The sequence below is a fragment of the Centropristis striata genome, chromosome 11 (genome assembly GCF_030273125.1).
Source record: "Centropristis striata isolate RG_2023a ecotype Rhode Island chromosome 11, C.striata_1.0, whole genome shotgun sequence".
Lineage (NCBI taxonomy): Eukaryota > Metazoa > Chordata > Actinopteri > Perciformes > Serranidae > Centropristis > Centropristis striata.
The window spans coordinates 33,045,953-33,190,131 of NC_081527.1; the positions used below are offsets into that span (position 1 = coordinate 33,045,953).

Genomic DNA, 144,179 nt, shown 5'->3' on the forward strand with positions numbered 1-144,179 from the left:
AATGTCTAACAGCAGCAGCAGTGCTCTGAATGAGCTGAAGTTGTCTGACAGCTTTTTTAGGACCCTTGAGAAAAGACCATCACAATAACCCAACCTGCTGAACATGAATCCTCTAGCTCTTTGTATTTTTTTTAAGATGAAAGTACGCAGACTTTGTTTTTCACTTGATGCGGCTGTCGGAAAGTAATAAGATATAGATTTTCAGGGATAAGAACGACAAGAGGTATTTGCTCCTTTTCAAACCATTTTATTTGTCAAAGGAAAAAAATTGACTGAGCAAATTTCGTTCTTCTAAAAAGAAGCTGAATTCACACGAGTCGGAAGGAGTCATCGGGTTTAAGTGCCTTTCACAAAGACACTCCAGCGCATAGTAATTTTAAAAGGTGTTGCACATGTCTTCGGTGCAGCAGTTAATATCGATGTAGGCGTTCATCTTCAGATTTTCACAGTCTGTCAGAGCCATGCATTTCTGGTACTGACCATCTAAGAAAGTAAAATAGAAAGTATAGGTTATTATAGAGACTTGCCTTTATTGTGTGTATTTGACATGCAGCTGACTTTGTTTAATAGCCTCAAGGGGTCCTAAGCAATTATAATTTTAAAATATACATCAATTAGTCACATCAACACTGAGGCCCATAGCCGCCTTATTTTGGTACACATTTCTTTTACCTTGACAACAATTTATCGAACCACTGAGAGGTAAAAAAAAACAAAAAAAACTGAGAGGTAAAAAAAGTTATTGGGATCCATTTTCAATTTGTTTTCTTGGTGAACAGTTTGGCAGGAAAGCCTTTCTGAGTTCTTCAATTTTTTCTCCTTTGTTGCTGTAATACTCGTTTTGACAAAGCGTGCTACCATTAAACATAAGGTACATTTTGTATTGTATCGTTGGCACGTTATGTAACATTATTGTTACACCTTTTTTAACGTTTGTAGCCAAAAGAAAGACGTGATAGTAATATTACATAACTTGCCATCACACCATATGAGCCTTGTCTCTAGAGTGCATGCAGAAATTAAAACCTGAAGAAAAACATTCATGTTTTTAGTTCCATTTAGAAAATGGAGTTGTGGTGCACGGTAGCCCCTTGTGGCCGAAGTGAGTACTGCAACAACAAAGACTTCTCAGGGCTTCCGTAGGTTTATGTACTGAGTTCTTGCATTTGTTATTGATAGAACATTTTCAGTATCTTGAGAAACTCACATGGAGTTCTGAGGAACTTGGCCGCAGCGCAGGCGTCCTTCCCTGGTTTACAGGTCTCCACGCTGAGCTCACAGGCTCCTCCGGCCTGCCTGGAGACACACCGGTGGCAATCCAGGGCTTCACCTGAACACAACAAACAGCAATATTTCAGTCATTGTTTTTCTTTTACGTGGCCTGATTAAATTTGATTAAATTCTGGAATTTATCCTGGAATGATAACACAAAGGATGATTATAAAAAATATATAAATATATAAATATATATATTATATGTATATTTGTATATATATATATATATATATATATATATATATATATATACATGCAAAAATAAATAAATGAATAAGTATTCAAAAATAAAAAACAAATGACTAGAAAAGTTTAAAAAATAGAGGAATTTATTAAATTAAATGATAAACAAATAAATTTAAATTTAAACAAAACTGGCCATTAATGTAATTTTTTCAAGTAAATGATGCATTTATTTTTATTGTTATTATTTGTTAATTTAATGGCAAATTAATTTATTAACAAGTCATTTTTCTTTTATTTTCTGTTATGACAGCTTTTATTCTCCATAGAGACTGTGCTCTGACAGATAGGTTAATAACTTGCATGTCTTGGATATTTCTAAATCTGTTGTCAGTCTGAGTGTCTGACAGGTCAGTGAGTTTGTGTTCCTGTAAAGTGAAGACAAAAAAGGAATGCAGACGTCTCCGTTGCACAGCAGCAGAGGTTGTGTTTACTCAGTGGAGAATCAGTGACAGACTCACCAGCTGTAAACAGCAGCACGACGGCTAAAGCAAAGACCAACAACTTCATCGTTCTGTTCAGTTCTGCAGCCTGTGAGAGAGAGAGCACAGATTTGATTCACACTCGCAGTACTGCACGTCTTGTTGAACAGTGTTTTACCATGAGAATTTACTCTGAAGTCTTTTCTTAAAGGTGATTGTCTCACAGTTTTTAGGAACGGATTTGAAATGTATAGTTAAATGGCAAAAATTCTAAGCAAAAACACATGCATGCACCGTGAAATTTAATAGAAAATATGTAGATTAAAAAAATCAAGCTACTATTGATTTTATCTCAATTATTAAACATGTTTAAATAATTATTAGATACCTCAAACTGGTATTGTTTCCTGTGTACATACCTTGCTGATTCGTCTGTCTCGGGTTCTGCCAATGACTGAGATGTATTCATCCACATCCCCTCTTTTTATACCCGTTCATACTTTGTCCCGTCATGGTAACGTCCAATTAAGTGATGTATCTCTGTTAAGTCTATATACTTAGCACCTAGCTCACCCTGGGAACACTGTGTTCAAAGGTTATAGTTTCCCAATGCTCAGATTCCTGCATTATGCAAGAGCGAGAGCTGCCCACCCTTTGTCCACTACTGTCTATAATTGATGAAGGTTTTGCAAATATTAACGTATGCATTTGTCACAGATAAAGATTTACATTAGCTGGATGTAAGACATAAGGATATTAGTGAAAGGCACAGTATGTTTGCTTTAGGTGGATAATGTCTGACCTATATGAGCTGTAATACCTTCAGCTCGGTGTTCTGTCATTAACCTTGGCTCCAGACTTGTGAATTGACTTTATACAAAGAACTGACTTGAACTTCATATAAATCTAATGAAAGAGGATGAAAGACTGGCACTCTCATCAGCTGCAATACACTTTAAAGTAAATGCCTTTACAGAGATGCTGCACAGATAGAACAAAGAACTTACTTTCAATAAATTTGACTCAAGTCCCATTCAGAGTACATATAGAAAATGTCTCTATCAACACTTTTTATTTGGTGTAATCTTGCCAACAGTTAAAAAGAACTGTGTGAATGGCAGTTCTTGTTGAACATTCAAGTGCAATAAATCATTGCATATTGTGTGTTTTATCTCCACTGTAAATGGAGGAGGAGAAGGGGATGAAGTCACAGAGTACACTAAAACAGGTTTTGTATCCTGCTCCACCTGCCTAACCTTAAAACCTGCATGGTGGTCTTTGATGTTGCAACTGCAAGAACTTCTCACGAGTCAATGTCTAAGTAGATCCAGGAACTAGAAGCGAGAGTGAACCGAAATCTGCTTTTGATCAGGAAATCTGCTCACTGTGCCAACCTCCATATAAACTCTATCTGTAACTGTATCTGTATCAGTTCAAACAAGAAAAGCATCCGTCTCTGTGTCTGTGTTCAGGTCACCTCATATCAGGCAAATGTTTCATTTCTAACAAAATATTTATTGGCAATGCAACTGACATGCCTTCAAAGCATCAAATTGGTGATATTGGCATATAAGTTATTATTAAATCCTCCACATACTGTACCTTTTACATTCTCTCTCTGTCTTTATTATTTTACAAACTGTCAGAGGGAACTGTCAGGGAAAAAGTTTTATAAATTTAAAGAGTTTGTCTTACACAATTAATTTAAGACCATTGTTTTCTTCAATATCTTGTTCATTTTAATGCCTGGTACAACTAAAGGTACATTTGTTTGTGCAAATATGATCAGAACAACAAAAATAGCTTATAAGAGTTTAATTTAAGAGCTAATATCTAGACATTTTCCATGGTTTTCTTGATAATAACCAAAATCATTATCAAGAAAACTATGGAAAATTAAAGTCCAAACAAATGTACCTTTACTTGTACAGGGCATTAAATGAACAAGAAATTAAATTGAAGAAAACAAGGGTGGTCTAATATTTTTTTTTCATGACTGTATATTGGTCAGTTCAAAGTTTTTTTTAATGAACACATAGGCTACAAATGAATACTACAAGTTCATTTTGATATATGTGTAGGTTATGGGGGTCTGAAAAATACAAATACAGCTGCCACATCAGGCTTTTGTCTCTACTCCCACACATAACAAGTCCTCCTCCTCCTCCTCCATGCAGCAGTTTCGATCCACCACAGCCTGGCAGGTCCCACGGGCGGGTCAAAAAGTGTCAAAGCAGCACTCCCAGCAGGCCTACCTTATTATTACCTTACAGAAACATTGTATACAATAGTCCACCTTCTTTCTTCCGCCCTGTCACTCACAAACACACAGGTGCGACTCTGTGGGGGCGACTATAGAATGACTACAATCACAATCACGTTTCAAACAGAATGAGCATTTTTAACCTGTGGCTATCAATATGAAGCTGTTGCTGACAGTTTTGGGTGGAATAAATATCTGTTTCCATCCTGTTATCTGTGCTTTCCCAAATCTGGATCCAGATATATCCGGATCAGACTGGAAGATTGGGAACACATTATTGTTTCTACATTTTCCCAGTTACCCGCCCAACTTGTTTGCACTGGGTCATACATGTGCGTTCACCTCTGCTTAAACTTTTCTCCTCTGTTTGTTTTCCCACCTTGCCTCTCATTGCCTGGACACCACCCAAATATTATTCTGCAACCCAGACTTGGCTAGCCCAAACCATCCCAACCTTCCCAAAGCCCAATCATAGCAAAATCTCTCTCACCCTTTTGTTTCGCACCCCCAGAGCCAAACTCCACTATCAGCACTGGCACATGTAAGGGAAACTGTCCATGTGGCAAAATGTCTAAACCCCCCATTGTTGTGCTTTTGTTACCTCTGCCTCGCGATACCAGCGCGCTCGCTGTCAGCCATATATATCAGGGCGTCCAAATTTTTCCACTCTTAGACTGTGTGACTAGTTCCGAACAGCTAAAATGTCTCAGTACTCAGGAAAGGTGAGTACCACGACAAAGTGTGCATCACAAACAAATGTCAATCACAAAGGCAAATACAAAGTATCTGTGAGGTGAGAAAGATTTGAACTTTTTACTCTTGTGGCAAAAAAAACAGATCGTGTTCTTTGAGGGAAAATGCTTCACTGGTAGGAAGCTGGAGATCTGCAGCGACTGCGACAACTTCCAGGACCGCGGCTTCATGAACAGGGTCAACTCTGTCCGTGTGGAGAGCGGGGCCTTCGTCTGCTTTGACCACCCAGACTTCAAGGGCCAACAGTACATTCTGGAGCACGGAGAGTACCCCGAATTCCAGCGCTGGAATGCCCATAACGATCACATGGGCTCCTGCAGGCCAATCAGGATGGTAGGAGTGTGTGTGTGAGAGAGGGGAGAGACCCCTGGGACGGACAAATATTTGGTTGTTAAAAAAAAAAAAAGAACAGCCTGGCAGACTGGCATATGTGTGGCCTCATTTGCGCACATGTGTTTTTCAGCTCAACCAAAGTCAGAATTTATAACTTGAGTGTATAATGAAGCAGGAATTAGTCTGTCAGCATGTACATTAATGCAATCAGCTGAAAGGAAATCATAAATTAAGTGCACTTGAGACACACTGTAGATGTACTCTACAGCACATATTGTCCTCTGTGAACATTTAACCTTTAGAATTCTATAGGTAGAAGTGTTTGTACATGCAATACAGTACCTGTCACATAAAGGAGGAGGCCTTGTTCCTTCACTGTGAGTTGAATGACTCAGCGAGAGTGCATGTCATTATCCTCCCCAGCATGGAGAGCACTACAGGATGGAGCTGTTCGAGGGAGACAACTTTTCAGGACAGTGTGTGGAGCTGTGTGACGACTGTCCGTTCCTGCAGGCACGAGGCCTGACAAAGAGCTGCGTCAACTCCACCAAGGTTTATGGAGATGGAGCGTATGTATCAGTGCAGCACGGCCATTAGTTCAATTTAACCTGCTTCGCCCGAAAAATAATATTTTTTTATTTATAACTTTAGATCTGACTTGACAAAATTGATGCAACTCGACTTGGACTTTAACACCAATGACTCGTTACCTGACTTGGACTTGAGCCTTTTAACCTAAAAAAAAATATTTGATACCTTACCCAAAGCCCACAGATTAAAAGTATTTTTTTTTAAAGTGTGCCAAGAATTAATGAATTTCAAAATTCTGAAGAGAACAAAAATAACTGGTTCCATGTTGTTGGAAAAGGGGCACCTGCAACTTTCATAGGAATGAACTGAGCCCCGACACTGTATTCTGTAATCCAGAAATGCTGACCAATCAGAGCAGGCTGGGCTTAAAGAGACAAGCACTAAAACTGACTGTTTCAGAAGAGGGGGACACTGGTCAATTCAAACAGACAGTAAAAGATTTTTTTTTTTTTTTAACATTAAAGCATTTAGACATGTCCCCAAAATACTATGAACCTGAAAATAAGCACAACATGTCCCCTTTTAACCATTACAAGTCAAAAAGAACACTGTCAGACATATATTTAACTTTACCGTCTATACTCTGACTTATAATGCATACATTTATGCATGCAAGACTTATAATTATAAATTTTTTGTTTTTACCATACAATTATTTTAACGTTATTTTTTATATTTTCCAGCTGGGTGCTGTATGAGGAGCCCAACTACCGTGGCCGCATGTACATTGTGGAGAGAGGAAACTACTGCACCCACATGGAGTGGCAGGCCGAGAACCCCAACATCCAGTCTGTCCGCAGGGTGGCAAACTACTTCTGAAACCATCTCCCCCGGTCACAGGCAATGCCACTGCGGGGATGAGATCATCCATTGAGGAAAAAAAACACACCACACTGTCGAGTAATCACACCCTGACCCTGTGGGGCTGTAAAATAATAAAAGATGAAGAAAATGTTTGACATTGCTTGTTGTTTTATTTTTGTACTGTATTATTCAACGGAAATAAAGTAGTGATCCTACAATATCTCCAATCTTATTTCCATTTTTTTCTCTTTTCATGCTCACTCAGTGTGAAACTCTTAACTTAACCACTGCATTTCAGCGTAGAAATTGCTGCAGGCTATGATTCAGGTAATTGCTCCATCTTACGTGCCATAACAAACCTTTTCCTCATACTAATGGGCCCATTACCAAGTTACATGAGACACTCTGGAAAGCACTGAATACAGATTAACAGATAGGAAGACTGGTGTTGTATATGTTCAGGATGGAAATAAAACTGTTAAAACTAATAAAAACCAGACAAATGCTTGAATTAAAACTAAAAAACACACAAGAAAGCAGCCACCCAGCCTTTTTTAACAAATTCACTCTCTCACGAGTGAATATTTGGCACTCTGCAGTAAACAATAGAAACTACGTGTCCGCCCTGCATATACAGTGTATAAATCAGGAGTGAAAGAGAGATATTGCACAGGTTGAAGCAGAATCTGCACCTGCCCTGGGGAGCTCTGCTACCACCTAGTGTCATTTATCTATTTTACTGTGAAGTCGTGACGCTCACCTCGGGGTTTTCAAAGCAATCACAATGGGGACTTTTCAACAGCACTGACACAAACACATGAAAAATATCGAAATCATTACAGATTCTTCTTCGAGTGAAAAAGAAGAGCAAAGAACAGAAACACTCATTCTGAATAATTCATTAATCAATGTCGTCCACTCAGAGTTTATCCACCTGAATTCAGTTCGTCCAACAAGCTTTTACACAGTGTTTCATCATATAGAGTTGCACAATACAGACAAGCATTATCTACTTGCTTCTCATTGCTAACATGGATAAGATGAGCAATAGATTTACAATTTTGTAACTTTTAAGGCGTGTATATGTTTTACTCTAGTAGCCACGTGGACAGAGCTCAAAGGGGAGAAACAGGGGAAGACAAACAGCAAAGGCCCCAGGGCCGGACTACATAGTGATACACACTTTTCCCATGAGCCACTGGGATGTCCCCTAAATTTATGTATCTCAAAATGAATTTCATATCCTGTGATTTATGCGCACCTGAGGGCAATAAAAGTGAAGATGTTGTAATTAAAAATGGATGATTTAATATTCCATCGCTTTGAGCTAACCAAATCTAACCGACATCATGACAAAAACAGAGTTCTGACTCTTCAAATGTTCAAAAGTTATTTTTTCTAGTAAAGTCAAAAAAGGTTAACAACCATCCTTTTGCATTAAGAGCAATTTGATGAAGAATCCAAATTAAATGCTCAGATGTTCTCTGTCAAATCAGACATGTCAATGCATTAAATACTCAATATATGTATGTATATTTTGACCAATGCTTGATATCAATATTGCAGCGATGTAAGCATGTACTTTTGGTGCTTTCACAAAGTATTTACACAATGAGATTTTTGGTAAAAAATCATCAGTAATATCATGTGAATATAATGACTTTAATAGAACAGAACAGTCTTGTAAGTTTGGAAAATTACATCACTTTACTTTAAAACAGCCTTTAAAACCAGCGAAAGGAAACACGATATTACCATATCCAAAATCTAGGTTTCTTTCACAATACTGATACCACCATATCTTTAGTCTGGATATATTGTATCATATTATTCACAAAAATATGTATTAATGAATAATATAATGCAGTATAAGTAGTGTCAGGCTCCATCAGTTGTGTTTAACAGCCTTTTCCAGCATTATTAGCTCATAGTTTTATGTTTTTTATGCACCACTGCATCATTTCCTCCCATGCTCTCATTCTGTTACTGGTGTCACGCTGTGGCTGTGGCCTGCTGGACCTTTAACGAGCACCCATGTGCTTTCTCTTCCAACTGTCATGACAACAGAACACCTATCTTTACAAGGTTTCCCTCATGGCCTCGATCGAGTTACAGGGTCAATATAGGATGGCCTAATGAGGAAATGCTTTGTCTTGAGTTACACTCAGCGGCACTAGTTTAAGGGCGATTACCTATGGCTAACCCTATTCCTGGGCCATTTGCTGCATGAATTGTCTGGGTGTCACTAACATGTCATTAGTCTGGATGTCAAAGACAAGCAAGGGGGGGAAACTGTGGGCAAGGCTTAATGGCATTTTAACAATGTCATTGCTGATTTGGAGGATGGAGGATTTGTTATTTTAGACTATAGGGCATATCTCAATAATGGTATATATTTCAATATATAGCATATTTTCTGGTAATTCAGTAAATAGATCGTGTAAACCACATGGTAAAAGGGAAAATATTTCTGTATACTCCTGTGTGAATTCAATATTTGACAAATAAAAAGTACTGAGTATTTCTCATTCACTTAAGAGCTTCAGTGCATAAATAATCACAGTTTGAAGTAAAAGAGAGAAAAAAACAAGAAATAATTCCCACTCTACGCTGTTTACATGCATTCACACAAACACAGAGTAATCAGATTGAGAGGATAGTTTAATTCAGCTACACTACGCTGTATTCCCATAAGCAGAATTGGTGGGTGTAGACATACAGGAGTTGAATAATAAAGCTGAATGAATGAATAAAGAAGAAAACCCTGCACACTGCTGTTAGAATACAATATAACTCAAAATGTATTTAAATCGACATTTAGGTTCCAAGTGGACATTTTCATATTATTCTCCACCATTTCCTGCAGAGAGAACCCTGTCCTGAACTGTATGTATGTACTGTTGTATTCTGGGTAATGGAGTTTAAATTACCTAGTGACTGGAAGGTTGACAGTTTGTTGATGGGGTTGAACTGAATGTGAAGTATGATGGCAAAACAAAACCACAATCTTAAAATGATATTTCACATCTAACATTTTTTTGAGAAATTTAAGTTAACATCTGCTTGTTATTATTAATTTAGACAACATGATTGTGTCTCAATATATGATTTCTAGACAATACGATTCACTTGAAGGATGATGAATTGTAGTATCACCCAGCTCTGTTTTATGTTAATAAAATAAATGAATGGTATATGTGAAATAACGCCATGGTAAAGCCTTATTTGTATAGTTATGTGTGAATTAAATACGTGACAAATGAAAAGTACTGACTATTTTCTCATGTAATTAGGAACTTTAGTGAAAAATGAACAGTTTCATGTAAAATTAAAGAGAGTATTACTATATGTCAGATTTTTTAAGAAATTAAATTAGTTTGTGGTTGGTATCAGTTTATTGTGTTTCATGAAATGTCATTAAATGAATCCATCATACCATGATTTAATTGAAAACTTATAAATTATCATATTCAATTATCACCCAGCCATGTTTTACATGAAGTATTTAAGAATAAGGTGTAAATGAATGTTATACAAAGCAAACTGTGCCATCATATTTTCTTATTATATACATTTATTTCATTTAATTATTAAGCCTTGTTGTTGCTCTAATGGAGGAAGGTGTTACTTCTTAAGTGGGGTCGATTACAAAATAGAAACAATTATTCAGAGGAAAATAACTTCAACATCAACCTTTACGGGGGAAATATTTTTTAAACTGATTGTCTGTTGGCCTGGAGACTTGGTGTGTTGGCCGGCTTACCTTCCTCACTAAACCCATTTTTTTTCCTTGTTTTTTTATGCCATACCACAGATTATTTAGCAACCATCAATGTAAATACTATTAAAAAAACACCACGTTTGGAAATTAGGGAACATGATAGTCACACACTTCCTGTTTTTGGGGATAATAATTTTAGGAACAAAAAATGCTTAGCGATTCATTATGAGCCATGGTTTGGCTCTATTTTGGTTTTGCTGTGTGAGATATATTTTATATTTAACTCTGTCTGGCGGTGAAATGAGTAATTGGAACGAATACATTTAAATAGCATTTATTGTATCCTGTTACTCCAAATTAGGTCAGCTATTTTTAGCACTGCTACTTATGCATAAAAGATCATTCAGATAGAAAAATCCTGCGAATTATCATACTATTTGTGAGATATTTATCACATTGACAAGGGGTGGAAATCAAATATACTATAGGCTATTATGTAAATATTGCACGAGCTTATACATTTTTATGTGTTGAATCAATATGTACTGGCTTACTGTGTTATTATATTCTAAATAAAATTAAAATAGAGACTATGTAGTGTGGGATTTCCTTTAACATTTAATATAATGCAGCAAATTATTTCGATAACATGCTTTTTTTAAAGGAAGCACTACCCCCTACGTGCACGTGCCAGTCAAATCATAACCCATTACCTGCATTTTTAATTAAAACCCGAGGCAAAATAACAATAATAAGAACCGAAACTATAAAATACCAACTCTGACCACAGAAAGTGCAAGTGTAATATCAGCTGGAGTCGGGACAAATAGCAACGTGGAAACCTCACATATTTCACCAGCGCGTCACATTTCCCATATGCTTTCTTTTTAGTGATAAAAAATGTGATAATTCTCGCTACCAGGCTGAAATAAAGTCATTTCAGGCGTGTATCTACGGTGTCGTGTTAAGGTCACACGCTGGCTGCCTGAATTCCCCTCTTTGTGTTTACACATCCGGGTTTCCCTGTTTGCAGCCCATTCCCCATTTAGAAGCCATTTTGGACACAGATCAGTAACATGCATGTAAACCCCGACCGACCTCCCGATGCAGCGGTGCTACTATTCAACTGAATAACCTCAAAAAGAGCACCGGGCTTTCGTCTCGGATGGTTTATCGGCTTCCTATTCGGTTTTTGGATCCACTTCCGACGCGAAATGCTGCACCTATTAACGGACTAACAGTCTGACAGTCAGTTAATCGCTCCTATCTTTTTTCCCCCCTTGCAACATTGTTGCAGCGTCGCGGCTATTGACACGCGTTGTGGTGGTGGTTAAGGCTGCTGGAGGGACCGGAGGCCTGTGGTCGTTTTGATCCTGGACTGATGTTTTGGACAACCTAAGAGTTTTAATGTTCGCGACGGAAAGCGGGGAAAATCTCTGTCCTGTATTTAAAACGGAACATGTCTTTTTCATGGCTGACTTGTTCACTTCTTCTGGGAACTTTATGCGCAGGTAAGCTGCTTTTTTTTGTCGAATTTGCAACAGTTTTTTTTCCTCCTTGCGAGTCCGTGGCAGATACATTTTGTGTGTTTGAAATTTCGACCCGCGAGCGAGTTTACGCTGTTTTAAACTTTGTTGGCAGTGGATACTATCGGTCAGCTGTGGGGGATTTTATTCTCATACCCATAATCGCCTTTTCTCTTGTTGCCTACAACACACATCTATTTCACACGTTGGAATTATTTCAGGAAAATGCTGCGACTTTTTTAATTAAATAATAACACTTATTATAGTGTTTTTATGTTGGGAATTTCCCCAAAATATACATCCAAATTTAAAACTGTTGCTCGCCTTTCTTACCAGTGGCAGGAATAGAAGGCAGCAGCTGCATCAACATCCTGAAACCTTATAGGCTACATCTCAGGACTGCACTCTTGTTTGTGGTTACAGCCCCGAACAAGAGTGCTTTGAAAACACACACACTTTCTCAGAAAAGGATTTTCGTAAATCAATGCGATTTGATGAGACAGCAGCTGTTGTCTGAAGTCAGGTCTTTTTTACCCCTGAATTGAGGTTACTGTTACACATCCTGGGACTTCACTGCTACCACGTGAAATTGAGCATAAGGGCTTGTTTTTCTTTTGTTTGGCGTTTGCAACTCACATGGGAGGTTTTATTGTGTGTCCTCGAACATGTTTACCTTTGTCCCCCTTATCTAGATCTTCCCTATAGTTGTTTTGGAAACAATAGCACCCACTTTGCTCTGCTCGTCACTTTTTTTTCCACGACCTGTAATAAAATTTTTATTGAGGCACAGCTGTCTCATGTGTGCCAAATAGCGCTGTAGCTAATGCCTTTATGGTTTATAGATTAGGGCTCGGAGTGTGTATATAGTAAGCTGCTTCTCCAGAATTCATGTTGTTGTGGTGTAAGCCTCAGTAAGTGACAGAGGGAGGGGGGTTGGGGAATGATCTTGTAGTAAAAGTCCTCTTGGATCATGTGACCACAGATATCAGAAATGCCATCTCGGCTCAATGAAGCATTGAGCATCACTGCTATGTGTGTGTGAGTGTGTGTGTTTGTCTTTACTACCTTCCTTCCATCCCTAATAATAAGCATGATGTTTGGTCATTGCATGCATCCCTATAATGAAATCCATTGTATGCTGCTGGACATCTAAATGCATGTAAGTGGATGTGTGTGTGTGTGTGTGTGTGTGTGTGTAATGGGTTGGTGGGGGTAACACTGGGGGATGGGCAGCCTCCTATAGGCAGGGATTTAAAGAGACATGCACTATTTTTTCTGTGAACAAAGATTAGGCATGAATGTCCGAGCGACATTGTGAATAACATGCCTTATCTGCTTCACTATTCGTCAAAAAAACACGCCTCACATGTGTCGCCCCACGTTGTCCAACATAAAATCCACAAAGAAGGACAAAAAACCTTTTCAGTTAGGGGGATTGTGTAACATTAGGTTAGGAGACTGACAGCTATTGTTACATTTCGGCTTGGTTAGGGGGAACTATTTCCTGCTAAATGACAGTAAAAACCCTTAAAGAAGAAGGTGTTATCTGCCTTCCCAGATGTGTCACACTCCGGCAGGATACAAGAGTCCTTATCTGAAGAAGTGGCGTGCCGGTGTGTGGTGTGTTTCTATATCACAGTAGGGCATACCATTGTTTTTCTATAGCTAATTAAATTCTGTCATTTCCCTCCTTTTTACTCTCTGAAAAGATCTTTTAGTGAATGGGATTATGCTGAACTACTATTCAGCAACAATTTCGTAGCCCAGAGGAACTCCCTTTTTACTACAGAGAGCTCCCAAACTTGGCCGTGTGCCAGAGTGATGATAGAGGCTCTGCTCAGAGATGTTTCTTCGTGGCATCGAGCGAGTCCTGCGCCATATGTCTGCGCTTCCTTCCGCTGTTGAGTTTCAATTCATTACGATGTGAGCTGACTGAGGCCTTCTGTCCATCTCAGGGTACAGTCTGGGCGAAGCAGAGACCCGGGAGTGTGTGTACTACAATGATAACTGGCGTACGGAGCGGACCAACCAGAGCGGCTTCGAGCGCTGCGAGGGGGAGAAGGACAAGCGACTGCACTGTTATGCCTCCTGGCTCAACTCCTCAGGGACCATCAAGCTGGTGAAGAAAGGATGCTGGCTGGACGACTTCAACTGCTATGACAGGTCGGGTCACTGAGCGAGGCCATCGCCACCGTGCATCTACATTCATATTTTAGGTGTCTGGCTGGTGCCCAGAGAGACTGGCAGAGAGTTCAACACAAATATCTGCATCAGAAACCACACACAGTTCAGAACATTCTAGATTTCTCTGACCTGGGGCATATCCAGCCACAGCAGTTAATCGCCCCATGCTAAAAGAATTGCAAACATTTAGTGATCCTTGCCTCTCAAATGAAAGGATAAGCTGTTAAAATGTCTGTTTTTGGCCTTACTTGTGGACAAAACAAGCAGTTTAAAGGTACAGTTCACCCCCAAATCTAAAATACACATTTTACCTCTTACCTGCAGAGCTAATACACAATCTACATTGTTCTAGTGTGAGTGGCATAGTGTCTAAGATATTGGCCATCAAGATTTCTGCCTTCTCTCGTATCTAATAGAACTGTATGGCAACATTGTGTTATATGTAAGTGCCAAAAAGAAACTTAACAGCAGTGTCTCTTTTCAGAAATCATGACCTGGTTACTGACCTTGTCTTGAGCAGTTTCATGCAGGAACTATACTATAAAGTAGGGCCCCGGCAATATGGGATTTTTGAGATTTCTATACTGATTCTAGAGGGTAAGAATGTACAGACTGCAGACATGGCAGCCCACACAGATAACATTTTTTATGCTTGAATAAAAAATAGAGCTTTTCTGTGTGGATTGTGCACCCATTCTGCACCGTGACATTGCAAAGGTAGTCAGAAAGATGCTTTCATACACAGATAACTTATTAAAATAACTTCCTTATTTTACATTATTATGCTTTCTGCATATAGTGTTTTACATTCTCATTATTAGCCTGTTCACTTTTGCTTTTCAGCCATCTGTTTCATTGATAGATGAAAGAACATTTTATTTGTTCAGTGCTCTGCCGGACAAAGTACATAAAGAGGACACTATTTCTAAACCAACCTAAGATTAGATTTCTGCATTATTTGGTCTGTAAAAATGTTTTCATATTGGTGCATATCAGACAACATATAGAGATACAGATAGATCTGGATATATCTTTGTTAGGTCAATATCATTATCATGATACAACTATATTGGTCATGATCTACTAGAAATAAAATAGTCTCTACATGAAACTGCTCACAACAAGGTATGTGGATTATGTTGAACAACCAGGTAATGATTTCAGTAAGGGCCATCGTTGTTGAGTTTTTCAGATGTATTTTTTTTTAGTTTTGAGCACTACAAATCCAAGTGAGACCTAGTTCAATTACATTCAAAATAAGGCAGACATCTCTACGGTCAATGTCTCCAACAATCAGCACCTCGCACCAAAACAATGTAAACTGATAAATACCACTGCAGGTGAGAGAAAGAAAATGTGTTTTATTGATTTGAGGGTGAACTGTCCCTTTAATGATGACATCTCATGCTTTGGGAACAATTTGAAGTGCATTTTTCTATTTTAACTGACATTTTACAGAGTTAATGATGGCTCAACAGATTTATGAGAATGGGAAATCATCATTCGGGGCCCTAAAAGATCCAAACTTGACATAAATGTCGAAATGCAGGACTAAGTGGCCCATTTGCATCTTGATTTTATTTACTTATTAGCATTGCTTTATCACCAATATAAATCTCAGCACACATTAGATACACTTAGCTGCCAGTTCTTTATACAGATAGGTGTTTCTGTTCTTTTCAACAATAAACAACAGACACATCTGTCAGTCAATTCAAATCAAAAGCATTGCAAACTACAGCCACTAAACTGAACTATGAGATGCATAAACACGCCTAAAACAGTTTTAAACAAAACATGAACATTATGACCCTCATGAAGGTAGATTTATCAGACTGCATTATTACTTTAGCTTTAGGTAGCTGACTATAAATCTCTGCACATATTTACAAAAGTTGGCAACCAAACACCTCTAAACACCTCTATGGATAGACGCACATCACTGCACATGAAGGTTATATTAGGATAGTATAGAGCTGGAATTGATTTAATTATCAATTTATTTGAATTATTAATGAATCTGTCCGTTTTCTCAATTAATTGTCATCTATAAAATGTCAGAAATTTGTAAAAAAAAAAAAAAAATGTCCATTTCAATTTCCCAGAGCCCAAAAATAATATTCCAATAGCTTTTCTTTTCTTCTAACCAACAGTCCAACCTCCACAGAAATTCAATTTGTTATGTATATGCTAGGGAAAAGCAGAAGATGTTTGACACATTAAAGAAGCTGATATTGGCAAATAAAATTCTGGAAAATGCCTAATTAAAAAAATATGGTTAGGAATATGCTTAAATTTGAATGTACTTTCATTAAAAAAAGCTTAACTTCTAACTTTAATTCGATTGACACAACCTAGCATTAACCAAAAACCTTTAATATTTCAAATGAAACACTCCATTGTCATATATGTTTATCTCCTGTTGTATGTAATATGAACAGTAATGATAATATACATTAATTGCTGTGGGTATAAAGCTATTCTATAAACAATTACATTCATAGTAATTTAGATTATGATGATTATTATTATTATGATTAAGGCTCTGAGAATCTAGAAGTTTTTACTTGAGGTACCTTAAATGTGCTTGAATGTTACTCTTAAAAACCTGTACAGACCCTGTATATAAAACCAGAAGTAAACTAGGAGGCACATAGCCTACTGCACCCACACACACAAGTATTTATACACACACAGAACACACAGCTCAGCATATCGAATGTAAAATATTAAGTGTATTTCACGATACAAATTGTAAGGCCAGCCAAACAGGTCGAGGTAGACTGAAGTGATATGAAAATTAAATTCCCAATCTTGATATAGAACCAGACTCTATTAGATGGAGGAAGTGATTTCCACAAGTAGGAATTAATGTTCGGCAAATGCTCCGGTCTGCAACCAGCAGAGCTCACATTCATTCTTTCTGGGAGTAACCTGATAGTCTGCATCTGCATCGATGGTGCAGAGTACAGCTCAGTGTCCACAGCCCGATGACGGCAGATAGATATGGTGGCAACGGGCCACTCAGGATTTTGTAAGTCAGGAGGAGAATTTTAAACTAGCTTTATCAGCAGCCAATGCAGAGCTGTGCGGCACGATCAAACTTTTTACTCTTTAATATTCAAGCCGCAGCATTGGGAACATGCTGGAGACCTCTGGTGGCTCATGAAGGCAAGCTGGAGAAAACAGAACTATAATAATCTGCCCCAGATGACACATCCCAGTGTGTGTGTTTAAAGAATTAATTAACCATTAGCAGCCAATAAAAAAGGGTCTATGGGTTTATTTCTGATTATTAAAGGTTGGTTTTAAGATTAACCTGCAGTTTTTTGAGAAAATATACTATTATGAGTGATAGTGGCATATTAATGTTGATGTGCATGGACTACATTACACCAAGAGCACATATTTACATAACACTCACACTCACAGTTCACAAAAGTGCCAAAGCATGACTTCTTCATCACATCCAGACGTAAAAACAAAGCACCATGGAGCCCTACTGTAAATTTACCTCTAAAGTTCTGGCTGTAAACTCCATGAGGCCAGTTTCAGTTTGATGATGATATACCAAGTAAAACTGGAGACAAGCTCAAATATATTTTGTATAAAAATACAGGACTTGATGTAAGCCTCTTATGTTATATTTGCAACCTTTTTTCACATTTGCAACATTTAAAATTCTTCATTGAGCATGATAGTGTTTTGGAAGTTTAAAAAAATGATTCAAGATCACATTTATGTTTGTTTTTCTTTGTTTCTTTTTGGTTCAAAATGTTGATCCAGTAAGTCGAGATGAAATAATTATTATCACATAGGTGAGGTTGTGCGGAAAAAAATATACCAACATGACATTTAAACATTTTTTATAGTGGTGTATACAGGAAGGATGAAAAGGATTAAGAAATGGACAAAATAGCCCAAGACTCCATAGAGTTAACTTAACTTTGCTGGAATGTGATGGGTAGAAATTGTAGGTTTAACCACATTTTTTTTTTTGAAAGTTTCAAAGGAAAGGGCTTCAGGCTTCAGTAAATAAATATGAAGGGAATATAGTGAGACCAGAAAAAGTTTCATTCTGATGATCAGTTTGGAGATAATATTATTCACAGTCAGTACAGCACAGAACCACACATATATACACATAACAACATTGAATATAGACCTATATTGGCCTATCATAGGCATACGGCATCTGTGTATGTGCTGTTACAAAAACCTTTTACACAATATATGATGCAGAAAATGTTGCTTGGTGTGATGTAGAAATGGTGCTAGCTATTCCTTTTTTTAAATCGTCAGCAATTGACTGAAATGGAACAGTAACGATGTTAATTTAGCCCTTTGTTTTTATTCCTATTCATTCTTTATTTTCCCAGTTATCATTTATAGAATTTGGCTGACAGTGAAATACACTGTTTTTCACATTTGATGTGACGATAAAGGCTTTGAGAGTCTGTCAATTTTTGGTTTAGGTACCTTGGACGTGTTTGAAATGTGTTATTAAGCTGTACAAACCCGGTGTTATGATAGTGGCATGATAATGTTGATCAGCACAAACTGCATTAAGCCAAAAGCATATTTCCAAAAGCTTTGCTGGAATGTGATGTGCACAAATGATGGGTTTAGACACAGGTACAATTTTGTTGACAGTTTCAGGGGAAATAGATTTGGCCTGAAAGACTGTTGGCTGTAATTATAACCATAAAGGTATAATTCTGATCAGCTCTATCTAAATAAAGAGAGTGGTGGGCAGGTGTGTGAGCAAGGTGAGAGGCAATGTTACAAAGATTAATTATATAATTTGAGAGCAGTTATGCAGTCTTGAAATTGAACATTTTTCTAAGTGCTAATACATGTTACTAACCACATGATATACATATTGAACTGTTTACATTTTTACAACCTCTCCTGTGCAAACAGCTTGCAGTTCAGTCCAAGTTTCGCTGTTTTTTCGTCACGTGACTGTTGGTCTCGGATGAATCATTCATGTTTTCTCAGTTGTGCTGAGGAGTGCAGAATTTTATATTTTGAACAGGATCTGGTTAGAGCAAAATGTTTATTTTTGGCTTGTGAGACCTGTAGAATAAAGTGATTCACAGAAAATGTCACTATTTTAAGCTTAGATTTGGTTATTTTTATTGGCTGAAGTGTTGGCTGTCTGAGATTTAAAAATCTAATGGTAACTTCTGTCTTCACAGTTTCTGGCTGCTATAAATAGTTTAATTTTGATTAAGTTTGATGTTTTTGATTGTTTTTAGTTTAAATTAACGAAATGAGCTGTATAGTATAGTCTAAATCCCAAAGGCTACACTAGTTTTACTATCATGATGTTTTGACCGTATTGTTTTTTTATTAAAACTGTTTGTTTCAACATTTGGTTATCGTAGCAATAACGTAGGTGTGACCTCTACTTTTTTTTTAGGCAAGAGTGTGTCTCCATGGAGGAAAACCCTCAGGTCTTCTTCTGCTGCTGTGAGGGCAACTACTGCAATGAACGATTCACCCACCTTCCTGACATGATTGGCAGTGGCAACCGAGGTGAGCAGCAAATACATCCCACATATAGCACAAGCAAAAAATAGGTCTTTGCTTTTCCCCTCCGATTAGTGGGTGTGAAGCTAAGCCTTGCATCCAGTAGTGGAAAACGTCATGTATATCACACACTGGTGCATGTTACAGACTTTTTTTTGACAGATTTTTTTTCCTTTTTAAATGTTGCTAAATAATTCCTTATAAGGTGGATGAGAGCAACTGTATTTTCCTTTCAAATGCCATATCAACATATGACACTCAAAACTATAATAACCTTTTATTTGCAATGTCATATACAGATTTTCAGCTGACGATAAAGACACCAACACAAGCCCCATTGTTGCATTTCTACAGTCACTGTGTCGTGACTCAGTCTGTGATGATCAAGGCTGGGCAATCTAGATAAAATGTTACCTGTCTCTTTTGAAATCAGCACTCGCGGAGTGCGAGGGACGCTCGTGATGTTGCTTTTATAACCTAAGTGTCATAAAGCTGACATGCTGTAATTATTCCGTATCTCCTTGACAGTGAAAATCCGGCCTCCGCCACGAGTGCCGTCTCTGCTCAACGTGCTGGTGTACTCCCTGCTGCCTCTCTGTGTGCTGTCCTTGGGCCTCGTTCTGGCCTTGTGGATGTACCGCCACCGCAAACCCCCCTACGGACATGTGGACCTGAGCGAGGTGAGAGAGGCCGTACCCCGGTCTGACGCTGCGGTGGTAATCTGTGACATCTGCTGTGTCAGGAGATCAGTCTTTACTTGCATGTTTGTTTTTGTACTGCTCATGGTTGCTGCCGCCGCTGATCTTAATGATGCCATTCTTCAGTTATATCAGGGTTCCCACATGTTGTGGAAAACGGATGACACATTTTCCAGTCATGGAAAACTTAGGAATAGAAGAGGAAAAGTCAAATGTCACTGAAAAGAATTCATAGATAAGTTATACCATAGACTGCATATCTCTTAACCCATTGAGGCCTAAAACGCCTGTAAAACGATTTTAAAATAAGCCCCTAAAACCTGAAGTTTTCCTGGAAATTCAACAGAAGTGTCAACGCTTCTACTAAATAATAGATTTTTCAGCCTCTGTAGCAGATAGAAATGAAATTCAACAAGTATATGAGAGCTTATACAAATACTACAAAACGACGTATCCGCTTTCCAGGCTTCAATGGGTTAAATCAGACAACAGAGAGGGACATATTTGTGTATGACATGATCCCTGTCTGTCTTACCAGCGAGGTCATCACTGAAACTGTCCTGGAATATTATCTCTAGAAAGTCAAATAAAACTTTATTATACCCAAGGGGGCAATTTGTTTTGCAGCCAGCAGTACACAAATCACAAACAAGACTAATAAAAACAATAACTAAAAACGTAAAATTCAACATCTACCAGTCTTTTTGTGCATTATTAAGAAGGTAAATGGCGGCCGGAATAAAAGGGTTCCTACGCCCGTTTGTCCTTGCCAACATGTTTATGTTCGATCTGGTAGAAAAACAAGACTGGTTTAACTGGTTTGCCTTTTCAGGATCCTGGACCAGCTCCTCCATCGCCCTTGGTGGGTCTGAAACCACTGCAGCTGCTGGAAATCAAAGCTAGGGGGCGCTTCGGTTGTGTTTGGAAGGCCCAGTTAATGAGCGAATATGTTGCTGTCAAGGTCTTCCCTGTTCAGGTACGTCAACCATCTCAATTTATTCAGGCATTTTTGTAAGTGTTTATCTTTTTTAGAGCTGCATTGTAGTGATTTTTGAGTCACAGACAAGCTTTAGACATTTTTAAAAATATGTGTGTGTTGATCTTTAAAGTCCTCAAAGACTCCCCACCACCTGGATAAATAAATATATTATCTGTTGCAAAATATATGCGATTTCTTTTAAACCTGTGAATGGAGTGCCCATGTTGGAATTGTACTGGCTTATCCACTTAACCACAAATGCAAAATATTTTGTATGAATGTTTTTCCAGTCAAAGAGATTATTTTTCTGTGTAGTTTGTCTCTGATTTTCATTAAACTTGGTGGAAGGGTGGAGCATGAGTCAAGGAAGAACCCATTCAATTTTTGTAGCGGATCTGAACCACAGGGCAGATACACAAATTAATTTTCTTTTTTGTTAACATTGCTGAGAAAGTGCATTTGTGCTGCATTCATGTTAAATGACTTTTGATCATATTTCATGGCTCAACTGGTCTGTTGCTTTGCTCTTTGTTGTCTTGCAAATACTGGAAAAAGGCTATCGACATGTTGTCTAAATGTGATAGGGAATATGTGTTGACTTCATGTGGTGTCAGAATAACCAGAAACATGGTTTCTGATCTTATTTCATGGCTCACCTGATCCTTTCCCTTTGATCTTTGTTGTCATGCAAGCACTGGTAATAGCCGTCAACATGTTGTTTGAACACTCTGAGTACGGAAATACAAATACGACACTAGAAAAATAAAAATATGTCTTCCAAACTGGGGAAATGGGAGCACATGAATGCACGTCGGGCTTGGCAGAGGTCTGCACTCTCAAAGTGCTATTCTAAACAAATTGAGAATAATGTATGTAATTTCTGGCTACAGGTTAAAAAAAAACTTTTTTTCTCATGCAGTGAATAGTTTTTTAAAACAATTCAGATGGTTAAAAGAGTATTTAAGGGTGCTTGAATTGCCCTCATAAAACCAGTTCAGTATCAATAAATTAACTCATGGGGTTTTAAAGATTATTGAGCATATAGTTCTTGGAAAATTGCATGCTTAGTGCTGTGACTTAAACGTTCTGCCAATACACGAGAGGCACAAACTGAGGCTTTGTAACGTATAAAGAGACCACATTATTTGCAAAATTGTGCATATAAATCATAAAGATCTAAACACTTTCTGCCCTGTGTTTATGTTCCTACAGGACAAGCAGTCATGGCAAAACGAGCGGGACATATTCGTGACTCCTGGGATGCGACATGAAAACCTCTTGCGTTACATCGCTGCAGAGAAGCACGGCAGCAACCTGGAGACGGAGCTGTGGCTTATCACAGAGTTTCATGAGAGGGTGAGTCTTCCCATATATACCCACATATAGCACATTCTTGGACAGGTATAGGGCTTCTGTGTTTACTAGAGCTGCTGGACTTTTTCCAATATTGGCAGAGGCTTTTTTTTATTATTATTTACCTCAACCAAAGAGCATCACAGCTTTTTATTAAAGTGGATTTTATTACTTATGGCAGCTCTGCAGTATACCTTAAAGTGAAGCTACTTGGATTTATAGAGGATAGTTCTTAAAGCATGTAGTGTAAAAATAATACAGGCAATTAGGTGGAATAATACTTGTATCTAAAATGACAGTAATAACGTGTGTGTGTCTGAAATAATACCGTATGATTATACACCTCGAGGCTGCCAGGATATCCTGTTCATTGGTCCTCACAACAAAGGTATTAATACATCAAAAGAGGATTAAACAGTAATTACCATACCCACAAATGTAGCATTACATTTGTGTAATGACTTTCAAGGCTTGTCCTCGCAGCACCTTCTATCCATGGCAGTGGCACAAGCATATTTAGTTCCAGTAATTGTCTCCGTGCCATCTGTGTGTGTGTCATCTGTTCGGTTTAATGTTTCCATTTTTGTCAGTATTTTTAATGATATTTTAAGCTATATTGTGTAAATTGGGACGCCTCTGGTAATTCTTCCAGACTACACTATTCGACTGGCAAATGAAGTGAAACACAGGAGCAAAAACAATCTATTCCAGGTTTACGGTCGGCTAACTCAAACAGAATCAGTAGATTTTCTGAGAGGTTGATTAAAATGAGATTCTTGTGCTGTTATTAGTGCTTGTTCCTGAGTCTTGTGTGTGTGTGTGTTTGTGTGCAGGGCTCATTGACAGACCACCTGAAGGGCAACACTGTGACCTGGAGTGACCTGTGTCACATAGCAGAGACCATGTCCCGCGGCTTGGCTTACCTCCATGAGGACATTCCCAGCTACAAGGGAGAGGGGCCCAAACCCACCATTGCACACAGGTAGAGAAAACACAAACCGTTCTCGGCATTCCTGGTCCACATAACCCTGAAAAACTGACTGCAGTTAATTTTAGATGAAACCTTTTAATTGGTGCTGCCCTCTTCTGGTTGTGCTCGATTCAGTCATTTTGCCTTGGAAGCCCATGAATTAATGTGTGTGACTAAATATCTCTATAATTACAGCATTATAATGAGTTTCTCCTGAAATTAATTTCCCAGGGACTTCAAGAGCAAGAATGTGATGCTGCGAGATGATCTGACTGCAGTTATTGGAGACTTTGGTCTCGCTGTACGATTTGAACCAGGAAAACCTCCAGGAGACACTCACGGCCAGGTATGAAATAACTTCACTGCTGGTTTTTATTTCCACATAGGCACATGATTTCTCAGAAATGTTTGTACACAGGGTTTATACAAAGTTGAAGTTAAGCTTAAATGTTTTCAAGGTTGGGAATATGCTTCAATTCGAATGTATTCCTTGAAAAATGCTTTATTTTCAACATGATACAACACTCATGATACAACACTAATTCCAAAAAATCTGGGATTACGTCTAAAATGTTTATTTAAAAAAAAAAAAGCGTAACTTTGTTTCATATTCACACTTAATTGCACTGGTATGTTAGTTATTTATTAATTTGTTTTTCATTTTGACATGAAATAATGTTGAGTGTCAAAAGTTGACAAATTCCAGGGTTCCTATAGGTGCTGGAAATCTTTGAAAAGACTTGAATTTGAATGTGCTGCTTGAAAAGTGCTTGTATTTCAAATTAAGTGCTTTAAATTGCTTTAAATTCAGGTTATATATGATGCCAGGGCTGCCTACAAAGAAACTTTGTTGTGTTGTTCTTTAGTTTAATTAGATCGTGGTAATGCTTCATCATGAAAATAATTCAGAAGTGTTGAATGACTTGATAAGTTTGTAGATTGCATCTTTTAGTGGAGCCACTTCACCCTGCAGCGAGCAGGATGTTGCTTGATACTTCAGTGTTGTTTTGCATTGCTTTAACTGGCTCAATGTTGAGTGCATAACGTGTCCTTGTGGCCAGTGAAAAGAATGTTTAAAAAAAAAAAAAAAAAAAAAAAATGTTAACAGCCAGCATGACGTTGTTCCTGCGCTTACTCATATCTAGTTGAATCCATTGTCCTTCCAGGTGGGTACGAGGCGTTACATGGCTCCAGAGGTGCTGGAGGGAGCCATCAACTTCCAGCGAGACTCCTTCCTGAGGATAGACATGTATGCTATGGGCTTGGTGCTGTGGGAGCTGGTGTCCCGCTGCACAGAGACAGACGGTGAGTCAAACAGTGCAGGAATGCTGCTTCGTCCACAGGTGAAAGGTCATTGTGCTTCAGGCTGACCTAATAAACAAAGGATTAGTTTTTGCTTTGCTTGGGAAAGCTATCTGATTTAGGTGGAAGGTAAATAGAAGAATTCAAATAGAGGGCAAAATCCAAATGCAGCACTTTTGACTTGACTTGATCTCTTTAGTAATGCTTTCCGTCCTGTGCCCTTGCTGCCCCTCTTCAGGTACAGTTGGCGAGTACATGCTGCCGTTTGAGGACGAAATAGGCCAGCATCCCACCCTGGAGGATCTGCAGGATGTGGTCGTGCACAAGAAGATGCGTCCAGTCATCAAGGACTGCTGGCTCAAACATCCTGTGAGTAACTGTGGAAGAATTACTCTCGTAGTTTCAACAGCAATACCAGGATGTCATTCATCCTCTTTTCCAGTAAATACAGCTTGACCATCTGAGGCTATAGTTCAGCTTTGGTGGTATCTATTTTTCAATACTGTCATGTCTTCCTTACTTTTCACCTGTTGTATGATTGTATTTGTGTGCATCAGCGCTGTAGCACCTATTTTGCTTTTTAAACAGAAAATATCAACCGTACACCTTCTGAAGACTAGCTTAATTGTGTAGTTAACTCATTAAAATAAACTAAATCTAAGAAAATATGAAATAAAACTCAACAAACCCCTCTTGGTAAGTCTGTCCCACTGTTCTTACAACAGTCAACTCTGGTTTAGTTTCAAATTAACCCTTAATGTTGCCTCTAAACACAGTGTTTTTTCCCTGCTTTCTCTCTGCTGTACTTTGTCCATGTTCATCGACTCCTCTTTATCATCAGGACTAAACCAAAAATACTGCCAAACAGGGAAAGCTGCATTTTAGTTTCTTTATAGTCCTGTAAGTCTCTGCTCCACCATTAGACTGACCTCTGGTGGCTGATGCTGTGCACTACACCAATAAATACAGTAACTCTGTACCAGATAAATACTTAGAAAGAAAGAGCAGCAACTGGGGCCCAAATATAGTTTATCTGAATCAGTTTTTTTTTGTGTCTGAACTTTGTCAGTTGTATCTACCTGTAGGGTAAAGATGAAGTGGGAGATTTCTCTCCTAAGAAATGTATTACTGGGTTCAAAAACATATGCGCAAAAGCTAGTGGCTTTTTGATAAAGTAAGAAAATACAACTGCAGGCTTGCTCTCCTATAACTTTTGTTTTGTGGCTACAGGGTCTGAGCCAGATGTCCGAGACCATCGAAGAATGCTGGGACCACGACGCAGAGGCGCGATTGTCCGCCGGCTGCGTCGAGGAACGCATCGGCCAGATCGCCAGAACGATCAGCAGCACTACCTCAGACAGCCCCGTCTGCATTGTGACGTCTCTCACCAACGAGGACCTACCTCCCAAAGAGTCCAGCACCTGAACGGGTGACACCATCCTTCACCTGAGCTCCTGACTTTTTATTTCTCAAATCCAAACTCAGCGGATCTCCGTGAATATTTAAAAACATAAGAAACAACTAGCAACTTGAATGCAGCTGCTATTTTATCCCAATACTGGTATTATTTTTGTTTTTTGTTTTTAATGTTTTTGGTGTTTAAAGTCAGATTTTACTAACACATCCATCTGCTGTAGTTTTGAAGTAGTAATAAGTTATGCGATGGGCACATCTGATAACACCCATGTGTCAAATCTTAAATGTCATCATTACCTCATGTATTTCTTTTGTGTTAGTGAATTTTTATTACCTCATAAGTTGTTATCTTTGTTGATTTTTTCCTGTCTTGGTCATGATCGTCTGCGGCCAAATGATACGAACTTTTGCTCCAAACCTCGGACGCCGTGCTGCACACCTCGGAGGAACCGTTTTGAGACTGTTAGACAAAATATATTCATCTTCCTCAGGGGTCGAAGCTTCTCGATTTTTTTTAAACTCGAGTGTGCTCCCTTATTTTAAACCTGTGAATGCCTCAGAATGAAAGAAAAAGATCAACAACAAAAAAATTGGAGCACAGCTGTTTTATCGCAAGGAAGGAGCTGAAACGGGAGCTGAGCAGTTGTATTGGACATTTTGGACTATTTGAAGATTCGGGACAAGCGTCTTGTCCCCGGGGAACTACCTCTCAGGTATCCAGTAGGCTTCTTTGGAACATTTTCTCTAAGTTGAGAGCCAAGCTATCCAGCTAGCTATCATGGACATATTCCTGGATTTTATTTTGTTTTTTAATTGTAGAAATTCAGAGTTACTCCTTTGCCAGTGCCAGGGGCATTGACGGATGCTGTCTGGAGTTGCAATGTTACACATTCTTGATTTTAACTGTCTGTGTGAGCGTGAGTGTGCGTGTGATTGTGTGAGAATTTGAAGACTAAATGATGTGAAATGAATAGAGCGTGTTTTTAAAGTAAGAACCATGGACAGATAGGTGGGGTTTATCCTTGCGAGGGCCATACTTGAGTAAGCAACATGTCTGTTTTTTTTAATTTTCATGGGTGTTTGTTCAATAGACTCAGTCGGACACCAGTCCCCAGATACCTCAGTCACTGTACATCATGCAAGGAGAGCTCAAATGGTTGCCTTTGTCTCAAATGCAATGCCATAGTTGTACCATACCATGAATACCATACATTGAATGTCCGTTATGCTGCTGTGACTATTCCAGGATACTCAAGGATTTGTAGATGTACATGTATTCTTTGTTAATATAACGCTAATGATATTATGTGAGGCTAATATTCTGTTTTTGTGTTGTTTTTTTTGACTGGGTAAGCCTTCAGCTGCTTACTCCTCCAGACTGACCTCAGATATTCTGACAAGTACCTCAGGCTTTTTCTACATGTATATCAAGTTGTGTTTATGTATTTTATTGTGTTTTAGTAGTTGAGATATTTTATTGCCGGTTTGGCCTCTTTGTCTGTGGAGATTTTTTTTAAAATAGAGCCTGACGAGTTGTCACGGTGTTAATGCTGTACAAACCTAAAAAGAAGAGAGGCAGATGCTTGTAAATAGACCTGTACACACAGTTGCCGAACACTGATCTGTTTTTAAAAAAAAATACAAAATCAGGGCATTATTGTTCTCATTTCACAGAAACTGAAAGGGATATCTCAGTTCCACCTCTACATATTTAAAAGTCATTTTGACAACTAGCCCTGTGATTTAATTTTATATATACATATATATATACAGTATATATATAATTTTCTTCAAGAATGGTGGTTGTTTTACTGATTTCTATGAATAATGGTATCAGTTCCTCTGAATCAGAAGCTGTGTAGGTAGCACTTACATTAGAAAGCTTAGTGTGTATATCATCAAAAACCAGACAAAAAAAATCAACAAAAAAAAATCCCTTATAGTTTGGTGCTGGCGGCTTCTGTGATTGGCCACTTGCTGGAAATGCCAGTTTGAACAGTATTACCTCAATATTAACCCGCTGATGTGATGTTCAGACCTGTTCTGTGATCGTTTAACCACGTTGGACAACACACAGGCTCATCTGTTGTGCTTTGATTAGTGATGTGGAAAGATGGTGATTTTAACAGTGGTCTGTGATGCTTGCTCCTGTGCAGTTTTGGTAAAGAACGTGTGGGGAGAAAAAAAAAAACATCAATCCATACAGAATAATGGTTGTTAGTGTTTGGAAATCATCAATGTGTCTGTAACTACATGATTGATTGATAATGCAGCCCCATTGCGATTCATGTGAACAGTGGCATGTGCGTGGTCCAAGAGTCCAGCAATATTTATTATACAGCAATAGTCACTTGAGTATCATAGTTTTAAGTAGTTCAACTCAGCTGTGACTTAGCAGTTTTCTTCTGCGGATCAATAGAGTACATCTCATCACACCTGGATCATGTTCTGATAAAGACAAAAACCTGATAGAAGAAGAAAAAAAAGCTGTTGGTTGAATTTTTATGTGCGAGCTGAACGTGACCCAGGTGCTTTCACGTATTGTGCCAGAAAAACAACGATCACGAAGGAAAACAAAAAAAAAATCTGCCGTGATCGCTTGTTACCTCCCAAATGCTGTCTTACACCCAGCTCTTCTGAACAGAAAACCACTTACCTCATGCAGTACCTCGTTAGTAACACTAACATTGAGTCAGTCTCATCTTCAAAAAAAAAAAAAAAAAAATCAAGTATTGTGTATATATTTACTTGACAAATGTAAAGGGTTTCTTCCTTTTCATGTGTGAATCCTGTGAAAGCAAAATCCTTTTTTTGATTTACAGTCGACATATTGTTCATTTCTCATTGTGTGAATGGATGTTTGACTGAACTGTGTGACCTTCCCTGTTTATGTGAACTGTGTGTGTGTGTGTGTGTGTGTGTGTGTGTGAGCGTGTGGTGTATGTTGGTTGGTTTCACTCAAACAGTATGAATGGTAACTTTATCTGTGAGTTGAAATGCTTAGAAATATAAACTAGATGAGAATACATCCATCTTTTTGTATATTGAAATAAAGACAAACACTGATTAACCATGTATATGGCTTCTTGCTTTTTTTTCACAGTTCACTGTTTCCATGTTCACTTTCATGAAGCTCAACATACTATAAATTATAATATAAATATCAGAATAATGTAATTTTTGTTCCAGATATATACCCAACATCCCCAAACAATGCTTTGTCAGGGTGATACATGTGTACACTAGATGGCAGCAGTGGTGCCATTGCTTTGGTTTAGTTTATTATTTTATTAGCCTGGAACAATACCCATTGACCACTGTAAATTAACCAAATGAGTCTATAATTATTAATTTTCCTGCATGGACATAAAAAAGACCCTAACATATATCCTTCTTGGTGGAAAAGGCATCTAGGGCTCTATTTAAAAAGTGTGTTTGATGCAAATTATGCCACATAAAATGTTCAATTATTAATTTAATCATATTCACCTTTCATGGTGATCTGATCTATTCTCATTCCCATAAGGGATATTATTTTCTCAGTAATGAGTGTGATATAGGGTCTAGAATCGACTTACGCCTGTCATCCCCAAAACATGATAAGTTATTTATTTACATATTGAAGAACAGTAACAGAACAAGTGTAGCTCATAAATACATGGTGTGTCCAGTTAAAATATACAGAAATCCTATGATTAATGAGTCAAATGTGATAAAGTATGTGTATTAAAGTTTAATAAAGCAATGAAATTGACGATTGACTAAATTCCAGCATTGGAGGCTTGTTTTTAACCAATCTAACAAAGATAAGAAAGGGTCTATTTAAGTTAAGAAATAGGGATTCCTTATCATATCTCATTTTATTCAGCCATTGAAACAAAAAATAATCCAAGTGGAAAAAAACATCATGATTTAGCAAATTGGGCAACACTGTATTACAACACAAACATAAGGTGTGGCACATTTTCACACAAATGGTACAAATGTGACGTGCTGATTCATTTACCTGTAAGACGATACTATTTTGCAAATATAATGTTAATGCAAAACAGGATTTTTACAGGAGTCTACTGTTTTTTAAGCTTATTCAAGGGTAATCGAACAATCCAACTTCAGTTAACATGGCATTCGATAACAGGTCTCCTAAATGTAACGTGTTTTACGGCGAGGCAGTAAGTTACAATAACAAACCTGTTTTATTTGAAGTGTTATCTGAAATGTAACTTATATTTTTTCGAATGCACTGCACCATCTCGGCAAGTTAATGTAAAACTAATCGAGTTCAATTAGTTACCCAAACGTCTGCCCGCATTTGAAGGCATCGCCGTTCCATTCCGTTGAGAGGATCTGGCCAATCAATATGCGTCTTTCCTATCACGTGATGAACCGACTAGTAAATTACGATTGACTTGAGAGTTGCTGATTGTAGGCGACTTTTCCGATGTACAGTGACTCAAAGCGGACAAGTTTCTGCCGATGTAGGAGTTTGTTTTCTTCTAACGGAAACGCTTTGGGGTTTTCACAGGCACCATTAAGTAAAGTTTTGTCTGGATATCGTGGCCATAATGTCAGTAAACTGCAGAGCAGGTGAGTTTTAAGCAGCGTTTCTTTGGCTTGTGCCAGCAAAGCACTTTATGATCCCGGTCGACAGCATCACTTTTTCATTGTAAACTGTCCGGAAAGAGATGTTGAGGTTGTTTTCGATGTTGCGAGAGTTTTGTTATTAATTCCCGATATGTTACTTCGTTTTGTTCTTTTAAATGTGCTTATTTTCATTAGTATTGTCTATTTATTACATGCTATCGTGTTGCTTTTCTGTACTGACAGATAACGTTATTTTTAAAACAAGCTAACGTTAGCTTAAAGGTTCCTAACATCACAAATCTGACACAAAATGAAACATTTAAAGACATTGAATGACAAAATAACCATAAAATACTGTATTCTATGTCTGCTGTAAACTTTAAACTTAATGTAACATATATATATAAAGTTAGTTCTTATTTTTTAGTCATTATCTAACGTTTCAGGGCAAATGCAGGTGCTGTTTATTTTATTTTTAAAGTGTATATTTTGAATCCTCTTATTTTATGTGATTACTATACATGTGTAACAGGACTTTAACAATTGGTTGTTACAGTAGAAAGGTAAAAAACAAACAAACAGCACTTAACCAAGTCAGTTACACACTAGATTAATAAGTTTGGAGAGGAGACCTCCCTTCAATTAAAGGCATCATCTTCATCCATCATTCTCTGTCTCAGCCATCCAGGGACCAGGGCAGCGTGTTAAATTCAGGGGCTAGCTGGCCTGCTGTACCCCCTGTAAAGGGTGGCAGCTGGAGTGGCTGCTGGGATGCTACGGAAGAGCAGCAGCAGTTCTGGTGGTGGTGGGACTAAAAAGCATACCCAGGGTTTGCCACGACATCTCTCCAAGCCCCACACAGGATCTCTGTCAGCTGGATCCACCAAGACCTGGGATATGGGCCGTAGTTCCAAGAACCCCAATCCTCTGAGCAGCATGTGGCTGACGTCTAACCTGGTGGGGGCACCGGGAGTGGATCCGGACTATGTAATGCATCTGGTGAATGATGTGCGCGGGTTCGCTGATGTTTTGCTCAACCTCAAGGAGGCTTTCCAGTGTAAAGGTGAGTTTAAGGGGGGGCTGGAATGCATAGGTGTTTTTTTTCCCAGGAGCTGAGGAGGTCAGGGAAGCGGAAGGCCATAAAATGACATAGCTGAAGAAAGAAAATCCCCTTTCGGTTACTTGTTCCTCATATGAAACCTCAATGAATGTTGCACGTACAGAATGATATGAGATACAGTATAAGTACATTTTGTGTGCTTCACTCTCCACTCTCTCTGCTTTCTTTTTGTTAAATTGAGATTTCATGTCTTGGATAGACTTTCAACAAACTCCAGATAGTGTGGGGAATGTGTTGATTCAGGTGATGGTTGAGAGAGAGAGAGCAATATCCATAGCATGATAAGAGCAAGAAAGCTGGTCTTTTTCCACTTGAGTAAGGCCTTTATTCAGAGAGGCTTCTGTCTGTGGAGAACATATCTGTGTCTACAAAGGTGCCAATGATGCTATAGATAGCTAAAATTCTCTGCCAGCAAATTCCATAGAAGATATACTGGGAATGTATTGACAAGATATCATGTTGTCTTTGTTTGCTAGTTGTCCACACTAAACACAGCAACAGCTTTTGAAACAGTGTAACAGCAAAACATTTTCTTTGACTCATTGGTAGTATATCACACCAACGCTGTCCCTGTTCAGCTTTGATGTCTTCTGTGCTAACACCCACAAAATAATGTTGCACTCATGGCGCTGTGAAGGATTAAATGTCCATGATGGCACTGTGAGCTTTTGTGATGTTTCAGATGGATAACTTAAGGCCACAGTTTGCCACCATGACCGACAATCAGAACCACAGGTGTGTCAATTTATAGTGTGATCGTATGAACAGCCTCACCACTAATATGCTAGTGTGCTTGCAGTGTTGTTAGCGTCTTAACAACCGCACAGACCCACACACTGCTACACACACATACAAGCACAATAGACACCAAAGCGGACACGGGCTTATTACTTTCTCCCTTGTTTTTCTCACTTGGTTTTGATGTCTTCGCTCTTGTTTGCAGACACACACAAACACTACACCCACACACATGCTCGCATAGTATTTAGTACCTTAGCACTTTTAGTAACCAATTGTAGAAAATAAATTACTTTTCATTATCAGTTCAAGGCTTTGTTGATTATTTACTCTATTAATTGTCAAATAAAAAATGTAAATGGAAAGCAAAGTGACAATTAACTTACTTGATTTCTCTAGTTGAAACCCAAAGTATTCATTCAAAGTATCATTTTCAGCATTAATCTTAAAGGTTTATTTATTATATGATCCTACAATGCCATTGTGAGTGGACCTTTGATTTACCTTTTTGGTTTCTTTATACTTCTAGTTGTTTCATTGACAGATGGATTTCCTCCCGTGTAATCATTAATGTGGGACTTCCACTGTTAAAACTACTGCTACTCCTGCTGTTCTGCTGAAAGACACATACCCTCACACACACATTCACACATTAATATATGCTGGCGTCCAGCTGCAGGTCTGCTCGTGGGAGTGAGTTGTTTAGCCATTCCTCTGGCTGGGGGAGTGAGGCCTCCTTGAGTAAGCCTTGGCTTGCGTCGTGCTGAGTGTTGCTCTGAGCCATCTTAAAAACATTTGGGATATTTGCCTGAATTGCCTCCCCGTTAACAGCAGCTCTTATTGGGCAGATGGGTATGAAATCATACCGTATGACCCTATAATGTCATTCAACTATAAGTCACTTGAATTAGTGGTTTATTTTTGTTGTTCTTCTCTCTGACAAAATGACACGAGTGGTTTGTTGGAACAGCTCACCCAAGATGCTGCTACTATAATGTGGTTTACAGTCACATGCAAACATTGAGTCATTTTTATTATTAATTGATAACAAAGAGTGGTTTAAATCAAAACCAAGTCAACAATCCTCCAAGCTTTGAATATACACTGTGAACTGAGATTGCTACTAACCGTACACTGAAAATCATCTGATTTACTTTAAAGCTAGAAAGCAGAGAATCAAGACATAGCAGTGTGATTTAGAGACTGACAGTTTTGAGATTTTGAGCATATGTTCCAGCAGCCCCATATGCTGTACATCCTGAGCATTGTTTGTGATCAGTCTGGCTCCTGTTTGCTGGCACTGGAGCCATCCTGGCAGTTGTCTCTTCAAGACAAACACTGATTATCAATGTCCAATGTTTTCTTTCTTTAGCAGGGAGGTTTTTTTTTACGCCACGTTCACATCATACACGTCTTTAAAGCCTTATTTAAAATCTGCCAATAACGCAAATATTTCCTGTCATGTAAAGTCCCTCATGGCATTCTATGGTGATATGATCACATCTTGCCCAATTTGTTTACATCCATAACTCAATTGGTTAAGTGATTTTCTGTTTTTGTCTCAGTGATCAAGGATTTTACAGTCTGGGAAAAAGCAACAGTCAATTGTTTGTTTTCTATTGATTCAAAACTTGTCCTATATTAAAAAAAACATCCATAACAGTCTTAATGCATGCTTCCATATTTCTAACTTTAAAGGCATTTCTTTTGTGTAGATTAATAATTCAAAATGATTCAACCCAAACTGAACACATATGAAACATGCTTCTTCTTCCTTGAATTAAACCTGACTAGAAACATTACATAGCATTTATAAAAGAGATGTGAATTGTCTTTAAAATTATAGACAGCGTTGCTATATCTCTGCCCATGGCGTTATTGTGGTGTGACTAGCAGTATGTGTTTGCTTTCTGTTTGAAAAGATAAACAGCATGACGGCAAAAGGTCTCCATGTGCTGGGGGAAAGCTGCAGGAACAAGCTGGTGAGGGAAGTGGGGAAGAGGTTAGCGAGGCACATGCCAGCTCTCATGTTATTCTTTTCATATTTGGAAAGGCCTGTCACTGGAGTACTGTGTGAAACTGACACAATGCTTTTTTTTTTTGCTGAAAGGCGTGTGCCTGTTGGGATCTTGTCTCCTCAGTGTGCATCTCATAGCTCCTCACACAGAGAAAACAGAGGAAGAGTTTAGCTTGGAAGATGCTTATTTTTCCTCTCAGAACACCCGCCAGTTTTTAGCTGGAGGCACATGTTTGGTTGACGGAGACCCACAGGGGAACTCCATCAGTGGCAATAAGCTCGAGTTAACTAGACCCACCACGTTCACACCCACGACTTCACACTTGAAGATTCCCCAGGGTCAGATTGTGGTGTAGATTTACACGTTTGCTCATAACTGGGCCCTCAGTCACAGTGCTTGCAAGAATTGTTGCCCAACAATAGTCAAGCTGTCAAAGAATGTAACCCAAGAAAAGAATGCAAGGCCGTATGAGTTTTGACTGAGTAGGTGACCCCTGTCCCATTCCCCATGCTGTCCCAAGATGATCTTTGTCCACTTGCACGTTCCAGTGAACACCGTTAGTCAGTCAAGATTTAATTTGATTGTTTAACCATAACATTTAATTGACATCAAAGGGTGAATAACATGTTAACATGTAATTTTGTAAGCAGATTGTCTCACATAAATCATCGTTATTGTCTTAAAAGCAAGGGGGAGACAGTAAAACAGCTACAAGTTCAGAGCTTGTAGTAACAAAATGGTCCTTTAACATTTTCCAGTCTCCTCAAATGTCTACTTTCAAAAAATAAAATAAAAAACAACCTGGTGTATCAGACCACTCAGTAAATTCCCGTGGTATCAGTATGCAACCGTGTTAACCGTGAAGTCAAACATTCTTATGTTGAAATAACTCAAGCTCACAAAATGCGGCTTAAATTCCCCTGATGTCAACATTACAAGCATTTTGTAGTAATAGTGGAACACTTGTACTTCTACAGCATTTTAGGGTAAATATAATAAAAGCGGCATGCACTAAATATTTCAGAATATCTTCTTCATTCTGAAATTTTTCATTTGAGTCTGTATGACTTTGCAGAAGACTGCTTGGTTAATGGTTTTAATCAGGATGAAAAAGGAGTCCTCTACACAGAGCCGAGCTGCCGTCCCCCTCCCATCCCCCCACTCTCCTGCATACTCTGCATTCCTTTAGAACAAATGTTCACTTGTAGCTATAGTGCCTTCAATAGACTAATGGTAGGTGTGAGGCAGATTGACTATGAAAACTCTCCTAAAAATAATTCAGCCTAGATTTGTGGTAATAAATATAACTCACCAGAGGCCACACAGTCAAGGTAGTCTGTCATTTAAAATTTGAATGTTGGGTATAAGAGGAAATTTGATAGGTATTTTTATGGAATCCATGGGAAATATCTCAAGGGAGCTACTGCAGTCCTTGAAACAGATTAAACCTGTCAGTATAATACTATGAGTATATCCATTTACTGAAGGGTCAATGGGGCAGAGCTGCAATTAATGATTACTTTCATTCATTGTTTGGTCTTTTAAAAAGTTAGAAAATAGTGAAAAAAATCCATCTCAGTTTGAGCAATTCCAATGTGATGTCTTCAAATATTTTGTTTTGTCAAAAGCAGAACATTTCCACATGTAAGAGGCTGAAAAAAGCATTTTCTTCCAATTTTGAATGGAAAAAATCAGATTAATCAATTATCAAAAGAGTTGGCTTTATTTTTCTGCCAATCAACTAACTGTGGAAGCTCTACCCTGGGGGAATCATCACGTGTGAGACAAATCATCTGAACTATGCAGGATAAAACTGTTTGATCTTTCAGTTTTGTCAATCTTGAAGGGTAGTTTAGCCAAATGCTGCAGTTGTTGTGCAAGCTTGTGTGCTAACAAGCCCTGTTTCCTCATCATTTTACATCCTTGTTTTGCTTTTAATTATGTGACCACACAGGAACAGCACAAGTGTACATTTCACTCAGAAATGTCTCCTATTTTACGAATGTGCTGAAACAAAACAAAATGTGGTTCGTCCTCATTATCAAGCCAAAAAAGTTAAGGAATGTGTTGAGAAATGTGTGGTGGAAGTTATGGATAGTGTACAGGCCAAAAGGGCTGAACAGTATGAGGTTTTAACTTTTAAAAGCTTTTGTTACAACAACAGATAGCCATCAGGACACTGTCTGAAATCCTATTTCCTTGAATGTTTCTTTGCTCAAGAGAGTTTGGGTTACTTATTTTAGCCGCTCAGCCTCAGGTGGAAAAGAAAAACAAAAGTGTTTCACACTAGTTCCTTTACAGTTCCACTTCAGGGTAGAGCAAACAATTCACAGCATAGTTGCAGACCATGAGGTTGAAAGCGTATTTACCCGAGATAAACAGAAAATGTTCTGCATACAGTGTATTGCTATGTAAGAAGAAGTATTAAATGTCTTAAAATAAGGAGAAACATGTCTAGCTGACGCTATGAAAACATTGGCTTTTTTCAGCTGTTGGTGTCATCATGACACTGATAAGATCTGGTTGTTCTCCAGTTAAACTGCATTGTTCTGTGTTTCTCAGTGCCAGTCTGTATCTGTGTTGTTGTCTGAAGGGCAGCCTATTTCCTTTAGAGCAGAATATGTGTTCGGTTGTTTACCCAGCTACTGAAAGTCGTCTATTCATGTTCTTGTTTTTCTTTCTTCTCAAAGAATATGATAGATAGAAATGTTTCGTTTTGTGGGGTAAATTGTAACTGATAAAACCTGTGTCCTTTTAGGCTTATTAGATTAAATGTTGGCATTATATTCCTTCTATTCTGTTTTGAACAATAAGGCCAATTTTCAAAATTAAACCAATCTAAAATCATATTTACTGGCCATAAAACCACCACCACTCTCTAAAAAAACATAGAAATAGCTACCACAAATATCTCCCCTTCTCGCACAAGTGCCCCTGTGCCAACTGAAGTGGGCTCTTGCGGGTGGTGCCTTCAATTGAGAGAAAAGCCAAATTCGGGCACATAATAGTTTAATGGCCTGCTGCTCTTAGGAGAAAGAAAGGAGAGATTTGTTGGGCAGTAACTTTCCCCTGTGATGCTGAAGGATGTTTTTGTGCAAGCTTGTGGTTGGGGTGTGTTTCCTGGGGTGGGATTTATGGTTATGGGCTCTGGATGTTTGTGTAGGAGATTGGTTCATGGCGAGGGGTGGACTGGCCAGTGGAGCTCCTGCTAGCAGGGGGACGCCACAGCCGGCAGTTGGGCCGACCCGCTGAAATATCCAGCTGTGGATCACCCCCGAGCAGAGAGGGAGGGGGGGTAGGCTTTTGCTCCTGTTTTTTGAGTCAGACTGTTGTTTTTTTGTAGAATACCAAAAACAGTTAATGTCATGTTTGCTCAGCTTCAAATTGACAGACACAACAAAAACACAATTATGCGTGTCCCAACAAATTCTTACATCGTCACACGTCTGTTCTGTGAGAATGAGTCATTTCTGTTGCCCAACACAGTTGTCTACAGCACACATTCCCAAAATGTAGTAAGTGACATCATTCCTCCAGGAAGGTGGAGATTTCACTTGCAAAATCTTGTACTAACAACTTTGAGGTGAAGTCCTCCCTAGATGCATATAGGACATATGGGAATAAAACTGGCAGTACAGTACAGCTTTTCTTTGGTCCCGGTAGCATTACAACATTACAGTTAGAACTAAATCAATAAGTTGATCAATCACTTTTTTAGGCAAAAATGCCACACACTGTTTGTTTCCTGTTTCTCAAATGTGAAGAGTTGTTGCTTTTCTTCATGTTATATGATTTAATATTTTTGGATTACTTAAAGGTCGGACAAAACAAGCAACTTGAATATCACAATGGGATTTTATTGACAAATTAATTAATAGTGCAAATAATTAAGAAGTTAATTATAATGAAAGTAATAATTAGTTGCAGTGATATTAAACTAATTGGAGTTATCAAATTTTATAAAAGTAAAGCAAGACTTAGATTAGAAGATTAGTTACTTTCTTAACGGTCTAATGCCTTGTTTTGGTACGGCTCTGCTGAACTTGACTCCCTCTTTTCTTCATGATTAAAAGTTGTTAATAATAACTCATTGTAGGTCCCATTTTAAATATCAAGGCCACTGTCAATGGCGACTACATTTTTAATAACAATTGATGACGTGCACAAATTGTTGCTGATGAGACGATCCAGCAAGTCTCACTTTGAAGATAATGTCATGTTAGTTTCACACAGTATGGTGACGATGGCAATCAGCAGAGAATCCCGCCTACGCCAAGGTAGTACTGTCCACAGTAAAAACAAAAAGGGAAAAGTACTGGTACAAGAAAAGTGAGTCAAGTCAACCAGAGCTGTACTATGCAGCGGAAACACAACATAAGACTGGAATCTTTAAGCAGTGGTTAATATGTACAAGCCTTTTATTTCCTGTTCTCCTTTTCTGCTTTGTCTCACCTCCCCATGTATCTGATACACTGTGATAGACTGTGTGTTGGTTCAAGAATGCGGTCTTGTCGTGCACCTGCTCTATAGTCCCCCAAACATGTAATGAAGTGTCAAAGAATTAGCCTGGCTGTGAAGCCCAGACCTCACAAAGTGTAGTTCACTAATAGGCTGAGAGGTTGCTGTTTATGGAGTGCCTGCTGTTTACTGTCTGTGTGATGTCTGGGGCCCACTTTGTCTCCAAACAAGGCATGGGAAAGACAGAGAGGCACCCAGCAATGCTGCGTTTGTTTGGACAGGGGGGGAAATTAGCGTTTGGAGATGGTTTCCTGACCAAACAATTCCACCTGTCGCAGATCAGGTTGCAGGCAGCTCAGCAATGCAAGCAGAGACTGTTACAGTGAGTATTCAATGTTTTCTGGCCTTGTGGTTTGTGATTGAAAAGATTTGTGGATAACCAGAGTTTGTTTAGTCCAGGTGTCTCTGTGGGATGGACAAAAAGTGGCCGTTTTGTAGGGGAGCATTGGGGGTGATGACTGAGTCACCACAGAGAACAGTGCGTCACCATGCTGGTATGAGAGGGGGATACACATCTGAGAAAAAACCTGAAAATCATCTGCTGCTGGTGTAAATCCCTCACCAGAGAAGAGGAGGCGGAGGGATGCTGATAGAGAAACGTGGCCTTCCTGGCCTTTCAGTAAAGCCCTGCGGCTGTTTTCCCAAGTAGGACTGTGTCACCAGAGCTGCCGAGGCTTGTTTCATGTCGAGCAGATCGCGTGTCCAGACAGGCCAGTTGATTGCCTGTTGTTATCAGTGGGGGGAGTAAAGGCTGTAACCTCTGTCAGGCCACCTGAAGATTTGGATTAGATTGGTCATTCTCTGCACCAGACACACAATGAGCTTTGTTAGACACAATGGGACCCCCACACACAGCAATATAAAGGGAGACAATAATTTAAAGGGCAAATGTTTGAGCTACTGTATTGTGCTTAAATTGCATCACCACTTAAACCTACTTAAAATTGGCACTCCAAACACAATGTATGCTATGAATATTTAGCAATATTTTGGTAAAATATAGATTGACTACAGAGAAGTGGATTATTCTGGATGAGTTGTTTGAAGAGTTTCTGTTGGCACTTAAATCCCTTCTTTTTCTATGAAAACTGGTCACTAGTGGAGTTTAAATGGACATTATTTGAAGATTCTACGTTTACAAAGGCTATATATTGATAGATTTTGGGTGATGTGGTAACCTTGGGCAAAACCATTGGGAATATTTAGCATAGAACATAAATGACACATATTCATTTCATGGTTTTCTTTTGGAGATATGCTTGACAAATTGAGCATGTAAATGATTTTATGATGAAGCAAAGCATGATATTATAAAGCAAAGCAACCCTGAAGCAGAAATGTTTCAATGTTTTGGTCGTATTATGCATGTTGCATTGCAAACAAGAAGGTAAATGATGAATATTAGAGATCAAGTAAGGCCAGGGTAATGCGTCTAGTGGCATGGTCTGGAACACTGATTAAAACCTTTACTGAAAGAAAGTAAATATAGAAACCTTTGAACTGCCAGATGGCATTTCTTTAATCGAAATTGAATTTACAAAGTGTTCTGTACAGTTAAGAGTTAGATCTACTTACCATAATTGTATTTTCAACACTCAACTGTCAGGAGTTGTGTATCAAAAGAGGGACTAGAAGCACGAGAAGTATGATTCTCAGGTGCATTTAATTGATATCCTGCAACATCCCTGGTTAAATATAGAAAATCCGTCAATCAACTACTTTGATGATTTTTCATCATTTAAAAAGTTCACACACTGGACTCTTCCACTGTCTTAAATGTGAACATTTGCCACTTTTCAGCAGTTTTTTGTTCTTTTTTTCATATTATTACATATGTAGAGGCAGCAGCCTCAAGTTTTTATTATACTATAACTATTTTACATTGTGACTTTATTTTCCTTAAAGGCAGGGAGGTCTTGATCTTGCAGAGAATAAATGAAGCAGACCGAGCGTGAAGCGTGGCTGGGACACCAGCTCATCCCACCACTGTAAAGAAAGACAAGGCAGCCTTGAGCTGCGTTGGTGTTGGCAGGGGGTCCTCCTTTAAACAATATGGCCCAGCTCTATGCCTCAGTGCTGTTATCTCTACCAAAACAATGGCATGGCCCCCACAATTGGCTGCAAATTTCGAGTGCGCTTTTTGATGCCATTGTTGTGACAAAACCACTCACCACTGATTTCTACCAGCTTTCCCTCAGCTGTCTCATGCTGCAGTGAGCACAGATCCTCTCACACTATTCAAAGGGCAACAATGGTGGTGATCAGTATGAGCTGTCACACAAAATTTGACCTTGTTTTGATAACTTTATTCCCATTTCTGATTGTTAAATTTAATTCTTTTGTTTGATTTTTTTAATCTGGGTTTTTTAGGGTGAAGAATTAACAATGATCTAAGTAGCATAATTGCACACAGACTGTGCTGATTTACAAATGCACAATGTGGAGGTCAAATAATGAGCATGAAATCTTTTTGGTACCTTGGAAAAAAAATAAATCTGAATCCTTGATTCAAATTCAGATCTGCCGATTGTGGTCATGGTCCATTAATATTTCCCTTTTGTGGATGGTATGTATTGTGTTATTTTCCCCAAAGTGTATGGTAAGCCCGAGTAGGGCTGTGTTAGAAGTAGAACTGGTAAAGCATTTTCAATATGTGGACAGCTCTTTATAAAAGACACGGTCTTCCAGCAGGAAATGTAGGGTTTGGACAGCCTCTCTTCCACAGTCCTTCTTAGGTGTTGTTCAAAATGTCTCTAGAGTCAATGCATGATAGATAATGTTTTTTAACTCCCTAAATAGCTCTGCTTTCATTACTGTGTGGACCTGGTCTTTGTTTGATGAAGCGTGCTGTCTGTGTGTATATCATTAATTGAAATAGCTGGCTGCTATTTGTTTGTTTGTGCCACTCGATTACAGTGTTTTAACTCTGCACAGTGGAGCATTTTTGACAGCTGGCAGTGGGTGACAGTAAACAAAGGACACAGCCAATACCAATCCATGAAAAAAATGCTCTGATTGGCTTCGGTTCCAATCCAGCAGATTGGCTCAGGACATCCCTCTATCTTTGTTGCCACAACACCATAGCTATTGTTATTTCCTCACAATTTGTATCCTCTTCGCTTCTCTGAAGAACAGATTAGTCTAATTAAATCCTTCTCTTCTCAAAGGAAAGGGAAATGGGTGATCCCAAACAACGTTACTGCTGTTGTCCCGTAGTCATGCTCCACTCCTGTCATGTTAAGTGCAAATTCTCAGGTGTGGACCTGGCTGCCTCTCATATGCTAATGGTCAAACCACACATTTCTTTGATAAGAAAATCTTCAAACACCACTAAGCTAACCAAAATACCCTGATGACCACAACTAAGAAGGAAGGTTAAAAGGAAGGAGAGGGTGTTTAATGATGGCCCATTGTCGGTAGGGAGGGGTACCTCAAAGTGTGTGTTGCAGGGTCAGGGACCTCTCGCCCTGGGGCAGGAGAGCAGGTGAGTCCCCTCTGCTCTTCAGGACACATTCTCTCTAATCCTGGGGGGTGGGGGCAAGGCACAAGGATTGGTTTGCTTCTAATCAGCAAGATGGACCCTGATGTTGCTCTTCTGTCCTTTCATTTTAATCTTTTGTTCTTTAATTTTGTGTATATTTGAGAGTATAAGTGTGATTTGTGTTGTGTTCCCCAGTGATTCATTGTTAAAATCTTTTCTAGCCAAGTGTCTATATGAATGCCTGTCTCTGCTGTCTTTCTTGTGAAATAGTCACAGATGGCCAGGGCTTATGTCTCAGTTGTGGATTATGTCTCTTCTACCATGTTTTACACCAGCCAACTGAATTAGTGTGTGAGTGTGTTTTTGAATTAGAGACGAGTCGAATGGGTAACGCATACAAACAGGCTCTCATTTTCACGCCCTCTGTAATTCCTTTTAATGTTCCAATAAATTCACTCTCTCATCTCATGCTACTGCCTGGTGGGGTCGCCTTGATGAAAAACAGATGACTTTTCTGTTTCCAGACGGTGTCCCTGCCACTTCCAAAACAGCGAGTTAGACATGAACTCACCTATTATCTAGTGCCAACTTGCAGAGCCTTTCCTGATTAGTCTGTATCAGGGCAGGAGACGGACTATCTTCCTCTCCTGTTTGGACAAGATTATTGTGTGTCAAGTTTTCCTTTTTTTGGCTTTTATTTTGCCCAAAGACTTCAATTGTCTGTAAAAACACACTGTAACATGATATGTAAAGTGCTGTAGAGATGTTGTTGAAAAATCAGTTCAGAGGACTTAAGTCGGGGACGGGCAACAGGAGGCCCGGGGGCCGCATAGGGCCCGCTCCCTCACTTGAAGTGGCCCTCAGTACAACTACATGCATTTGAGCATGAAATCTTAAAAGTGCAGTGTAAAAATGCGCAAAATTACTTCTTGCAATTAATGTTGGTCTGCTGTATTTGCACTGAAAAGAAAAGAAATCACAGTAAGTGTTTTTTTTATTTGCTTAAAATCTTTTGTATTCCTATTTATACTGTTATACATGCATTTGAGCATGAAATATGTTTAGTTACTGCACTGTTAACATATTTAAAATTGCAGTTTCATCATATCTGGTTAAGTGCACGGTCCTATATGTGGCCCTGTGGTAGTGTCCATGAAAAATTGTGGCCCCCTCCAGCATTTAAGTTGCCCATCCCTGACCTAAGTAGTTGTGAAGGAAGAGCATTCATTCAAATACATAACTACAGATAAATGGTGTACTTCTCCTCACTTTTTTTGCGTGGTTCTACAGGAACGGCATGCCTTTCATAGCAGAAAGACTAATAGAATGTGATACGGTTGGCGAAATTAAGTGATGGATGTAATCTAAAACCATTTTGTACATTCTGTTCCTCCTCAAGTGTCATCCTCTAAAACCTCTCTGGTAATGGAGAAAAATGCAAGAACCATCTCAATTTTTTTTTGCTGTTCACACTGTCTGGGGAAGAAGTATGCTTGCATAATAGTTACCATGTGTACCACTTCAGTCAACTCTTAAATTAAATTTCTTCGTCCTTATTTAGTGTGAGTGCACTTTTATTGGATTTTACAAATTGTGTCATGCATAAACTCAGTCTCTGCACCACACAGTTGCATCTATTCAGTGCGCAAGCAGTAAAAAGTCTAATAAAGATGACATGTCTTTTAACTCTACCAGGGCTTAAAGATGTTAAAAGCCACAGTAGCTGTTGCACAGATCAAATCTGTGGCTTTTAAGTTAACCGGGATGTTTCTCTCAAGTACAAGTTTGACTCTGCCTCACTTATGACCACAAAAGCACAAAAAGCACGTTGTCATTTCTGTATTCATCAACTGCACCTTTGTGAGAATGTTACAATCATGACTGATGCAGTGTGGCCTGTTTACATAGACACAAGCCTTTTCCGTTGTAGATGGTGTCACTGTCTGCTTGGCGGAAACAGAAAAGAAGTTTCATCACAGTAGTTTTATGCTGCAACAGATGAGTTAGTCACTTTACTTCTGAAGACAAAACCATGCACACAGATATGTAATAACATAACGTACTGTATCACTTGCCCTGAGGGAAATTGTTGGGATGAGACAAAAGATGACACACATGTACTTTGTAAATAAATACTGTGTCATTTCGAAACTTTGCTAAGACAAAAAGAATGACAACAATTAATTTGACCTGTAACTCAAAATGCAGTGCCATGGTGGTGATTTTGACTAATAGATGAAAATGTGTGATTGGAAATGGTGCATGGTAGCTGGCTTTCAGATTTAATTAAGCTTTTGTTAGACCTGTCAAGGTCTTGGTAGTTGCATGACTTAACCTGGCTGACTCATTTATGCGTTCCTTCCTTCTTCCAGAGAATCTGGAAGGTCTTCAGCAGGTGGTGCAGGAACGTTTGGCAGAGTTACTCCGCGTCCTCAAAGCTGTCATCAGCAAACACCAGACCCTGAACTCAGCGGACATCCTGGGAGCGGCTGGCACGGTCATTGCCAAGGTCAAAGGTCAGTAATTACTCACTATCGTGCATGGACGCACACAGACATAACAGGTGAAAACACAGGCGCCCAGATGATGCTCAAATATCTTGGCATAAAATCTTATTGTTGCATTACTGGTTCAGGCTAAGGGTCTACGTCAGTCTTCCAGACTAGTGTGGGAAATGCCCTGCAGTAATATTTTATTGCTCTGTTCATGGTTAGGGTTGGCTAGGAGATTTGTTTCTAAAAGGTCACAGTATGAGAAGTTATTACTCCTTCAGCAACAGATCTTTTTCCCGTCTCCTGAATGAATACAAACAAAAGGAATCTCAACTCACGAGTTCAGTCTGCTAGAAATGTGATCCACTGTAAGGATATTTCTTCACTCGACTTGCACACAAGAATCTGGCTGTAATTTGCATTCCATATTGTAGCCACTGCAGAGGCCCCTTGGCAGGCTGCTTGTCGGTCAAGCACATCCACGTGTCTTCATTCTTTTCCCCTGTTCGGTTGTCTGACAGCTCACCTGCCTTATCTCAATATCTAAGTTGTGACCTACTCCTTAAGAATGCTAAAGAATGTGTTTGCATCTGTAGTCCATTGAGTAGTGTTTTTACAATGTTTAGAATGCAAAAAGGAAACAAAAGAGGTGAGTGTTATATCACCCAAAGCCATTTTTGGCATTGTTGAGACTTACTTTGGGACAGACACTGACGGGATGGAAAATGACACCATGGCACCAAGAATATTCTTTCTAATAACTTATGATTTCTAACTATTACTAGAGTGACAGTACTACTACTTTATTCTTCAGATATAATTTCCTTATATGAATTATACATCATATACATTTGGTGACAGACCACCATTTCCCTTCAAACCAGCATAAATTCTTGTAGGCATTTTTTCCACACCTGCCGTAGACTTTTGCATAGTACTACCAAATGTATATGATGTATTATTCATATAAGGAAATTATATCTGAAGAATAAAGTAGATAATAATAAGTAAATTGCCTTTCAATGAATTGACAAGCATAGCGTCTCCACCCTCCCATACAGTGGTTGCTGATATGAACTGTCAAAGTTAGTTTTAAATCTGAAAATAAACAAAGAGGAAAAAAGAAGAGGTTGTTGCCAGTGTGGACATTTTTCACTGTTTCAGAGGAAGACAACATAATGCGAAATTTCAAAAACCTAAAAAAAATTGTAATTGCACAAAGATTTATTGTATGTATTGTATTATACAAAGCAGAAACAGTTGTGGTGCTGCCAAATTTAACAGGTATTTAAAAACTGCAGGGAGTTTACTAGAGACCGCCCAAAGGCAAAAAGCATTAAAATCATGGAATCATGGCCAATCTTTTTTTGTGTTAGCTTAAAATACAACAATGACTGGTTCCATTCATTAAGTTATTGTCGCCATATCCATAAGGTCCACAAAATGTGTTGGTATTGTCACTTTATACAAAAATCACTTTTAGGAGACGGTATTAACAAGTTCTAATATTGCATGCTAGAACTGTACAATGGTATGGATTAACACACTCACACTGATGGAATGGTCTTACTGTACAAAAAGCCCTGTCATTTAGTCTTGCAGTAAATACAGCAATTGTATATCTAGTGAACAAGTTGAAGCTTTGAAGTTTGCCTGTCCACAAGGGGGTGCCTTACATCAACACACACCCTGGCTGGACTGTCCCTAATGACCAGTAGGTAACACAATATTGACACAGTCAGCGAGCTAGAGGAGGGCTGAAAAGGAGAGGCTGACAGAGGAATGAATCAGTGAGACATCAGAGATGAGGACTCAAAGGTTTGGATGATAACAGGCCTTGTGCGTCTCAGTGTCTTCAGAGTGTGTCGTCTCCTCACTCATGTTCCTCTTTGATGCTCCTGACACCTGGGGCACTTGGACAGCTGCCAGAATTTACTGGAAAGAAATCCTCCTCCCTCCCTCTCCAAACACATTGTTGTCCAACCAGTTTCAAATGCCATTTACATGTAGATGTCATCCACACAAACTATTCGCCTGCTATTGTTTTTCTGTCATCTGACAGTCTTTGTTAATTAACACGAATATGTAAGGAACGTGTTCAGCTCCACTTAGCTGTATGATGCAGTGGGTTCACGCACATACTTGTTCTCTGTTTGTGTGTCATCAAAGATATGATCTGCTCACAGACTGTCTTCAAACCAGACCCAGACAAGGTTTCTTTTCCTGGTCACATTTAGAGAGATTGTTCATTGTCCCCTCCTCCTGCTGAAAAAATGCAGGGCACTGCAATAAAAGTGTCAACTTCCTCAACTTATTGAAATTCTTTCCCTGCTCTCGGTCCCCCTTTGTCTGGGGAAGATGCATGAAGCTGACAGAGAGTAGTTGTTTACCGCAATCAATCTTGTATGTCAAGGACCCTACGCAGATAAACCTTTTGCAGATTGATTTAATTAATCTTAAGAAAAGCATGTTGTTCAAAGTGACACTCTTTTCTACTTTTAAATATTTTTTATTAGTTTGCTGTACTAAAAAATATATTTAAGTCAGTTTTTTTGAATGGCCTTTCACACTCGAGAAATCAAGTTATGTCAAGCCAGAATTATCAGAAAATGATCAGACATGCTATTAACTCACCAAAGACATTTTTCTAATTGTCCCAGTTATGGCTCAACCGTGAGAAAACAATATCCCCTGTACTTGAATGATGCAGTTTCCATATTTCGATCGTGACAAAGGGGGCAGAGCTCTGGAATCATTGTTATGAGACCCACAGGATGTCCTGAGGAAGAAGTCAGCGCAGAGTTGTACGCTAGCATTCAGGGCCAGAGAGGTGCACGACAGGGAGGCTCGCACCTCGGTGTCAGCTCTCCCTCAGTTCCTCAAAAGTCTCCCTGGATCGTGGGGGTTGCCTCCCCATCCCAGGATGCCATGACCCTTCTATGCTTCATCGTCGGTTGGAAATTTACAATTACCCAACCACCACTGGCATGGATCGAATTTGCTTTAATGAAGAGAAAATGGAAGCACAAAAACTAGAAAGCAGACTTGAAACTGGAGCTGCTTAGAGCTTCTTTTTTTTTTTTTTAATTGTGGTTCCAGTTACTCGTCAACAAAAAGGTGAGCGTTGTCAAAGTTATGTTTAGTGTTACATGTCACAGAACTCAAGCTGTGTGAGTGTTTCCTGTTGCAGGCAGACAGGAAGTACTCAGCTTAGTCGGATTTCACTGTGTCTTTGGTTCCTCTGATTGCTCTCTGCAAATGTCTTCTTGCTGAGTAAACTGTTCTCTTACCAGGAAATCTCTTGCCACAAAATTTTGTCAACCTCCGACGGCCCTACGGTTCTGAAATAGGTGGACAGTTTGCTGCTAATAAATCTAAAAGTAAAAAATGTGTACAATTGATGGCCTTTTCTTTGTATGATCACCATGGAAGAAAGCCTATGGGATTATAACACACTGGAAGAAAAAAGTTTAATTTGGGATTATTTCTGAATACTCTTTGAAGATCTTTGAAGCTGTTCAGAAGAAGACATTTCTCATTCGGCTGGAAGACGTGGATTGTACATGTCATTGCTCTTCCACTACTTCTGCTCTAACGGTTGTGGTTTTTAAGCTGTTTTCATAGCGTTGTCTGTAAAACTCTTGACCCTGTGTAACCGCTCAGGGGGTTTAACTTTTTGTCTGTCATCGAAGAGAACGTCAACACTTAGGTGAAACAACTTAAGCACTTGTAGAGGCGATAAATAGCCTCCCCACAAAAACCAAACAGTCAACTATGGTCTCTATTATTTAATCCTGGAAAGGAAATGACAAAAAGAAAAGAAAAAAAACAATGATTTGGGGGAAATTTCATGCATTTAATCTGAAATGATTACATTGTTGTTGATTGATTGATTGATTGATTGATTTTATTTGACCATTCTTGATATAAAAAATATGAAACAGCAACCTGTGTCATACGTAATATAAATAGATAAAAAAATAGTCAGGGATGACACAATAAAGCCCTAAGGCTTATTTCCATTGTGGTCCCTATTGTTGTTGTTGGTTAAGAATCTATTTTAAATGTATTGTCCATGTGTTTATTATCGTTGGTACCTCATTGCCTAGCTACATACAGGCCTTATTGTGTTAATACATTTGTTGAATGATTGAGTATGCATAAGTTGGTTTGTAATACAATTTCATTTTTTGGCTGAAGTTCTCGTGTATTTTATCACTCTCCACAGCTGTTAACTTCAAGGAAGTGAACCCAGAAAACACAAAAGCTATATTTGGCGAAATACACACATCCATTGACACTTTGGCATTCACATTCGGCAATGTGTGAGTACAGTGTTTTGTAAACCTTTTCAACAGATTTTTTTCATTACTTTTGTAAGAAAAGCTGGCTCACTTCAGCCAATCTTCCATCTTAAAGGGACAGTAAACTCTAAAATCCAAAATAATTTTCTTTGACTGTAGTGTTATTAATTAGCTAGATTGTTTGGGAACAAGTTGCCAAATGTGAGAGTGTTTGAGATATTGGCCATAGAGATGTCTGCCTTTTCTCGAATATAATGGAGCTATGTAGCATTTTTCTTGTGGTGCTGAAAGTGTTGACTTCATTCAATGTATTTTACAAGCTGGCTGCCATCTAGTTCCATTATATTCAAGAGAAGCAGACATCTCTACGGTTGATACCTCAGACACTTCGCAACTCACATTAAAAAGATCAAGAGCGATAAATTAAATGTGTACTTTTAATTTTGGGTAACTGTCCCTTTAAGTCTTTAATTAATCCCTCTGACATATGCATAGCTGTGTATTGAATTTTAGATCATCTTCTTATTTTTAAGTGATTAACCTCATAGTTCACAGGTGCATTTCTGGAAGCCCTTATTTACTGAACAGATTGCAGTTTAGACCATATTAAACTGTACTTCTGACATAAAAGTATTCATCTTCCCTTTCAGAGTTTCTGACTTCCTTATGGGCGATGTGGACAGTGGCTCAGGGTTGGGGATCCCCCAGACCAGGAGAAGCAGGGTAAAACACCACCTTTTTCCCCCCAGCTTTCAGGCTATTTTTCCAAGCTTTGTTTTCAAAAATGGCCGTTTTCAAAAGGGTGCACTTATAGCAGCAATTTCACAGCGCCTCCATTTAAAAAAGCCTCAAAGACTTGCTTTCTGTAGTTAATTGGGGTGTTGAAAACCCAGCTGCTTCTGATGTCTAACTTTGATTGTATGTCTGCTATTCCCTCCTTATAATCTGAAATGTCTTTTTCACAGTCTTTTGACAACCTCTCTGTGGATCCTGAAGGATATGTTTCAGAGAAAAGTGACCTTGTGGGTAAGTGTTGTTCACATTTCATCATTTACCTCGGAGCAACGTAGGAGCAAAATGAATTAATCCTGAAATGTAATAGCTATTAGTGGCTGCTTTACAAAGCTTGTAATGGTTGCTCTGTAGCCCAGGGCAGCCTAAAGTGTCAGCTTGTGAGTTAGCTGAGTGATTTAGGCTCTGGACTCTTGAATGCCTGAGGTAGACCCACCCTAAGCCTCTGCTTCCACCCCTGTTATTTCTGCTGCTTTTTTCATACTAGCTGCTCGTTTTCCCCTCTCCATCCACATATCTGACATTCCTTGCCTGTTTAGGAGCAGTTCCATGTGGGATGGGAAACACATGGGGTTTGTGTTAAATCAGATGGTGGGTCCCTGAAAGAGGTGCATCACAGTGTAACCAGTAAAAAGAAAATAATGCTGTTGGACTATTTGAAAGGATGCCCGGGACTTTCATATCCTCCTACACTGTCAACTTTAACCTGAATGTGTTTTTTTCACTTACCTCCCACACACGTCTGTTGGGATAGTAAAACTGAGACACATCCATCCAACAATTTTCTTGATACCATGTGTTTCGGTTCACTGAGTTTGATTTGTGTGTCTCCTCTGCTGACTCTCCAGGCCCAGAGGTGCCGCTGTCACGGGAGGAAGAAGTTGACTTGGCCCTGCTGAAGAATGACGGTGGGGTGGAGTCTGCTCTACTCTACGCCAAGGCCTGGTCCAAGTATATCAAAGATCTGCTGGCCTGGATGGAGAAACGACTGGCTATGGGTGAGACATTGAGTCCACTGACAGTACATTGGGTTTTGACACAGAGTGGTACTGCATTAGAACATAATACTAGATGTTATGGGAAAGGATGGCTATGGATATGCAGATATGTATTCATTTGGAACCTGTGTTTATTTTGGAGTCTGGGCATTGGTCCATTGATAGTGATATCGTACTAATTTCATTCAGACATACAGTCATGGAAAAAATTATTAGACCATTGTTTTCTTCATTTTCTTGTTCATAATGCCTGTTACAACTAAAGGTACATTTGTTTGGACAAATATACTGGTAACAACAAAAAGGCTCATAAGAGTTTAAGAGCTGATATCTAGACATTTTCTATGATTTTGTTGATAACCTAAATCATTATCAAAAAAGCATGGAAAATGGTTAGATATCAGCTCTTAAATTAAACTCCTAAGAGCTATTTTTGTTGTTATCATTATATTTGTCCAAACAAATGTACCTTTTAGTTGTACCAGGCATTAAATGAACAAGAAAGCAAGGAGAAAATAAGGGAGGTCTAATATTTTTTTCCATGACTGTATCTAAGAAAAAACTGTAATGTAATAACCAGAATTTGTTCCAATATGTGAAATCTGTGTTTGCTTTGGGCCAGCATTATGCAATGACTATGTCTGTCACAATATATTTAAATAATTCTAAAGAATAATTAGTTTTGTATGACTATTTTTCTTTCAGATATTGAGTATGCAAAAAGTTATGCCAAAATGGCTGAGTCTGCAATGACACTGGCCAGTCAACAGGTAACCAAAGAGCCTTTTTTATATGAGTTTTATTCAATATGTGTAATTCATTTACAACTGTTACCTCATCTTTATTTGAGTAAATCATTAGGAAATTGGGATTCAGATATTAATATCTTCATTTCATTTGTCCAAGGACTACATGCCATTCAGTGATATCTACGTTTCCACATTCAAGAACGACATTGAATACAAACAGCTGCTTATTCAAACTGCAATTGCTCTTCAGACGAATAAATTCATACAGGTAAGGCTGGTAAGAAGAAGTAAACTGTAGCCCACATAGAGCACTTGAGACTGTTACGTTGTCTGACTTCAAACCAGTTGCGTGTACTCAAAAGTTTCGTTTGTTGAATTCCTTTCAGCATTTCACAGGCAATGACTGTCTCATGGAACAGAGACATAATCTGTCCTTTGACAGTGATGCACATAAAGAGTGCACAAAAATAAAAGCCCTATATTAAATTGCCTTGGCTGGGAAAACGCACAATCATGATTGTGCCTCCTGTGGAAATGTAGCAGTCTTAATTCAAAACTTTTAACATGATGAAGCCACATTCAAGTCATTAAATTGTTCATTTTGTTGTCTTGTCCTCAGTCTGTTCTTGCGCCATTTTGGGCCTTGTCAATTCCAGTAAAAATCTTTTAAACACCCAAAACTTCTAGCACTTGAAGTCAGAAAGGCTTCTTGCAATCCACTCCGCAGCAATACTGTTATACTGTGCTGCATCTCAGGGATTAAGCTTTTGAAAACAAACTTGCTTAGAAAAAGTCCTTTGAAATTGTGTACCTCAGGGTAATTGTTTTTTTTTGTTATTTTAGCCTCTTCTGGCACGTAAAAATGAACTTGACAAGTTGAGGAAAGACATCAAGGAGCAGTGGCAGAGGGAGCAAAAGAAAATGGTACGTAATATTTTGATGCACACTATTAGATTCACACTGTTAGACAAAGCACCATTCCAGTAAATGTTACAATGCTGTCAGACAGCCAGGAGATTGTCACATATGTAAATGTCAGTCTAGCTAAAAATCATGGAAAACCATTCATAGAAAGCAAAAACTAATTTTTGGTTTGCTCAATCAGTAACATGTAAGAATATGCTTTTTGGATGGTAATTAAAAAATGATTTATTCTCTCTCTGTTTGTTTCATAATTTAACTATTTCTCAATGCCTTGGCTGTTCAAAAATGTTACTGTGTCACTTCACATGCAAGATTAATCAAGCACAAAGGCGTGCCTGATCGTAGTCATGATAAGTGCCGCACACCTATGTCACATTTTAGTCACATGGGCTCTTGTGGTTGATCTGTGTGGTTTTGGCAGCAAGAGGCAGATACAACCTTGCGAAAGGCACGAGTGCTGAAAGCCCAGAGGAGAGAGGAGTACCAGAAAGCCCACTCATCTACCAACCGCTCCCAGGAGGAGCAGTCTAATGCTGGGAGCAAACAGCTGGAGAAGAAGAGGAAGCTGGAAGAGGAGGCTCTGCAGAAGGTAGGGTAGCAGAAGATACAAGTGGCAAAATAATCGATATGATAAATGGGATCTTCTAATAACTCCAAAACATTTTACAGCCTACACAGGGCACCCAATAGGTGGGGCTTACCATACTAGGACAGTTTATACATTTGCATGTACTTGTGCTCCAGTAGTTACCATGACACATTGTTAATTATCAGAATCTGTCTTTACAGCAGTGTATTGCAGTTGAACTTCTGCACACTCATTGTACATTGTACTAGCAATTTAGCGTTTTGTCCACGTTCTCACACTATTCTTTGTTTCCATTGTTGTGGTCAGGCAGAGGAGGCCCAGGACCAGTACCAGAGCTGTTTGGATGACGCAGGCGTCAAGAGGATGGATCTGGCTAACGCCAAGAGCACCATCCTCACACAAATAAGAGAGATGGTGTTCCAGTGTGACCTCACACTCAAAGCTGTGAGTGGACAGACCATAATATTAGCAGTCATCTGACAAGCCAATTAACATTAATTTTTAGTGTTTTTATACAAATATCTGTGCAGTGCATGATAAAAAAAAAATAGAAGCCATAGAGACTGGACTAAAACTAGTCCAGTCTAGTATTTTAATAGGACTAACTCTAAACAAGTTTTCTATAATGAATTTGAATATACAGTACATACAATTTATATGATCAAAAAGTAAAGACAGCTGTTGGGCCAAAAGACTGATGTGCTTCTTTAGTGTGCTTCTTGTGTTTGACAACTTTGGGGCTCAATATACTTAATTTATTTATATCAAATTTTAAGATTGTATTCAAGTTAAAAAATGTGCTTGTTTTAGCCTTGTTTGAGGCTTTTTTAGGCCATATCAATGCCATATATTCACATACCAAGCCTTGGAACATGCACTGTACACGTTTTTAAAATTTACAGTGGTTAATCTAATTGTGTTTGTAGAATTGAGTACTGAGTTCAGAAATCTATCAAGTACTTAAACCAAATACTTGGTTGTTTATGTTAAATAGGAAGGACAAAAACGAGAGTCCATGAAAGAATGTTTGTCTGTCTGTTTGGCTTTATTCCATTTATCTACTTATAATCACTTGAGTACTTAATTGCCCATTCTTTTCATTCTGTAAGTGAGTCATTCACTCACACTGATTACTGACACATTCATCATTTTCATTCTTCAGGTGACAGTGAACTGGTTTCAGATGCAGCAGGCGCAGACTGTGTCGCTCCCTGCCCATTATCAGGCCCTAAGCGAGAGTGCCAAGTTGTACGAACCGGGTGAATGCTACGCCGAGTTTGTCCGGAACCTGCCCAAAAATCTGCCTAAAGAGCGAGTGCACTTAGACTCCACCTCCTCTGACAATACCAGGTACCAAGGACTGTGGATACACACTCAGATTCTGGAAATGGTCTCTGTATTTCATTCACCTTTAATGCTGTTAGCTTTAAATTACTTGGCTATGAATGAGAATGTTGGCATTATTAAATTCTTTAAAACAGAACATTAACACTTCAAATAAGTCAGTGATTAGCTTGTGAAATCTGCTTACTTCATTCCTTTATTACAGTTTATTTTAGTTTAAACACAGTCCTCATGGAGCAGACTGTTGCACATGAGGCCATAATATAAAACAGTCTGTGTTAAATGAGCCAAGCTGAGCTCATAACTTCAGAATTAAAGGTTGCTTCGGATTAAACTTCAGTTTTAGAAGGAGAGTTTTTCAAAACGTCTTCAAGCAGCTGCTGGCCTTTTAAAAGTTCTTCATAGCCTAGTTCTTCTTTCAGTAAAGGTAACAGTGAGTCAGAGTGGGAGGAAGCGAGAGAGAGAGAACCAAGGAGAGACAGAATGCGTGTTGAATTTGTTGCCCTTCCTCAGGAAATATCTGTGGCGCAGGCTGAAAGCAGCAGGGGAGATTGTGAGCGTGAGAGTTTGGCTCTGGGTTGGAGCTGTCCCTAAGACTCTACCTAGATTGTCAAAGCACTGCTTCCCCTACACACACACACACACACACACACACACACACACACACACACACACACACACTCTCATTACCACTAAGAAAATAAGCAATGCTTCACTTCCATGGTACTAAAGTAATGGTAAGATTAATGATGTTGTTGCAGCTCTATTAGGTACAGTGAAGCGTAAATCAAAAGTGTTGACACTGATTAAAAAACACTTTGTGGTTGAGAATGTAAATTTAGTGCTTGGGGCCAGTTTATACTTCCATTATTGTGAAGCCATTGGGATTTTCTTACGTGACATTGGTTGCAGCGGTCTGCTGGCTGGTCTAATTTCAGTTTCTGTTCCTAATCCACTCTTTCAGTCTTAGTAAAGAACATGTTGCATCACTGAAGTTGGTCATAACTAATAAAACAAAGCATTGTTTGACTTCATGGCTTTTATCAACATCTGTTTTGTCTGTTACAGATAGAAACATACGCCATGTAATTCAAATGAATACATCCTAAAAGTGTGTTATAAAAAAATTACATAAACAACTAAAGTACTCTCAATCATACAGTTTTCAGTTGATACAAATTTGGCATAAAAGATTGAAATGTGTCATGCTTGCTTATTCATACCACACTACTCCAAGTAGTAAATAATGCATGGTGTCTCTGTGGTGGGTGTTGGCAAAAAAGATTATACACCAGACAATTCAATCTAAAAATCCCAGTGCCAGGAGGAGTGACGGTTGAGTCTCTGGTGTTGAACAATAATCTTGTCAAATCCTCAAAGATACACATTGTGTAATATAATAATACTGAGCTTTGGGACAATAGGAATCTTTGTTGCTGGTAAATCCATCACACGTAATGTCAAATACTGACTTTATTTCCCCAGGTTTGTGTTCAACAAAAGGTCAGTGGGCAGCACTCATTCCTCCCACGGCAACCTGTCGCAGGCATCCATCACCTCCTGTGATGTGCTGAGTGGAGACGAAGTGGACAATCACCTACTCCGGCCTGCAAAGATCAGCGAGCGCAGGTCCAACAGCAGCACGGACATACAAGGTGCTTACAGAGTTCTTAAGGGTAGTAATGTGAACTCAACGGATCACAAGCCAAACAAAGATGGCCTTTGTACTAACAAGTTCTATGTCTACCAGCTGACTTTGGATTCCTACTTAAGTATTGCTTTACAAAAGCCTTTCGGGGACTTGCCCTGTGTTCTGAGTCATGGAAATGTGTCAGGATTAAAATCAAAACAGTTGCGTGCTGCTTACTCGTCATAAGTCTAGAATATGTGTGTGACCGCTTGTCTCTGAAAATAGCTGAAACTTACGCTAAGAATATCAGTAAACGGGGAAGCTGCCATTCAGCTGTGTTTTTCTTTGTTGTTATTCAGTTAGTGAGTGACTGGTGGTCTGTATGTTCTTTTGCAGCACTGAGGAGCCAGGCCACACTGAGAGCCTGGGCCTCCAGTAGTCAGGGGAGCCAGGGCGGGATGTGCAGTGACTCGGAGAGCGCAGGAGGCAGCAGCGAATCCAGGTCCATGGACTCACCCACCGCCAGTCCAGGTAAGAACATTTTACAGAAGACTTTTTTTATTTGACACATGGAAATAATGAATAAATACATGGGACCAAAAAAAGGAAACATTTGCGCAAATGAGATCATAACAGAAATACACCTGAATCATTTCACTGAAATGATAATAAAAACATCTTTTAAGACTGAAGATAAAAACACAAAACAGCTTGATTTGCATATCAAAATCACAACGTGCAAAGGAATGATTAAGGTGCTAATTTGCTCTTCTTATAATTACATTATAGTTATTTTATTTTTAGTTAGACTTCCTCTTTGTACACCAGACCCACGCACTACTCATCTCTTCCCTCTACAGCTGCAGCTACTTGCCGCACTGTGCTAATCTATGACATATTCAACACTAAATGTACACATGTAGAGCACTATAACTTATCTGTCCTCTGTACTGCAATGGGATATTGTCCCTGTGTCAATCTGTGGTAAAACTGTATTTGTACAATCAGCCACTGGACATTTTTTGAACAAATTCCTGACTTTTATATGTATGTGCAGGTGACTTTAAACGACGGCTGCCGAGGACTCCCTCTACTGGGACCATGTCTTCTGCTGATGACCTGGATGAGAGAGAGCCACCATCGCCCTCAGACAATGGTAAAGTGTGTGTGTGTTTAATGTGTCCCCTTCTCCTCAGCCAGATGCATATGTGTATACCAATTTTGGGCTTGTATGTGCAGTGACATAGCCAATGTGTGTTCATTTATGTGACAGGGAAGTTAAATAAGGGAGGGAGAAATGGTGAGATACTACTGCACAATTCATATAGTGCTTTTTTATGGGCCTGACTCTGTGCGTGGGTTTCGCTTGCATCAAATGTTTTTACACTTCACAGAGCTGCACAGATTGAGGTCATGTTAGTTTTGGCGTATGGCCTCAGGTCACATTTCCTGTATCTATGCGAGGCTCGCCCAGTCTGTATGTGTTTATAGTCTCATTGAGATTTGAAGCTGCAAACCACCTTTCTTTTATTCCATGTTATTTAAAAAATAAAGAATTAAAAAAAAGACATGTTATTGTGTGCATATTAAGGGAGTACAATTCTGAATAAAATATTAGCGCTCTGTATTTTTATTTTTATTTTGCAGAATATGACTTTAACTAATTTTATAGGCCAAGAAGTATTTTGTTATTTCATCATGTGATTTAGCACTGATGACTGTTCTGTTTATTTTATCCTAATTATCAGATCTTAATTTAATCTTTTCAGTTGTGAATTCTGAATTTTCTGAACTGGGCCGTGAATTAATGTGTTAACAACTGGGTTTCCCTTGGTGCAGGTCCAACTACTGGAAGATTTTAATGTCCTGGTGAAATACGAGTAGTTTCAGTCAAATATTATCTCTGAATCAGAATCTGTGGAAAAACTGAGGGAATTATTGTCACCAGTGAGATATTAAAATGTCGGACTTCAATAGATTTTCCCAGTCATAAACTAGTAACGACCGGATTACAGGAATCCCGTCGAACAACCAGGAAATGAAAACTATTCCAAGTATTTATGTAGTGATGTGACATCAACAAAGACTGGTCACTTCTCTAATCACCCTCACAGGGGTTCAGTTTTTTTTTTTGCTGCTTTGGACAAACAGGAACTCAGCATGAAGTCACCTGTCTAGTAAGTTCCCCTCATCAGCCGCTCTGATTTTCAGGTTTGGCAGAGATGGTGACAGAGACAGCCAGTTCTCCGGGTCCCTTCCGAAACGCTCAGATGTCCAAAGCTGCTCAAACCCATAAGCTACGAAAACTACGAGCCCCATCTAAGTGCAGAGAGTGTGACAGTTTGGTGGTTTTCCATGGCGCTGAGTGTGAGGAGGTACAGTACACATAATCCTTCTTAAACTTAAGAAATGATAGTATTTTTTGTTTATGTAAAGAATATATTAGCAGGACATTTTATTTTTTGCTTTAATCATATAGCAGCCCAAGTTTCTCATACATAGCAACAATTGGAAATAACCATTTAACAACTTTCAGATGAATGCAGTAGAAATGGTAACATAGCAGGTGTAGCTACTATGTGTTGCCAGTTGGCTGCAGACTTGTATTTTGAGGGACAGATACGATGCTAAGAGACAAAACAAAAAGAAACCAAATTAGTTTTTATTTGTTAGAATTTGTTTTAATCTAACTATTAACCAGTGAGCCACGTTGTATTTCATAATTCAACTGTCTCTGTCTACTTTCCTTTGCCAGTGCTCCCTGGCCTGCCATAAGAAGTGTCTAGAGACGCTGGCTATCCAGTGTGGCCATAAAAAGCTCCAAGGCAGACTACACCTGTTTGGTATAGACTTTGCTCAGGCAGCAAAGAACAGCCCAGATGGTATCCCTTTCATCATCAAGAAATGCACATCTGAGATTGAAAGTCGAGCCCTCAACATCAAGGTAACACTCGATATCTTAGATTGCTCTTTCAAACCATTCACACTGGAAATATATTTTTATATTCTGCATATGTCATGATAATGCATCAAAGTAGAAGTATTACTACTAATTTGTGTACCTGTTTTTCCTTCAAAGGGGATTTATCGTGTGAATGGTGCCAAATCGCGCGTAGAGAAGCTTTGTCAAGCATTTGAAAATGGGAAGGATCTGGTTGAGCTTTCTGACCTCTCACCTCACGACATCAGCAACGTCCTCAAACTCTACCTGAGACAGGTGGGTCTGACATTCTTACTGAACAGTTAACAGGTTTATGTTAAATAATACATTGTTAGATATTTTGGCAAGTATTGCACAGTTTCATTTCTGGGTCACTTTAACAAAGCTGTATTTTAAAGATGCCTTCACTGTTCTTCAATGCTTAAACTTGGGATTTAGTTCATTTTTTGGGTTATTTTACTCTTTTATTTATACATTTAATTTAACATTAATGCCCTGGTTTCACAACTGTTTCCACTGCTAACAACACAAAACACATCACTGTTTCCCTTCTCTGTACAGTTACCAGAGCCACTGATCTTGTATCGATACTACAATGACATTATCGGCTTGGCCAAAGAGTGCCAGAGAGTGCTTGTGGAGGAGGCTGATAAACCCCAGAGCACCCAGACAGGAGAGAAAGGGGGGGCAAGCGTCCAGCTCAACAGAGTCATTTTCAAAATCAGAGATCTTCTCCACCAGCTGCCTACAGCCAACTACAGGACCCTGCGCTTCCTCATAGCTCACCTGAACAGGTAAAGGCTATTAACAAACACCCAGAGCGCAGTCTATTGTATGGATTTCTGTGTGTGCGAAAACACTGATACACAGACTTCCTCATAAGACTCAAAGGGAAACAGAGACTTCCCTATAGCACAGAAGAAGTAGTGGAAAGTACATAAAACTCGTGCTCTATTCATAGTTTCATTTTTAAACCTTACACCCACACCAATACTTCTTTAAATATAAATATTCTGTGCTTATGTCCTTTATATTTACATTTGGGGATTTTAAAGCCTAGATTCTGGTCTTGTTAATTGTTCTTTTAGGAGTAATTGTAGAGACAATGAAACAAAGATATATTTACAATGCTGATAAAATACTTGAAAAATAGCTGAAATATGTCTTTTATAAATTAAACTCATCATCACTCTTTACTACCACAGAGTGACTGAACAGGCAGAGGAGAACAAGATGACTGCGAGTAACCTGGGCATCATCTTTGGCCCCACACTGGTCAAGCCGAGACAGACGGACGCCGAGGTGTCCCTGTCCTCCCTGGTAGACTACCCGTACCAGGCGCTGATGGTGGAGCTGCTGGTGCGACACTTCCAAAAGATCTTTGACATATCGCTTCTGTCTGGTTCTGACATCACCTCGTCTGGCCAGGCGTCCCCCAGACTCACCCCCCAAGAGAAGGTGCAGCGGCTCAGCAGACACTCCGCCTCCCTGATGGACATCAAAGAGGTGTGGAGGGATTTAAGTGTTGTTCTCAAATCATATTGTACAGAAAGGGAGTATGAGAAATGTAAAAAGATGTATGAAGCCTTTTATGGCTCCATGTGGGAGCCATGTGAAGTCTGAGAAATCAACTGTTCATCAATCATCGATTAGAGTTTGAAAAAAAAATTGATACATGTTCCATTATCAATTCTGCTTATTGGTCCTGTTTCTTTATTTAATCTTGGTTGGTATTTTTATGGAAAAAAAGTAGGCCTAAACTGTCTTTCAGCAACAAGGCAACAGGGTATATACCCTCTGTAACAGACGCACTGCTTGACTGGAAAGCAGCGGCATTCATGTGCAGAGTGTCAAATACATGACATTCCTTGAATTTTACCCTATGTTCTGTAGAAAGATGTTTCACCATAGTGATGGCGTTTCCACTCTTACTTGAATCATCATTTGACAGACATTAGAAGCAGCACTGTTGTCCACTTTCTGCATGAAATGTTTTCAAACTTCAGCACGTAGATACATAAGTTTGACGTCATTGTTTTGCATTGTGCCATTGTGAGAAAGACATGCCGGCACTGATAAAAGGAATTGATTCGTTTGCAGACATTTTTGGAACCAGTTCTTGTTGTTATGGTCTTGTGAGAAATGTAGGCGGCATGTTAGGAATGTGTGAAATATAAATGTTTATATCTCTGGTTCTGCTGCATTTAGTTTGATTCTTTTTTTAAATTATGTAAGTTATATTTTTGCAATGATATGTACTTATGTACATTTAAAGTATTAAAGCAAAGTTAACTTAATTGGTTTCTTACAGAGATTATAATCTAATTGTTTATTATCTTCCTTCAGAGTGCCAGAGTGTACAAAAGATACTCATCAGTGATCCCATCCTCACACATCATGGATGAGGTTCAGGAGGTCCAGCCAGGAACAGACAGGACAGAGGTCTCAGCTCTGGACAGACTCAATGGGATCCAGACATCAAGTGAAGAAGTCCAGAGGTCTACCTTAGTGTTTGGCCGTCCCAGCACCACCATCCCCTCCACCACCACCGTGGCACCAAAGGTCCAGCTACGCACCCATCGCCCCAGACATGTATCTCGACCGATCAGCATGCCGCTGGAGCGCTTGCCCGCCCCCGCCCAGATCAGCGAGAGGAATTATCGCAACACTGCTGCTAAAGTTGATACAAGCTCAGCTGAGCGGGAGTCTGTCTCTGAAACCATACAGGAGATACCGGAGCCGGAAAAGGCTCGCCAAAGTGGCTCATCGAGAGTTAGCACCTATTACATCACTCCTTTCATCGACACACAGACGATGCAGAGAAGAACGTGGGACAGGAAGTACAAGCACTATGATGTCACACCCAGGACTGCTATGATTGTGGCCAACCTGCCACCAGCCAGCTCTGGAGTACAACCTGTAAAGGCAACAATGCCTGTCACTGTGAGCACAGCGCTAACCACAGCCACTACCACGAGTAGTGTGAGCACCATGTTCTCCAGCAACCCCTACACCGTGTCAGTCAAGCCTGGCTGGACTTCTAAAAGGGAAAATGACACAAATAATCCAGTCAGTGAGTCCAGCAGCTCACCAAAACTTCCGCTAACACTCAGGGCACCGAGAACTCTGCAGCCTCCCCCTGGAACTTTCTACAAGCCCCCTGTTTCCATTAACAGCAGAGCTAGGACGCTTCCAAACTGGACTACAACTGTTACTACCGTCACCACCACCTCATCGCTCGCCCCCACCAACCCCGCCCAGGTAGTCACCACGTCCCCTGCCCTTACAAGCCCCCCACAGAAACGGCTCCAAACACAGGACTCCACCGACAGCGCCATTGACCCCGGGGTCTCGACCTCTGCTACCCTTTCGCCCCCACAGTCCCCACCCCCCAGCAGCCCTGACGACCTCAGCCCCAGTGAGGCGAAACCCGTCTACCAAAGACTGCGACCTCGACGGCTGCAGGAGCTTGAACACAGAGAGGCCCATTTTGTCTGACGCCAAAAAAAACCCCACATTTTATCTGTAAATCTTAATGTATCTGTGCCATAGTGTATACTGGGAATAAAACATTTTTTATCATACAAGCTAGGCGAAAATGGAGTCCTGTGAAAATAAACCATGAAAGTGTTATAAGTACTAATATATTGTATTTTACATGTTCAATGTCAAATGTGGTTGGTTTCCCAAACATTCAAAACAAGAAAATACGTGTGATGCCAACATCGAATGTTTAGTATCACATTTTAAAATAACAAATACATACTTTTTTATGTCAAAGAATATTTGCCAACCACAAATTGACATCTGTCTGTAAAGAATTATAAGTCTATCATTTTCTTTGTTTCAATTGAACCTTTAAGTTCATGTACAATGTTTGATTTGTTATGAAATTATATTTTATTGTAATCACACAATGCACTTAACGCAGGTTCAAATTCTAATGTTGCCTTTATTGTTAAAAATGTCCTTAATTTTGTATTTTATTCCACAAGGAACGGATGGAAGTATTTTTAACATGAGGTTATCAGTTTTAAAGAGTTCAACATTTTTACCTTTTAAATTTGTCCTTTGTTGCCTGTGATTGGTACATCTTTTCTCAGTATGTAAACCATATGTATCTGTTTACGTTTTTTATATCCATTCATACATACTGCATGTTCGTCACAGTCGTTTTGTCTCATCGCATTATTGTGACTATACAGAAGAAAAAATGACATGCAACAGTGCTTGCTGCAAATTAAAAATGTAGTTGTTACTTCTGTTCCACTTGAGTTTTTCTGTTTCTTTTTTTAGACTTCCCTTCAGCGCCTCAGAGAACCAGGATTATATTGTTTGTATGTTTGCTTCATGTGTGTTATTTATGCTACAGAACAAATCACTGTGTCCCTTTTTTAAATTGCAGCCTTTTCTGTTTTTCAAACATGTATGTGATCAGATTTGTGGCTGTATTCATGCTCTACTGGACAAATTAGAGAAAAAGACAAGCAGATCTAGTCCTGCAACTGCTGATTATTTTAGTCATTTATTATTTTCTTAATTCAGTGTTTGTTAAAAAATTATCAAAAAAAAGTGAAGTAATAATACTATGGAAATAACCCACACACTCACACTTCCCTAGAGCCTTACGTATGGAAGTGCATTTCCACCATTGTGATTTAAAAAAAAAAAGGATCCTGTAAGTCATTATAATGAGAAACTTTATTGAAGGAATGACTTGAAATAATGAGAAATATTCTTTCAAATCTGAACAGGCAAAATATTCAGAAGGTTTTTATTATTTTGACATATAAAGTCATTTGGAGATTATAAAGTCATTATTTTCACAAAGTTTCTCATACAAAGTCATTTTTTTGTCAAATGTTATCTTTATTTTTGACAAATGTTATTATTGTGAGATATAGCGTCATTATTTTGAGAAAGCTTCTCATCATGTTGTGATACTAAGTCATTATTTAGAGATAAGTTAGTCATTATTCGAGAAGGTTCTCATTATTTTTTGCAATACTTAGCCATTATTTTTAGATACTAAGTCATTATTTTAAGATTTTTTTTTTATTATAATATTTTTTTTCCCATCACATTGGCAGAAATGGGATTTCATCATCTTGAAATGCTTGTTTTGTTTGGAAGAATCTGCAATTCCAACTCCAGTATTTGTTCAGTGCCTCAGGTAGCCAGTTATATGTAAACTTTCTGATATTTTTTTCCAATAGCCCTGTAGACATAAGTTTACTTTTGAGTGTTATTTATACCCCCTGTGACATTACATCATGTTGTACGTTTCCAGCCATGAATCCAGTCAGATTGTTTGCTATATTTGGTGTATTTGGACACTGTAGCAGCATAACATTGTTTGCCCAGAGCCACAAGAAACACCAGGTTTGTGCAGGGTTAAGCCTTGAATTAAACCTAAGTTTGAGGGTAAGCTGTGTCTGTTGTACACACAGTTCACAGCCGGTTCAGGTGGTTTTAATGTCCTACTGTCAAGGCTTCAAATTCTCCCAACCTAATTACCCATGTCACCTGCTCTACCTCTCTGAGCTGCTCATAGGAGTGAGTCATTTCAGACACAGTCATTGTGACACAAAAACATCTTAGTCTAATATCTCATTGAACCAATTCAAAACTCTGATTTATTATTATTATTATTATAGGTGTTTAGCTGAACTAGTGTCTTGCAGAATGACAATAACTGTGCATTTCAATCTTTCTTATGGACACTTTTTAGAATAATTTTGGCTTCTGTTGTGATAAAACCTGTAACCTCTCCACCACAGCAGTCTTTCTCTCCACCAGTGTCCCTCCTTTCCTCTCCAGCAGATATCCCCCTAATTCTGCCTCAAAATGGATGACTGTTGTCTTTTTTCTGCCTGCCCATGTTGAGCTGGGAGATTAGAGCAATCAGATTAGGAGTGCTGCTGACCTGCAGGCAGAGGAGAGAGAGAGTGGGCAGCTAGGAGTCACACAGAGCTCTTCTACCTTGCTTAATGTTTTCCACTACTTCAGATGGTGCGTGAACCTGTTTCTCTAGATGTCTTACGACTTTTATATCATTCCATAAGAGGTAAGAAAATGCTATGTTCTTTTGTTGACAAAATAGGATGTGCTGTAAGATCATGTAGGAGCTGACAGGTATATGGTTGCTAATTGCTGTTTTTCTAATGTCTATAGTCGAACGTAATGCAAATCAGGTGGATGCTAGAATGTTTTTACCATTTAAACATGCAGCACTTTTTTTGATGCCAAAACATTTCTATGCGTTTCTGTCTATCTTGTGCAAAGGAAGTCTTGCTATGTATAATTACTGTTTGAGTAACAAGGTGATTTCAGAGAAGTCTGACATAATGATAGCTTCCACTCTCCTGTTATAGTCTCGCAGTCTTTGTCCTCTTGTTTTTCCAGACAAGTATTTATGTCCCTGCATCCTCAGCCTGCCAGTCGGCAGTAATCTATTGGTCATGTCACTCTGAACAAATTACTCTTCATGTTTGACATTCTCCGAGCTCATCTGCACATAACCTGTATATGTGATTGGCATTTGAGGGTTTGGTTTTTTTTTGTCTGTACTCTGCTTCCAAATGAATTTGTTTTCTTGGAATAAGTGATGAGCAGATACAAATTGCAACCACATACCAACTCATGTTGCTATGTGGTTAATAACATTGTTGGACAAGGCTTGTGCTGATTGGTGATCAGATTGTGTATCAACTATAAAAGGGATGATTGACAATTGTTTTATCCTATGGTGAAATTAAAGCAACTTTGTATCAGAACTGAGATGTTATAAAGATAATCTCAAGTTTAAGTCACCAATCAGGTTTAACTCAAGTTCAAGTCAAAACCTAAGCCGGAGAATAGTCACTCCTTTTCAAGACTATGAATTATAAATGTGTGTCTTTTTTTGATGAGGAAATAATAATTTAAACATCCGAGCTCAGGCCATATTTAGTGTGGTCAGAGAGCATGCTCCCCCATGGAGATTTTTTCCCATTTACTACAGCTATAGGCACTATTTTACAAGCCTTTTGAGAATTGAATGCTTGAAAAAAAAATGTACAATGAAAAATTAGTCTACATCCTACTTTGTATCTATTTGTTCTTCAACTGTTTTCATCATTCTGAAACCATAACACAAGAAATGTTGAGGATGACTAAGAAGTTATATAAAACAGAGTAGGTATTTGTCATCAAAAACATTACTTATCTTGAAACGAGGGCTGTCCTCAACTAAAGAAATTCTTTGTTCACTAATCGATTCCTTGATTTAATTGACATGGAGTATCTCCACAAAGAATCATGGAAAGACACCACTTTAAATCTGGTGTTTACCAGAAAACCAGCATAATACTTGAAAAACATTTTCTTGTTTTCCATGCCGGAGCTAAATTCACAGAATGGATGTATAATTGACAAATCTGCTACATTTGAATATATCCCATAATAATCTGGTCTGCCCTAATTTCAAATCAAAGATTACCAACGAGTAAAGTGAAGTGCGGACTTCAATCTGAATTGAATAATAAGCCAAGAGAAGTACATTTACTCAATTGTACTGGATTTCTTTAGGCAGTAGCATAGTAGTAGCAGTAGTAATAATACATTCTGCCTCATTGATTTGCCGGTCCAGTCAGAGAGACAGAGAGGAAATTAGGGAAATGTGAAGATCTTTTAAAAACTCTATAAGACTTGGGCTGGAGCTCCAGAAGCCACCCACCTTATTCAGCCATTGATCGACAGATTGATCTGTTAGACCATTCAATTTTTTAAATATAAAAGCACAAGTATTTTTGTAGACTGTGAAAAAATACTGAAGAAAGCAGAAGCAACAACAACAAAAGCAATGACCATCCATGCAGACCGAGGTTATAATAGTTTTGGATTTTTCATTAGTTTTAGTTTTAATTTCATTGTGAATTTTTGTCTTCAAATTCAGTTAGTTTTAGTTCGTTTTTAGAGTGAGTTTTCTAGTTTTAGTTTAGTTTTTATTTGTTTTAGTGTTAGTTTTAGTTTTTTTGTAATGGGCTATGTGTTGGGTGCCAGATTCAAAGAGGTCATAATAAATTTTGCCTTTATTTCCTTTGGTTTATCCATCTAAGCCCCAATAAGGTTATTAACTCTTACAGTTCCGAGTGTTTTGAATTTTGGTTCGAGTGTAGACAGTCTCAGTAAACATATTTAGCATGTGTTGCATGTTCAAATAGAAACACTGAATTATGAATGAAAAAAGTTGACATAAACGAAAACTAAGGACATTTTCACTATAATTTTAGTTCGTTTTAGTTCGTTTTGTAACCACACAATACAGTTTCAGTTAGTTATCGTTTTTTTAAAAACTCTATTTTTTATTTTTATTTCAGTTAACGAAAATGTTTTTCAATTCTAGTTTTCGTTATTTCGTTAGTTTTCGTTAACTATAATAACCTTGATGCAGACTAAAATATTCTTATAATGTTTTTGAAAAAAATACAAAAGTCACCTAAAACACAGAATTCTATCAAGACCAGACCCAGAATCTGAGGCCCTGGGTCATGCTGGTCTAGAGTGTCCAGCTTCTTTGTGAGTGTCGTCACTGATGGAGTTGTGTTTCGGCAGGTTTGTCACAGTCTGATGACCCCTTCCAGGGGTAAAGCTGCGGAGCAATGAAGACAGGCTCTCAAATCCGCCTGTTACTGTGGAAAAACTGGACCCTCCGCAAGAGACAGAAGGTAATATTATTGATGTGACTAGAGTCAGACAAACTTTGAAAAACACTGTTCTGCATCATGTTATCCAATGTAGTAACACCAAAAACTGCACATTCAAAACCCCTCTCTGATAAAGAGGTGACTGGGTATAAAGCTGGATGTGATCATCTTCAGACTGGCAGGATTTTCTCCTGTGTTGGATTAAATTGCACAGGTGTTCCAGTTATTCTTTATGTGTGTATAACTTTATTTGTTTCTGTCCAGGTCCGCTTCCTGGTTGAGATCTGTTGGCCTATGTTGTTATTCATCGGTCTGGTGTGGCTGAGGAAGGCGAATCCACTGTACCAACAACATGAATGTAAGAAAAACGGTAACACTTTACAATAACCCTCATTTATAAATGGTAAACAGATAGTTTATCAATGTTTAATCATCATTTATAAACCGTATATAGGCCATTTAGAATGGTAAATACATAATTTATTAATGTTTAACTAACTACATCATTTATGGATGACAAATAGATGGTATCTTAATGTAAGTTTATAGTTACTTTACCATTGACAAACAATTAAATTATAATTAATAGTTTATCAGTAGTTTTAGTTGAACTCATTTTAACATTTTAACACGATATTAAGCTACCTTTAAGGAATTGGTTTAAAACATTGAAAAGTTAAATATGTATAGCACTTTGAAATGGTTAATAATTGGTTTATAAACCATCTATAAGCATCATCTAGATGGTTATTGTAAAGTGTTACCAGAAAAACTCTTCATTAAGGGATAGTTTGGATTCTTAAAGTGGGGTAGTATGAGTACATTGTCACTGTATTGTCTACAGTAGACAATTTGGAGAAGCAGGCAGGAGCATCTATGTTCTGTCTATCTTAAATCTTGAACAAAGATATTATGATACAGTATCAAAATATGTGTGTGTTTTGGTGTAATATAAAATGACTGTAGTATTTGATGGGGTAAATTGTCCATTGAAATACACTACCACTGATATTTTAAATACAAATATTAAAATACAGTATCAAAATATCATCTTACAGTGCATGCACCCATGTTTGTTATCAAAATGTAAACATATAAGGTAGCATTTTTGACAAAGTACACTGCAAAAAAAGAAAAGTTGGGTGAACTCAAAATTTCAAGGCAACAAACTTCGATACAATTTTAAGTTGGACAATTAAATTAAATATTTTAAGTTTTGTTTTTGAGTTTGCTCAACTCTGAATTCAGATTTTTGTCAACTGAACTGTAAGTTGTACTAACTTATAATTTTACATTGTAATAACTTTTAATCCTTACTTCTGCTAACTTCTGCAATATGCTGAATGGGCACGATTGTAACGCTGCTATGAAATGTCAGCTAATGTTGCAAACACAATTTTGAGTTAGCATTGATACGCTAATGGCTACTCTTGTAGCTGTAACAAGCAGCGCCGCTAGCATCAGTTAGCCGCTAGCATCAGTTAGCTGCTAGCTTTCGCTAATGACAGAATTTCACAGCTTTCCCGCATTTCACAACAAAGAAATATGAGTTAGCAGAACTATTGTCCCTTGTTGTGAACCCCAACTTAAGAATATAAGTAACGACAACTCAAAAACTTGTTTTTGAGCAGACAACTGGCTTCCTTTGTTGTGCTAACTTACATAATTGCCCTAAATGTCAATAATTTATATTTCCAAGTTTTACCAACTTAAATCACTGTTTTAGGCCAAAAAATACAAGTTGGCTTTTTTGCAGTGTACATCAACACCGGCAAAGAGGTAAAGCAATGTGGTGAATTAAGAGGCCTGACCAAGGTGCTGGGGGGAGATCACTTGTTAACCCTTATACAACCCTTTAAAAATCACTTTACAAGCCGTCACATGCCTTTAACTCTCTTGTCTGTTTCTTCAGGCCATTTCCCCAACAAGGCCATGCCTTCAGCAGGGATTCTGCCCTGGATCCAGGGCATCTTCTGCAACGTCAACAACCCCTGCTTCAGATATCCAACCAGAGGAGAGTCTCCAGGTGTCGTCTCTAACTATAACAACTCAGTGTAAGCCTCATCACAGCACTCTCAAACCTTGTCAACCTCACAGAAACCTCATAAAACTCTATTTTCTTGAATTGTTCACTGTCGTTTACTGTTTTACATTTAAAAATAATTTTATCTTTCATTCATTTTTTGTCTGTGCTATTTATACCTTGCAGTGGACAATTATTACTATTTTTATTATCATCATTTTTGATGGATTTGTCATGATATTTTGTTGGGAAGGGGGCTAAATAACACTCCAAAGTTAGGCAAAGTTGTTTGGTAGTACCCCAGGTCTCCCCTTTTACATACAAATATCTATTATTAAAAGCTTTGGTGTTAAGACGGGGGGAAAAATTGATATTGCATGATTATTTTTTTCTTTTTTCTTTAATTAATTCCTAATTGATAGCCCTAATTTATTTAAATGTATGTATTTATTTAATCATTAATTTATTATTTTATTGATTTATTTTGTTTACAAATTATATATGCAGCTAAAAAAAAGATGATCTATTTTATTGTTTGATGTAATCTAAACTCCATGCTATATTAAGTTTTAAAAAATTCTGTGATCTGTGATTTACATTTTTAATTGCAGATGATGATAATTAGATAATACAGTATAACATTCTATATAATGGAAAGTAGTAACTGAACTAGACTAATAGTCGTTTTATTGGCCTGTTCTAGATTGGCGCGGTTCTACGTTGATGCCCAGGAGCTCCTGCTCGATGAGACGGAGGTGGAGCAGCTCAGCATACTGTGGCGTGACTTGTCGTCCTTCTCAAACTTCATGCAAACGTTGCGCAACAACCCATCAGTGGTGTCAGGTAAAGTACAGGAGAGAAATGGTTCAGATAGCAGCACTTCCATTTGGTGTGAAATTGCTTTCTTTCTCTCAACACTTTAATCAGAAGAGAAAAAGTGTGTTGACACAAGTCAGCTACTTTTGATTGTCGCTTCTTGTTCAAAATGAAATACCAACATATTTTTTTGTATTTTTCCTTTCAAGCTTATGAAACTCTTAACGTGACAGGAAACATAAGCTGCACTTTGATCTTAACTTTTTTGTCTGTTGCACATCCTCTTTCTGTCTCCTTTTCATTTAGCATCACCTCACTTTTTCTTTCGTTTTTATAATTCTCTGTCCATCTTTCACATTTTTATGCACCATTTTGCTGAATTAGTTTGTGTACTCACCATCACCATCATTTGAGATGATAAATGTTGCACTTCCAACTGACGGATGTACATGATGCTGTGTAAGATGTAAATACAATCAGAATGCATCAAATTCAGAATCAGTGTGAACATTTACAAAACAAAGATTTCCCAAATTGAACATTAAACATATTGTCTTTACGCTGTATTCCCAAAATATTTGCAAATCATTACATTCTGTGTTTATTATGTATTTCACAGCGTCCCAACTGTTTGTGTATTAAGGCTGTGCACTTTTTTATTATCCTTCTGGGTAACCACTTATCCAAATCATAAAAGCATGTGGCAGCTACACAAAGATTTATCCAGGATAGAGGTGTAAAAAAAAAAAAAAACTTTTCCCTTTACTCTTATCCTGTTGGACCTCTTATTTCCTGGCAATATCCACATTATCGTGGTAATTTCTATGCAGTAGGCCTGAAGGCACACAAAAACATTATTCCTAATAATGCTTCCAATGAAATTAACTGAACCATTTGGCAGGAATATGCGTATGAACACACATCCTTTTTTCTCGTTGGACTTTCCCTAAAACATCCTGAACATGCCTGCCAAACTGTCTTGCCGTGAATCATTTCCTCTGTGTAGTCCAAAGCTGGTTGGGTCAATATTGTCTTTATAGTGGTTCTAACCTTTCACTATCCCTGCTCTTGATGTGTCATGTAGGCCGTGGGCTGAAGATAGATGATATTCTGAAGGATGACGAGGTTCTCACGGCTTTCCTTCTGCGAGACGCCAGCCTCTCAGAGTCTGTAGTGTACCAGCTCGTCAATGCAGAAATACGACTAGAACAGGTGCAGAACAACGTTTAAAATCATTATTAAGAGTTCAATATAATGATATTTGATGATTCTTTAACATACATCAGCGTGGTAAGAATGACTTAAAATGACAAAAAAAAACTTATGGGCTGAAATATAAGCCACCAGAAACTGAATTTGAATTATTTATATTTGAATTTGAATTGCTTAACTTGAATAATTGCATTAAAAACTGAATTTGAATCACATGATTTGAATCTGTATTGTTCAATTTGAATCATTGCATTGAAAAACTGAATCTGAATTGTAACTTGAAATGACCATTTGATGATTCTTTGTTCCATATGCCACATTTAACCCAGTATTCCACCTTCTCCTTTGATTCTTGGTGCCTCCCAGTTTGCCTATGGTATCCCAGACCTGCAGCTGAAAGACATAGCCTGCAGCCAGGCCCTGCTGGAGCGCTTCATCATCTTCCCCAGCCGCATGGGGCTCCACGGGGTCCGCAACGCCATGTGCGCCCTCAGCCAGCAAAGGCTGCAGAGGATAGAGGACATCCTCTATGCTAATCTGGACTTCTTCAAAATCTTCAAACTGGTGAGTGGTGCTTTGAACATATACACTACCGGTCAAAAGTTTTAGAACACCCCAATTTTTCCAGTTTTTTATTGAAATTCAAGCAGTTCAAGTCAAATGAACAGGTAAACAGGAAAGGGTACAAAGGTAAGTGGTGAACTGCCAGAGGTAAATAAAAAAAGGTAAGTTTAACCAAAACTGAAAAATAATGTACATTTCAGAATTATACAAGTAGGCCTTTTTCAGGGAACAAGAAATGGGTTAACAACTTAACTCTATGGAGTCTTGGGCTATGGGGCTTGGGTTAATTATTTTCATGTCTTTGTAAGTCATATTGTGTCTTTTTTTGGTCATTTTGTTTCTTTTTTTAGTCATTTTGTGTCTTTTTTTGGTCATTTTGTGTCTTTTTTTTAGTCCTTTAGTCCAACATAAAATGTGATTTTGAATCTTTTTTTTTACTTTCAAAACACTATCATGCTCAATAAAGAATTTTAAATGTTGCAAATGTGCATTCATTTCAGAGTACACTGAGACATTAAACTGCATAATTTTCAATTCAATTCTGGAAAAGTTGGTGTGTTCTAAAACTTTTGACCAGTAGTGTATTTTGAAAGTCAGTATGTCGCCGTCAAGTGAATAAATAAACAGTCATTATATATTCATATTATAAATGTCAGTGTTTGGGTAATGCTCTTGTTTTATCCTGTATTTCTGATGACCTTCCTGTAGTGAAATGGATGTTGTTCTTTACGTCCATCCGTTCACCCTTATCTTTATTGACATGGCGGTCATTATTTCCAGAGAAATCCTCTGAAGGCTGCATTTGTTGGAAAAATGATTTTGCTCTTCCTGTCCTTGCAGACGGACTAACAATGCGTTGGTCTGTCCCTTAATACTTTCTGACTTCCCTAGCCTGTCTGTAGCACTCAGCTCCAAGGACATCGGGCCCTAACAATGAAAAAAACCTTTATTAACACCTCATAAATATATATTTACATTTTTTTAAAGGCTCAGTAATATCATAAATGAGCAGGACACTGTAGTTATTTGCTAACATTACTTTAGAGAAGAAATCAATCACAGCTCAGACTGTATCAGACTTAGCACAGGTTAAGGCTGCATTAACAGCACTTGTGTCAATCAGATTGGCACAGATGCTCTACATTAAGACTAAGCAAGTGATGTTCCCTAAATATTTTGTGCTGCTGCATTCACTTCATTCTTACATGTTCGTGAATAAGAACTCTGATCGAAAAATATTTTTTCCCATATTTGGGTGTGCGGATGTTCTTTTAATTGGGCAAACATTCTGTAAAAGTAGTAAAATAGTAAATTTTTAGGATTATTTTCAGGATAATATAAAATATGAAATGAGACATATTTGGTGCATGGCTCAGAATGGTCTATGTGGGACTGAGTCAAAAAAATTTGATTTTTTTGTGTGCAATTTTAGTTTGAAAATAGTATCTTTTAAATATGAGCTCATTTTGCGGGGGGTAAATACATATAAAAAAGCAATAGTGGGTCTGATGTTTTGGTTAAATGTCTGTAACCTGCACTGCATTCAGCAGCACTCTCCCCTCACATGTACCAGTATCTCATTGAATAGGAATTCAGTAAAATTACAACCCTCTGCATGCACAGTGCATTTTCCCATCACGTGTGTAGCCCACACTCCTGCAAACACTACTGCACTGTGTGATCCAAAGAACTGCAAACGTTCATGTAAGTTTTGATAAGATTACTGGGGTGAATACATTTTAGAAGCAAAATCATTTATAACTTGTAAACAACTCCTTTAACTAACTTTAAACCTTAAGTTTGCAGACAACTTACATTCTTGGCTCACTTTTTCTAAGTACCTTTCACCTTAAGATAACTTGCATGCTAGCATTTCACACAGTATTTGACAAATTAATGGATTATGTCTGTTAATGATATGTTAAAAGGTTTGTTTCTATCTAAATGTGATATGGTAAACACAACCAGAAACACCCCTGTGCTTCTATTGTAATTAAATTATTTCCTGTTAAGATTCCACCCTGAATATTCCTGCAATTACTGTCCTTGTTGAAAGACACAACAGTGTGTGTATGTGTGTGTGTGTGTGTGTGTGTGTGTGTGTGTGTGTGTGTGTGTGTGTGTGTGTGTGTGTGTGTTTGTGTGTTCATGGTAATGGATTAAGATGTCACCCAGTGCAACAGTGTGGCTCACTGATATGCTTTTAATAATTTATAGAGCAATAAGACATATCTGGCTTTGGATACACACACGAATCATTGTTGGTTTTGGTCTTTTTAATGGTTTTCGTTGACAATAAGAAAAAAAAAATCTTTATCACCAGACTTCAAGGACAAACATCCCTTCAGATTGCTCAAGACACTGTGTCACTTTTATTTAATTATTACACATTTATTACTTTTATTTTTTAACTATACTGCCTCATTTATATATTTATATTTTTCTTTATAAATACATTCATTATTTATTTATTAAATATTTGTTAATATTATTATTATTATTATTTATATATCAGGATTTATTCCATAAGTATATGTATTCATTTTATTTAATATCGACTTAAATGACATTGCAAAGACTGATCATCTTTAAAAAAAATAAAAAATAAAAAAATAATTTATTGTAATGTATTCGTTGAATAAACCACCTTTCAAAAGTAGATGTATTTCAGCACATTTTACAGAAGAATAAAGTAGCATTAAAAGAAAGAAGTTACATCAACAGACTGTACTATATATAAACTCCTCTCCTTTAACAACCTCACATTTCTTCTGTATACGTGTTCCGGTTCAGCCTGAGTGGGTCAGGTGACTGGCTCAGGGTGTCGGCACGGCATTATCCCTCTTGGCCTGTTTCTGTAATGGGCTTATCCAGACCCCGCCTCCAGCCTGTGAGTTATTCTGAAAGACGTATTGCTGCGTCTAGTATAAATACATTACCAACACGTGCCAGTCTAAACTAAAGTGCACACCTGGTTATCTGTTTGCCAGAAAACCTGATTGAAACTGTAAGAGCATGACAAGGTTGCATGACCTATATCTTGAGGACACAACATGCTGGAGGAGATGTTTGAGTCCCATAACAAAATTGATTGAAGTTTCCAGAGTTAAATAAGAGATACAGACTTGATAGATATTATTATTAATAATTAGCTTGACCACGAAGTGTGTTTACTTCAGTCACTTTCATTATGTATTTTTATTGATATATTTTTCTTTTCTATTTGCTTATATTTTAGCATGTAAAGTACCTTTTTTTCTTTTCTTATTTTTTTTTTAGCATATTAAGAACTTGAACTTGAGATCTCTTTTATGCCATTTTTATGCAGTGGTGACAGCTGTTGCTAGATGCATAAATAAAAAATAATAATTAAATCTCCAGAAAACAGTATGTTTAAAGTCTTCTGGTTTGTATATTCTGTGTACATAATATATAGGATGCATTATAAGTTGATTGTGTCATTTAAAATGAAATCAAAACAGTAATTCCCCATTCACCTTCAGGTGACATTCAGATCCTCTGTCCATTCCAAATACTGGACAGATTGAAAATAAATGAATAAATAAAAATCCTGAGTGAAGGCTATACATCTTTTCATATGATATTTTGACATGTATAAGTCAAATACCATCTCATGTTTACATGAAAATATAGTTTAAAAATAAATGATGTGCTTTAACAATATGGTTCAGAAATTAAAATGTGCTAGACATCCTAGAAAAGTCAAACCTATTGGAATTGACAGGATATCTAAGAGAGTTAAAGCTAGACAAACACAGTATTCAACATAAATCCTCTGATGCATATAAACATTTTGCATACAATATATACAGATGGACATAATGACATCATAATATAATGCAAGCCAGTACAGTATCCATGCAATAACATGACCATTCAGGGTGTTTTGGGATTGTTTTATTGTTTAATTGAATTGAAATATTAGTATTCCTGTTCTTTTGTTTACTGTGCAAATATACATATTGGTGACATTTTCAGTGAATAGAATAAAAAATAATAGAATGTTTTTTTCTTGACTAATATAACCAGCATATGCATATATCCTTAGCACATGAGTACTCCTTAGTTTGTACTACAGCTGCATCTTAGTGGTGATCTGTGCATTTAACCAATTATCTCTATTAAGTGGAAAGCCCATTACCACACTGACCTCTGCCTTGCAACAACTTGTTACGCTGCTGACTCCCTTCTCCCATCCACCTCTCATCACCCTCCCTTCCTGTTCCCTCGCTTTCTCTCTTCCCCCCCTGCACACCGCCTCCCTCCTTCCTTCGTTCATTGAAATGCAAGTGCGAGGAATGCGGGAGGAAGGATATCACATGTGCGTGTTTGTCTTTGCATTCGGGGTTTCCGCAGCCCTCAGCACTCTGCTCGCCTCTGACCAGGCCTTTTTCTAACGAACTCCTACTGGGCTAATGGTTTCTCAAGATGATGAAGTCATAGATGGAAGTTTAAGCAAAGCATGTTTTCATAACAAACAACTGATTTCAAGTTTAAAGCAGGTTCATTTCCTCCAGAAATATAGACGACACCCTAATGGCGTGACAAAAAAAAAACGGAAGACCAACTAGTGGTTTTCACTAGCAGGTTGCTTGTTGCACTGTGGGTGAAGAAAGTGATTTCCTTTCATTTGCAAACATTTCTTGGACGTTTCCGAGACTTTATAAGGGTTTCACTAGTTTCATGCTAGATCTGAATGACTTTATCTGCCTAAGGCATCATGGGACTTGACTTCAACAGAGGAGCAATGATTCTGAGTTCAACAAAGAGCAAATTGTGTTTTATGTTGTATTTTATCATCTTATTTTTTAAAGCACTGTATGACTGATGCATCTTGTGACTTCGTATCCCCAGATGCCTCAGGTTATGGACAACGGCTCTCAGGGGATCGACCTGCACTTCTGGGGTCGGGTTCTTAAGGTGACATCGGAGAAGATCCGACTTGTAAGTGTTGCGAAGTCCACCTATCCCTCTCCACTCACTCCTGCTCCTCACTTCTTCTCCTCGGTCCTGCAGGATCAGACACACCAGTATTTTTAGCCCTGCAGGAAACTCGCCTCTTCCGCTGCTCCCAGTTTGAGAATCGCTCACAGAGGAGGCTGAGTGATGGGCTCAACAATGTGTGTGTTAACAACCTGCATGTGAACTGTACAAGCACTGATATGTCTTTGTAAGAGCATGTGATATGTGTGCGTATGTGCATTCATGTACGTATATCAATGCATAACTATGTGTGTGTGTGGGTGTGTGTGTGTGTGTGTGTGTGTGTGTGTGCAAACATACCAATCGTGTCTCACATGACATACACATAATAGTTGTGAATGTATCACTTTATTTATTTAATACATATGAAAAACATATCAGAATCTAGTAGAAATGGAATATACTAAAAGATAGAATTATACAGAAATAGATTAGAAATTTGCACCTGAAATTCCATACTAGCCTGCTATTTACTGAGCTAAAACAGCATGCGAGTATTTTTATTTATTATGTTTATATTGTGTGTTTTTGATCCATGAAGGTTTTATATTTGTAGAACTTGTAGAACACCAGACACAAAGAGCAATACAATTGTGATGTCATCACATCTGGTGGACGGGGCCAACAGGAGAAACGGTTCTGTACATATTCAGTGGGCTGCATGAAGCAACATTTGGAGTTTGCGTCAGGCACTGGACTGAATGCATTTAACATTTGACATCCATTGAACTAAGCCCCTGAATTGAGATACAGCTAAGGCTGGCCGATATGACCTCAAATCAATATCACAATTAATTTAACCGTTACCCGGATTTTAAAGAAATTAAGTAAACACACGCAAATTAACTATTTTGTGGTTATTTATTAAATATTTCGAACAGAAATCAAAGCATCGCTTGAAATGAAAGCTTCACATTTTAGTTTTAATAAGTAAAACTTCTCTAAAACCTTAAAAAATAAATAACTTGCATTTCTTGCAAACATTTTTTCTGCATAGCAGTGTTTCCGTTCAGTTTGCTCAGTGTTTGAATTCTCCTCCATGTTGCTTCCATGTTGTGGATTGGACAGGGCCGAAAATAGTCAAAAAAAGATAGACAGACAGACAGACAGACAGACAGACAGACAGACAGACTGATCTTACTGGAAAAGCAACCTTTTTTCACTAATCTTGGTAATTGCACACACACACACACACACACACACGAATGAATGACTCACTGGGGATGTGCTGTGTGTTTCGGCACGTTCACTGTATGTCTCAGGGGATGGAGTATCCCATCATCACCTTTGTCAGGGTGTGGGAGAGAGAGAGAGGGGTGGGTGGGGGGTCGAGGGAGAGAGAGAGACATTCCTTTGAGGTGACACATCCTGTAGGTGGGACCTTCGTATCACTGTGGTGACAGAAAGGCGAGCCAAATGCTCTCATTACCCACCTCTCCTTCCTTTCAACCGAGTGCGTGTGCATGAAATGATAAATAAGAAAAAGGGAGGAAAAGGGAGTGAAAGTGAAATAAATCAGGGGTGTGTTGTAGCCTGTGTGTGTGTGTGTATGTTCACATGTAGAAAGTTGCTTTAAGTGTTGGACAAAGAAAAGCAATGAGTCATTTTCATCCCTGACCTCTGAAGCCAGTTCGATTATCAGTGTTATTATATTCTACTTTTAAAACTGTAAGCGGATTATAGAGCTGTGCTAATAAAGGTCAAAGCTTATGAAGAAATATTCCTGGAAGAACTCAGCTTCATCTTAAATCTGATCCCTTAAGAGGGACAGTCATTTCGCAGCTTTGACGAGAAAAACAACTCAAACTTAAAACTCATATTGTTGGCAGCCTGCTCGCTTTTTCTTTAGAGAGGAAATGATAGATGCCGGGGAGAAACGCACTTGGATGAAGCTATTTTTGTTCCATCAATAGGAGGATATTTAGTCCCCCCTCAGACTCTGCTTGTCTGTCCAACATGTTTGCTTATGTTTAAAACGATTGTTTTCTAGTCATAGTTTATGCTACGCTATTCCCACAGTATGAATAAATATAAAAGACATAAATATCCCTGCCATGGAGATAATTATCTGACAAAAGGTCAAAAAGCTCAAAGCCAATTATTTATAATACTCCACATTCATTCATCCTGTTGAAGCCAGAATGATATTCAGCCCACACTGATGACCAGACAGATATGAAAAATTAATGTGACAACCAGTGTGGGTACCTCTTAGGGGGCCACATTATCTGTTCATACTGTTTATCAGACTGAGGTTAAATAATCTTTGGGATTTAAATGAGTTGTCACTTAAAGTGTAAGTAGGGATGTTAACCCCTGTGTCAATGTGCTAATTAGAAATGACAGCAGGGACAGTAAAATCATCTTTGTTTCTGTTAAGTTATGGTGCTCCATGCACTTCAATTTATTTTTGTGAAGTTGTTTTAAACTTTTGACATGTCATTTTAAGAATCATACATTTTTAACGGTTCATGTTAGCCGTGCAAGTGGCATGGCTCTGTTTTTCTGATTGAATATTTCTGCAGCTACTTGATGAATTGACATGAAATTCAGTAAACATGTTCAGAGTCTGCAGAGGATGAATCCTAATGACTTGTAGAGCTCCTCTGCTTTCCTCTACTTCCTTTTTCTTTGTCCAGTATGTTGGATTAATGCTAAATAGTACCACATACACATTAGCCTCAATTGTGGGTTGTGTTTTATGCTTATTAGCACATGTTAGCATGCTCACACATTAAACTAAGAGGATGAATATGGTAAACATTTTGCTTGATAAACTTCAGACATTATGGTGACCATTTTTTTTATCATGTAAAGAGTTAACTTAGCATTGAGCTTAAAGCAAGTGGCTAAGTATAGCGTCACAGAGCTGCGAGCCAGCTATAGACTCTCAGTCCTTGTAATTAAATATAGAGGTTTGGATTGTGACTCAATGTTGCACCTTCATTGAGAGAAGGACATGTCTTTGAATTTCAGCTCTGATGATTTGGTACTTCCGATGGTTTAAAACTCAAACTTCAAACTGCCAAATATAGGTCACCTGTAAAACACACAAAAAAGGTTAAAGCAGAATGAAAACCTGAAGTTGTTACAGAGAATGGAAAGTTTCAAAATTTCTGGATAGAAAAACAATGGTCATTTTGGCAGGAGCCTTAATTCAGCCGTATTTTGATTATGCATGTGGCTCATGGTATAATGGTGTCACAATGAATTTGAAGCATAGGCTACAGACCTCACAAAACAAGTTAATCAGACTTATTTTGGATGTCCCCATGAGAACCCACCTCGAATCATCCCACTTTGATAAGGTGGGATGGTTGAAGGTGGAGGATCGTGTATCTCAGATACAGTTATGTATGGTACACAGGTGTGCTTATGGGGATGTACCCAATTATTTTAAAAATTATTTAAATAGAGTAAATGAAGTTCACCGCTATTCCACTAGGGGAAGCTTAACAGATTTTGTACCACCTAGAGTTAAGACAAACATGGCTAAAAAGTCCTTTCTTTATTCTGGAACTATTCTTTGGAATAGGTTACCAGGCCCACTTCAATCAATTAGAAGCATACGCAGTTTTAAACAAAACTTGAAAAAATGGTTTAAACACCAATCTTAGAATGTTGGCAATCTGTATCTGTCGTGTATATTTGAAACTGTAATTTATGTTATTATGTGGCTTATGAATGATTGATGCATGTATGTATGTATGTATGTATGTATGTAAGAATGATACTTGTTTGATTTATGTAAGATATGCTGCTACTTACCCTCGTCTCCTGCCTTATAGGGACCACAATGGAAATAAGCCTTAGGGCTTTATTGTGTCATCCCTGACTATTTTTTTATCTATTTATATTACGTATGACACAGCTTGCTGTTTCATATTTTTTATATCAAGAATGGTCAAATAAAATCAATGAATCAATCAATATAGGTTTTTTAAATTATATAAAGTTAACAGATACATTGACAACTGAGAGAATGTCCTCCAACTAACTCACTGTGTGACTTTTACAGCTGATGGAGCGGGAGAGCTCTCAGGAGCTCTTGAAGGCAGCTTCCTCTCTGTTTCAAGCTGGGGGTCCGTCCTCGTTCACCCAGCTGATGTCCAGTGTGTCCAACCTCTTCTGTGGATACCCAGAGGGAGGCGGCTCCAGGGTCCTGTCCTTCAACTGGTATGAGGACAACAACTACAAGGTGTTTCTGGGTGTCAACAGCTCCAAGAGCTACAACTACGTCTATGACGACTCGGCCAGTAAGTGACGAGCTGCTGAACTGTAAAAACCTCTATATTATATAAGATACAGTATGTTTTTTTATTATTATACATAGCGTATATTTAGATACAGCATCATTTATAATATTTAGATAATAATACAGGAAATTGATCTATTTTCTGTTTTACATTACGATATGAGACATTCATTTTATTATTATTTATTGTTTTGCTAATTGTGCAAATAAAAGTAAACTTTAATGGAGTAAGATTAAACTAAACTTTCATATGTAAACAGCAACTTTGAGCAAAATATAACCAAGATGTTTTCCCAAAGATTTTATACTTTCTTTTTTTTATTCTGGCATTATGCAAATTAAATGTTTGGGTTGTTTTTTGTGTGGGCAGCTTCCCTATTTCTGCATTATATTGTGGAGCAATTATCTTCAAAAACAGCACAATCATCAGTGAAATTTGCATTCAGTCCATTTTTGATTATTTGTATTTGCATCATGTTTTCAGCACTTTGTATAGAAAATCTGTTTAGAATTAATAAGTAGTGGTTTTAATTGGTGCACAGCTTTGACGTCACAGCTTTTCTTACATTTCATCAGTTGTTTTCATCCATCAAAATGCTGAACGGATCGAGTTTCCTGTTAAATAAACACTTGGTGACACATTTAGCATACATGCTGCATATAAAAGGGTGTGAGGATATAAGGCAGTTCAATAGGATGCATTTTCTCTATTGTATTGACTGTTTCCTTGTCTCTTTTATTCTTCCCTTTATCTCACTGTGTTTGCAATTCTTCTACCATTAGCACCCTCCTGCAACGCCCTGATGCAGACCCTAGAGGCTAACCCTGTCACAAAAATCGTGTGGAATTCAGTCAAGCCCCTGCTGATGGGAAAGATCCTGTACACCCCCGACTCCCCTGCCGTCCACAAGATATTAAAGAGTGTAAGTGAGACCACCTCCAGCCCGACCCCTCACCCCTCACCTCTCTCTCTTTCTCTCTCTCTCTCCTTCTCCGTCTCTTTCACCACTCTCAGTATCTGTTTTTATTCATCCAATCTCCCACCCTTCTTAGGAATGAGCTGACTACTGAAGCAGAGGAGGGGCAGAGGGATAGAGTCAATCTACTGCAGTGTGAGGGAAAAGAGGAGGAGGGAAGAAATTAAACAATAAATTGAATGTGAGGGTGAAGCAATGAAAGGGAAAACAGATGTTTTTCAGTCTGTCACATCTCATTCAGCAATCCTGACACAAAACAGGAAAAGAAAACGACCTAATGTGACTGTCCACTTGTCCACTTGTTTATTACTTGCCTATCGTGCTTGAAGAATATTGCAAGTTAAGGCTTTAATAAATTAGATTTTCAGGTTTTATGGATCTTGTTAACCGACATTAGTTTTATACACTACTGGTCAAAAGTTTTAGAACACAACAACTTTTCCAGAATTTAATTGAAAATTATGCAGTTTAATGTCTCAGTGTTCTCTGAAATGAATGCACATTTGCAACATTAAAAATTCTTTATTGAGCATGAAAGTGTTTTGAAAGTAAAAAAAAGATTCAAAATCACATTTTATGTTGGACTAAAGGACTAAAAAAAGACACAAAATGACAAAAAAAAAGACACAAAATGACCAAAAAAAAAGACACAAAATGACCAAAAAAAGACACAAAATGACTTACAAAGACATGAAAATAATTCAAAAATGGACAAAAAAGCCCAAGACTCCATAGAGTTAAGTTGTTAACCCATTTCTTGTTCCCTGAAAAAGGCCTACTTGTATAATTCTGAAATGTACATTATTTTTCAGTTTTGGTTAAGCTTACCTTTTTTATTTACCTCTGGCAGTTCACCACTTACCTCTGTACCCTTTCAAGCTGTTCATTTGACTTGAACTGCTTGAATTTCAATAATAATAAAAAACTGGAAAAATTGGGGTGTTCTAAAACTTTTGACCGGTAGTGTATATTAAAAACATTTAGAATTAAAAAGAGAATCTATACTGTTGATATCAATGTTATCTTGATTGTGCTTCTTCACTGTATTGTATGGCAATTAAAAAATCTGTAAACTTGACACTATAGCCATAATAGGGTTCCTTTGTATGTGTGTGTGTTGCAGGCCAACACAACCTTCGAGGAGTTAGAGAGGTTGCAGAACATGGCCAAGGCCTGGGAGGAGTTGGGACCTCAGCTCTGGGCTTTCTTCTTCAACAGTGTCCAGATGAACATGATCAGGGTAGGAATACTGCACATACATCACCAACTTTCAACATACCCAAGGATATTTTATATGGCAGTTGTTCTCATAAGTTTTCATACCCTGGCAGAATTGCAAGTTGTGTACCATTATTTTAGGAAAACATGAGTGAAGCAAAACACATTTCTTTTTATTTATGGGATTCAAATTAAACTGCAATAAATAACAGAATATTTAGGAAAAATAGCTGCAACAAAGATACTGAGATGGTCCCCATTCAAAAGTTTGCATACCATTTTTTTATGATGAGGCCCTGTATTTTTTTTAGCTGTCCATTCTTCATGAAATGGGCCTCTAGCTCCTGTTTTGGATCTTTGGTCATGTTGGAAAGTCCAAGTATGTTCCATGCGTAGCTTCCAGGCTGCTGAATGCAAATTGTCCTCCAATATTTTCTGATAACATGCTGCATTGATCCACCTCAAAACATCAGAGATCCACCTCTGTGTCTCACAGTAGGGATGGTGTACTTTTCATCCTCTCCAAACATTGCGTTTATATTTGTGATCATAAAGTTCACTTTTGGTCTCATCACTCTAAAAGTTTTGAGGCTTGTCAAATAGCTGTTTGGCATGTTGTAATTGGGCTTTTTTTCTGGCTTTTTTCTGGCTCCTCGACCAGTTTTTTAAGTCATACAACCTTGCATAATGCTTATATTACATGCACTAACTATATTTCTGTCTCAATCTCTGCAGGACACACTGAGAAACCCAACAGTGATGCACTTCATCGATGAAAGTCTAGCCGACACCGACTTTACCACCAAACACATTCTTAACTTCCTCTACAACGGTCTAGAGGAGTACAGGGAGCCGGGCATGCCCAAGTTTGACTGGAGGAATATTTTTAACATGACTGACCAGATCATACGCATATTCAACAAGTACGGAGAGGTAAGAAACAACAGTATATATATATATATATATATATATATATGTATATATATATATATATATATACATATATATGTATATATTTATATCTAGCTATCTAGTCACTTGCTGGTTTTTCTTCTTTGCCACAGTCACTATAAGCCAAATGCTGCACATTCCCAGGGCTAAGTGTTTTTTAGTCAGACTGACTTTCAGCCCCTCAGACAGGTGCATCAGTCTTCCAGGTCTGCTCCCAGGAGATTGCAGCCATGCCCCCTTTGAAACAGAGCAGGCCACTTAGCACAGCTATAGAGTCGCTCTCCCGTCCTGTAGGCTGAAAGGTGGGGAGAACAAGCCTGCTGTCACCCCCCTCCTTTGCTCTCATTGTGGAGCCAGTGATAAAGTGTAGGGTAGGTGGGAGTGAGTCCCCCCCCCCGATGAGCTCAATGCTGTTTTAGTGTATGGCCCTGCATTGCAACAGACCCCTACGCCTGCGAAAATAAAAGAGGGCAAATCACTCTATCCATCCTTCACGCCTTCTCTCTCCTCTCTCAAGTGATTTAAAGGGGGCAGGGGTTGCAGTTTTGCAGAGAGCCCTATCATTGCAGGCATCTCAATCTGTCCTTTGTCTCCAAGTTCAGCATCGAGACCCTTCAGAGCCCCACAAACAAACCCCGGCGGTTTAGCCAATTAGATATAGCTGTCAGCAAGCATTGGGCCATAGGATAACTGCTGCAGTTAGCATTAGTGCCCCTTACTCTGTCAGGGGTATGTTTCTCACACTGAAATCCCATTGGAACATGTGTATCAGTGAGGCTCTTTCTTCTCAGCCCATCTCTGAGTGAACATTATTGTGCAGTGAATGTATGTTCCCATATGGATGAATGGGAAGTGGTCTCTCCTCTTTCTTTGAGCGCTCTCAGGGTTTTGTACAGTAATGTGAATGGAGACATTAGACACGGTGAGTGCAGTGTGTGTGTGTGTGTGTGTGTGTGTGTGTGTGTGCGTGTGTGTGTAGGGTGGGAGTTTCACATGGCAATTACGTGTGATTTAAAGAGAGAGAGCATGTGTGTTTGTGCATGTGAGAAAGTGATCCCAATTGTGTTAGTGTGCAAGTGTGTTGGAGTTGTGCTTGTGTGTGTTTAGACACACGTGTGCATGTCTGAGTGCATGCATTTCCTTTCTTGCACACTTGTGCGTGCCTGTTTGTGTGTGTGCCACTGCAGAATGAATGTAGTAGCTCCAGTTTTCCCATATCACCAGATCGCCTCATTGAAAGATGAAGCAAATGGAAGTTCTCATAACCGCACACAAAATTATCAATAGGGTAGGTTTCCGTTTGAAACTGGTCAAAACTTGAATGAAAACTAAAATAGTTTAAATGTGCATAATAACAGCATTCTGATCCGGACTTAATACCCAGCTCTACCTGTCAATTGTGTCCACATAGAACAACTGCCAAATGGGCCTAATCCCATACACAATCAAATTAGAGTTGGGCAAGCACTAGCGCACACAGACACAAACAACATCTTGGTTTCAGTGATCCCTTTGGCTCAAATAGCATGTTAAAGAACATTGCAGTTTGAAGAGTATTCAATCTTGTCTCCTCTGATTACAGTGCATCAATCTGGATAAATTTGTGGCTTACACGGATGAGTCCCAGATGACCCATCAGGCCTTGTACCTGCTGGAGGAGAACAAGTTCTGGGCCGGCTTGGTCTTCATGGACATGTATCCATGGACCACAAGTGTACCCCCACATGTCAAGTACAAGATTCGCATGGACATTGACGCAGTGGAGCGAACCAACAAGATCAAAGACAGGTCAGTAGCAATGAAGCTTATGGAAGACAAGATGGGTCAAGTTGGTCGACGAACTAGAGGCTTTCTGACTGGACTATGTGCCTTTAAAAGGGCTGATCCGAAGGGCCATCGGGGGTGTCAAACTCAAATACACAATGGGCCAAAATTTAAAACTTGAATAAAATCGCGGGCCAACATTGAACAAATAAACCTTTTAATATATACCAAACATGTTTTGCTTTAACATTAAATATGGAACCAGCAACACTTATAAACATACAATATATAACTAAATAGTGCAGACATGCAAAATCAAATTTCAAATAAAAAACACATCAGTGTCATTAATTTATTAAATAAAAAATAAATAAAAATCGTATGCCTCTTTTCTATTTGCATCCTTCTGATTTAAATATCAAAATAAACTTTTTCAACAGGTTAATAAATTCGGCCTTTCTTTTCGCCATTTTTGGGAAGGGGTAGCTCGGAGACAGCTCTAGCTTGAGGTTGCTATGACGACTGTCACAGAGGAGCGTTTCTGGGTCCTGTCCTGATTGACGTGCCAAAACAACAGCAGGGCATTGTGGGATTTGTAGTATTAGCTGTAAATCCGCCGTATAATACCGGCGGGGCAGCTTTTATAGTACAATAATAAGATAATAATTTGGTATTGCCTCGCGGGCCAAATAAAATTGCACTGCGGGCCAAATTTGGCCCGCGTGCCAGAGTTTGACACCCCTGCTTTAATCAGTAGATCTGTGCTGTATGGGCAGTAACTGAAATAATAATAATAATAATAAGTTTCTCCTGGAAAAAAAAAGTTGAGAAAGAAATCACATAGAAAGCACATATTGGTATCATCAATCGGCTAAAATGAGTTAGAAAATATCAGCATATCTGCAAAAAATCCAAAATCATGCATCCCTAATGTTTTGTTATAAAGACTGACCAACTTGTGAAACCTCAAGATAAAACAAAGTGTTTACTTTTAATACTTTTAATTATCACAAATTGTATATACCTTGGATTTTCGACCATTTCGCCCAAAGAATTGTTTTATATGAGTAGAGACGTGAAAAGATAAAACAGACATGTATTTCATAAGAAAAAAGTCGTAAAAATGTATATCTATATCTATATATATATAGTTAATCATGCCGTGATCTTAGACACAGATCTCCAACCCTATAAGGCCTGCTTTTCCAAACCATTGGGAGAAGCTAATTTATTGCACCAAAATTAAGGGCATAAACGATTTATTAGCAAAGAAAAAATGGCTAATAATTGCAGCCTACTTGTGAGCATACCCATATTCAGTTAAGTGTGATCCAACCAGTCATGGTTAGAATACCAAATCACCCTGACAACATACGTTCCTTCATTTTTTCAGGTTGTAACTGCCGTATTAATGAGGCAATTTATATGGATTTGTCACATTCCTCAAAGGAGAAAAAGAGAGAAACGTCTCCAGCTGGCTTCAATGTGTTTTCCAAAGACTCTCTGTGGTTCCATATTAACTCGATACCTGCCCTTTCATCCTCCCATGTGAGGCTCTTACATGCATTTTCCTTTTCCTTTGATCTCCCATTCATAAACAGGCTGTATGTCAATAGCCCCCGCAGTGAACAAAATGTTTTAGCTGTTTACAGCACACCGACGGGCTGTAATGGACCCAGTGGGAGTCCTGCCTCTATACAATTGAATAATCAGATTGTAAGAGGGCTTTGCCTCCAACTTATCCGCTTAAGCAAAAGCAATGTACATGTTGTGTGTGTGCTTCTAGAGACTTTAGCTTCAGGATGTTTTATTATAAAAATGTTTTTTAAAAGGAGACAGTGATTGGGATTATTTCATACAACAGCAGAAATGATTAAAGAGATTGCTTGTTTAACCGTTTGTGAGATGAATGAACAGCAGCCACCTCTGTCATTCACTCTCTGTGTCCTCCCTTCAGGTACTGGGACCCTGGCCCCAGAGCAGACCCCATGGAGGACCAGAGGTACATCTGGGGAGGCTTTGCCTACCTGCAGGACATGATTGAAAACGGCATCATCAAGCTTCACACAGGAAAAGACTGGCTACTCGGGGTCTACGTCCAGCAGATGCCATATCCATGCTATGTAGACGACCTGTGAGTGAATCAGTCTCTTCGTTTACCAGCACATAGTTATTTACACTTTTCTGTGTGATTATCTATACAAGTGAAGCTATAATGTATTGACACATTTGTCGATTTCCTCTCTAACTCACTGGCCAGCTGCTTCATTGATGTGTTGGTTGATTAATCCTGTATTAATGGGATGTCTCCCTCTCAAAATGCAAGTCCAATCAAGACACATTAGTGCATCCTCATAGAACTTAAAGAGATAGTTTGGATTAAATGAAGCGGGGTTGTACGAGGTACTTTTCCATCCTCAGTGTATTATCTACAATAGATGGCGGCTGGCACACCCCCAGTTTGGAGATGCAGCCGGGAATACAGACACAGAAGCTAAGCAATGTACTGCTGGTGACGAGGGAAAACATTAACATGTTTTAGCTACCTAAAAAAATCTGTTTAACTATATTATATTTAGCATATATTCCCTGCCTTACCTTGCAGTCAGATCATCTTTTTTGATGAGGAACTGCACTGTTGTCTATGCTCTCTTCAAAGCCACCAGACTCCACTAACAAAAACAGTAATTTTACCTTGCAGGACACAGGAGTTGTTAGTCTACCGCTGCCTCAATCGTTTAGGTTGTTTGTGTTATTGTGTGACCCTGGAAACACCAAAATCACACATTAACACAAAGGAGAACACACTCGGATAAAAATGAGGTGAAATTACTGTTTTCGTCTGAGGACTCTGGTGGCTTTGACAAGAGCTCAGATAAAAGCTTCAGCTTCAGTAGGTGCAAACAAGGCTTTCTGACTGCAAGGTAAAGTGGTGAAAATATTAAAAACATAGCGTACACTAAAACTAACATACATTTTTTTAGGTGGCTAAAATACATTAAGCTGCTGCCCTCGTGCACATTGCTTAGTTTCTGTGTCAGTAGTTCTGCTTCTCTTAATTGAAAGCCATCTACTGTAGGTAATACACTGACTATTGCTAAGAACCTCAGACAACCCCGCTTAAAAAAAACCTTTAAGTTAACAGGCAAACAAAGTATTGTATTGATTTTCTGAAACTTTTTAAAGCCTATTAATCTCAGTGTCTACAGGTTGTATTTCTTGGAGTAGTAGCGTGAATTGTTGTCGGTCAAAGTGTTACTTTTGATATCAAAACTGGGTGAAATTTTCTAATCTTACAATCTTTCCTCCTTAAACCCAACTTTTCTGAAATGTATTTCTCACAATATTATTACTAAAACGGAGAGTAAATAAATAATTCAGTGGTTAATATTCCTGTATAAACACACCGAAGACAACAGCAGGTCTTTTGGGGTCACATCTTGCTTCCTCTCCTCTCTTCGCCTCCAGCTTCATGATCACACTGAACCGCTGCTTCCCCATGTTCATGGTGCTGGCCTGGATCTACTCCGTGTCCATGACTGTGAAGAGCATTGTGCTGGAGAAGGAGCTGCGGCTCAAGGAGACCCTCAAAGCCATGGGGGTTGACAACGGAGTCATGTGGTACACATGTTTCATCGACAGCTTCATCATGATGACTGCCAGCACTGCGCTGCTCACCTCCATCATCATGGTGAGAAAACAGAAGAGGAGGCCATGTTGGTAGAGAAACAAGGGTCAGGTTTTATTTGCTGGCTTGTAGGGTTAATATTTTGTATGTGTTATGGTGCCCTCTAGTGGATATGATTAAAAAGCTCCATTTATAGAGAGAAGAGTGTCTCGCTCTGTGTGTTTACAGCAGTGTTTTGATGCTGAACTGAAAATCTTTTTAATATAATCACACTCTGTCTTTTGTTTTCTGTCAGGGTGGGAAGGTGCTGAATTACAGCGACCCCATCCTTGTCTTCTTCTTCCTGCTGACTTTCACCATCGCCACCATCATGCAGTGTTTCTTGATGAGTGTGTTCTTCAACAAAGCCAACCTGGCAGCCGCCTGCAGCGGCATCATCTACTTCACCCTCTACCTGCCGCACGTCCTCTGCTTCGCCTGGCAGGACCGCATCACCAAGAACATAAAGTTGGCTGCTGTATGTCTTCTTTTTTTATTTCTGTGACATATTTTAAAAACAGAAAAATACATACAGTACAGGCCAAAAATTTGGACACACCCATCTCATTCAATGCGTTTTTCTTTATTTTCATGACTATTTACATTGTAGATTCTCACTGAAGGCATCAAAACTATGAATAAACACATATGGAATTATGTACTTAACAAAAAAAGTGTGAAATAACTGAAAACATGTCTTGTATTTTAGATTCCTCAAAGTAGCCACCCTTTGCTTACTAGAATATAATACATGTTTTCAGTTATTTCACACTTTTTTGTTAAGTACATAATTCCACATGTGTTCATTAATAGTTTTGATGAATTTACAATGTCAATAGTCATGAAAATAAAGGAAAAACATTGAATGAGAAGGTGTGTCCAAACTTTTGGCCTGTACTGTAGATCATTTTAAAGCACAAGCATTAAATCCAAGGGAGCTCACACATCCTTATAAAACAAACTTTCATCAAATGTCTTTTCCCCTACAAGTCAATAATACAGACAGGAAGGACAACTGATTGTGTATCATTGTTTGAACAAATAGTGCTATATTGTTTGTTACAAATTAAGATTTAAAAGGTGTTTTCATGACATATAAACTGAATTTTGGGACACTTGCATTTCCACTTCTGTCTGTAAATCAAGTGTTTATAATTTATGCTTCCCTAGAGCTTATTGTCTCCGGTGGCCTTTGGCTTCGGGACAGAGTACCTGTCGCGGTACGAGGAGCAGGGTTTGGGTCTGCAGTGGGACAACATCATGACAAGCCCGTTAGAGAAAGACACCTACTCCTTCCTCACCTCCATCCTCATGATGGTGTTTGATGCGGTCCTGTATGGTGTTCTGGCCTGGTATCTGGATAATGTCTTCCCAGGTTTGGTTGCTAATATACTGTGTTACTTAAAGTATTTTACTGTTTTATAGGGACTATGAGTTTATCACACTGAGGATTGTATCACCTTTTCTACTTCACAGGACAGTACGGCATCGGTCGACCATTCTACTTCCCGCTGCAGCCCTCATACTGGCAAACTTCTGCACACTCACACACAGAAATGGCTGAGGAAGGTTAGTGTGACTGACTTTAAAATCGCTTACACGCTTCATAAGCGAGGAGCGCCCTGTGACTGGAGGTCTGTTGCTCAAAAGCCTTCAGAGACAAATGAGAAAAAACATTCTGCTGATCTATTTTCTAAATCTGGTATAAATGATTTTCTCTCCTGTGTTTGTAACTTAGAAACATACTTTGTTTCGTGTTACGTTTTTTTGTTTATAAGAGAACATGATCGAACAAATTATGGAAATTTTAATGAGAATATTAAGTTGAGTTCATATAAGTTTTTGATATTAATTTGGGGTAAATTAATTCATATTCATTCAATTAATTAATATTGATCGAGATTTTATAAAAAAAAATATGTTGAATAAATGATACATTAGATTAAATCATTAAATTGAATGTGTTTGTTCATTAGAGAACATGATCGAATAAAATATGGAAATATTAATAAAAATATTAAAGTTTTTGATATTAATTTGGTGAAAATTAATTCTAATATTAATTGAGTAATTATAAAAGTAGTAAAGATAAATTCTTCACAATATTCAATACTTTTTTCAAATGTGTTTCTTAATAAGAGAACATGATTAATTAAATATTGAAACATTAATGACACAAGTTTTTGATATTCATTCGGTGTAAATTAACTCTAAATGAAAGATTAATTAATTAAAAGATTAATGTATCCATAAAAATAAACACACAAACAAAAAAACACACAATTCATATCACTTGTGTTAATAGTCCATGGAGAAATTAAAACGTCCCTTGAAGAAACATAAATCCTTTTAGTCCTCTTCTTCACCTGTCATCAACACAAGACAAACATCAATTTAGATCAGACCTAACAATGGATCACCATCTTTTTCTTTCCCCTCAGGGCTTCAGTAGTTTTGTAAGTAAAACCCAAGTGAGAGAAGTGAATTGCCTGCCCTTATTTTATTTGCCAAAAATAATTGCTCCCCAGAAAAGCTTAGTATTCCCGCTGGTAGTATTGGAAAGGTCAACTTAAGGTTTATAATGAGTCGAGACACCCATGAGAAAGATTTTCTCACTTGCTCCCTCCAGCACTCTTCGCAGCACGGGGTCTGAAACAAGGTCATCCGAACCAACAGATTGTTTTCTGAGAACCTCCCTAGGAAAAAAAAATGAACAAAAACAACTTGTAACTGTTGCTACAAATTAGCATTTTATCATATTTCATAAACATCTCTTTGCAGTAATAAGTAGGGACTTGAACCAGAAATACTAGTCGGTTGAACGTATTATTCAAAGAAATTTAATATCTTCCTAGTAAAATGTTGCTTTATGAAAAAATTAGCATCTAATTAGTTAGCTAGGATTCAATTATAATTTAATTAAGTGTTAAATTGGGCTCATTTTAACTTTTTCTGTATTTTCTTACTTTTAGACGTAGACGTCAATTAACTTTACTTTAAATGTCAGGGAAATTACTCGTTAGGAGCATTCCTAGTAATATGCAAATATTACAAAATATGTAAACAAGGTGCACATTCCTATTTAATGTCCATACAAGCTGTGGACCTGCAGGTTGAAACATGTTTAAACATCTCCTCTGATGGCATTAACATATTAGAAACTCGAGGGCGTAGTTAAAGGGTAAATAGGTGAATGGGTGGGATTTGGGGTTGAATATTTATTTATTTTTTGGTCAAATAGGTGGAATTAATATAGGTGATTGTATGATTTTTATACATTTGTATTATCATTATTATTATTATTATTATTATTATTATTATTATTATTATTATTATTATTATTATTATTGTTGTTGTTGTATATATATGTGTGTGTACATACACTACCGGTCAAAAGTTTTAGAACACACCAACTTTTCCAGAATTTAATTGAAAATTATGCAGTTTAATGTCTCAGTGTACTCTGAAATTAATGCACATTTGCAACATTTAAAATTATTTATTGAGCATGATAGTGTTTTGAAAATAAAAAAAAAAGATTCAAAATCACATGTTATGTTGGACTAAAGGACTAAAAAAAGACACAAAATGACCAAAAAAAGACACAAAATGACTTACAAAGACATGAAAATAATTTAAAAAATGGACAAAGTAGCCCAAGACTCCATAGAGTTAAGTTGTTAACCCATTTCTTGTTCCCTGAAAAAGGCCTACTTGTATAATTCTGAAATGTACATTATTTTTCAGTTTTGGTTAAGCTTACCTTTTTTTATTTACCTCTGGCAGTTCAACACTTATCTTCGTACCCTTTCAAGCTGTTCATTTGACTTGAACTGCTTGAATTTCAATAAAAAACTGGAAAAATTGGGGTGTTCTAAAACTTTTGACCGGTAGTGTACATACATACATGTAAATTCCACATGTTGTAGTCGACTGTGAGAGGCAAACTATTTTCATGAGCTAGGGAAAACCTTACCCAACACATCCTAACTAAGAAATGTCTCTGTCTTCTTCAGATGCTCAGAAACCTGAACCAGGGTACACAGAGAAGGACGCTGAGAGCAGGGGCTCACCAGAGACCTACACCTGTAACGGCTCAGCTGGCAGGAAAGCCTGCAAGCACCAAAGTAAGAGGGAACGACTGGAGAGAGAAAGGGAGCTGCAGAGACGACAAGAGGAGACTCCGAACCAGGAGGAGGAGTGTCAGGACTTAGGGATAGAAGGTGAGGACGCAGACACAGAGCTGAAGCCTGAGGGCAAGCAGAAACTGAAAGAGGGACAGACAAGCTGTGGGGGACACACGCTGAGGACATCTGGTGGACAGGCAGGGTAACACACCACACCTGGAGCTGCAAGAAAGGGATTGGCCCAGATAAGAGACTAGGGATACATAATCACAATGATTAAGAAGATTAACTTGTTATTAATGAGACTGCAAGTTTGATACATAAACACAAATTGGTTCATTAAAACCATTTTTCGACAATATTGTCATTTCTAATGGCTGTTGTGCTATCTGTTATATAATCTTAATGCATTTTTAAGTGTTAACTCATTCTTTCTGGGTGCTTTTTTTTCTATGCAGGTCTGTTCTTTGAGCCAGACCCAGTGGGCCTGGAGATGGGGGTGCAGATTGAGGACCTGGTGAAGGTGTTCAAAGGAAGTTCTCGTCCAGCTGTTAACTGTCTAAGCATCAATTTCTATGAAGGCCAGATCACATCCTTCTTGGGGCACAATGGGGCTGGAAAAACCACCACTATGTAAGCTGAAATCACATTTAACAACCTAGGAATCTCTTAAAATCAAACAGTGGAGAAAAAGCTTAGTCTAAAACATGTTTACTCAAATAGTTTAGCTAGAATTTGATTTCACAGCCTGTTTAAAGGTATAATATGTAACTTTTTCACATTCAAGCCATGTGGTCTGCTATATATTTTGTTGAGTTGTGTACTTACATTATCCAAAAAGTTTCAAAGCTAGAAAAATTAAGATAAAGGTTTGTTTGATTTGGTCACCTGTCAATAGTGTCACAACCCCTTTATGCATGCGCCAACAGTATGAATGTACTTTTTTTTAATCCAGTTTTCTGCCACATTTTTCTGCCATATTTTTAGATCTTTGTCATTGTTAACTATATATTTTAACCAGATAAAGGATCTTAATCATTTGATGACTAGATCTTAAGTTTCAGAGCTGAGCAAACTAATGTGAACTAATGTGTGTTTAATGTGAAACTGCTTAATTCAGTGTTTTTACCGGTTTTAATTACATGCTCAGTTTATTTTGGAAACCTCTGTGGATAATTCGGCTCCTGGTAAAAACCTCTTTTTTAATGAACACTGGAGGAATCGTAACTGGGAGAACTAGAGGGGAGCATTGAGGAAGACAAAACTCCAATGACCCCACACTACACAATGATACCAAACTCCATCTTTTGTTAATGTTTTGATTGACAGATCACTAGCAGAAGAAAATTACATATTGTGCAAGTTTAAAATAGGACATTTAATGCAACCTGAGAGGTTTTCTGGCTCATATATCTATTAATCATCTCCTGAAGATCCTAGCACAAACCCCCCATGTCTTCATATTAATGTTGTATGTGCTTCTGCTCTGTCCAGGTCCATCCTGACAGGCCTGTACCCGCCCACATCTGGCACAGCGTACATTAATGGAAGCGACATTAGGACGGACATGGACACCATCCGCTCCTCCCTGGGCATGTGCCCTCAGTACAACATCCTCTTTAAACAGTGAGTTACATTAAAGCTGCTGACAGGACTTTAGTGCAAATATACATGAAAGTTGAAATAATTACATGCATACAGTGTTTCTTTGACATACAGAAAGCAAACAATAACAAAGGAACTATTTGTGCTGAAGAACAAAGAGCAAAATGACTCTTCAGTTGCATTTTATTTGTTAAAGTTTCTAATTGAACTTTTTCAGTTGTAATAAAGTGAAAAACCCGCTTTGTTAAAATCAATGCACATTCTTCAGAGATTGGCTTTGACAGCATTTGCTGAAAACCTGAGCTGCTGATTCACTTTCCCATACAGACTTTAAAAAGCACTCACAAAAAAACTGTCAAAACAACAATTTTACACTCTTCCTCTGTATTAATTCTTCATCACTGCTGCCCTGTTTTTGTCCAGTCTCACAGTAGAGGAGCACATCCTGTTCTACTCACTGCTGAAGGGTCGGACTCAGGAGGAGGCGCAGAGGGAGGTGGAGGCCATGCTGGTGGACCTCGGGCTGCCTCACAAGAGAGACGACGAGGCTCAGAACCTCTCAGGTAGACCACCTGTTTGTCTGTGTTTGTGAAAAAGCAAAAGAGAAATTAATTAATCATTCCTTTGTCATTGTGACTGCTCTAAACACTTTTTAATTGGTGTTTTTTAAAATTATAACAAACACAACACAACAAAATAATAAAGTCTTGGCAGCGAATACAGCATGCTGTCAAATGAATAGGCAAGCAGATAAAAAACATAGTAATTAAAACAGAGGTGAATTAACAGATGCTATTGTAATTGCAATGTACAGAAATCTAAAATAATTTATAGTATTAGTCCAGTTGCACAGCCCAACTTCAGTCTTTGGCTTTTTTTGATCATTACCAACAATTTTTAAAAAAAACTCCTCATCGCTCACCAAGATATTTATTTATAAATGTAATTTATAAATGTACTGTATGTTAGTTTGCAATAGTAGCACATTTTAATGATCCTGTATGTATTAATTAATACTTCGTTTGTTCACATTTTTCCATCATATAGTTATTGCTTTCTTTGTTCATGAGAGACATAAGTCTATAAGTACACAGTCATGCTTCTTAGTAGTTTTATATTCATTACTGATTAATCTGGAGAATATTTTCTTTCCAAGGTGATGCCTTCAAATGTCTTATTTTTCCAGTCAAACACAGAATGATATTTAGTTTGATATGATATAAAACAGAGAAAAGCAAGACATATTTGTATTTCAGAGGCTGTAAACAACATTTTCTACCTTTTTTGCATGAAAAAATGCATGTATGCAAGATCTTGTTTCTGTCAGCTAATTGGTTAGTCGACTAATTGTTGCAGCTCTAATATGTCCTATAAAGGCAAAGTGCAGCAACTACAAAATCATTTAAAAGCCAAAAATGGCTTTAAAGTCCCAACAGATTATAGTTTACTGAGGTTTTAACGTACCTCTGTACTTTTGGGCAAACTGTGCATAAGTTATGTTGTTCCCAGGATGCACAACTTTAGCCAACAAGGGATTTTAAGGTTTGTTATCTGACTCACCATGCCAGGAACCTCCTTCCTAAGACTTTTGACCACATTAGAAGCAGTGAAAGGTGTTCCCCGATCTGACCAGTTGCCTCTCTCTCACCCTACAGGCGGCATGCAGAGGAAACTGTCAGTTGCCATGGCATTTGTTGGAGGGTCAAAGGTTGTGATCCTGGATGAACCTACCTCTGGAGTGGACCCCTATTCCAGGAGATCCATTTGGGATCTGCTACTGAAATACAGAGCAGGTAAGAATAACAAGAAGGTGGAGTCTGTGATTCTAATCCAATAAACCTTTTGTCAAAGTCAGCAAATATCTCCTCCTGGTCCACTAGCTGTCTGTTCTGTGTGTGTGCAAAAAAAACAAAAGCTGATGTTTGGATGGCTCTGTAAAAGGGAAATAAACAAAGTGGCTCCAGCCGAGACACACAGCACTTTTCTGTTTGTGCACACGGCAGGGGAAAGGCCATGGATGTATACAAAAAAGCAAAATCTGGCAGATGCTAACGTTCTGAAGGAGGAGAGGTGTATTTGTTTGGGTGTTGAGTTCAAATATCAACAATCTTTCTCCAGAATCGCTGATTCAACCTTTAAGGTCCATATTTGAGCCCTACATGTCAATACTTTACTCCTTTAGAGCCACATTTCATCCTCACCAGTACACATCTCACCCTGAATGTCCACTTTTTACTGCTCCACTGAAAGCACTGAAGAATGAAACCAAATCCTTTGCAGCTTCACAGATCTCCTGAGGCACTTGAATTAAGTAGGGAACTGATCAAACGGAAAAATTCAGCTACACTGCTACAACAAAAGCAAAACAAAGCAGGCACAAAATCAATCATCTGTTAGCAGAAGCATTTTGAAGTTGTGGTAGCTTTTTTTTGTTAATCTACAATGTGCTACTTTCATTCAAATGACACGTCAGTAAAAAAGTACTTTATTGAAAGTTTGACCTTTTGTGCAGGCCGGACAGTGATCCTGTCCACCCATCACATGGACGAGGCCGACCTGCTGAGCGACCGCATCGCCATAATCTCCAAAGGACAGCTCCACTGCTGCGGGTCCCCCCTCTTCCTCAAGAACTGCTTTGGAGTCGGTTTCTATTTGACACTTGTTCGCCGGATGAAGGATCTTAAGAGGAGAGAGGTAAGACCCAGCATCAGTGTGAGTTATCTCTGCCCTCTTTTTTATTATTTTATCAGTTTCAAATGCAGACACACACAGGAGAATACCTGCTCCTCTTCTGTTAAAGTTTTCATTTCCTGGCAGGATTGTTCAATTGTTGGTGTTCTTGTCTCTGCTGTTTTTTCCACCAGAATGATTGCGACTGTGCGTCAGACTGCTCCTGTGCCTGCTCCATCTGCACCAGATACAAAGATCAATCCCAGAACCAGTTCCATCATCTAGACAGAGTTCTGGATGGTAAATACACAGTGCATGTTTCTTATAATGAGCTGCTCTTCCTCTGATTGTGTGCACATGTTTTTATTATCTTATTGAGGAAAAAATTCAGATTTAGACCCTGTGGGTGAGTGATTTGTGGAATGCAGTTCATACCAATGGTTATGGTTAGATTCCCATATTTTGAGTCAAATATTACTAAAAACTCATTAATTTTACATCAGATTTTTCCAGCAAAGACTGGCCCAGCGAGAAAATCACAGATGTAATTCAAAAGACAGAAATAAACTTAATTGTTTCCCTCTGTCTGAGAAAATAGTTTTTCAGGGCCTTCAAAGCAATGAAGGCCCTCACAAGTATAGCAGTACCAAGAGTGTCAGTGTGACTGGCCCACTTATGCAAGTTATAAAACAGATACAGAAACAGAACACATTCATAATTCAGCAGTGGTATTGACCCATGTGTCTTTTCCTCCTCATTCTGCTTAAGGACACTATATTTTAGAAGTTTACTCATGCATTTTAGTGCTTGAATAATAGTGTTTGTTTTTCCTTTTTGGCATCGTTAGCAGATTCCTTTCCTCTGTGCTTTGTTTTAAGGCTTCTGCTATTTTTGGGAACACTTTACACACTTAACTACCATATCCATAAATGATGCATTTCTGTCTTCTCCCCAGGGGATATAGACAGCATCACCAGCCTCATCCACCACCACGTCCCTGAAGCCAAGCTGATCGAGACGATTGGCCAGGAGCTGACCTACCTGCTCCCCAATAAGGGCTTCAAGCATCGAGCGTATGCCAGTCTGTTCAGGGAGCTGGAGGAGACGCTTGGTGACATGGGCCTCAGCAGCTTTGGCATCTCTGATACTTCACTAGAGGAGGTAGGGCAAGGTTATTATAGTTAACGAAAACTAACAAAATAACGAAAACTAGAATTGAAAAAACATTTTCGTTAACTGAAATAAAAATAAAAACTAGAGTTTTTAAAAAAACGATAACTAACTGAAACTGTATTTTGTGGTTACAAAACTAACTAAAATTAACTAAAATTATATTGAAAATGTCCTTAGTTTTCATTTTTGTCAACTTTTTTCATTCATAATTCAGTGTATTTATTTGAACATGCAACACATGGTAAATATGTTTACTGAGACTGGGATGTCTACACTAGAACCAAAATTCAAAACACCTTGAACTGTATGAGTTAATAACCTTATTGGGGCTGAGATGGATAAACCAAAGGAAATAAAGGAAACATTTATTATGGCCTCTTTGAATCACGCACCCAACAAATACCCATTTACAAAAAAACTAAAACTAATAAAAACTAAACTAAAACTAAGCATTTTCAAAAAATAAAAACTAAACTAAAACTAGAAAACTCACTCTAAAAACTAACTAAAACTAACTGAATTTGAAAACAAAAATTCACAACAAAATTAAAACTAAAACTAATGAAAAATCCAAAACTATTATAACCTTGAGGTAGGGACATCGCCTGCCTCCGTCTGTGACATCACCAACAACTTGTGCGGCATTTTGATGCTGCATTTACACAGCATGAAAAAAAATAGGCCTTCAGAATAAACATCAGCTTTCATCTTGGAAGTTTCACTTTTATAGTAAACGAAGAAAGCACCCAGTCAGGTAAATTCATTGTATTAATTTACAGTAATGGATAGTAATTAAGTACATTTACTCAAGTAATGTGCTTAAGTACAGTTACCAGGTACCACATCTGACTTTGTGCTACTTTCTACTTCTATTCCACCACATTTCAGAGGGAATTATTGTACCTTTTACCTCACTACAATTATTTGAGGGCTTGAGTTACTACTTACTTTACATATACAGATTTTTGCATTGAAAACATTATGTTCGATTGACAGAAAATTCCTTTGCAACTCGTCGACCATTTTAGTATTTTTTTTATTTTTTTTATTACAGAAACATTTCATGGTTCTTGCTTCTCAAAAATTTTCCTTTTAATTAGTTTTATTTTAAAGTTTTATTCAATTACTTAAGTGACTAGTTACTTTGCAGATAAATACATGTACATCAACTAATAAATTATGATACATGCCTTTACCAGCTGCAACATTAAAGTGACTTACACATGAATGCATTACAAATGTTATTCAATCAGAAAAAATAAATGATTTACTTTAACTTCACTGTCTAATAACAGCATGAAATGCCAAATAAATGAATACATTTCCTACAAATGATAGCTAGTATCTTCAAACAGTACTTAGAAAGGCAGATTAGTGCACTAGAAACAAGGAAAATGCATTTTATGAAGTTAAGACTTTGTTTTTAGCAATACTCCAAAATGTGTTGCCAAAGTGACATTTAAGCTGTGTAAAATAACAGCATGCATACTGTCTGTGTTATTTCTGGTTTTCTGGTTATGTTTTCTTGAGAGAATCTTCGAGTTTAATCAAGTGAAAATGAAAAAACATCATATAACTTGTGAACTTAAAGAAAAAGCTTATATTTAATGCATGAAAAGTTTTTTTAAAGTTTAAAGAAGTTCTTTCTTTTTTTCTTTTCAGATCTTCATAAAGGTCACTGCCGACGGAGAAGCAGAGAATAATGCCACCACTCCTGGTAAATACCACCACTGATATTCCACATGGCCTTTTCCTGGAATTGAGTCTCTGACCCGCTGCCCTTTGTCTCTAATGTTTTGTCTTTTAGCTGTTATTATTGCTGTTATTGTTCTTAATTCCCTCACTTACTAACATTAGCTAATTGTCTTGTATTTACATGTGGTGTGTGCATCATTTGTCAGTTTTAGTTTGTCTTTGTGTGCGTTTTGTGTCTCACCTGTGTATTCCCATCTCTAGAACAGTGGATATTACAGCGCAGAAAAATCAACAGCAAAGTTGGTCTAGAGGGAGATGAAGGTCAGAGACTTAAGAGTCCACAGCATTCTGGCAGCTTAAGCTTCTTAAGTGTCATGTGCTATTTGAATTTAAAGACCAGATATGTGGGGTTTATAACAGATGTGGACAATTTTGATATGATCCTATAAAGCAGTGATTCCCAACCAGGGTGACTTGTAAGACAGGGGGTACTTGGAAATTATAATTAGTAAAAGAAAATAGCTTTAACGCCTGACCATTACATGTTGCAGTTATTAATGAGTGCATGAACTTACATTTACATCAGGTGATGTTAGCTAAAGATAATGGTAGAAATAAATATCTAATAAAAAATGACTACACCATTCAAATGATAAGCGAAACGTAAACAGTTAAAAATGTTACCCAAAGCTTTAATATCCAGCTGAAATACATTAGTTAGCTTAAAGTATTACATAAGCAGCTAAAACTGAGCTAAAAGTAGAGATAAATTTGTTCAAATAATTAGTTTATTATTATTATTAGTAGTAGTAGTAGTAGTATTAGCTAATGGATGGATAAACAGCTGCAATAGTTAGAAAAAAAGTATTGGTTTAATGGGTGAAATAGTTAGCTTAAAGAACTGACTGAAGGTTTCATATAATTAGCTAAAGGTCATGGATTAATGGTTAAAACATTCAACTTCACTCCAAGTCATTGTAGTACAATTCTTGACCAAACCAATCAAATATTGACATCTGAATTGTCTGACAAAATTAACAACTTTATAATGAATTATGTTAAACATTTGGAAAATACATTGGGGTTTGATTTAGGACTAGGAGTATGTAAGTTCTTCTTTACAGAGTTGTGGGGTAAGACTCCCTCAGACCAATGAGGTTGGAAACCACTGCTTTAAAACATAATCACAGAAAAGTTATTTATTCTGACATTAAAATGCTTTTCTGTGGCCAATGCTTTTAACTATAATAAGATCACACATCTGGTACTCCAGTTATTTAAGTGATCCAGGACTGAAATCCAGAGCAGATGCTCTGTTTGTACAGTTGAAAACAAAGCAGGGACTATGCCAGAGTTCTTTATTCAGAACTTTTTTTTCTGTTGCTTGCTTCACTTTTTCTAGCACACTGCTTTAATTTCAGCTACTTATAGTTATGGTTTGTCAGCTGCTTAGAACAAATCAGAAGCCTCAGACGAGTTTAGTTCTGCTGCTCGCTGTAATCTTCCTCTGCCTCTCTTCCTAATGCTTTGTCCTGTGTAGATGCTTCATGTTCAAAACTTACTGTGTGTTTTCTTGTTGATCACAGAACATAACGGTGTTCAGACTAACGGCATTAGCCATGAAGCGGCAGACAGCAGTGAAGGAAAAGGCTCCAGGCAGGTGAAAGGAACCTTTCTAGTCCTGAAGCAGTTTCATGCTCTGCTGGTGAAGAGGTTTAACCACGCCATCAGGAGCCAGAAGGATTTCTTGGCACAGGTACAGGGACGCAGAGATGGGTGGATTAATAATTGAGTGTGTTGACAGTTTGATTATGTGATGTATTTTAACTAAAGGGACAACATGTCTAAATGTCAGAATATGTACACTACCGGTCAAAAGTTTTAGAACACCCCAATTTTTCCAGTTTTTTATTGAAATTCAAGCAGTTCAAGTCAAATGAACAGCTTGAAAGGGTACAAAGGTAAGTGGTGAACTGCCAGAGGTAAATAAAAAAAGGTAAGCTGAACCAAAACTGAAAAATAATGTACATTTCAGAATTATACAAGTAGGCCTTTTTCAGGGAACAAGAAATGGGTTAACAACTTAACTCTATGGAGTCTCGGGCTATTTTGTCCATTTTTGAATTCTTTTCATGTGTCTTTTTTTGGTCATTTTGTGTCTTTTTTTAGTCATTTTGTGTCTTTTGGTGTCTTCTTTTAGTCATTTTGTGTCTTTTGGTGTCTTCTTTTGACATTTTGTGTCTTTTTTTGGTCATTTTGTGTCTTTTTTTAGTCCTTTAGTCCAACATAAAATGTGATTTAGAATCTTTTTTTTACTTTCAAAACACTATCATGCTCAATAAAGAATTTTAAATGTTGCAAATGTGCATTAATTTCAGAGTACACTGAGACATTAAACTGCATAATTTTCAATTAAATTCTGGAAAAGTTGGTGTGTTCTAAAACTTTTGACCAGTGGTGTAATCTGTAAATCCAAGAGAAAAAACAAATCACCTTATACTTTTATTAATATGACATATATTATTAAATCCATGGAAAACATAATGCATAGTCAAATGTGTGAGTGTACTGTACGTATGTGAATTTTTGGTTTTGGTTTCAAACTGTTAATGCATTGCTTACGATAGGCTTTCATGCAGTGAGTGGTGCGACTTACTTTTACGTATTTTGGGGGATTTCAGATCGTCCTACCCGCCAGTTTTGTCCTAATAGCTCTGATCTTCACTACGGTTGTCCCTCCGTTCGGAGAGTATCCAAGTCTGACTCTGAGCCCCTGGATGTACGGAGAACAGTTCACCTTCTTCAGGTCAGACTTCATGACAATCCCTGTGAAATGGCAGATTGCCAGAACCCCTGTTAAAGGACTAAATCTGTAGTAGTTTCAGACAAACCAAAATAAATCAGATAAACACTGACAGACAGGTGTTGACCGTATTGATTTAATCAGTTTTATTCAGTGGCTTTAACGTTATTTTCTCCTTTAACATTTTGTCATCCCTGTATAGTAACGAGCAACCATTTGACCCCAAAATGAAACGCTTCATAGAGCGCTTACTGAACAGCCCAGGCCTGGGGACACGCTGCATGGAAGGAGAACCACTACAGTGAGTACCAGGACTGCTGACAGGACAATCCAGGCATCCAACATGCATTTAAACTTTTGGAGTTCATGCAGACTGAAATAATCTAATACTATTTCATGCACATCGTCTTGTGATTAGTCCACTATTCAAATTTGAAAGTTAAAAAGTAATAAGAGCTCAGAACATGATGGTTGACGTATTTGATGGCCACTCCCATTCAGAGTTGTTTTATCAATTTTTGTTTTGATACCATTTGTTACACAGATTTGGCGCTAGCTTTAACCATTTTTGTCACTCAAGAAGTGATACAAACATCCAGAAATCTCTCCTTAATTCCACATTGGGACATAAAAACCAATATAGATTTCTGCAAGAATTGCATTTTTTAAGCGATTGGATGGGGAGCACTGCTGAGAAAAGCCCTTAATGTCATTAAAAGCAGGACAGCCAGACATCCTCTGAATGCTCTAGGTCTCTTGTTTGCAGCTATAAAGTTTCATAACGCTGTGATTATCTGAGAGATCACAACAGGTCATTTTATACACTGAGGTCAAGTTTTTAAAAAATGCTCTCTTTGCAATGAAATGGCCACGTTTATGCAATTCCAAAACTGTTTAGTGACCCCAGTCTGCAGAAATATTCAGATACTTTTTTAGTAAAAAATACTCTCATATTATCAATAAAGCATTACATAACTGCTGCACACTGTTCATTGCACCGTATTTGTTTCATAGCACCAACATTTTTATACTGTATATTCATATTTATTCTGCACTGGAATTCTATTCTACTCCTTAATACATACCCCTTCCTTTAGACACTTTATTTTTTATTGTATTTTTATTGTATTTTTATATTTTATTGCTTGAAGTATGCCTAGGTTGTTCTTTTTATTTAATTGTGTTGTCATTGTCTCTGTGTGTAATGCTGCTGCTATCTATCTATCTATCTATCTATCTATCTATCTATCTATCTATCTATCTATCTATCTATCTATCTATCTATCTATCTATCTATCTATCTATCTATCTATCTATCTATCTATCTATCTATCTATCTATCTATCTATCTATCTATCTATCTATCTATCTATCTATCTTATCTCCCCACAGAATGCCGTGTGGTAACAGCACATCAGAGTGGGAGTATCCAGACGTTTCTCCTTTGGTCGGCAACATCTTACAGAGTCCTGAGTGGAACGAGAGAAACCCGTCTCCTTCCTGCCAGTGCAGCACCAGTAAGAAGCTCACCATGATGCCCTACTGTCCCATCGGGGCAGGAGGCCTTCCCCCTCGCCAACGAATGGAGGCCACCGGAGACACGATGCTGGACCTGACAGACAGGAACATCTCTGACTACCTGGTGAAGACCTACCCCACTCTCATCAGAACCAGGTGGGTTTACATCTGCATTCAAATCATACAAACAGGAGTGATTAAAGAAGAAATACAAGCGTGTTAAAACCCTCAAAAACGGTGGGAAAATATGTTTTCCTCGCTCTGCAAATTATAATGCTGCAAACAAAACACACACATTATTAAAATGCTATAAACAGGCAATGATTGCTCTGGAATTGTTCTCGTTCCAACCACTTTTTAAACACATAATTTACCTCTCTATTTAATTAAACTCTGTATTTAATTTCACAGTTTGAAGAGCAAATACTGGGTGAATGAACAAAGGTAATAATTTGCGCTTTATTGTTGTCAGTCTCAGTCTCTTCCTCTTGTGCCGTCAGTGTGGTATACTGAGTGAAAATGTTCTCTGTCCTCAGATATGGAGGTCTCTCGGTAGGAGGACAGCTTCCAATCCTGGATGTCAACCCCAGAAACATCCAGAATGTTTTCCATCAGCTGGGACAAATGCTAAACATCACAGCGGTACTCATGTTTTTTAAACAATTTTTTATTGTGTGTAAAGTCCATCCAGGCAGTTTCATAATAATCATTTTCTTTTACAGGGTTACTACTCACGACTTGCAATGAGGGATATTGGTCCTTTTTTACGGTACATGGAAAGTGAATTCAATATAAAGGTATGTGTGGGATGCATGCAGAAATGTGTTTTTCTTCAAATAGAAAACTAGCGGGTGGTAGATGTTGTCTCTAAATGCATGCTTTTATAACTTTGCTCACCACTTAAGTGAGTGATGAAGGTTTTATTTAAGGAAGGTCAGGCTTGCAAGTCCCTGAGTTGTAGATGAGGACTTTTATTACACAGAAGGCTGTGAGATGTGTTCAGTGAACTCTGTTCTCTTCCGGCAGGTATGGTATAATAACAAAGGCTGGCACGCCATGGTGGCCTTCATGAATGTGGCCAATAACGCCATTCTGCGGGCCTTCCTACCTCCCTCCGCCAAACCTGTCGAGTTTGGTATCACCGCCATCAACCACCCTCTAAACCTCACCAAAGAGCAGCTTTCTGAAGTCACAGTGTGAGTGTTACTCTTAAATGTGTTCATTATTAGGTTTTAAAATGTATTTGTTTACACATTTAAAAATAGAATAATTATACAGAGATTTACGCACACGCACACACACACACACACACACACACACACACACACACACATACATATATACTATGTATGCACTTCTACCACTTTTACACAGTTACCTACATATAAATTAATTTCAGGTGACCAAAAGCTTGTGCAGGAGAGTCAGCACAATCAAGTTAAAAAGATAAACAAAATGAGAAAAAAACATTTAAAAAAAATTAAATTATCAAGTCAACCACAAAATCTAAAAATAAAATAAAATTAGCAAATTAAAAAAAATATATTATTATTATTATTATTTTATTATTTGTAATTATTTAGCATTCTTATTATTGTATTATTATGTTTATTATTATTATTATTATTATTATTATTATTTACATTTAGCAGAAACAACTTTTACTCTGTTTTTTTTTTTTTTTTTGTAAAATAATCAACACTATTCTGGACCATTATTAAAAACAAAGTCACAGGATTTTATGTTGATTTAAAGAAAATTATAGATATAATTTTACATTCGTTGTTTTTTTGTCTATTTGGAAGAAGGTTTTTTTCTGAGCCTAAATGCTTAAATTACTGTCTCAATTTTATTTTTTATTTACTTCAGTGTAATTTGGCTTTAAACAATAATTACATCATCCTAATTTACAAATAGTGTATTTATTTACAGTCTCAGAGCAGAATGTTGAGTACAGACTTTATCCGCTTTTTCCTTCAGGTTGAAAACTTCAGTAGACGCCGTGGTGGCGATCTGTGTCATTTTCGCCATGTCGTTCATCCCTGCCAGCTTCGTCCTCTACCTCATCCAAGAGCGTGTGACCAAGGCCAAACACCTGCAGTTTGTCAGTGGGGTCAGCCCTGTAGTGTACTGGGTGGCCAACTTCTTCTGGGACATGGTAAGCAAGCAATAAAAAAGTTTATTTACATGTCATATAAGTGGTTATACACTCAGATAGTTTTTAATTCTTTGATTAGGTTATATCTGTTGTTTTTGTATAAAAGTACATTTTTCTTTTCATAATCGTATCATCGAATGCTTTACTTCTCCCTCAGGTTAACTACTCCATCAGCACTGCAATGGTGGTTGGCATATTCATGGCTTTTGATAAAAAGTGTTACACATCAGAAACCAACATGCCAGCACTGATAGCACTGCTTCTACTATATGGGTAAGGCTTTAATCAGTTTCATTTTGTTCAGTTTTGTTTTTTCACTTCAAAAATGAAAACAATAAAATACAAAGAGTATATGAAAGGGAAACACAGCTTGTGCAGGTGAGTTAGTGTAACAGTGTGAGAGCACCCAAAGGGCCTCATTAGGAAATCACGCCTCTAAACAAAACGGTAGAGGAACTGAATAAAACCTCAATTCAACAACAAGTAAATCCACAGAGAGAGAGAAAGAGAGAGAGAGAGAGGATACCTCTGATGAATGGAATTGTTTTTGAAATGTTTCTCTTTCTCTCACTTCTAGGTGGTCGGTGACACCGATGATGTACCCCATGTCCTACATATTCAACATCCCCAGCACTGCATATGTGTCCCTGTCCTGCATCAACCTGTTCATAGGCATTAACAGCAGCGCCATCACCTTCATCCTGGAGCTCTTTGAAAACAATCGGGTAAGAACATGATAGATTATCAAACAGAAAAAAAACACCTTTCAACACACAGCAGAGACAGATATTATTATTATTATTATTATTATTATTATTATTATTATTATTAATAATAATAATAATAATAATAATAATAATAATAAATGGCCCTTTGGCCCCAGTATATACAGTGGTAGAAAAAGTATTCAAAACCTTACTTAAGTAAAAGTACTTATACCACACTGTGAAATTACTCAGCTACAAGTAAAAGCATCAGCTTCAAAATGTACTTAAAGTATCAAAAGTAAAAGTACTAATTATGCAAAATGGACCCACTCAGATTATTTTATATATTCTAAATATATTATTAGATTATTTGTATCAATACATTGTTGTAAGCAGTGTTTTCATTTTGTCTGTAAAGGGATGACTAATTTTAACTGCTGAATATACTGTTATTGGGTTAAATAAAAAATAAAAAATCACTTAAAATTGATCATATTTTCTCATGTTAAATTTTGACCTGAAAAGTAACTAAAGCTTGCAGCTAAATGTAGTGGAGTAGAAGTATAAAGTTAGATAAAATGGTAATACTAAAGCAAAGTACATATACCTCAATATTGTATTTAAGTACCGGTACTTGAATAAATGTGCTTAGTTACATTCCACAACACTGCATAGCAATACATATACAACTTCATATGAAAAGACAGAAATCAGAAAACTGCAGCCACTGTTTCTTGTCACAGCCTGCACATATATATTGGTAAACAAGCTTTTGTATTATGGCAGTTTCGTGCCATCATTATAGGGCTGCAAAGCCAATAATAAGATAGAAAAGGTATAGACCATGAAAACCATAACAAAAGAAAAAGTAATTTAACAATTAGAGACCAATGCACGCTAATCAATAAAAATGATGAAAATGTAAGGCAAGGCCAGGCCAGTTAATTTATATAGCACATTTCAGCAATAAGGCAATTCAAAGTGCTTCACACAAGACACGACAAAGGGCAGAAAAACACATTAAAAGAGGACATTTAAAGATCATGAAAATAAATCATGAGACTCAAAGAGAGAGAAAAGGAAATAGAACCAGCTAAGTTATATAAAAAAAAAACAAGATTAAAAGTTATATAGTTAAAAGAAGTATCAAAAGAAATGTATTAAAATCAATTTATTGAAATCGTTTAGTAAAAGGCTGCTGTAAACAGGTGTAAACCTTGATTTAAAAGAAACATAATTTTAAAATTATGAGCTATAAGAAGAGGTATGGTACTAAAACCAAGGGGAAAAAAAACTGGATTTGATAGAAGAAAGTAACAATAAATCACAATTGATGTAATATAATTTTATTGTTTACACTGGTTCTATTATCTGTGTGATAAATCAGAATATCCTCTGTGAAAAGGGCCTAAAACTATACCTCAAACACCCACTTTACAGTAGCTACATACACAAAGACTGATTAATAATGTGGTGCAGCTGTGCAAGGTGGAGAGCTGAAGATGAGTCACAGGTGAGCCGGCCAAGGAAGCGTGTGCCTTCTTGATGGAATGGCTCAGTGTAAACATGTGAAAAAAGCAGAGAAGGAGGAGGAAACAGAAATAGTTGGGGAAAGAGCACAGATGCTGCTGCTGTCAGGGTGACAGGTGACTTCCAACTCTGTCAATAAGATGGAGGTCATACTTTTTGCCAGATGGTTCTCTCAAGCGCACATCTGTACTCCTCTTCCCCGCTCTCACTGATGAATCCCTCAACAGGTGAGTCATGAGAGAACCACTGGAGGTGGCACGACCCATATGTTTGTTTTGTTGATATTTTCCAAGAGTCTAAACTTAGAGTTTCTTCGACAGCAGACGTAAATCTCAAATTTATTCATTACTATGTATCTTTATCTGGGCATTTCTAGAGAATCAATATATAACACTTGGCTTAAATGTATAACAATGGCTAAGACTTGTTCAAAGCAATGCTAAACAGCCTGATCTCATATCAAATTTAAAGGTTTATATGACTTTGGTGAATAGTAGGTGCAGCACACATGATTTAAACATAACTGGATGGTAGGTGTGGACTCCTTTTTTTAGAAGAACATAAACCTTAGAACAAGGAGAGATGAAATGTTACGAGTTACGAGCAAATTACTGTTTTCCACCCAAGATGGATAGGGAAAATAATAATATCCTAAAAATGAGAGATTAAAGGAAGGTTAGAGATCAAAAGATTAGAAATGTAAGGTCTATTTCAGTGTATGTTCAACAGTATCTAGTATATAGATATGAAAGAGAGGAAAATAAAATGTCCCCTGAGCTGCAAGCTAACTTAGTCTGCTTCTGTGATGTGTAGTCAGTTGGGAATGGTGCGTTTTGCTCCAGGAAAACTAAAAACATCAACATGTACAATAGTAGTCAAGCTTTAACATATTCTAACAGTAGTTGCTGCCTCTTTTTAAAAACAGACATGTTATTATTATATTTATAATGTTATCAATCTCATTATAAACCATACTCAAGCTTTTAAGTGTATATTTGTTAACCTTTATATGATGTTTTTAGGTCTTATATGTAGGCAAGTAAATCTAAATCAAAATAAGAATCAGAATCAGAATCAGAAATACAAGCACTAAAAATGTACAACAATATAAATACAAATGTCAGTCTTAGGTAAATAGATTATGTACAAATAGAAATATAAAATATAGAATTATTTGGAGTAAAATAAAATAGAGATATGTATAATATAATACAATAGATGTATGGAAATATAGGTACATAGGATATGCATAATTCACAACATTTCATCACAAATGGAGGGAGCCCGAGCTTGTGCGGGAGGTGGAGCGTTACCAACTAGAAATAGTTGGGCTCACCTCCACGCATAGCGTGGGCTCTGGAGCCAAACTCCCAGAACACGGTGGAGGGATTATATCTCTCTCCTGGCCTGGGAATGCCTCGGGGTCCCCCAGGAGGAGCTGGACGTTGTGGCTGGGGAGAGGGGCGCCTGGAATGCCCTGCTTAGCATGCTGCCCCCGCGACCCGGCCCCGGATAAGTGGACGAGAATGGATGGAATGGACAACATTTCATAAGATTTTTTTTATGATTTGAAGCTGAATGCATGTTGAAGGTTTCCATCAGTCCTGCACTCAGCTGAAGTGTGCATTGAATGTGTATATGTTTGTGTGTGTTTTCAGTCTCTGCTGGTGTTCAACGAGTGGCTAAAGAAAGGCCTGCTGGTGCTGCCTCACTTCTGCCTGGGCCGAGGGCTCATAGACATGGCCATGAATCAGGCTGTGACTGATGTTTATGCAAGATTTGGTAAGTATTTGTAGTAGCTGATACAGTTGAGTTTTATGTCATTATTACATAATATGTTGCAATCACTTACTCACTATCTAATCAGAAAATCCTGCTATTTCAGTTATTGTTTGTAAAGGTCCCCTATAAAATCCCATAAAATGGTGTGAAGTTGTCAGGACTTCCTTTTGGTTGTCATGTCAGAACCTATCTTTTAACGTGACTTATTTAGATATTGTCATTGTTGCCGTGGGGTGGTGAACTGTGGGACAGTGTTGCAGATACAGAATGTGTGTATGTGTGTCCTTTTCTCTAGCACACAATTTCTACAACTAGTGTAAATGTCATCGTGAGAATATTACGTCTCTGAGCCGTGTTGGTCCGCCTCATTTTCATTTTCTTTCCGCCACAAAACTTAATAAACCAACAACAACAAACAATGCAGGCCTACATTCAATCTGTTCCGTTATACATCTATGATCACAGCAGGTATAACATCACTGCTGCGGTTCTGTGACGGCCCAATTACAAAAGATACCGAGTTTATTAATTGTCAGTTTAATCCGCAGAGGTGAAGATGTCACTGTCAAAATCTACATTTATTACACATTGTGTAGTATAGTGGTGTTTCTTCTCTTGTAGGAACCCATAATAAAGTAAAAACCTGAAAATGAACATAATATTTGCATAACACGGGGAGAAAAGATGATTTTCACAGAATTGTTCCTCAGGTTTGTGATCTTGAGTTATCACTTTCCTGGCTTCCTAGACCAGGATGTTTCCACAGCTTGTGACATATAAAAGTCCTGACTTTGTACTGAACAAAGGGCTGATTTTCTGTATGTTTCTGCTTTCAGGTGAAGAGTACACACAGAACCCTTTCCGCTGGGACTTTGTGGGGAAAAATATTGCTTTCATGGCAGTGGAAGGCTTTGTCTACTTTACTCTCAATCTTCTGATCCAGTACCGGTTCTTCTTGGACCGATGGTAAGTTACTGTCCAAACAGAGACAATACATTACATCTGTGTCTTAACCTTTCCTCATAAACGTAACCAGGAAAGTTCTCTCTCAGATTGTCTGAACTCATATCCGCCCATGGAAAGATTAAAGGCTTGCGCCAGATGCTGCTGCACAGATGATTTTCTCTCACCCTTCAGGTTATCAGAGTACAAGCAGACTTCAATGCGAGATGAGGATGATGACGTGGCAGCAGAGAGGCTGAGAATTTATAATGGAGGGAGCAAGACAGACATCCTGCAGATCAGAGACCTCTCTAAGGTAAAAACGTTGATTTGAACAAGTTTATTATTTCATCATGACATCACAATTTCAGCTTTTTCAAGTTCAGCTTTATTCTTTCTTTTATCCATGTTCAATTACAAAGTACATTAAAACATTTTTTTTAAAGTGTAACATGGACACAATATAAGACAAAACAACAATGCAGACAATATTTAAATGAAAATATAAAGGTGTATTATCTGTTTTCTAAGGTAGAAATTAATTAATGTATAAAAAGATGTTTTTAAAAAACATTTTTTACATTTTGTTATTATACAGATGACAGTGTAGGATTGAGAGAGAGATGAATATGACATACAACAAAGATCCCAATGAATGAAGGCTTCAGAAGCAGGGCAGGGTTATGTATTTATTAATTTTGTTCAAGGGAGAGTAGTTTATATTTGTCAGAAAGGTGCCTCAACCTTCTCATCCCTTAAATATACAATAAATATTTTTAATGATTTTTTCTGGGGCAAAAATATTGCTGTGCTCGAGTCCTTCAGCACCAATAGCGTCTCTTTATTCAAAGTAGGGCGGCTGTATTTTTTTCTGTGATGTTAAGGGGGATATTGAAGTTCTTTTATAAGTCAGTGAAGGGGTATAAAAAAGAATATCTGTAAGATTATTAAATTATTAAGGAAGTAAAATACAAACCCTGATTCCAAAAAAGTTGGGACGCGTGAAAAACATATTTAAGGTCATTTTTACTTGGTCCCTAACAGGAAGAATTAAACAAATTTGGAGTGCAGAACAAATAATGACATGCTGAAGACCAGGCAGATTAAAAAATATTTTTTTTTTACCTTCAAATTTGTGTTATTGTTTTAAAAAGTAATGCTCGACAACTGAAGTCAGTTATTGTTTCCCTGTCTTCTCTGCACAGACGTATGTGGGCAGGAAGAGGGCAGCTGTGGACCGGATTTGTGTGGGTGTCCCTGCAGGAGAGGTAAAGTCACTGAGTTCATTTCAATTGAGAGTAACTATTGATACTATTGTTTTATTTGTTGTTTTTTTCTTTTTGTGGTTGCTGGAATACATCAAAAATACTGATGAAGTAGCCACCCAGACTCTTAGAGATTAAGATTATAATGCAGTACTTGTAATTCAGCCACCATAATGAATTATTTTGTGTGTTTTTTGTGTTTCTTATTCACTTTGTATGTATAGACATGGAAAAAAATATTAGACCACCCTTGTTTTCGCCTTGCTTTCTTGTTCATTTAATGCCTGGTACAACTAAAGGTACATTTGTTTGGACAAATATAATGATAACAACAAAAATCGCTCATAAGAGTTTAATCTAAGAGTTGATATCTAGACATTTTCCATGGTTTTCTTGATAATGAGTTTGGTTATTATCAAGAAAACCATGGAAAATGGCTAGCTGGTTGTTATCATTATATTTGTCCGAACAAATATACCTTAAGTTGTACCAGGCAATAAAATGAACAAGCAATTGAAGAAAACAATGGTTTAATTTTTTTTTTTTCCATGACTGTACATGCATGTACAGGGACATAATTATGTAGTCATTGTGTGAAGCTAAATTGACTATAAGGATACTAGTGGTTTCTAATCAGGAGTGTGTTTCAGCACTTAATCGTCAGTTTTTCAGCAGAATGTGTCCTTGCATCGAGAGCCTGATTGTCTTTTGTCCTCTTAGTGCTTTGGTCTTTTGGGAGTTAATGGAGCTGGAAAGACGACGACCTTCAAAATGCTGACTGGTGACAGTGATGTCAGCGCCGGGGAGGCCACTGTGCTCGGTTACAGGTACGGAAAGATCAGTCAGAAAATGTCCCTGCTCGATATAACACAAACTGTGTTCACAAAACTTTTGGTTTATCTGGCATGCAGTTCCAGATGGTAGACAGCCAGAAACAGTCCAATGAGTTAGAACGTTTAAACACGGGAAGGTCATTCTGACATCATTCTGTTTGATGACACTATTTGACGATAAAATCAACCCATGTGGTATTCTGAATAGGAAAGGAGCCAGGGTTTGATCGACTGATCGTTTTTTGAAGTCTCATATTTTTGTTGTGGAGCTACAGCAAGGTGTTTTTATGATATATGTTAAAAATCAAATTTCTATGCTAACTTTATGAATTAACTCAGTTGTCCTTTCAGAAACTCAGAAAAAGTTTGGATTAAAAGTGGAGTCTGCAATTCTTGAGAAAGATTATTTGATTTATTTATTTTGGAGGATGTGCTGTACATGAACATTATGTTTTGGATCCATATCACAGATTCCACGTTGTATTTCTTGAGGCCTAAAGAGGTGAGAACGTCAAGTATTTTACCGAAAAGTAAAATAAATAAAATTAAATGAAATATATAATATTTTTAAATATTTTGTGATTCGACAGATTCATCTCTGGACTCCAGGTTGAGAATCACTAACCTATTATAGGGCAGAAATCTTTGCTAAAAACAAATTTGTCCATTAAATGAATTAACTCAAGTTTTCGTAGGGTTTTGTTTTTAATAGTTTATTAGTGCTGTACAATTTGGAAAATATATTAAATTGTGATTATTTTGACTGATATTTGGTTGGAATTTTTTGCAAGAATATGAACGAAACCAAGATTTGTAGGCTGGAACATATCTGCAACACTGCAATACTTATTTCCGCATGGTATTTTGGTCAATATTTTGCTCCTATGATATGCCCTAGATTTGATATAACTTGTACAAATGAATCAGCTTCCTCTCAGATCTGGATGACATGTGTTAACTAATGACAGACTGATCAGTTTAATCCCGCTTTTTAGTGTTTTCTTATTATGTTATTTGCTCTATTTGCTCACTTCAACAAGTAGCACCCTGTGTCCTGTTTTGTAGCATCCTGACAGAGATTCTGGACGTGCACCAGAACATGGGCTACTGCCCTCAGTTTGATGCCATCGATGAGCTCCTGACCGGCAGGGAGCACCTGTACCTCTACGCTCGGCTCAGAGGGGTCCCTGAGTCAGAGATCCCCAGAGTGAGTAGCTGCTTTACATCTTCCACTGTGTAATGATGTTTAATTCTGCTGTTTGGCTCAGCACCGCATAGAGAGCTTTACATCTGTTTTGTTAATTTTGTTTTGGCCTTACTGTTGCTCTGTGTTTGCTACTGTTTGATTTGTTATTTTAATTTTGCTGGAATGTTGCTTTTAAGGGCTCAGTTTACAGTAGGGGTTGCCCATCCACAAAATACATGTTTCCCCTGCCCCCTGTAGGTGGCAGAGTGGGGCATCCAGAAGCTGGGTCTGACAGAGTATGCGGGCCGCTGTGCAGGGACCTACAGTGGAGGCAACAAGCGCAAACTCTCCACAGCCATTGCAATGATTGGCTGCCCGGCGCTCGTGCTGCTGGTGAGTTAGCCAATGATGGGAAGCTCAGGAGCCCATTGTTTGGGTTTTAGGGCTTTATGCAGGGATTTATCAATGAAATGGTCTACGGATCCAGATGGGAAGCCATATGGGTTCAGTCAAGCCTGGCCTCGAATGTTTTATACATTGGCAGGCAACTGTGCAGTTCAATTCAAATTGGCATAAATCTGAGATATTTGCCATATGCTGATCGAGATAAGGATTTGGTCTCAGTTCATATGGACTCATGCGCTCAGAGAGTCACGTTTGCTGTTTGACTGTGGCTCTGTGTGTTTAGGATGAGCCCACGACGGGGATGGACCCCCACTCTCGACGCTTCTTGTGGAATGCCATCATGAGTGTCATCCAGGACGGCAGGGCCGTGGTGCTAACATCACACAGGTTCGACATCTAAAAATCTGAAATGAATCCGCGGCAAACATCTGCTGCAGCAGCTGTCCAAACACGGCTAACTCTTCTGCCAACAACTGTTGATGAGATCATGACGAGATTGGCATTTCAGTCTGAAGATCTGTGACATTATGATTCATTGCTCTTATTCATGAAATAGCAGCAGTAAAAATAAACACATTATGGTTGTTTTTCCACCAGTATGGAAGAGTGTGAGGCCCTCTGCACTCGACTGGCCATCATGGTCAACGGGACTTTCAAGTGTCTGGGTACCATCCAGCATCTCAAATACAAGTAAGAGTTTTCTGTATTTTAGCAGGCTTGTGCAGTGTGTGGGAAGTATTTTAATATGATGTTTGTAAGGCTGAAAACATGAAGTTATACTGACTGACAGACTGCTAAATCAGTGATTGGACAGTTTTGGTGATTGTCATCCTGTATCATCGGGACACACGTGGGGAAATCGAATTCTGGTGACTGACAGAAAATTATGTAGCACTTTGCAGCGCACTGTGGTGTCACAAAGAGCTCACAAAGAAAAACATGATTATGAGAATTATTAGTGTTAATTAGTAGACTGCACATTGAACATTATGAATAATGACTAACAGGTAGAGACAGGATGAAAACAAGGCGGCTTGAACAGTAATGACTCCGGCTTTATTGTTGCTACAACATGTCTTCTAATGGATTTAACCCTTTAGTGAACTTTTTTTTTTCAGAGATGATGAACTCGGTGAACCATGAGGCGAAATAATGGCCAAGTTTAAGGCAAAAACCACACAGTGCAAATGCTATTCTACCTATTTTCTTTATATTCTAGGGCACTCAGAGGATGTATGGCTTTCCTAGATATATTGACAATAAGAGGGTTTCTCATTAGTTTACCATCCAATCATCAAAAGATGCCATTGTTGCAGAAATTCCTCAAGGTCTTGGTGCCTTAAGGTGATATTTTGGAGGGATTTTTGACCATCTTGATATAAAAATATATTAATATTTAGCACCAAATGGCATCAATTAAAAGTTGCTGCAACAACCTAAGAGACATGTTGGATATTGATATGAAGTATAACAGAAGGGGAGATCTGGACTAGGTGTGACCACAGTCAGTATGAAGAAAAGATAATTGAAATGTATCCTGAATAATGTTTAATATCTTCACTCTGTGTTTCCTCGATCCAGATTTGGTGACGGCTACGTTGTGACCATGAAAATCAAGGCAGCTAAAGCGGGCTTGTCCCCGGATCTGGAGCCTGTCGAGAGCTTCATAGAGAGCAGCTTCCCCAGCTGCATTCAGAGGGAGAAGCACTACAACACGCTGCAGTACGAGATCGCCTCCTCCTCCCTCGCCAGGATATTTCAGCTGGTTGTGGCCAATAAAGAAAGGCTCAGCATCGAAGACTACTCTGTTTCCCAGACAACACTGGACCAGGTAAGTCTGAACCAAGACACAACCTGTGTTTAATATAAATCAGATTTCAATATTTATTTAAATCAATCACTCAACCCAGCCAGAATAAAACTATAAATCACACCTTAATGCTTCTATTCCACATATAAATGTAACTTTCCAACTTTCCACTTCCTCCTTTATACATTCATTTAGATTCAATAATTAAATATGCTGATTTCTGTATAGAAACTTGTGTAGAAACTAATGACATAACTCATGACTGCATAGCTTACACAATGTCTCAGAAACACTTGGAGGGAATTTCTTCAAATTTGGCACAATCGTCCACTTGGATGCAAGGATGAACTGATTACATTTTGTAGGTCAAAGGTCAAGGTCACTGTGACCTTAAGTCTGTCTGATCTCGTGATTGTGATAATTCAGGAATGCCTGGAAGGGATTTTGTCAAAAATTTTGCATAAACATCCATTTTCAATCAAAATGTCATTGTGACCTCACAATAAATCATTTTGTCCATACCACAATCATTTATATGCTAATAATAACACATTTCTTATTTCCTAATGTCTTCATTGGGAGGCAGAAAACTTGGTGGGAATTCTAGTTGCAACTTGTCTTCTTATAAATTCAGTAAAAATTAGACTTGCAATCCTAGGCAAATACATTGTGGTCATTTTTTGTGTCTTTGTGCAGTTTAATTTTTTTTTTACATTTTGCCCGTTGTGCAGGTGTTTGTCAACTTTGCCAAGCAACAGACCGGAGAGGACGAAGACATTACATTACACAGGCGAACAGCGGGGGGAAGGAAAGACATCAAGATCTCACCAGCGCAGAGAAAAACATGAAAATGTGACCTATATAAATTCAGAAACAGCAAAGGTGTTACTACTTGACATTTCCCTAGCCAAATTGCTTTTGAGTAGAGACACGCCTGGCCAGTTAACCTGCCAAAGTGACTGGTAGAACAGTTAATGTTTCCAGCCACAGAAAAATTTTACAAGCCTCTGGCTGCAAACGGGAGATTATCTTCCCCAATATCATCAGAAACCAAGTACTGGAACGTGACACATTACCTAGACTTGAAATCACGAGTGTTAGCGGCAGAAATGATGCAAAAACAGCTGGTTCTTCACTCAAAATGTAGAAAAGAATGATATTTTTGCATAGACTGACTGGCTTATGTAAATGTGTACATATACATAGTGTGTAATGAATACTTAAGCACCTTAGAAGCAGGTTTTTTTTTACATTAACATTTTTACATTAACGCACACACCTGAATTTTATGTGACACAAATGTCATTTAATGTTGGTTGTCTTTTTTTCTTTTTCCAAAACTCATTGTCTACTGCTTCCTTTCTTTTCAGTAATGCACTGTTGTATTTCTCTTTCTGCCCTGTTTGTTTCATACATTGCCATGTTATGTTGTTCTCCGGTGTCAGTACAAAATATTCCTCTTGAAAGATTCAACTTAAGAAAAAAAAATAGATGTAGATGAAGAGGAATTTAACTTTACACTCTACAGTCTCGACTAGCTGTACTGCATCATCAGTCCCAAATAAAACAGTCCAAAGTTTCATAATGTAGCCTACACATGAAGTGCAGTATTTCTTAATGTTCTCATATATAGCGTCACTGTATCCCGAGTCAGCAGTGTTTTGGCTAACATTGCATCGAAATTTCACAATAACCACTAATATAAATGATTATGTTAAGTTGTCAATCATTTAAGTGGTGTTAATCTAGAGTCTCACTTCTTATCTTTCAAATCATATACAGTTTTAACCGTGTACGTTAGCCTTGGGTTTACCGGAGTCAGCAAAAGGACGATAACGCCGGTAGATTAGCCGTGTGCTATCCTTGTCACAAATCAGTCACTTACATTTCCTCGCTGTAAAACAATGCGCTGCTGTATTTTGTCAGGGGAAATTCTTGGTAAGCCAAATAAATATCATCGTTATCAACCATCGTTATCAATGCACTAACCTAACCCTAACCCTTGATAAAAGAACAAAAGACAGATCGGTAAGAAAATACTGATCGTGAACGAACCACTGCTTTAGTGCCTGTCACGTGACAAAGGAACGAGACTTAAACCTGACGACATATATGCTGTGTTCCAATACCCATACTTCCCGTACTTACTATACTTAGTTTGAGTAGGCAGGGTGTTCTGATTCTGATCGCGGCGAAAAGAAGTGTACCTAAAGGACCCGGATGTTGCCCTCATAACGGTCAAAACGCTGAGTGTGGAACGATGTACACTATACGCACTCAACGGCCGCCATCTTGTCTACGTAGCGGAAGAGGCGGAGCCAGGCAGAGCCGCTCAGCTCGAAAAAAATGCTTGTAATGGCGGCCGACGACGCCGGCGCATTCTCCACATTTGCTGCATTAATGGAGCCATATTGCCGGATTGTAGAAGTAAAGATTAAACAACACAAAGGATAATTTTTTCGCCGTTCAAAGCCGGAAGTTTTTTGCGGTTGACGAGCCGCGGCGGCTGTCGCGAGCGTCATTTCCGGTAAGTGCACCACGGAGTATTAGTATTGGAACAACACTCACCTGCTGAAATCTGCGTACCTAGTAAGTGCAGATAGTGTACTACGTTTAAGTGTACTCATGGAAGTATGGGTATTGGAACACAGCAATAGTTGAGTCCCAAACTAATAATTACTGTTTCCTGTTCTGAGTGAGTCTATGCAGCTGCCATGTGACAAGGGAACAAGAAAATGACTGAATCACTCACTGAGACAACTCATTGCTCCCCAGTCTTATAAAAGACGAGTTCGAAACATCCACGAATGATGCACCACTAATGGATGCTGTTGTGGGTTATATAGAGGGATGAAAAAGAGTTGATGACCTGACTGACCTCCGCTGAAAAGCAAAGAAAGCTGCTGCCGGTCAGTGGAGTGGCTGAGAGATGGCTCTGCATCGAGGCCAAGGCCACACTGCACTGAGTGGCTTGTCACAACTTGGATTTATCTGACACACGGTCCAATTACTGTTCTCCTGCCGCAAGTGATGGTGTCATTGCCTCAAGCCGCCCACCAGCCTGAATTTCATTGGCTACCTCAAAGAAACAGAGGGACAATGGCACGATGCAACTCAGGGCTGCTAATGAATCCTCTGGTGTGAATCTCATGCTCCTCTCCTGTCCATATGGTCATCTGGATGAAGCTGATGAGCATGAATAGTGCCGCTGCGGGAGAGCAAATGAGTCACACTGTAACAAGCTGTGAAATGTGACTGTATACTGCTGAATACTGCAAAGGACTAAGAGCACAATGTGTTCTCAATGTTATCAGGACCGAAACTAACTGAACGGCCAGGCATTGGAAATGTTAACACTGTTGTGGTAAGATAAGGTTTAAACACAAATATAGCATTCCAAAATGTTTAAATATTTATTATGGAGTTGCTGTAGCAGATATTTGGCCAAGCAACAACAAATCAACCCCAAGGCTTATTTAAATAATGAAATAAATGTATTCTTACAAACAATGAAAGAAAGTTATTTTCTCGTGAGAGCAGGCCAGAGTCAGGGGTCATGGACTTGCCTAATGTAGCTAACTGACACACAAACATAAATTTGGCTTGAAAACTGAGAAGTTTCTTGTGTGGAAAAGCAAACGATTGCCAACTCCAGCAGAGACAGACAGCCCTGCTCGCCCCAGAGTAGTGGTGGACAAGTTCTGCATTACTCAAGTTAAAGTATGTCTGCAAAATGTATTTAAGTTATGAAAAGCAAAAGCACTCAATGCACAACAATATGAAACTCAAAAATGTAAAAATAATTAAAATGAAAAACAACAACCTAGACAAAACCAAGACAGTACGATACTTAAATAATAAAATCAGCCATTAAAAGAGACTAATGCTAAATTTAAAAAAATGCAATCAGTGCAAAGTGATAAAATAAAGCATTCAATTGTATGAAAATATATGAATATATTCAAGTAAAGTACAGTTACCTCTATTGTGGAGTAGAAGAATAAATTAGCATGGCATTAAAAACAATACAAGAACATAAACAGTGCAGAATTTGACTGCTGTTAGTTATTCTCCACTGAAAGTGAAGCTTTATTTGGGAGGATAAGAGACTTTGAACTGAGACAGTCTCTGCATGATGGAAACGTCCTCTGTGTGCACTGACTGTCTGACTGACAGATAGTTTGGGATCGGGTCATGCCGTACATCAGTGAACAGCTGATACTTTCATTAAGCCCCTTTTCTGTGGCCCTGTTTTCAACGCGGCAAAAATTATTCTTCCGGAACTGTTGCAAAATGATTATTGACACCATACTCCTCGGCTCTCATTGTTTTAATTTGACACTTCATTTGACACATCGTCACCTCTATCCTAAAATGTCAGTTTAATGAAGTTTAATGAAATGTAAACTTGACTGTGCTAAGGAAGCTGACATGCACGAGAAGTAAAACAGCTCGGCAACAAAGGAAAAGGGAAGTGAATGTGCTTTCATACATGCAAAATAGAAATTGAAAAGAGACTTTAATTAACGGAAAACTACCTAATTTATGTAACTTTAACCTCCTGTGTGCCTGTGTCTGTATATGGGGACATTACATTTTGGATTTTTTGCACCTTGTTAGTCCTCATTAGTGGACATGTTTTGTGTCTTCTACAGGTAGCAAAAGCACAATACACTTATTAATGTAAAAACAAGATGATGCTGATCTGCATCAAAACATTCATCAAAAATGATAAAGGTACAAATCTTCATTAGATCAAATGGTTGAAACCTCTTTATTTATGCTTCATAATATTTGTAGTTTGATATGGCATGCAAATTAGACACATTTTAATAATAGTAGCAAACAGTGGGAAAAGTGAAAGCAAAGTGAAGCTTGACTTGGATTTTGCAAAAACAAAATTGTATTTCACTGCTTGCAGTTTTTTTTTCATGTTCATACACAAGAAATAACCAGTTTTATGCTTTATTTTAAGACCCTGCTGACTTTATTGTGTTGGGCATTAAAAAACAACATTACTTCCATATGAGGACATCATTTATTTAAAACACAATGTCTAGTTTTTATATTTATCAGGTCCTACTGGTCCCAAATAGCCCGAGAAGAAATCACAAATGGATACAAAACAAAAGCTGGTGTCCAGTATTGGCATAACTTTAAAACAGATATTTGTCTAAAATATCAATTGTCAAAATGTGCTCTTAAAGATGCATAATCCTTTTTTGCAGGCCGGTTATAAATCAAATGCTGAAATGTTGTTTTTAGATGAAAGATTTCATGGTCAGGCTCACCTGGTGGTTTGCACAGTGGGTGATCGATGCAGCAGCAAATCCCCAGTGATGTAAAGTGTTCTGAGAAGTAGAATATAATAGCACTTGTGTTATTACTGAGATCATATCCAAACGCTCAGTCCACATGCTGCTTTTATAATCTAATTGACAGATATTCCTGCACTGAGGTCTCTTGTTGTGCAGATGGCATATGGTCTTATGCTGAGGTTTTCAAAATGTGAGGAGAGCGTCCTCAGGGAGGGCGTGGGTGAGACAAGTCAGACAAACTTCACAGCCAGTATGATGATGTAGAGAGAAGAAACTGTTCGTCCTATAACACTCAGTGGGGACTTGACAGGATCACTGACGAGCAGCTCAATTAACACTGCGGCCTCAGCTCACCCTCTATAGAGTCTCTGTGGCCACTTATCACAAACAGTTAATACATCTAAGGCGCTCTCCTTCAGATCAATACACATGAAGTTAACTATTTGATAAACTCTGTTTATTGCAAAATCCATTCTACACAGCGGTGATTACTTTAAAGACTCCGTCTCTCTGCCTTGATCTATTCGACGGCTTCAAATTAGAATCGTCTAAAGCCCTTTCATGTAAAATATATTGAATTTCCCTCTGGATTAAATGTGGGATATAAACAAAACTGACGTGACATAATACCTATTGATTTCTGCTCATTGTTAGCTGTTAAGACAAATACCTCATGGAGGTCTCGCCAACATGAATCTGAATCTGTAAAGGCATTATGTAAATGATATATAACAAGAGTTAGAGATTATCTCAGACCACCTTTAGACATGATGGAATGAGTTGGACACATGGGTTAAAGAGGCACTATACTTATTTTAATAGTCACAAGGAGTAATTTAAATCTGAAGAAGGAAGATGGAATTTACTTGGCAGGGAGGGATTTAGCTTTTAGTGATATGCATTATGGGATGTGGATGTGTATGATCCCAGCCCCCAGAAATAGCTCCGGGCTTTGAAGAATTTTTTTTACCAAATGTTAGAATTACAGTGTCACAAGATGCCATTGGGCTCCAAAAAACTTCTTCTCGTAGACTTACATAACCAATAACATTTTGGAAGTCTAGAAGAGACACACACTAAAATCATATTATTGTCATTCAAGTTGCAAATTTGGAATTGATCCAGCTCACATAATGGAAGATGAAGAACAAGTGTGCATAGATATAGAACGGGTCCTTTTTTAAAATATGGAAGCTGGCTTCATGTGACACTGAGCAACTTTCATAGGAATGAATGGGGCCCCCCTCTGTTTCTAGTTGACTTTCGAGTTCACTGCTTGACCAAGTAGTACAGCAGGGCCCTGAAAAGTACCTTAAACCTGCATTCTTTCTAATGGCCAGCAGGGGGCGACTCAACTGGTTGCAAAAAAAAAAAAGAAAATGTCCATTTAAGGAAATAACCCTCCCTTTTGATCTAATGAAAGTTAATTGTAACATTTTGGTGGCTCAAAAATGATTTTTTTAGCACTCAGTTGCACTAAAAGAAACTATTAAGAGTCGTCTGTTCATTTTGAATTAGGAATGAACCCTGCAAAACAAGCTAGTGATAGCATTATAGCGTCCGCCTTCCCAATTCCACCCACTCATGCAAATATGGTCAATTCTGCATTCAAAAAGACAAAATTTAGTCTGCTGCCTCGATTTAGACCATTTTTGTTAGTCTTTCCCTCAGAGGATGTCTCAGTTATTGATTGCAAACCAAATTTCCAATTTTATTATTATTTTTTTAAATCAGTGATCTGTATTCTATCTTTAAATGTTATGGTAATGTTAGATAGCTGCAGTGAAAATAAATGTTCCCTCATGTTCAATAATAGGAATTATTGTGAATGAGTGTATTTCATGCAAGGAATAAATTAGGAATCTTTCTATTTGTAGTTTGCATAAAAGTGTTGTTGTGATAATGATGTGTGGGTGGAATGTGCCTGGCTATTTTTTTTTTTGTGTGTGTTACAGCATTTAATACTTCTTAAAGTCTTCTTTAGCTTGTGAGCCAGTGCGGTGGATATTTTGGGTCACAAGTTTAATTGGGGGCACGGTTAAAGGATGGAGCCAAGAAGAGGTTACTAGTGTATCTATGCAGAGAGAGCAGGCAGAGAATAAAGTTCCAGATGAGAGACAAAGTTGCTGTGAAAGTATGAGGCAAAAGCAGAGAAATTGTCCATTGAGGTTGGTGCATGTGTGTGTTGTGTGAGTGGTGAGATAAAGACAAAGATTTGCATGTTCAATAACACAAAAAGGGTCTTGATTGCAGTGGACAAGATGAATATTCAATCATTCATCTTGTCATATACTGTCCAATACGGATGCTTCAGAGACATGAAAATCATTACAACTATTTATACATTTTGTAACCTTGGAATGGTGTGTTTGTAAAAGTTTGTTCACTCAGTTCTGCAGAGTTTTCTTCTTTTTATACTGCAAGTAGTCATATGCACATTGTTTTTACAAGTTGCAAAACTTGGCTGGCCATCTGAACTGTTATGTGGATGAAATGTCAGCTACCGTATAGCTGGATTTTAAGATGCATATTACATTTTTTGGATGTATCCAACCCTGCCATGAAACAGGCCTTTCAGCAATTGCTTAAAAACCCACAGGGATGTAAATGAATCCTTGTATTGTTATGAATACAAATGTTTACAGCAAGCTGTCTGAACCTTACAGGCCCGCGGTGTTGTAGAATCAGACAGTTCGGAGAGGAACATGCCCGTCGATAAAGTCTGCACCGAACTAAAGCTCAGCTGTTTCCTAAATTAGCCAGATAATGGCATTTTCCCTGAGAAGGCAGGCATCATCAATCATTTGCTGGTAATTGATCAGTTGGTGCACCGACTGAATCAGAGGATGTAGATAGTTCACGGTGAAAGAGCTGCGTGTTCGTGTTTCTGCAGGATCCGGAGGGCGATGAGGACTGTGAGTCAAACTTTTATGTTGTTTTGAAAATCTTTCTGTCCTGCCTGTGACCCAGCAGCAGCCACATGAGGGCAGTAGTTTTATAAAAATACCCCGGTAATGTCTTATGTCAACAAAGTGAGGCATCTCTGCTGAGGCATCCCTCTGTTATCTACTCACTTCTTTGCCCCTAACCTTCAGGAGCCGCGTTTGAAGTCTGAAGGATGTGTGAGCTCATAGAAGGAATTGCTGATCAAGTGTGCTTTTTTTTTTTTTTTTTCAAGTGCATCAGAATCGTACAGCCATGCCTGCATCTTCTCGTACGTGTGTGTGTGTTCTTGTCGCCACAGAAGCTGCAGGAGGAGAAGCCCTTGAGAAATCTTGAACAAATATTCCTCTCTCGCCTTTTCACACCCACACAACATTACTCATGCTACATAAAATGTAACTCCAAAAACATACAAATGAGTTATGCTGCCGGCTTGTTCACACTTCAGCGTTCTCCCACTGGAATCGACCAACAAGTGAAGAACAGCTCGCATCCCTCGGTAATTTGTGGTAAATTGATCAAAGAAAGAGCAGTACAAAATGTTAATTTCAGCGCTAATTACTTTCATTTCTAAATCAATTGATATATGTCTCGTGAACACTTGTCTTTTTCAGTTGTCCTCTGCACCCACCTGAACCAGAGACACTTGGCCATTTGCATTTTGAGTGCATACTGTAGATAAAAATAAAGTCACTTGGGACTTAATGGAAGAAGATGAAATTCTGCTGTTGGATTAGATTTGTGAGGCAAAAAAGGGACAGTAAAATAAAGTTTCTAGAGTTGGTTTCAGTGAAGACATCTCAGCTTGAGAGTAAGCTGATATTGTTGGTCTGGGTGTGTGGGCTCGTGAGGGCCTCAGGGACTAAAATAAGCCGGTTCTAATCAATAGCACAGTTGACTCATCATTAGTTTGCCATTCCTGCACTCGTGCTGATGTGAATACCAACTTCCCAACTCTGTGTTTTCAGGCTATCATTTACTGTGGCACATTTTTAACATTTTCACAAGTTTGTCACAGAAAAAAAACTCCGGCGTCAATTCAATGTTCTCCCAAGGTGTCTCATCAGAATGAGAGAAAAAAAAAATCCTGAAACATTTGCTTTTCTGCAGTCGTGATTACCATAAATCCCAAGCCAAGGTGCTATAGTGATATAATGAGCCATTAGAGACATGACAAATCCATTCATTAGCTTCCTCACAGCACCTCAGCTCCCTGCTATTACTCCCAGGGGGTAAGGGAGAAGAACTTTGTTGCCTCTAAAGGCAGTGGCATCGACCCCAGGGGTAATAGAGGAAAAGATGATTGAGAAAGATAGATCGACATGGCTCACCTTCAACTGCTATTCTTGGCCTATTGATTATGATTATGAAAAATGGCTGACAGGTAAGGGTGTTGTCTCACCCACAGTACAGGTCAGGAAAGTAAAGAACAACTGTGAAGACTTTGCTAATGGAAATCTGTGTCAGCTCAAAACTTCTAAGTGAAGTCTGCTGCTGCTTGCACATAACACTTAAAAGTGATTTTTCAATGATAAGCTCAGAGCAGAAATAAATGTATCGTTACTGAAGGGCTGCAAAGTTGCCTTATGAATTAATTTCAGAACAGTGTCAGTGTGGATGATTCAGATTTACTGAAAAGCACCAGCATGCAAATTAAAATATAGATTATTTCGGAAAAGGAATGTGGTTATATCACACACTTTTTTTTATCACTCAATCATGGATGGATTACTGAATGGACCTACTGGGAGCAAGGGCCAAAGGGGTAGAGGTCCTGACTCACAAAATGTCAAAACAATCACAAAAAGATGTTAAAACTCCACAAACCCACAAAACAACTACAACTACACAAAATGGCTAACAGCAAATGCTAAAAGCAACCACAAAGACACAAAAAACTATTACATATAAAGGTAAAAGTACTAAAAATAGATGCAGAAGACTACAAGAAGATGCAAAATTACAAAAATTGGATTCAAAACAATCACAATGGCATCCAAAATGACAGAAACAACTAAACAAATATGCAAAAAAAAAATCACAGAGATCTAAAATGATAAAACATGATGCAGAATAGAAATAGATAAAATAAAATAGATGCAAAGCAACTACAAATGATCTGCACAAGTTCATGTCTGTGTCAAGGGACCAATTGTCTCATAATCAGTCCATGCACACATAAATATTTCTTCATATTGGATCATTTTATACACCTTTCCCCAAATTCAGCCTGACATATGTGATTACTCTGTGGCAACTTTGGGTTCTTCAAAACCACACTAACTTCTACTAGATATTACTTGCATTCAAATTGAGATAATAGTGGTAAATTAATCAGTTTAGCTACCTAACACACATATTTATACACTATTTTGCCTAAATAAGCTGGGAGTCTTCAATATGGCTGCCACATTTTGCAATATAATTAGATGAGTCTTCGAAATTGTGTTGTTACATCACACTGTCTGAAATGTCCTGATCTTGTATGATACATAAGTGTATGCAAAACAGATTAGCTGAACATGGAGGCAACTGAGGAAACTGTGAGTAGTTCCCTTTTAAAAGCCAGTCATGCCTCATTTACAGAACATAATTGAATAATTTGCCCGGGGAATGCATATGAATCTCTCATGAATGTCTAATTGATTTAATTTTAGACTATTAGAAATAAGACAGAACAAAAAAATGTGCACATTTAAAATCACTGCACATCCAGTAAATCACAAAGGTTGATCAACAAACAGGAGGATAGTTGCTGAGTGACTAATGCAGAGCACACTGACAGCATATTGGTCCCACCTAACCTGCTGCTGCAGCTGAGTGAAAGTGATGCCATCCAAAAGCCTTAATGTCAAACACAATAAGCTTATTGCAGGTCACTGTCAACTCCTACTGCATCCATAACTACTATGACAATGCAAATTCTCAGCGACTTTATCACTGCTTAAAGTATTATGAGGGAAACTGAGACTGTGACTCTGTGATGGGAATAGCTCCACAATTAGATATTATGTGGACGCTAAATTAGAATATTTTTATCTTATCATCAGACAGCCTGTTATGATGAAGAACCTAAGCTGTTATCATTTATCTTTGCTCTCTTCAGAACCACCAGACTCCTTTAACAAAATCAGTAATTCTACCTCGCTGAAGTAATGAGTTGATGGTCTGGTGCTGCCTTGATCAGTTGGTTTGTTGGTGTTATTGTGTGACTCTGGTGTTTTTAATGGAAAGTTCAAATTCACCAAAGTCACAAAAAATGTATATAAAATAAATGTATATATATAAAAATGAACTGATCAAAGCAGAGGTAGACTAGCAAGTCAGTAGTTCTGCAAGCTAAAATTACTGTTTTTATCATTGGAGTCTGGTGGCTTTGAAGAGAGCATAGATCAGGGTTAGCCAACACAGTGCCTGTTGGCACCTGATTACCTGCAGGGCATGTTCTAAAAAATAGTACTATTTACAATGAAGGTCCGTCTAAAATTTGTATTTAATTGTGCTGCTGTCCTTTTTGAATCAATAATACTTGACAATTGATGTAGATTTGAAAATGACAATAATGAACATACATTTTTCCCAAAACAAAATGCTTCTTGTATATATGTCCTCTGACCTTGTCTGGGGTCAAAGTTCAATATCATGCGCAAGACAAACCTCCACCTTACTCTGCTCAGACAAGCTAGTGGGCGCAGCTACAATAATGGGAAGCTACATGCCGTTTTTACGTCAACCTAATAAAGGACAACATGGCAGAAAAGTGAAGGAAAACTTACCATTTTAACAATGATTGGGAGTTACTTTTTTTTTTTTTTTATCACAGTTAAAGAAAAGTGAGTATGTCTCATTTGCAGGGTAACTGTGGCGAAGGCAAAGCCACACAATGTGGAGAGACACTTCAGTACGTGTCACACAAGCTTCCATGCTAACTACCCACCTGGCAGCACACTACAGGCAGAAAAAGGCATGTGAGTTAAAGGCAGCTTTGGGCAAACAGCAGTCTTTTTTCACAAGGCTGGTGAATAAGTAACAAAATGCAACTGAAGCTTTATTTAGTGCTGCAAACTTTTTGATAAAGAGCAAGAAAGCCTAATTGGACAGGGAGGTCATGAAAGAAAACACTGGTCAGGTTACATCAGGTTACCACAACTACTGTTTTGGGAAAATCTACTCTCATGTAATTAATATGATTTTTTAAAGACACATATTAGATGTATTGAGGAAAATCAGGTTGTAGTTTGCAGTCTTCTTTACCGAACTCCGACTTTATTCTCGTCATTTCAACTTTTTTCTTGAAGTGCATGATGATTCCCCCCCCGTCCTCATTGCTTAGCTTCGGTACCAGTACTCCTGCCTGCTTCTCCAAACTGTAGGCGTGCTGACCATCTACTGTAATACACTGACTATGGATAACTATCTCATAGAACCACATTTTTTAGGTTATTAGATGTGCTGAGCATAAAGATGGAAGCAGTGGGAAACAGCTAGCTAGTATAAAGATTAAACAGAAAGAAATATTATGACTTGAGTTGACCCCAGTGTATTTCATCTGATGAGTGATATTGATGTCTGTTTTCACTTAAATCACAGCGAGCACTGACACTTTTTCAACCTATTCAGTGTGTTGGAATTTCAAAGAAACTGGCTTATAAATGAACTGAAACTAGACTGACCCTAACAAAATATGTGTGATTTCTTTCTCTCTCTATATAGTATGTGTGTGTGTGTGTGTGTGTGTGTGTGTGTGTGTGCGTGCGCGCATGGCCCAGACAATGGTTGTAAGTGATTTAATAAAAGTACCATAATTCTTTTATCATGCTCTTTCTCTCTCAACCCTGGGAGCTCTTTCCTTGAAAGAACAGATCCAATCTCTTTTTACAATACCCACACCAAGGCCTCGCCAGTCCTTGGCACAGATCAATCTCTGCGGCTTGAGCAGTGGAAAGTTAATCTGGAAGAGAGGGCCTGTGTGTTTATGCCTCAACATGCTCGGCTGTCAGTCAAAGATCCCGGTGCATCAGTCCTGACAGCTGAAGAAGCTAACATCCCGAAAAGCCCTCAGAGGGACCTGTCTGCCGCCACGTCTTTATCAGCTCTTGACCTTTTTACACCAAAAATTACTGAGAAACACTGAAAGGTTACTCAATATGTGACTGATTTTATATATTTAAGTTTTGGTATGGTACCACCATTACATATTCCACCTCATATAATGTGTTTCCTGCTGTTACATTTGGTTATATTGGATATAATCATGTCATTTGGTCAGTAGACAGTATTCATTCATTAAGTCATCATATAACCGTCTGGAGGTGTAAGATAATGTGAAAGCTTGCAAGTGGAAACATGGAAATCTTTCCTAGAATCCATCCTATCCGAAGTTAACATGACTAAAGATCATCTTCAATGACGATCTGTATTTATATATTAAGTGGGCAAGTTCATGATTTCTCTACAGAGTTTACTGAAGGAAAATCAGCATTTGGCATTTGTTACTGACTTTTAAATATCTTCCTTATCAAACCAAAGTTATGTACATAAATATTTAAAAGTTTTTTTTTTAATTTAAGGAGGCAGTTCATATTTTTTGACTCATAATATTGAGCTGTATTTCCAACATAAACATATGTCTGAGAGTTGTTGGAATAAGACATCTTGCATATTTATTGCCTAAGAGACTGTATGCAAAATATGAGGCTGGGCAGAGGGGATGAACTTAATGTTTCACTCAAGTATAAATGTATACAGAATGGTGAAAGCGGAAAATTATATTCATTGTTGTTACTGGGACAAAATAGTTTTTTGTGGATTTTTTTGCGTATTTAAAAACCCCAGAACTCTTACATTTATTTCAGCATTTTTTTCTTAACTATTGTACAAAAAGTATTAACAAAAATGTTGTATAATAAAGATCTGCATCATTATGGTTTAAGGTCGATAAAGGTGACAAAGCCCCACTCGGCCAGCACATCTTTTTCTTCTCTCTTTACTGAAACAATCATCATTACAATGTAGACATTAAGCAAGAATATAAATATAGGAACATTAAGGCATCACACATAAATAAAGATGTTATGACTTGTGTTTAGATGAGCATCACAGTATCAGGTTATAAATAATACTGTGTATTTAAAAATAAAGAAATAATGGCATTCTTAAACAATAGCTTACACAAATATATTAAATAATAACAAATAATAATTAAATAATACATTTTCTCAACAAAAAAAATCCTGTAGTGCATTAACCATACAGGCACATTTTTTATTATGTATATTTAGATAATCTCAAAATACTTCCTAAATCCATTCATAAGCTAGAACTTGGCTTTATGGATGTAAATTTTTCCAAGTAAAATTAGTTTTCCGTCTTTTGTTTTCATAGTATAACATTACATCCTTGGCTTCCAGTTTGATTGACCAATCAAACAAAATATTAAATAAAAAAAAAAAAAAAAAATCCAGAACCCCAATGTATACTGACATTCATGAAAAATATGTGAGTTGTTTCTTCTTCGTTATAAAAAAAATGTTTTCCTTCTTTTTTTTTTCCTTTACAAAATTCACACTTAGTATCAAGAACCATGCATCTTAAAATAAATGTATTGGTGGGATAAATATTATGAAAAGCTTTGTAATGGACCTCTTTTAATTTGTTTGGTATACGTGTTGTTGTTTGTTGTTTCCCAGGCCAGCACACGTGTCCCAAACAAAACATCCCCGAATTAGCGGCGTCATCAACAGGTGGGTGCTGGACCTAGCTAACGAGCTAAACGCTAACTGTGTCCACTGGGAGCTTCTACCTTTCGTTTAAAAACTCAACAGCGCCTCTGTGACAGAGAAGCCAAGTGGACTGGAAGTTACAGTTGGACAGAGATGAATGGACTGGTTATATCGGGACAAAGCTGGAGGGACTAGTTATTTTATGCTCTGACAAAGACCGAGCGGAGGAGGAGCTGAGGGAGGTGAGGAGCTCTTCATTCAGGTGAGTACAACAACCATGTTGAGAAGCTGGAACCACAAAATCGTCACCCTGTTAACTTAAAATAATCATCTAACTTATTTCAAGTTTTGCAGGAAACACAAATAACTTCACCAAAAGTGTAACATGTGACATTTATTGATCATTTCACTCAAAAAGGATGTAACAAAGGATGGCTATTGGCATAGTAATAACACATTTATTTCTCTTAAGTTACATAATTTACACACAGACTGTGTGTAAATTATGTAACTTAAGAGAAATAAATGACTTAGGCAATTTTTTGAACATGACTTTGTGACTTAAGCAAGATATGGTCACACTTTATTTTGAAGGTGTCTACATAAGAGTCACACAAGCCTGTCAGAAACATGACATGACAAGTATCATGAGCATTAATGTTACTTCAAAGTGTCATTAATGTTCATCATGACACATCCCATGTCATGTTTATGACACACTCGTGTCACTCTTATGTAGACACCTTCAACATGTGTTATTTTTGGACGATAGTTACTTCTGCAAATCATTGTGTCAACTCAGCTCTGTCTTTACTGGTATATTATAAGGTACATTACAGTCACATGTATGTTAAATCCCCATTTGCAAGCTATTTGTATTTTGTTAAAATTTTAGTAACTGCACACAAAGCAACCACAAAGACACACGACACAACCACGTAGACAAGTAAAACTACTAAACATAGATACCAAAATACAACAAGGAGATGCAGCATGGCCACAAAGATACACAAATTACTACAAGGAGATGCAAAATGGCTAAAAGGAGATGTGAAACCACCACAGAAAGATACAAATCTACTAAAATTAGATGAATAACAATCACAGAGATCCAAAATATCCATAATTATCACAAAGAGATGTAAAATTACTGAAAAGTATCGATTCAAAGTAGACTCTGACACTCTGTACAGGGTCTGAGGTTTCTTACAAGTCTGAAAATGTAACATTTAAAAAAAAAAAAACTATTCATTTAAACAGTCAAATAAATGCAGTGCAAAAGTAGCTACAGTACTCAGTTAATATCATAGATGGTTAATACATTAGTCGTTTGTTTTACCCCTCACTTTCCCAGAGGTAGAAAATAATAAAGGCCTCAGGACATGTATTTTGTCAGTTTTGATAGTCAGCTTTTTGCACAATTAAACTTAAATAAAATAAATTAGAAGTCAAATTCATCGCATCAGGCTATAGTTTTCACAGCAGCTTGTGCAGTATTTGAGTGTGTCCAAGTAGGATTATCACATTATAATATTATACCAGTATGCAAATTATTCAAAACAAGTACAGAAACAGGTTTACTAACTGTGCTCCTCTTGATTAACTCCAGTATACATTTATTATTAGGCTTTGTACTAAAAAAAGGATCATAATTCTCTTTGCATAATTCTTTTTTTCAACAATATTTTATTGTCATAACAATGGACGATGTACAGTTATAGATATACAGACATATTTGTAGTTTACGGTATTCCAACCGCCCTGCAAACAGACATTAGCTAATACAATAAAAGAAAACAAAGGTAAATAAAATATATATAAAAAGTAATAAAGTAATAGAAATAACATTAAAAAAATGATTTAGCTTATAGTCTGAAAAGCTTCCAAAGACATTAAGAATTGGCAATAAATGTGGAATACTGGGTACAGGGTTAGATATGTAAAGGAGTAGGTCGTCCGCATACAAAGATACTCTATGCTCAGTCTCCCACCCGCTGACCCCGGAGAATAATGAACTGGCCTTTAGTGCTATAGACGGGCTCGATGGCTAGATGATAATAGCAGAATATTCAGCCGAAACCAGACAGGGCAGAAAAGCTTTGTCAATAAAAAAGTAATCTATGCGGGTATAAGAATGATGGACATGTGAGAAGAAGGAAAATTGCTTATCTGCAGGGTGTAAAAATCTCTACGGGTCAATACAGCCACACTGATCCGCAAAGGAGGACAGAGCTTGAGACACCTTTGAGGGTGAGACAGTTTTATCACTAGATCTATCGAGCTGGGGGTCTATGTGAGCTATGTGAGCTGATATGAGCTAGGTTCATATCTCCCCCCATTATTAAATAATGCTTGTTTAAATTAGGAATAGAGGATATGAGTTTTTTCATGAAATTGACATCGTCCCAGTTAGGGGCATACACACTCACAAGTATAACTGGGGTCTGGAACAGTAAGCCAGTCACCATGACATAGCGGCCATTGGGGTCTGAGATTGTTTCAACGGGAGTGAACTGAACCTTCTTACCAATCAATTTGACTACACCGCTTGTTTTAGTGTCAAATTTAGAGTGAAAGATCTGTCCAGTCCATGGTCTGGAGAGTCTCTGCTGGTCCACAATACGCAAATGAGTCTCTTGGAGGAATATAACATCACCCTTCAAGCCTTTAATGTGAGAGATTACTCTGGCACACTTTTCTGGCCCATTCAATCCGCCCACATTCCATGATAAGATTTTAACTGCACCGCCTTCGCAGTGTGAAGACTTTGCACAGTGGACTCGAGAGTGGCCAGTGTGTTGCTGTGGTTTCACAGGGTCTCTTCAATGTCATTTAGCCGGGGTGCATATTTTTCGACCTCCCCACATACAGTCTGCAACGAAGTTTGTATGAGCTGGAGGTTGGATTTCATCTCAGCTGAAAGAGCAGCACGAGTTTTCTCTAGCTCAGCTTGTAGAGTGCATATGTTCAAGCCGTCCCCTTTCGGCGAGTCGCTAGCTAGCTGCGGCGTGTCGGCCATTACCTGATCTTGTTGTGAAGACAGGCTGCTAGTTGGATTCGGTTTTCCTCTGTGGCCTGACGTCTTGTTTTTACTAGACATTGTGCAGGATGTTGTAGTCACTCAACGGGTGATAAATATGTGAAATGATATAAGTCTGAATATTGTTTAACTGAAAGTTTGGAGATTAGCTCAGGAGCTGCTCTCCGTGCGTCGTGCGTCTCCCTCAGTCAGTCACCATACTGGAAAACCCTAGGCATAATTCTTGTGGAGTAGTTTGAAGGATATTATCTCTGGTTGCAGATGGTTGGCTCAGTTGTCAAGTGTCTGCGGGATCAAATAACATAATCATGACCCCTCAGGCATCTAAAAAATGAGCGAAACTAATCAAGAAACTACCAGGCGATTGATCGGGCACCTTTTTTCCAAGCTTTGTCTTGGGAGAGACACGTTACATGTTGTGCAATAACTGTGCTGCTCTTTTATGTGTTTGTGGCTGCAGCTGCTGTGAAGTTTTCATTGTTTATTACTCATGTCAGTGTTATGCTCTGTGATGTTTTATTCTGTTGTTAATTCTATTGTAGCTCTAATAATGTTTGTTGCTCCTGCGGCGGGATCCATACCTCCATTTAATTTATTGTCGGTCATTTTTGTTGAGTTGTCTGAGTTTTGTTCTCATCTGTAGTTATTTCTAGTAAAGCTGCACTGAGGATAGTGACCTTATGATTTATTATCAGCTCTATGTGCAGGCTGTAAATTGCTGGGGGGAAAAATAGCCCATATAGTTGGTTTGGAAATGAGGGTTTCGTTGTGGTGCTTTGTGGTTATAAATGCTGCCAGTGTAAATTAATATTTTACCACATTTGAAAAAGACAATATAACAATCACACTTACCTCATGTATCACCCTCCAATAATAGACAATGACTTCTGTTTTGAAAAATAATACGCCATTGTACCGTTGTATTCTTCAACTGAAAGTACTGACAGCAACAACAACAACAACTGAGCAAAAACAACAAACGAGTGTATTTTATTAAGGGACTTTGTGTTTTAATGGCATTGTCATGTGTGGGAAGAACATCACATTGTAAATCTGTAGCCAAACTGGAGCTAATAAAAAGGATGGATCACTGTAACCTGAGTCAATACACAGTCAACAAGTCTGTGCTGTGACAGGTTTATTGAGCCCATTCATTCAGAGAGACGAACCCTCGGCTGCTGTGCACACAGATAAGGGATGATTGCAGAGGAGTGCAGCCAAATACAGAAATGCAAATCTGGGAACAAGTGACATTTAGAATGAACACAAGTGGCGTGGAAGGACAAAAATCTCACCATCTCTTTATAGCGCCCCTATCCGTCTCCATCGATCTATTGACAGAATATGTTACACCAAACCTGATGAATTAAGAGAAAGTATTTTATCTACTTTTTACCCCTCCACCATGAGACGATAACTCCTGCCTCTGAGTTCAGTAATTCAGTTTGGTGGAAAGACAGAACAGACTTTACAGTAGCTTTGATCATCTGTAGCGGCCTGAGGGGATGTGACATTTATGCTGCTTGATTGAGTACAAGACTTTTTTTGTCAATAATTGCTGTCGGTGGAATTACGAAGCAATGTTGTGAAGAAATAAGGAAAAGTGTTGCTAGTAATTTTTTTGCTTTTGGGCCTTTCCCCCCCCCATCTCTGTTTGTTATTTGTTCAAAAAGTTCTTGCTCTTAAATCATCTTAAAGTTCAGAGGCAGGCTAGTGATTTAATTCCCACTGTGGCAACTTCTGTATTAACACTCTTCTCTGTGGGGACATACCTGTCTCCTGCTGTTATAATTCCATTAAAGATGAATTTTGTTGTTGACACTTTTAATCTTATAAAGACAAAGCGTTGCCATTTTAAAGAACTATTTATACGGGTTGTTGACGAGCTTGCTGAGGGAAAAAAAACACTCCAATTAAGATTAGAAATGCTCAGCAGTTGAATAATATCTTGCAGAGATTAAATACAAGCAATTTAAAGTTGAGGTTGCTAAAAAAGTACAAGGGTATTTAAAAAAAAAAAAAAGATTTATTAATTCACATTAAGGCGTGCATTGGCTTTAGGAGTTCATTTTAATAGATAATGGGCCTCAGACCGCAACATTTGGTCAAATTTCTCTTTTCTGGTAGGAGACAAAATAAGAGAAGTCAACTCCAGATGCAACAAATGTTCTTAACCATCCAGATCTGCTCTTACACAGGTTTATTGAATGATGAATCCCACTTGATCATAATTGTTAGCATTGTTAACAGAGAGTTGAAGGGCTTAAAAATAAGAACTTCAGTGAAATTGACATACTATTAAATACACTTAAATAAAAGAAAACATGCTTTTCTACAGCGTCAATAGTAACGTCACATGGAAATCAAAAAGATATTAATAAAACATACACAAATTCACCATTATGAAACAAATGATAATTCCATCTCTTGGTAAGAGTGCTCTCGAACACCTTTTCTCACTTCAGAGAAGAGCACAAAAAAGAAAACATTGGTGAATTCAAGAAATCAATGATCAATGTGCTAACAGAATAATCTGAACAGGATCTGAACAAAGACGAGAGAAAATGTGTTATATTGCTTTCAGAATAAAAAACAAGGATAAATCAGTACACTGCCCAAATTAAATTTTGGTTTGACAGATTAACATATGAAAGGCAAAATATAATTCTCAGGAAAAATGAGGTATGTTTAACGTTAGCTTCACCTTGGCAACCCCATCTGCAGCACTCCTACTAACACACTCCTAACTATTTAAAAAACTACATCTTTCTATAACTCTCTCTCTTCAGGACATTTGGGATCAAAGAGGGCGATAAATATCTGCTTTTTGGTAACAATCCAGAATTATTTTATACCAAAAAGCAACACTGCAGTGAAGCAAGATATTTGGCTCATTCTAAAGACTGAAAACAATGTCATTTGTTAAAGTATCACAGCAATCAAAGTACAATTTCCATTTTTACTCGTCTGGAAACAAACCCAATTATAAAGTGTGATGTACAGAGCGAGGCCCTTGATGGAGGCTAAATCATGTCTTGTTACAGTCCTGCTTTAAATTTAAAGTTTTAAGTGTTCCCCGCCACCAATAGCTGTTAGCTTTAATGACTTCAATCACCACAGTTGACTTGCTTTAGAGACATCAGTCTGCGGCTCTATCTCGAGCTCTCAAACTGTTTTCCGTTGCCCTCACACGTGCAAAGATTGCAAAAGAGAGCACCTGACACGTTTGAAACTGAATTGATGTTTGAAAGGAACATCTTCTCCTCAGTTAGATCGGAAATTGGCACAGGAGCTGACAAACGGCTTTAATTCGAAATTCAATTTCTCAAGAATGTCATTTTTTTCCCCTCCAGTTTGTCTTTTTGTTAACAAAATGCCATCCATCTTAAAATGGAAATATCTGTTTTGCTGCTTTATTTCCCCCCTCCTCCTCTACCGTGTCTCAGGAAGCAATGTCTGTCTTTGTGCTTGTGTAAGTACGGCAAGTAATGTTTGAATTTTAACACCCAGTGATAAGTTGATCCCTCAAAATTGTTCCTTATCTGTCAGGATGATTTGTAGCATCACAAACTAATCAAAATGATCAGTAATGTACCTTGCATTTCAGAGAAAAAGCATATTTCACCCTTCCCTGAGCGTTTTATTCTAATACTTTTGTGTTGGCAAAGCTGCAACAGTCATCCACAGTCATCCACATTGCTGGTCAGCAGATGTTAATGTTTATACTGTAATAATGATAAATAAGTTTTCCCATAAAATGGCATCAAATGGACCAGACTTAATAATTATAATTATAATTTGGATGGAGGGTAATGGCTCCGAACCAGAACTGTAGTACGGCCTCTGTTTCATTTCTATATAGGCTGTTTCACATTCAGCATTTTAAATGAGTCTGGGTTTATTTCCTGTTGCGCTGTGAATTAATATCAATAGCTGACAGGCAATAAATTTGAACCCAAGCTGTTACCTAGCAACACAATACCAATGAAGAGCAATATGATAATGTTAACACCCTGCCACTCCACATCTGTTTCATTTGAATGGACCCCAGTAGAAATAAAGGGCAGAATAAACAAATTCTGCACTGATTTGTTTGTTAAAAAGAAATTACTCACTCTGCATTGTTGCCCTATAACGAGAGGTCCTTTGACCCAAGCCCCCACTTGTTTTTATACTCGGTTTGTGTGCTTTCTATATTTATAAATCAATTCCGGATGGAGTTTTATAATCTTTAATGGTCCCTGCATGTTGTTTGTTGTGTTGCTGTGTATTTCATGCTGTTATTTCTGCAGAAAGGACCAAACCCAGAGAGTAGAGCAATGCTGAAGTTGTTTACATTTTTAGTCAAATTGTGTACAAGTCCTGCAGAAACTCAGCTAAAGTTAATACTGATAAAGGACAGATTCATGCTACTTCACTTTAAAACCCCTGGAAAACCGCATCAAATATTCCAGATTAAATGAGCAAATAAGTTAGTTTTAGAAAAAAAAAGTTTTAACACTCAAGTTTGCCATCATTTGCTGTCTGTCACTTTAAAGGCCTTAAACCTTCATTATTTCTAATGGCCAGCAGGGGGCGACTCCACTGGTTGCAAAAAGAAGTCGGATTGTGTGAAAAAGAAAATTACCCTATTTATTACTTGTTTCAATACCTCAGTTAACATTTTTCTAATTAGTTTATGGTCTCAATGTTTGTTTAAGTCTTCTTCAATACATCATGTTGATTTGATGATGAGATTGATGATTGATATGATGCGTGTTTGATGAAGGAAAGGAAGCGGAGTCAATGCACATTTAATGCACTCAGCATCGGAGTCCTCTCATGCTGCAGAATGATTGAAGCATACAGGACAGAAGGATCTTATATAGTTATGGCTCAGTGCCAGCTATTCTTGTGCATTGACAGTTCCTAAAGCATTGCAGGAATGTGTCCTTCCATAGTCAGCCTGTCAACACAGAAGCAATATCTTACTTAAGTTCTTACAGTGCAGACATTAGGTCTGCTCCTTAAATACACACATTCCTTAGTATTACGTTTGTGCTGAGGTCATAGTTACAAAAAGCATTATAGCAATGATAAAACAGGACATGCTATGGGGTCGTGGCACCTTATGAATGGCAGGTGTTATCATCTTAGAACTCTGAACCTCTTTTCAGTTCATGAAAGTTAGTTTGTAAGATTTTGGTCACCTAAATGTGTCTTGTTTAGTGTTTAGTTGTACTAAAGAGAGTCCCTAAGGAGTCGACTGTCTGCTAGCTGCTAACTTAGCTCCACCTTCTGGAAATATGGTCATTTCTGGCTCCAAAAGAAAACAAGAATGTGCAGCCAAACTCAAGGGCTTCAAAACAAGACATTACAAAAGCTACGTCAACTTCTTATATATTGTCTGTGTTTTTTGTCATGACATGGCAAAAAGACAGATAAGTTCATAACATGTTCAGTATACCTATTCTGTGCAAATAGAGTTAGATATCTCGTGCTTATGAGAAATTTACACAAGAAATAAGACGTAGCTTCATATATTTGCTGAGCAGGATGTTCTATAAAGCACTATTTGCAAACTGTTGTGGTGCATCAGTGGCAAGAAAAGCAGGTTGATAATTCAAAGATTTTGTTTCAGTTCAGTTTAGTTCAGTTCAGTTACTGCAAAGCAGCGTTTCCTAGGCACTCCCGATTTAATATAATCAAACATGAGTTTTCATCAGGATTCGTGGTTCATTTTTAGCTCTCTTGTCATCTGGAAGATTGAGTTTGAAGTACATGATTCTATGGTTTCACTAACAGAAGGACTCTCTGGTCAGGAGCTGCCTGAACCGAGCTGCTCTGCAAAATGTGTATTTGTGGATCCGCATAAAATTGGTCCAGTCTTTGTCACTGAGAGGTGAGCATGCACTTAAGAAAACCAAGGTGGGTTGCTCTAAAGCAAGCACACTAATAAAAAAGTAAAACATGAGTGAACACGAGTTCGCTTCCCTGAATCGAGTACACTTATAATAGAAAAATAGAAAAAAATTGCCAGTGGCAAAGTTGGTGGGTTGGCAGGGTTATTGGTCCATTGAGCTCAAGCCAGAAAGAGCTTTTCATAGGTACTAGTGCTGTAACATTACTTGCAGTGTTGGATTCATTTCCTGTGAGGATTTAACAAGAACCTGACATCTCACTGTACTGCTGGCTCTATACAAGACTTGAAGTTATTCAATTATAGAATTCAGATCCAATGCCTCTCTATGCTGTAAGAAGCATATGAGTTAATACATTGGAGAGGTCTTTGACACTGGGCTCAATATCTTAGGAGATCCATACTCTGTTTCCTAAGGCATGGAGTTACTGTGGCTACTTCTCTGACCTTTGGGATGCTTCCTGTCCAGCTGACCTGCATTGATCTGACCCCCAGAGGAGAGTTTCAACACTGAAAACTGTCAAACACTGAGCTGTGGGTGGTCTGGTTGTCCATGAGAGTCTGTGTATGTGTGCATACTTCTGTGTACTGTACATGCATGCAGTGTGAGGCCAGTTGTTCCAACAGTGACGGCAACAAAAAAGTCCTTCAGGTCATTACGCACACAGTGTGCAATCACATCTCCTCTCCACAGAAAGGCTCCCTAATGAGTCAACTGACTGCGATAGGTGTGAATCCTAACAAGCTAAGTTTAGTCTGTGATGAGAAGTACAATCCTGTGATCAACACCGGAGATTTCACTTGTTTTAAATGTCATCTGGCTTGTTTTATTAGCCAAATCACATGCCTACCATGACTTCTCAAACATGTATTTTAGGACTTCTACATTCAATTTTTGGGAAATTTGCAAATCTTTCACTCTTCACGCTGCCTCTTCATTAACCTTACAACTTTTGTCAAATCTGGCTGATGAGGAATTGTTTGCTTCATAATTAATTTCTATTCTTGGATTTCACTGTCTCTACAAAATGGTATTTGAGAATGTCATTGTTTGCCCCAGATTTATCTTTGCATCTCTTCATCTTGCATTAATTAAAATGTTTATTTTAGAACAGATAGAACAAGATAACGCGTTATGTCTTTAAGGCACATAAACTTGTTTTATTTGACTAAAGCATTTCTAGAATCAAGTTGGAAACAAATATTATGTTTTTCTTGTTGTAATTTAAGTTTAGCAACCTTTCTGAAACCGGAAGCTCCCAGACTCACAGCTGAACAGAGCACCCTAAGGTGTAGAGCAAACTTCTTTCTCTCTGGCGG

The 144,179-nt window shown here is 38.0% G+C and overlaps 5 protein-coding genes across 6 annotated transcripts; 4 read left to right on the forward strand and 1 right to left on the reverse strand.

Annotated features, from left to right (window-relative positions):
- Positions 1-226: 226 nt before the first annotated feature.
- On the reverse strand, positions 227-2,443 carry ly97.3 (lymphocyte antigen 97, tandem duplicate 3). The gene is made up of 4 exons (XM_059345038.1): positions 2,360-2,443; positions 1,980-2,049; positions 1,208-1,330; positions 227-483 (listed from the first exon to the last, which is right to left on the reverse strand). The coding sequence occupies exons 2-4, from the start codon at positions 2,026-2,028 to the stop codon at positions 377-379; spliced, it is 279 nt and encodes a 92-aa protein (XP_059201021.1). The 5' UTR covers positions 2,029-2,049; positions 2,360-2,443; the 3' UTR covers positions 227-376.
- A 2,461-nt stretch (positions 2,444-4,904) lies between these two features.
- Positions 4,905-6,699, forward strand: LOC131980870 (gamma-crystallin N-A). The gene is made up of 4 exons (XM_059345178.1): positions 4,905-4,925; positions 5,041-5,289; positions 5,713-5,858; positions 6,564-6,699. Exons 1-4 carry the CDS (start codon positions 4,905-4,907, stop codon positions 6,697-6,699), a joined length of 552 nt encoding a protein of 183 aa, XP_059201161.1.
- Positions 6,700-11,454: 4,755 nt separating this feature from the next.
- On the forward strand, positions 11,455-29,445 carry LOC131980391 (activin receptor type-2B-like). Its single transcript, XM_059344632.1, has 11 exons — positions 11,455-11,916; positions 13,887-14,094; positions 19,541-19,656; positions 20,179-20,330; positions 21,181-21,324; positions 22,540-22,683; positions 23,514-23,662; positions 23,882-23,996; positions 24,817-24,955; positions 25,191-25,321; positions 26,183-29,445. Exons 1-11 carry the CDS (start codon positions 11,865-11,867, stop codon positions 26,375-26,377), a joined length of 1,545 nt encoding a protein of 514 aa, XP_059200615.1. The 5' UTR covers positions 11,455-11,864; the 3' UTR covers positions 26,378-29,445.
- Positions 29,446-30,746: 1,301 nt separating this feature from the next.
- On the forward strand, positions 30,747-63,848 carry LOC131980683 (rho GTPase-activating protein 29-like). Of its 2 annotated transcripts, XM_059344968.1 has the most exons (22): positions 30,747-30,955; positions 31,633-32,015; positions 45,200-45,343; positions 49,548-49,644; positions 50,274-50,346; positions 50,589-50,649; positions 51,264-51,413; positions 52,119-52,183; positions 52,320-52,430; positions 53,006-53,086; positions 53,508-53,675; positions 53,982-54,119; positions 54,838-55,025; positions 56,505-56,674; positions 57,046-57,180; positions 57,707-57,805; positions 58,861-59,024; positions 59,405-59,593; positions 59,729-59,866; positions 60,152-60,384; positions 60,796-61,096; positions 61,937-63,848. In XM_059344968.1, exons 2-22 carry the CDS (start codon positions 31,724-31,726, stop codon positions 63,086-63,088), a joined length of 4,149 nt encoding a protein of 1,382 aa, XP_059200951.1. In that variant the 5' UTR covers positions 30,747-30,955; positions 31,633-31,723; the 3' UTR covers positions 63,089-63,848. The 2 variants fall into 2 exon arrangements, with proteins under 2 accessions (XP_059200951.1, XP_059200952.1); XM_059344969.1 differs by lacking the exons at positions 30,747-30,955; positions 31,633-32,015; positions 45,200-45,343 and adding an exon at positions 48,455-48,916.
- Positions 63,849-68,033: 4,185 nt separating this feature from the next.
- Positions 68,034-120,526, forward strand: LOC131980745 (retinal-specific phospholipid-transporting ATPase ABCA4-like). The gene is made up of 49 exons (XM_059345043.1): positions 68,034-68,298; positions 68,542-68,635; positions 70,190-70,331; positions 71,004-71,143; positions 72,201-72,328; positions 72,695-72,892; positions 77,768-77,857; positions 81,915-82,152; positions 82,935-83,074; positions 84,252-84,368; positions 85,082-85,279; positions 86,880-87,085; positions 89,019-89,195; positions 90,530-90,752; positions 90,985-91,206; positions 91,899-92,103; positions 92,205-92,297; positions 94,745-94,951; positions 95,314-95,488; positions 96,350-96,481; positions 96,884-97,023; positions 98,116-98,253; positions 98,973-99,154; positions 99,325-99,430; positions 100,086-100,291; positions 101,966-102,020; positions 102,260-102,319; positions 103,585-103,754; positions 104,680-104,804; positions 105,004-105,102; positions 106,194-106,475; positions 106,731-106,763; positions 106,856-106,961; positions 107,042-107,116; positions 107,346-107,515; positions 108,300-108,477; positions 108,635-108,750; positions 109,055-109,202; positions 112,373-112,496; positions 113,333-113,462; positions 113,634-113,754; positions 114,644-114,706; positions 115,424-115,530; positions 116,602-116,743; positions 116,981-117,115; positions 117,411-117,514; positions 117,725-117,817; positions 118,709-118,958; positions 119,669-120,526. The coding sequence occupies exons 1-49, from the start codon at positions 68,233-68,235 to the stop codon at positions 119,783-119,785; spliced, it is 6,966 nt and encodes a 2,321-aa protein (XP_059201026.1). The 5' UTR covers positions 68,034-68,232; the 3' UTR covers positions 119,786-120,526.
- The last annotated feature ends 23,653 nt before the right edge of the window (positions 120,527-144,179 follow it).

Bases quoted from the DNA above. Each gene is read 5' to 3' on its own strand.
- LOC131980683 (XM_059344968.1), top strand. From the start codon at position 31,724: ATGCTACGGAAGAGCAGCAGCAGTTCTGGTGGTGGTGGGACTAAAAAG. The intron at 50,650-51,263 runs GTAAGTGTTGTT...CTGACTCTCCAG, and splicing joins AGAGAAAAGTGACCTTGTGG to GCCCAGAGGTGCCGCTGTCA. The intron at 51,414-52,118 runs GTGAGACATTGA...TTTTTCTTTCAG, and splicing joins GGAGAAACGACTGGCTATGG to ATATTGAGTATGCAAAAAGT.
- ly97.3 (XM_059345038.1), bottom strand. From the start codon at position 2,028: ATGAAGTTGTTGGTCTTTGCTTTAGCCGTCGTGCTGCTGTTTACAGCT. The intron at 1,331-1,979 runs GTGAGTCTGTCA...TGTTGTGTTCAG, and splicing joins CGTGCTGCTGTTTACAGCTG to GTGAAGCCCTGGATTGCCAC. The intron at 484-1,207 runs GTGAGTTTCTCA...TTACTTTCTTAG, and splicing joins CAAGTTCCTCAGAACTCCAT to ATGGTCAGTACCAGAAATGC.
- LOC131980745 (XM_059345043.1), top strand. From the start codon at position 68,233: ATGAAGACAGGCTCTCAAATCCGCCTGTTACTGTGGAAAAACTGGACC. The intron at 68,299-68,541 runs GTAATATTATTG...GTTTCTGTCCAG, and splicing joins CCCTCCGCAAGAGACAGAAG to GTCCGCTTCCTGGTTGAGAT. The intron at 102,320-103,584 runs GTCAGAGACTTA...TGTTGATCACAG, and splicing joins TGGTCTAGAGGGAGATGAAG to AACATAACGGTGTTCAGACT.
- LOC131980391 (XM_059344632.1), top strand. From the start codon at position 11,865: ATGTCTTTTTCATGGCTGACTTGTTCACTTCTTCTGGGAACTTTATGC. The intron at 22,684-23,513 runs GTGAGTCTTCCC...GTTTGTGTGCAG, and splicing joins TCACAGAGTTTCATGAGAGG to GGCTCATTGACAGACCACCT. The intron at 24,956-25,190 runs GTGAGTCAAACA...GCCCCTCTTCAG, and splicing joins CCGCTGCACAGAGACAGACG to GTACAGTTGGCGAGTACATG.
- LOC131980870 (XM_059345178.1), top strand. From the start codon at position 4,905: ATGTCTCAGTACTCAGGAAAG. The intron at 5,290-5,712 runs GTAGGAGTGTGT...TATCCTCCCCAG, and splicing joins CCTGCAGGCCAATCAGGATG to CATGGAGAGCACTACAGGAT. The intron at 5,859-6,563 runs GTATGTATCAGT...TATATTTTCCAG, and splicing joins AAGGTTTATGGAGATGGAGC to CTGGGTGCTGTATGAGGAGC.